This window comes from Scomber japonicus, chromosome 9, assembly GCF_027409825.1.
Source record: "Scomber japonicus isolate fScoJap1 chromosome 9, fScoJap1.pri, whole genome shotgun sequence".
In the NCBI taxonomy this organism is placed as follows: domain Eukaryota; kingdom Metazoa; phylum Chordata; class Actinopteri; order Scombriformes; family Scombridae; genus Scomber; species Scomber japonicus.
Genome location: NC_070586.1, coordinates 14,361,583 through 14,503,102, shown reverse-complemented (window position 1 = coordinate 14,503,102; position 141,520 = coordinate 14,361,583). Strand labels below are relative to the sequence as shown.

At 38.2% G+C, this 141,520-nt stretch overlaps 15 protein-coding genes across 15 annotated transcripts; 7 read left to right on the top strand and 8 right to left on the bottom strand.

Annotated features, from left to right (window-relative positions):
- The first annotated feature begins 935 nt into the window (after positions 1–935).
- On the top strand, positions 936–6,813 carry LOC128364175 (proepiregulin-like). Its single transcript, XM_053324715.1, has 5 exons — positions 936–975; positions 4,049–4,132; positions 4,863–4,989; positions 5,079–5,225; positions 6,747–6,813. Exons 1-5 carry the CDS (start codon positions 936–938, stop codon positions 6,811–6,813), a joined length of 465 nt encoding a protein of 154 aa, XP_053180690.1.
- A 5,536-nt stretch (positions 6,814–12,349) lies between these two features.
- On the top strand, positions 12,350–16,107 carry areg (amphiregulin). The gene is made up of 5 exons (XM_053324711.1): positions 12,350–12,386; positions 13,159–13,335; positions 13,825–14,053; positions 14,328–14,498; positions 16,014–16,107. The coding sequence occupies exons 1-5, from the start codon at positions 12,350–12,352 to the stop codon at positions 16,105–16,107; spliced, it is 708 nt and encodes a 235-aa protein (XP_053180686.1).
- Positions 16,108–24,451: 8,344 nt separating this feature from the next.
- Positions 24,452–28,197, bottom strand: LOC128364166 (granzyme A-like). Its single transcript, XM_053324707.1, has 5 exons — positions 28,126–28,197; positions 27,845–27,986; positions 26,255–26,378; positions 25,125–25,388; positions 24,452–25,040 (listed from the first exon to the last, which is right to left on the bottom strand). Exons 1-5 carry the CDS (start codon positions 28,187–28,189, stop codon positions 24,882–24,884), a joined length of 753 nt encoding a protein of 250 aa, XP_053180682.1. The 5' UTR covers positions 28,190–28,197; the 3' UTR covers positions 24,452–24,881.
- Positions 28,198–29,960: 1,763 nt separating this feature from the next.
- On the bottom strand, positions 29,961–32,572 carry LOC128364892 (granzyme A-like). Its single transcript, XM_053325512.1, has 5 exons — positions 32,509–32,572; positions 32,211–32,352; positions 31,548–31,692; positions 30,235–30,510; positions 29,961–30,122 (listed from the first exon to the last, which is right to left on the bottom strand). The coding sequence occupies exons 1-5, from the start codon at positions 32,570–32,572 to the stop codon at positions 29,961–29,963; spliced, it is 789 nt and encodes a 262-aa protein (XP_053181487.1).
- Positions 32,573–36,551: 3,979 nt separating this feature from the next.
- LOC128364891 (granzyme A-like) lies at positions 36,552–40,820 on the bottom strand. Its single transcript, XM_053325511.1, has 5 exons — positions 40,796–40,820; positions 40,462–40,603; positions 39,491–39,632; positions 36,810–37,085; positions 36,552–36,713 (listed from the first exon to the last, which is right to left on the bottom strand). Exons 1-5 carry the CDS (start codon positions 40,818–40,820, stop codon positions 36,552–36,554), a joined length of 747 nt encoding a protein of 248 aa, XP_053181486.1.
- A 1,902-nt stretch (positions 40,821–42,722) lies between these two features.
- LOC128364167 (granzyme A-like) lies at positions 42,723–45,851 on the bottom strand. The gene is made up of 5 exons (XM_053324708.1): positions 45,788–45,851; positions 45,496–45,637; positions 44,506–44,650; positions 42,989–43,258; positions 42,723–42,881 (listed from the first exon to the last, which is right to left on the bottom strand). The coding sequence occupies exons 1-5, from the start codon at positions 45,849–45,851 to the stop codon at positions 42,723–42,725; spliced, it is 780 nt and encodes a 259-aa protein (XP_053180683.1).
- Positions 45,852–48,708: 2,857 nt separating this feature from the next.
- LOC128364890 (serine protease 48-like) lies at positions 48,709–60,294 on the bottom strand. The gene is made up of 10 exons (XM_053325510.1): positions 60,225–60,294; positions 59,911–60,052; positions 58,895–59,039; positions 57,962–58,231; positions 57,695–57,849; positions 52,406–52,479; positions 52,107–52,248; positions 50,973–51,117; positions 49,129–49,398; positions 48,709–49,008 (listed from the first exon to the last, which is right to left on the bottom strand). The coding sequence occupies exons 1-10, from the start codon at positions 60,268–60,270 to the stop codon at positions 48,853–48,855; spliced, it is 1,545 nt and encodes a 514-aa protein (XP_053181485.1). The 5' UTR covers positions 60,271–60,294; the 3' UTR covers positions 48,709–48,852.
- A 7,810-nt stretch (positions 60,295–68,104) lies between these two features.
- LOC128364889 (cell division cycle protein 20 homolog B-like) lies at positions 68,105–76,034 on the bottom strand. Its single transcript, XM_053325509.1, has 11 exons — positions 75,999–76,034; positions 75,174–75,387; positions 73,634–73,746; positions 73,104–73,161; positions 72,396–72,515; positions 71,204–71,430; positions 70,960–71,054; positions 70,571–70,790; positions 69,075–69,200; positions 68,855–68,978; positions 68,105–68,202 (listed from the first exon to the last, which is right to left on the bottom strand). Exons 1-11 carry the CDS (start codon positions 76,032–76,034, stop codon positions 68,105–68,107), a joined length of 1,431 nt encoding a protein of 476 aa, XP_053181484.1.
- Positions 76,035–76,605: 571 nt separating this feature from the next.
- gpx8 (glutathione peroxidase 8 (putative)) lies at positions 76,606–79,645 on the top strand. The gene is made up of 3 exons (XM_053324710.1): positions 76,606–76,856; positions 77,030–77,291; positions 79,143–79,645. Exons 1-3 carry the CDS (start codon positions 76,650–76,652, stop codon positions 79,304–79,306), a joined length of 633 nt encoding a protein of 210 aa, XP_053180685.1. The 5' UTR covers positions 76,606–76,649; the 3' UTR covers positions 79,307–79,645.
- A 7,674-nt stretch (positions 79,646–87,319) lies between these two features.
- LOC128364162 (multicilin) lies at positions 87,320–89,874 on the bottom strand. Its single transcript, XM_053324704.1, is given in 7 exon segments — positions 87,320–87,757; positions 87,893–88,003; positions 88,492–88,718; positions 88,870–88,930; positions 89,433–89,512; positions 89,624–89,745; positions 89,783–89,874. Coding segments are annotated over 7 exon segments (1,131 nt in total).
- A 1,677-nt stretch (positions 89,875–91,551) lies between these two features.
- On the bottom strand, positions 91,552–93,355 carry LOC128364888 (cyclin-O protein B). The gene is made up of 3 exons (XM_053325508.1): positions 92,993–93,355; positions 92,243–92,428; positions 91,552–92,163 (listed from the first exon to the last, which is right to left on the bottom strand). The coding sequence occupies exons 1-3, from the start codon at positions 93,353–93,355 to the stop codon at positions 91,552–91,554; spliced, it is 1,161 nt and encodes a 386-aa protein (XP_053181483.1).
- Positions 93,356–97,846: 4,491 nt separating this feature from the next.
- tut7 (terminal uridylyl transferase 7) lies at positions 97,847–111,047 on the top strand. The gene is made up of 29 exons (XM_053324672.1): positions 97,847–97,942; positions 99,143–99,578; positions 100,128–100,282; positions 100,490–100,606; positions 100,784–100,961; positions 101,583–101,671; positions 102,054–102,105; positions 102,243–102,312; positions 102,588–102,714; positions 102,857–102,976; positions 103,102–103,236; positions 103,503–103,680; positions 103,839–104,524; positions 104,678–104,828; positions 106,103–106,189; positions 106,294–106,394; positions 106,585–106,642; positions 106,903–107,006; positions 107,158–107,247; positions 107,367–107,480; positions 107,779–107,856; positions 107,946–108,123; positions 108,624–108,671; positions 108,757–108,848; positions 108,938–109,053; positions 109,147–109,343; positions 109,446–109,516; positions 109,635–109,701; positions 110,407–111,047. Exons 2-29 carry the CDS (start codon positions 99,161–99,163, stop codon positions 110,457–110,459), a joined length of 3,930 nt encoding a protein of 1,309 aa, XP_053180647.1. The 5' UTR covers positions 97,847–97,942; positions 99,143–99,160; the 3' UTR covers positions 110,460–111,047.
- Positions 111,048–112,969: 1,922 nt separating this feature from the next.
- Positions 112,970–119,929, top strand: isca1 (iron-sulfur cluster assembly 1). Its single transcript, XM_053324716.1, has 4 exons — positions 112,970–113,062; positions 117,645–117,698; positions 118,466–118,571; positions 118,859–119,929. The coding sequence occupies exons 1-4, from the start codon at positions 112,982–112,984 to the stop codon at positions 119,005–119,007; spliced, it is 390 nt and encodes a 129-aa protein (XP_053180691.1). The 5' UTR covers positions 112,970–112,981; the 3' UTR covers positions 119,008–119,929.
- Positions 119,930–124,477: 4,548 nt separating this feature from the next.
- Positions 124,478–127,608, top strand: kiss1rb (KISS1 receptor b). Its single transcript, XM_053324700.1, has 7 exons — positions 124,478–124,531; positions 124,760–124,981; positions 125,507–125,631; positions 125,936–126,071; positions 126,230–126,468; positions 126,579–126,731; positions 127,235–127,608. The coding sequence occupies exons 1-7, from the start codon at positions 124,510–124,512 to the stop codon at positions 127,469–127,471; spliced, it is 1,134 nt and encodes a 377-aa protein (XP_053180675.1). The 5' UTR covers positions 124,478–124,509; the 3' UTR covers positions 127,472–127,608.
- Positions 127,609–130,218: 2,610 nt separating this feature from the next.
- On the top strand, positions 130,219–137,309 carry psat1 (phosphoserine aminotransferase 1). Its single transcript, XM_053324703.1, has 9 exons — positions 130,219–130,343; positions 131,933–131,993; positions 132,306–132,375; positions 133,682–133,887; positions 134,736–134,908; positions 135,193–135,362; positions 135,545–135,673; positions 136,631–136,768; positions 136,934–137,309. The coding sequence occupies exons 1-9, from the start codon at positions 130,287–130,289 to the stop codon at positions 137,034–137,036; spliced, it is 1,107 nt and encodes a 368-aa protein (XP_053180678.1). The 5' UTR covers positions 130,219–130,286; the 3' UTR covers positions 137,037–137,309.
- The last annotated feature ends 4,211 nt before the right edge of the window (positions 137,310–141,520 follow it).

Genomic DNA, 141,520 nt, shown 5'->3' with positions numbered 1-141,520 from the left:
TCCTACCATGTGCCCTGGTCAGAGGTAGGTAGGCTGACATTTCTGAGTCTGTGTATATAGGTAGCAAACTAACCCTGCTGCTACCTTTTGATTGCCACTTTTTTAGTACAGCCTTAACTGTATGTCCTGTCTATGAATATTGTAGTTTAGAAGACCAACTGGTTTTATTTAGCTCAACCTTGTTTGTGGTTTTGTTTCTTTGATTTGGTGGAACTGTGGGCCAGTGTGCTAGTCACCCAGTGTTTTAGGTTGCTGTGATTGCACTAGTGAGTATACGGTAGCACCCCTATACCGCTATGTAAAATAATACTTTTACATTTGAACTTATATTGGATCTTTTAATCACTTTTTGTTGTTCAGCTTATTTTTTTTCCAGTCCATAATTTGCTAATAAAACACTTTTTTTGGAACCATTGTCCCTCAGTGTACGTATCTGTGTACCTTGTTTAGCTTTGAGTTGAAGGGTATTGGTAACATTGATTTATTTATTTTGAAGTTATCACTTTTTCCTGGAGTTCACTCCCCAGGTGGCGTAGTTTGTCTTACATCACTTTCAGATCCTTAGCACTGCTACATTATGTTTATATGTTTAGATGTTTCCAAGTGATTTAAACACATTTCTGTAGGCTACATTTAATGACAAATGAGTGGAGAAAAGGATGACTGGCAGATAAGGCGGCTCCTTGTTGCTTGCCTGCAGGGTCTTTTTTTGTTTGTTTTTTTTTTTTTTTGTCTTACCTTCTGAAGTGTGGAATTGTCTCATATTACAGGGGTCTGTGACCACACCCCAACTGCAGATTCAGCCTGTTGGTTTCTAGTCTGTCTTTAAGAGAAGCCTACCTCTTTTACCTAATCGTTATTTTTTATAAACCTTTTCTAACACAGATTGGCTCAAATACCTGAGAGCCCACCGAGCCGCCTGTCAGCAACTTAAAATGAGGAACAGAAAACCTTCAGTGCTCCCTTCACTTATCGGTGAGTTGTGTTTTTCAATGTTTGAAAAGAAGAAGTCAGGTTCAGACACCACTGTGATTTAAGAGTTGATAGGGGGTTCAGCTTTAAAACAAGTAATCATTGCGCAAAGTAAAGATCAGCCAAGACATGTGTTTGAAAGTTAAATCTAAAACTAAACAAATGATGAAAAGGCGCATTAGTTTTGTAAGGTACCTCTAATATTTCTGCTTTAAGTGACTACATACTGCCATGTTTCTACATGTCAGGGAAATATAGTACGTTTAATACATTTAGTTACTTTGCAAATTTAGATTTTACTCACAAAACATAACATCAGCTTATAGAATATGCATCATTGTACTTAAGTGTATTTTTCACTTATGGCATCTTGACATTTTCCTTTCAAAACTTGTGATAAACTCCCAACCTACTAAAAACATGAAAATACTTAAAATTATAGAGGAAAAGTACACAGCAGAACATCAATTCAGACTCAGCTGTGTTTTTGCTCCTGATCCAGTACTTTTTTTTGTTTTTGTTTATTTAGATACCTTTACTCAAAAAAAAAGTAGTATTTCACAAGTATCTAAATTCTTCATCCATCCACCACTGGTTAACTTTAAAGTTAGTCAAATGATCAATATGCATCAAATATCAGGTCTGTTGCTTCAGTTGTCGTCAAATGTCGTCATTTCATAAATCAGCTTGGGTGGAAGCCTTGGAGACAGATGAAGCACTTTTCCACATACTGACGCCCCGTTAATCCCACAGCCTGAGGGATGCTACAGGATGTTGGCAATTAAACGAATGAATGAATGGAAAAGCTGATCTTTGAGCAGTCAGCTTAAATCTTTCAATAGGTTTTTGTTCAGCTCAATTCTTATCAACAAAAAAAAGAACATACTCAATCTAGTATAAACAGTTGAGCACCCAGTAGGGCAGGAAATACTTGGAGCTGCACCAATGCTACAGTGTATTCTATATCCTACTTTTACTAGCCAGCAAAATGTAAGAATAAATAGTGAAAGTAGGTTCTGCAGGTGAATGACGCTTATGAATGACGCATTAGATTGTTAATGCATCAATACATTTTACTGTTGAAGCTGGTCTTGTTAGAGCTTGTTTTAAGTACTTCATAAGATGTTTAGTCCAGTGGTTTCCAATGTAGGGGTCAGGCATCATCCAAAGAGTCACAAGATAAATCTGAGGGGTCACGAGATGATGATTTGGGTAAAAAATAGGGAAATTTGCTATTCTTCTACAGAAACTTTAGGGTTTTTTTGGGAAACTTTTTTCTTCTTTTGTGAAATACTGAATAATTTTACCTCATTGTGTTTCAAGCTGTTAGACTTAAATTAGAACCATCTGAGAAGTTTAGAGAAATATCTTTGTGGCAGCTGCAAATGACTCATTGGCATCTAAAATGTGACAAGATGCCCAAACCAGACAGTTTTTTTTTTTTTGCAAGATGTCATAAACCAAAATTGTTGGCGAGCGCTGGTTCTAACATTTAGTAATAATCTGGAGAGTGCTCAAGATTATTATAATGTGAAAGCTGCAACTAATACTGTTACAAAAATAACTCCTGACTTAAACCACTTAAGAGGTATGAGTAACTGCTCATTTTTATTTCATTATTCTTGTGGAAATATGTTTGTAAGTTTTTGTTATTAATCTGTTATCCATCATCAGTTTGCCACTGATAATCTATCCCCCTTTTTTACTGCTTTTGATAATGTGGGTCATATACAGTCAGTTTATTGTGGCCCTGCTCACCTTTACCCTAAATATAAAAAAACAAAGTACTGTATAAACCTGCTGAGCAATTCACTCAAATCAATCTTCTCATCAAAACTGCACACTTCTCTTTACTTCTGTTTGCAATTGCTTTTCATTGATTACATTTCATTGGTTGATTACAAATGTAACACTTTTATTTGTGTTTAAATTTATTATTATTTTGCCATGTGTTGCTTTTACATTCTGTCTTGATATATTTTATATAAAGCATTTTGAATGACCTTGTTGTTTAAATGTGCTATACAAATACATTTGCCTTGCCTATTGATAACTGATCAAAATGTTATAAAAAAAATACAAGTGTAATTGTTATCCAAGTTGATGTGATGAGGCAAGATGGCATTGTGAACCTTGATATGCTTAATTAAAGTGAGTCATTTGGTAATGACTTGACTGAAAAATGATTATTTAGCAATGAAGACAAGTTGCTTAGTCACCCCTTCCTGTGTAATGACTGCGTAATTTACACCAATCAACCATATCAGAAACACCCAACAACCAGCCTGAGTCCTCTCCTTGAAAACATCTGTGCAGCCATAACAACAGATAGCAACAAAAACCTGAAGAAGGTGCGATCGATAGAGGTTTTATATTCATAACCAATCATAACCAGACACATCTTGTACCCAGATTGCTGTGGTTTTCTATTCTATCATGCCTGCAGGAATGTGGGCGTCCTCAAATGCCGTACATTATAAAGTTGTGCAGGCTGGTACAGGCATGTGGGCCGGGCAGCACGAGCAACACCACATCATGTTCCATTTGACAAAATTTACAAACCCCCCCCCAAAAAAACCTGGCAGGGAATCGCAGTTTTCTCGCCAAAAATGAATCCTAGAGTTTTGCCTTATCTTAACATGGTCAACAAACAACTTCATTTCGGGGTGTTGTCGCTTAAGTTATCAAAAATCTCCTCACTCACATGGAATGATGCAAAACATAAAAACTTATTAGAATTTATTGTAATTTATATACAATTTTATTTTGCATTGTGAAAATAGCCCATACCTTTTGCAAAATATGTGTGGATGTCAAATTTCAGCTTTATACAACAAACACAGTCATCTGTAAGGACAAATTAAATGAGATCAGAGTTCACTTTTAAGTTATTAGAATTTCTTATGTCGAAAGTGAGTTGATGGGACTGTTGAAGATTGTTCAAAATGAGGCTCTTCAGGATCATATTAGCAGCTTTCAAATGGCTGGAAAAACTCAGTGTCCATACAAAACTGACCTACTGACCTCATGACCTGTGCAACAGCAATTAACAAGACAAATATTCTCTGTTTGACAGGTGTCATGTTGCTCTGGCCGTATGTACTCACCAAGAGTGTCTCATCCAAACTTCAAACTGCAGACAACGCCTCCCTATCTGCAGGTATCACCATGACAACTGTTAATGTCTGTTGATAATTTATCCTTTTTTTCTTGCACTTGTTTGAGTTTTTAAATGTTTCTTGGTAACAAATCATTTTATCTGTCAAGGATGATAAAATTGAAGGAATGTTTGCATCAAGTAACACTATCACATTAAAGTGTTGCAGTGCATACAGACAACTGGATGAGGTATATAAAACTGTATACTGTACGACTCCAAATAGGTTATGTTTATCATACTTTTGACATTATTTTAGCGTGTCATGAAGCATGTTGTAGAAGGAAGTGTCAGCTCAGCTCTACAGTCGTTCAGCATGCAATGTTTTTTGTTGTTTATCTTTTTTTAACCTCACTTTATAACCTGCACCTGTAGATCAATGATCAATGTTTGTACCAAAATAGGCTGCAATTCAACGTCCTTTTTTTATTTTCATATCCAATATGCTGGATTAAAGAGACAAATAAGGGTTGTCATTTTCCACATATTTCCACTATACTATAGTTATATTATCTGAAGCTCTTTGGGTGTAAAATGTGTAATATCCAGTCAATATCCTGGATCATTGCAAACACAACCAAACTGGATAAAGGAAACGGTAAAAACAAAACAAACATTAGATTTATACTCAGATTTTGGGGTTGATTATCAGACACTACTCAGTATCAGTATTAAATGGTGCCTTGTTGTATGTGAGAAGGTTTAAAACAGTTGTCTCGTTGTGGTGGTTCAGGTCATGGAGAAGAGCGCCCTCATGTGGCGAAGCGGTCGACACAGGGCTGCGACAGCTCGTATGACAACTTCTGCCTGAACAACGGTCATTGCATGCTGCTGGTGGACATCAACGAGCACCACTGCAAGTACGATCCTGTCTGCGTGTGTTAGTGTGTGTCTGCTCCTTTTAAAGCGTCGTGTGTGATTATGCATGACTGGTCTCTTTGTGCTGCAGGTGTGAGAGCGGCTACTACGGCCCCAGGTGTAGCAATGCAGAGCTCGTCGTCCAGCCAATGGGAGAAGAGCAGATCATTCTTACCATTTTCTGTGTGGGTTTGCTGATTATAGGTCTGGCCGGAGCTCTGTACTTCTTCTGCAAATGGTAAGTCTCTCAGTGACTGTGTGTGTGTGTGTGTGTGTGTGTGTGTGTGTGTGTGTGTGTCATTAGACATCACCACATACATCCTATTGAATGATAACTATTATTAATGTAAAAATGTATATAACTTTGATCTTGATTTTAGTATCACCTGTATATCAGGAGTGTAGATGACAATATGTTATGTTCTAATTTTTTTATTTTTTTAAAACATAAGACAGCCATCTTAAAGGGGACATATCATGCTTTGCTGATTTTCCATTATTTTTTTATAGTTATTTGATGTCAGATGTCTATATTAAACATGATCAAAGGTCCAAAACTCATAGCGCTTTGTTTGCAATGTCACCTCTACTCCCTCCTCATGATGACATTAAAGTCCGTGTAAAGTAAGAATAAATATGTGTTCTGAGTTTGACATACCACAGAAAAGTGTGTTGTTAACCACCTTGCCAAATTTGAATGATTAATAAAATCGCCAAACATATAAAATTAGGCTCCAAAGTTGTGTAAAAATCAGCCTCTTTCTCTGCTCCCAAACGCTGTGGCCATGCCCGCCAAGTTTGCTGAAGCCCTGCCCCCTACCAAGTGTCACCTGTCAATCAAAGTCACCACCTCTACCCGAAACATGGATGCTATGTCTGAGAGCTTTCTGCCACTAGCTCAGCTGCTAGCTTGGCAGCTAGCTGATATTTTAATACAGTTCCACCTTCGGGTAAAAATATCCATCTTCATTTGAAGGCTTGCAGTCATTTGTTCCATCGTGTAGACCTATTTAAGTCTCTGCATCCACTGAGTTATTGTTGGTGGTTTTACATCCTTCCAATTGACAGTTATAATTTTCTTGGCAATCAGTAAGAGAATCCTTAATATGTATCTCTGATCCGTACTGTCTCCTTAGGTCCAACTCCCAGTACAAACAACAGAGGATCCAAGGGGACAGTCACTTTTAAGATATTTTCAGTTTCTTCTTTAGTTACTGGGCAATCCCAAAAGACGTGTGTGATCTTTCCACAAGTCCTCCAACATAAAGCAACAAAAGGAGTATCTAATTTTTAGATTCCAATCAAATTATTTCCATAATTGACTGTGTATTCCTTATGGCTACAAGCACATATGTCTTATATACTATCTTCAATTATGATATTTAATTCTAATTCCCGTTTTTCTTTGATGTTCCATGTATTTTGGGAGATATCAGCTGTGAGCATTTTAGAAACTGCCTATTTCATTGATGTTTTTTTGCGTGCAAATTCAGCTGAATAACGTGTGAACATAGATTTCGGGGTGACTCAGACACCACCTTTCATCATGCATAACCTGCAGGTCGACTTTGTATTCCCAATCAAGCCCCTCATGACGTAAAGTCTGCCCTAACATCCCGTCTCATGCAGAGACATGTCAAACCACAGACGATGATTATTATCTCAGACTTTTCTTTGGACATTTAAACTTGGTCAAAGTTAGTGATTTGATTTGCACCTTTCTGAATAGAGTAAATTACATACTGTGTTGTTTCTACAGGTATAAGAAAAACAGATTCCCACGTCAACAGAAACGGCAGGGTTACAAAGGAGTTCAGACGGCTTAAAGTGTCACACACCCACAAACATCCGTCGTGGGAAGAGGCAAAACAGGATTTTCACAGTTTTCTAAATGAAAATTTCAACATACAGTACGATGACTTTCCCTGACTCTCTAACACTCAGTGGTTTCTCAGGTTTAATGGACTGTCACAGCATGTCACACGGCTTTGGTTTTCATTATTTGGAAGGGAGATCGGCACAAAGAGATTAAAATGTTCAAAAAGAAGCTTTGTGTGCTGTACGATTGTTGTTTGCAGCTGCAGCGGTTCTAGTATTTCAGCACCTCTTGTTCTCATGTTTTAAAAGAAGAATGGTGAGACACGCAAACAAATCCCATAATAGCATGTCATGGAAAAATGTGAAAGCCTGAACAAATATGAGGGTAACAGTGAAACCATGAAACTGTAAAACATTTCTGATCTCTCTTGTATAAAGCCACAGTCTACTGTATAAATCAAGAGGTAAACCTAAACACCCAATTTCACCAGCAGATTCTACTTAATTTATCTTATGTTTAATTTGATCTCAAGTTTTCCAACAGCACATTTTTGAGTTTCAGCAAGTTTTTAGATCTAAATAAAACCCTCAAAGCTCTGAAATACAACTGATCAAAAACAAAAATGATCAAATCTTAACTATCTAGCTGCCTTTTGTCTTCTGAGTTACTTCCTAAAGTACAGTTTTATTGTCTTTTTTTTCTTTTTTGGCCAGGGTTGACATGGATAGAGAGGGGAGAGTAATGGGGGGTTACATGCATAACCAGACATTGCAGTCATATACTGTAGAACTATGTGTCTTTACCAGCAGACGACTGGAGCACTCCACTTAACCTTATTTTTAATTTATATCTCATCTTTCTGCCTACTTGAGCTTTTATTTATTGTCGCCTTTTCCACCATTTGTAACATGATAAATATTTAAATGAAAAAGTGCCTTAACTATCATGATCACTGCTATTAAACTGGCCACTGAGTGTAACCATTCTGCTCTTTGTTTAGAAGATATTGTCATTTTGATAATTTATTATAGTGTTAATGTGTACACTGGAAACATGTCTGTAATGCAACTTTATTTTTTTAACTCCTGTATAGAGTTTTTTTATGTGAGTTTCTATTTGTTTTAACACCTTGAGTCTTACTTACGACAATATAACTTTGCTGTATCTGAAGGGTAAAGCTGAGGGTCTTCACATTCTTCTCAAGTTTTGTTACAGTTTTGACATTTTTCTTTCATGTGATCAGTGAGAAATATTCTCTCTAATCAACATGTGAAAACAACCAAACTGTCGCAGCTTTTTTTTCTCTGTGATTTTACAATGGCAGTATTTGCTGAATATGTACCAGGAAAAGATGTTAAATCAAATATAAATTAAATACATTTAAACTCTGCAACTTGTATGTGCTTTATGTTCTACTGACATCTAACTGTGAATATTCTCAGGAATTAGGATCCTTAAAAATAAATCATGAAATCACACTGCAGGTTCACAGATGTTTTACCTCATTAAGACTTTCTCAGTGTACTTCCACAGAGAGCAAACATCAATCATCTTATAAGTTGGATAAGGAACCAAATCAAGGTTATTTATGGACAGTATGGAAGACTGTGGCCTTTCAGCTTAACAAGAGTCTAGTGCTATAAAAAATCAAAAGGAATTAATCTCTTATCAATATATTTTGTTTCTGCTGACATTATCAGAGAAAAGCTTCTAATACAACCACCAGAGTTACACAATACATATATAAATGCTTGTATAGGCCCACCACTGGAGAAAAATACAAAAAAGGAAACTTGTTCTGTAGCAGAGTTGATTTAATAATTGATCAATTACCTTTAAAGGTGCATTGTGTAGAATTTGTGGCATCTAGCATAGCGGACTTAGAAGAAATGGAATATATTATTTATAAGCATGTTTTAGTGTATAATCATCTGGAAATAAGAACCAGTGTTTTTGTTACCTTGGAATGAGCCCTTTATATTGACACAGGGAGTGGGTCCACTTCCACGGAGTCCACCATGACGCCCTGCCATGTTTCTACAGTAACCCAGAACGGACAACTGGCCTTGTGCAGTTGGTTGAAATCTGCAACCTCACCACTAGATGTCACTAAATCCTACACACTCGTCCTTTGAAGCAATGTACTGAAAACCAGCAGAATGTGTAGCACTTACAGTATCTTAGTGCATCATAAGTTATAGTCATCTTACAGTTTATTAGGGAGAAGAGAATTCTGGTAACCACAAAAGATTAAGTTTTAATCAGCTTTAAAAGGTTAGAAGCTGGGTGCATGGTAAGCAGTGTTATTCTTCTTCTTTGCAGCCAGATGTTAATATTGGTGGGTTTTCAACATTTGTTCACAAACATTTTCACATGCTTGTTTACATCTTAAGATTTAATAACAGTCAAAACTGCTGACGTCAATATGGAGAAAATAGTTTGTGAGCAGCATCATCATCTTTTCCACATTAGTTGCACATCAGATAATGGAGCCACCTTTATTGACCTACAGATATATTACATTACCAAGATAAGAACTTGATGGTTTTACTTACGCTTTTACTTTCACAAGTTAAGTAATGAAAGACTACATGGAAAAAAAAACAGATGCCTTCATCAAAAACATCTCCAAAACTGACAACTTTTCTAGGATTGAAGAAACCTGCTGATGCATTGTGACTTTTCATTTCTGAGTTTATCTGATTGGTTGTTAAAAGTTGATATAATGTGTTTTCCCAAACTACATAAACTATTAAGACACTCAAATCTAAAATTGTCACTTAATGCTTATACAATGCAAATAAATATAGTTTGTGTTATGTCAGTAGTATTGAGTGCAGTGCCTGGTGTCATGTTAATAGATAACACTATTTAACTCTCTGTACCCTCATTAGAGCTTAAACCAGAGTCAGTGAACCATTCTTAATACCTACTTTAAGCATCGTTATATGTTCTGTGTGCTAATGAACAGCAATGATCACACATAAACATTAACTCAACTGCTGATGCTGTGCTGTTTAAGGCATAATTAAAAACACATAAGCATGCACACACACACAAAGGCCCACAAACACACCCACGCAATGGTGTCCATTTATAAAACCTGTGTACATGTGAATAAACATATCCACAATTCAGGAAATGCTCTAATCTCATGCATGTATTTAGGTATGGAAATTGTATGCGGAAATTCATTATTTGGCTCCCCACTATTAATGGATTGCCAATACATTTGGTACAAATATCCATATGTCCTTCATGATTAATTTAATCTAATCTGAAATAGTGTATGTCAATTCAACTCTTTGGCTTGACTTTCCTAAATGCTATGCTCACACACTGAACTGAATGGGTGAACCTGGTAAACATTATTCTGTACCAGTTTATAATCAGCATGGTAGCCTTTGTCATTGGAAGCATGCATCATCACCTCTGCTGTCAATGCTTGCAAGATATTTAGTCAGTAGCCTACTGGTTTGCAGACATTGTGTGAAAAAAGTAACAATTTATGTGTCTTCGTGCTGAGGAGGACTTGATTGTAAGGGACATACCATGGATATATTATAAGAGGTGGGTTGGGCTCCATCACTCAGCCTTGCAGCATTTCCCCATAGACCGCAATTATAAAAGAGACATCTATAAAATGCTTGACAAGACACCTCAAACCGCAAACAAGGTTAATTATAACTATAATTATTACTTTCTATTATAACTTTTTTAATCCATGGAGGTTGTAAAACTTTCTTCGAGCCAGGAAAAGTGATTTAAACATTATTGGTCTGGTATCCAGCTCTTACAATACATCCCCTGGACAGAGAAAGGACTGTAGAGACTACAGTACAGCAGTGATCTTCTCAGCCATAATCATTTATCAACAACAAGTCAAGGCAAAGTTGAACTTAAATAAAACCCTGTATTTTCGTGTTTTAGGTCTACCTGGAATCCCACAGTGCCTTATGAAGTGGTCATTCAGTGGGTCTTTACTCTGTGGTTGGTTGTGCTTTGTGTGGGCAATAATCCAGTTTGAAGAGAAATTGTGAGAGCTAAAGACCTTGTGACTGACTGAAAATGTACACACAAATGTAGTCTTGTCCAAATAGCTGTTTTTGTGTGTCAGAAAGTTTTAGTATTCGCACTGTTAGCCATGCAGCCCTGTGTTTACAGTGGATGACTGTTGTGAAGTGTATTCTCTCCAAGCAGCTTGTGTCAAACTTTCCAAATGTTCATATCACATATCCCCAATGCCATTACACATAATCCAAACAATTTTATTCCACGGCCGTTATAAACAAAACGTGTCACATCCTTCTGCTCATAGTTGAAGTTCCCAGAATTCCAAACAGGTTTTTCTTTTTAGGATTCCATTGGAGCGCGAACGATTAGACTGTCACTCCTTGCCGCTAGACACAACAACATAGCCAACACATCACTGTTAGATCCCCACCCAAGCTTTTGGTTTCTGTATACTGAAATAGTAACATCATTTAATCGAGCCACATGCACAATAATAACATCTCTGTTGAACAACACAAAACACACTAACACATTAAGGTTACATAAAATCAGTAATGAAAAATACATTTAACTTATTGTATCTCTCATCAAAAAAAGCATCCATATATGGAACTAATATGTCACTAACATTCAAGAGTGAGTCTCCTATGACAAAACGTCATGTTACTACATCTTCACCAAAGTGTTTAACCTGGTAACAGAACTTCCTTCAGTGTATCTCTCATGTTGTGGTGACATAAATCTGTTTACACGTCATGATGTGTGGACTCGCCTCTTTTATGGTGACAGAAAGGAATTCCCTTTAACTTAAATTATAATTTTAGGTTGAAGACTTGCTTTAAAGTTAAGGTAAGTTTAGAGTTATAATAAAGTTAGGGTAAGGGTTAGGCATATCTCTAAGGTTAGGATAAGTCTCCAGGAAAAATTAATTGTGTGTGTATGTGTGTGTGTGTGTATGTGTGTGTAACTGAAGTGCCCTGTGGCTAACTCAGTAATTATGTCCTTATACGTGACCATAGAGGGAGACGTGCGGAAGCAATAACAGTTAAAGGTGTGTGACAAAAAACATGTCAGAATACATGAACGTGTTTTATTTCTCAACTTAGACTCTCAGACTTATTATTCCTTGACAGAAGCGTCATTAAGTGTGAGATGCGTGAGATGCAAAATGTGTCGCCCCAGGCAGATTAATCATTAGACAAAACATAAGCTACACACACACACACACACACACATTGATTACATAAACCTCTCCTGCTTCTTCTGGACAGATATGCGCGTGCACGCACACACACACACACACACACACACACACACACACACACACACACACACACACACTCACACCCTTCTTTATCCTTGGAGTTTTGAGAGGCAGGCGTTGGTCTATAAAAGCTGCACCCAACCCCAGTGGAGGTGAGAGCAAAGCACAATCTCTATCAGCAGGGGACACACTCTGACACACACAGACAGACAGACACTTAGATCACAGCTTGACTGTCATACACACAACACACTCTTCCTGGGATATGAACCTGCTCATCCTCACCTGTCTCCTGTGCTTCGGTAAGTCTGGACTTGAACTTTTTATTGTGTGTTTGTATGTGTTTGCACAGAACATAAGTGATTGAAGCGGATGTGTCTGCACAGAACATAAGTGATTGAAGCGGAAAAAAGGCACATGTAAAATGGTATGAGGAAACAGGAGGGGGGGAGAGGAAGAAATTTCCTTTGCAAGTGAGGACTTGTCTGACGACAGAGAGAGATATTCAGGTGTTTTAGACAAAAGAATTTGTGTCAGACATGTGGCGCCTCTGGCTCTTTAAATGTATGAATAGACCAAATCATTATATGTCATTCCACAGTGGCACCAGATGTTGAAAGGTCAACATATTTCAAATGCTTCAAGAGCCTTTGATTGAGTCTACGGCATTAATTAAGCATTCAAGCACTGTAAGCAACAGTTGTGGATGTGGAGTGGTTGAACTTGTTTTACAGTTAATACAGTAGTGTCTAATTTGCAAGCTCTGATTTAAGATGAATTGATGAGTCAGATATAAATAGGTCAAAAGTTATGAGTGCATTGCCAAAAAAGGTAGCTGAGCTGACTTTTGTTGCTGTTAAACCAGAGAAGAATAAAAACTGTAATTAATTTTATGACATGACATAAACATTGTTTTAACTTTTTCTTATGCCTTTAAATATTGTGAAAACACGTGTCTAATTGCAAATTAAAGTCACATTTTTGCTGAATCACATTACAACTTTGGCCCAAATTGTTTTTATTATCCGTTATTTAACTCTGTAAATTTCAATGTTTTTTTTCTCCCTTTTCTAGTCGTCTGCAGTATTGTAGGTACTCAGGGATCTGAGGTCACATTCTCCAGTGAACTAAACGGAGTGACTGGGGGTCCGTCCTCCGGCGAGGGCCTCCAGACTACGCTGAGCGATGATGACGAGCTGGAATCAGATGAAGAACTTTCAGGAATAGCTAACGAAAACGTTGGCCATCATGGTATTGTGCCATTTGATCTTTTTAATGTCTTATTCAAATTCAAATGCTGCTAAATATTGTTTGAGTATTATAAAGTATGTCAGCGGATATGGAGTAATTTAATTTGTGATCACTAATAATTTTTTAAGAGGTAAAGAAACAAAATTGTAAAGGCATTTTCCCTTAAATAGGTCTTAAATAATGTACTTATGTTATTTTTCTACTTCTCTTTCTTAATTGAAATACATTATTTTGCTGTCATACAAGTTAAACTGGTCGTAACATCAATGTACTGTACAACTCCTTAACACAAATGACCTGGTATATTACCTGGAGAGTACATGGAAGACTTAAGTATCTCTGCGTTAAAGTTCACTATATAACTCATTTTCCCTAGAAACTCCTGTAACTTCATCCTCTCAGTTTCCAAAATGATTCCACACATTTTTCAGAAACTCCTGTAACCTTTTAATCTGTATCAGTAACCGTTTCCCATCTCTACTGCTACAGACTCTCATATCAGTAAAGATGAGAGAAAGAAGAGGAAAAGCAAAGGCAAAAGGAAGAACAAGCACAAAAGCAAAAGCACAACTGCTTTCAACCCTCAACACACGTTCTTCACCAATGGTTACTCATCGACTTTCAGCACCACACAGGATCCCTGCACCACCAGTCACCTGGGCTACTGTATTCATGGCTACTGCAAGCACATAGAGGGTTTGCCAGAGCCTGTGTGTATGTGAGTACCGCATCAGTTCACTTTGTTTGTTAAATCAGATATTCATCAGTCCTAAAAAAAAAAATCAGAATAATCCATCCACAATAGAAATTACATGAAGCTACAAAATAATTAACTTATGTGAATGTTTTTATTTTATTTTATTGTGATATATTGCTGCATTTTCAATCAGCAAAATTGAGTACATTTTGCAGCTGTGTAGCAAGTTTAAGCAGTTTAAGCATAGTTCAAACATCTGAATAACATTTTGTTCTGGTGACTCTTTACTCTGCAGCTGTATGAAGGGTTATGATGGGGAGCGCTGTGGGATCCAAACTCTGGAGGCAATTAAAACCAAGAAAGATCCGAGCAGCAATACCGAGCTGGTGCAGATGGTCTTAGTCATCATTGCTGTGGTCCTGTCAGTCATCAGCTGCATTGCCATCCTGCTCATGACCTGTGCTCAGTAAGTATGATTTGATAAGCGTGACACAGCCACACACATGTACACACATTTAGAGTTTAAAGCTGCAATAAAGGCTGAGGTAACGCAGAGAAATAAAAATGTTATGATGTCATCTGCTGCCTTTCCTGGCTGCAGTGATCTCAGAAGCAATATTATTGTTAGTCGTTGGGAAGTCGGTGAGGGATCATGCAGTAAAACATGATAATAAGCAGCTGGCAGTCTAAACTTCAATTCAAATGGTTTGTCAAAAGCAATATAAAACTTTATACTCAATGGCTCTCTATATTATATACCAACCTATATTAAAACATATTTACTATTTATCTTATTTAAATCTTCAATTTATTTTTCATTACCTAATCTTATTTTTCAGTTCTTTAGTTACCCTATATTTTGGGTCTGGGACCCATTTAATAAATTATCTTATTAAAAGATCATTTGCTGTATAACATATTGTATACTGTAAACTGAAAATTCTGTTACTATATGTGGTATTTTTCCCAAGCACCAGTTTCAATTTGCCTCATCACATATTATACACATTGATAATATTTTATGTAGAAATTGAAATTCTCCAATGGTATCAGTTTAAATCATGAAAACAAGTGGATGTCCATGATTGAGACCATTTATATAGGCAATGCAAATTATAGTTCTTTATTGGATGGGAACATTTCCATAAATTTAGCAAAATGCAAACAGTTAACATGAACATACTGTGTTGCTGGGTGTAGTTTACAGACATCAGTTTTAAAAAGATAAGCTACAAAATATGTTTCTACTGTTATTGTAATAGGGCAGATTATCAAAGCTTTAAGCGAGAATGCAGGAGGGCAACCTTCCACACCCCAGCGAATCCCAACATAACACATATTACACTCCACACATCCTTCCCAGAAACACTTCTTGGCATCTGAAGACACTGACACATCAAAAAGCACATAACACACCCAAACACACCCACTCTGTGTAGGTATTGCTCACCACCTTCACAAGATGACATGAATGTCCTTGATAGCTCACGTCTCAAAAAAGTCACAACTTTTATGGTCACTTGTGGACTTGTAGTGAAGTCTTTAATTTCGATGTAATTTATCACATCGTATAATCTGGTATTAGTTCACAGATGACTCATGATTTATTATAATTGCCCATCCATTGCTTGCTGCCATAGTGTGACAACTCACGTACTCTGTAATCATGCCTTTTTATTAATATGTAACCAAATTGCAGCTATTGTTGTAATGTAGAGCAAAGTCAATAGTCCACGTGTGCACGAATATAATAAGCAACAGTGCAATTTAACTTTACAGCCACAGTTAGGACAGCTGTGGGGAGGTGGAGTGAAAGTAGAGCTTATTACTGTGAGAGTGAAACTATCTCTGGTTTCATTTCTGATCAAAAATGCCATCACAACAAAAACCCACGCCTTGAGTTTCATGTGATTAAGAGACCATAAAATAATCACAAGTGCCATACTCAGCTTTTATACTTATACTTGAATGTCTCTTGTAGTTACAGGTCACATAAAAACTTCCTGGCATCCTACCTGGGATCGGCGACGGAGCAAGAGAAGCTCCAGAAACCAGTTGGTGACCTTGTTGTGTGAGGACGTCGATGTGACTTCTGGCACTGGTAGGTGTCTCTGAGGTTTTGACCTACTGACCTATAGTAAGGTCTATAGTCAGTCAAGGGAAGTTCAAGTCACCAAATCCTGAAAGGCTGTTATCAATGTTTTTATATGTGTAGGGGGTTGCTCAAAGTGATTAACCCACAGAGACTTATCACCCAACTCTGCACTTCCTGTCAGATCTAAAACACATTACATGAGCCCCCAGAGACTCCTGCATGTCAAATTGGGCTAACAGTCACTTTTACAGCTGACTGACTCTAACAGACTTACTATAAAGAGACTTTAAGGACTAATGAGTCTAGAGCTAGTCTAAAGTCAGTGTTTGGTTTGTCCCTCCGTGGAGAGGAACCTGCACTGTGTGGAGGCCCACCTGTACTCTACCTCTGATTGCCTTTGACCCTGATATTCTTACCCTAACCCCAACCATCTCACTCCTTATGTCTAAACCTAAACAACAACAAAGGCAGCCAGTGCTAGGCAATCAGATGCAGAGTAGGGCGGGTCTTTGTGGAATGTGGGTGGGGAAAAAAGAGATAAGGCCCCACTCCCTATGTAGATATGAAGGGCTTATCCTAAAGTAACAAAAACACAATTACTCTGAGTTTCACTAAGATACACTGATACACTAATGAAAACATACTAACAAATATAATGAAAATATACTAACAAATATTATATTTAATTTCTGCCAATATATTCCCTCTAAATCCTACACTATGGTCCTTTGATGGACTCAGTAGTCTAGCAACATTAAGGCTTAAAACAACATTCTCTACAGGTGGTGTTAGACTCATTTAGAAAATCTCTGATCTTGTGAACACAAAACTGCCTAGTCCTTGAATAACATAATAACATTCACCAGAAGACCAGAAACACACCTCCAAATCAATACTAATGTTACTACATATCAGCTGGATGTTTAAATAATAATAATAAATCCAGATCAATTTAAAAGGTGATAGTGAAAGTTCACAGTATGTTTTCCTCTAAAGTTATTGCAGATTTAAGGACATATCCAAGACAAGTCACTAATTGCTGACCATTAAAATTGCACCACATTCAAATATTTTCCTCTCAAAGCAGTGACTAGACTTTAATGCAACAGATTAAATATGCAAGAATATGGCTTTGCATCGCCTATCTGATGATGTCCTATTTTGTTTTATTGCTCCTCTGAGACTTGGATGTTTTTAACATGGCCTCAAGTGAAAACAAGTGTTCATGCAGTCAAGTCCTGTTGTTGTGACTTAAATCCGACCCAAGTTTCAGTCTAAAATCAGCTCTGTCATAAACAACTCAACATCCCCCAAAAAACAAATCCAGTTGCTTGGATTCAAAATAGTAACCCAAACCTTCACCAGCAGTTTTGTGTTTCTAGTGGAGTATATTTTGTTAATGTTTTTAATCCAAAAGTCTTGCTTAAGGCATCAGAGGGCGGTGTCAGACTTTCTCACGTGAGTTTTCAGCCAAACAGGAAAGTGTAGGCTCTAAGGGTGAGAGAAAAGCCCATACGCTTGTTGTTGTTGTTAAACACAGCGAGTTGCATCACGCAAAGAGGAATCCCCACTAGAGGAATTAGTCTGGATTAGCTGTGGGGTGTCACGGCCTATCCCATCTCTGCACTGCATACCAGCGTAAAGAAAAACCACACACATACACCTGTGTGTCCAAACAATAACAGCGATGACTGTACACGTGATGACTATACTGCAAGAGCTTAATTACTCTCAGATCTCACTGAGCAACACAGACTTCATGTGTTTAGCCTCACACAGAAATGTAATCCTCAAAACAAACAATGCTGCCATGCCGTTTTCTCCACATAACCTGTGTGTCACCCTGGTTCCACCCTTAGAAAAGTAAAAACAAGACTGGATTAGAAAGTCTGCCACTTCAATCCTCTGAGAACTTTACTCCCTAGAAATCTATCACCGTAACTTGTTGGCTGCAAAATGGGATCAGTGCTCAAGGCACTGGTGTCATCAACCAATTACTTCAACATGAATTTTTTAAAGCTTATCAAAAGCTTTAAATACTTTTATTAATTTACTTAACAGATAGTTACATTTTCTGTGACTTGAGTCCTATTTTTATGGTTTTTGGTAAGATTGTACTCACCAAAGCAATTGCTGGAATATGGAAACTTTGTGACATTGCTACAGCAAAGTCAGGCTGGATCATGACAGTAAAGGAGCAGTTAGACACGTAGACAGGTTGTAAAAAGTGTGACTGTATTATCAAAACGTCTTTATTTGGAGTTTAAACTAAAATGGTGCACCTTCAAAATGTTCCAATAATAGAATCGACAGTATGTCAAACTCAATCCAGCAAGTAAACTGATAAGGATGTTTACAACATCTTGGTAATAATTTTACTATGACTTCCAAATATATTGGGCTAAGTCTTTTTTATTGACCTTATCATGTTGCTAAATCTCAGCAATTAGTGTGTAAAGTTTTAATATTATCAATGAGACTGATGGACAAGACTCAAGTAATACCAATATTTTCCTTTAAAAATCAAAATTTCTAGCCAATTCTACTATTTTTCTATTTTGATACAACTTAATTGTATTTTAAAGCAGATTTATTCTTTGTGTAGAAAATAAAAATTGTATCATAAAAGATTCTATGACAGATGCTACAAATTCTTGTACAAATCAACATTTATGCCATCAAAGTACACAGTCAAAATTCTGCATACATACTTTTACTTTGTGACGCCAGTCTTTGTACTGAAATAACAAATACCATGATATGATTTTACTTCCAGTGCCTACATATTACCTGTGTACTCATACAATAACTGTTGCATGATTGTTTTTCTCACAATAAGTTTTACTTTTACATGAAAAACTGTTACTGTTTCTATGCTTACATGATGTGTTGACTTTTGATTTCTATCTTTTTCAGCCAGCTGCTCCATTCAGAGGCAAAGCAGATGAGAAGAGTCTTATGATGTGAGAAAACAACGGAGTGAATAGACTGCTTTAATAGATGTGTAAAAATGTTCAGCTCAAGGCTTTTTAGAATGTAATTTATTTACTGTTATTTATTGCTAAAACTGTTTGTTGGATTATTATGAGCTCTATGTGTAAGAATGCTGCGCATTCAGTCTTTTTTTGTTCTGTAGGTTTGGTTTTATTTATTGCACTTCTATTCTTATAGGTCAGAGAAATACATTTCACTCTGGAAAAGGGATGGAATTTGATCACCAATAAAGTATCTCAGTGTTAAGTTGAAGTGTTATTCGTTCATGCGTCTCTGCCAGAGTTTTGTGTTTACATTCCCATCTCTGGATACATCCCATACCCCATCAGCTGGCTCACACAAACACCTCAACCTTTTAGCCAAACACACATTCTGCAGACAAGAATAACCGTGAGAGAAGCTCTCACAAAACTCCCTGGCATCACTGAGGTATTCAGAGAATTAAGAGAGCTACACAAAAGCGTGGGAGACTGGAAAGTTTTTTTAGGAGTGTGTGGGAGTGGATTATTAAATGTAGTGCTTAAAAAAAACACAAAGGTATTCTCTGGTATTCCACCACACATACAACAACACACCAACAATTGTGTTGCTATGGCACAACGAGATTTTTCAACAGCAAAGTGACGTCCAAAGCTTGAATAGACAAATGAGTAGACGCTCTGCAGCACAGGTGGACTGGTTGCTGCTATTTTGGGAATGTCCATCTACAGTAACTTAAAGTACTCTCCTCACACAAGTGCAGACAAAGACTTAAACATAATTAGATGATTCCGGACAGAGGAGCCAAGAAAGCAACGCAGTTTCACATAACTGAAGGGAGACACGTGGTTGTTACAACGTGCAACACAGAAATAAGGAGATTTAGATTTTTTAAAAGCAAGGACAGAAGAAATGTGACACAAACTACAGTAAATGTCAAGCTAATGGTGTCGCAATATACCGGTATTGACGTTAATCGTGATATTTAAAAAATGAATTATTGATATCATGTTAATAATACACACAATATGATATTGCTGTGTAAATAATCCAGTGCCTACGATCATTTCTTTGTCTCCCAAACACACACACACACACTCCCTACACTTGTATTTTGAATGTAATTCATTTGTCAGAAAACAGACAAAACACACAATGAACAAAGTTAAGGATGATTTGATAGATAACATTTTATTTCAAATTTTCTATAGATATCACAATAATATAAATGAATTATTTTGGCTGCGATAACCATATAGTGAAAAAATGATATTGTGACAGCCCTATATCAATCATTAGTAATCCTTTTTAAATAAAACAAACTTCTGCAAGTCTTTTTGTCTGCATGTTGAAAAGCTTCAGGTATAGCCTCACTTGACTTAATTCCTGGAAGTCTATGGGAGTGATTAAAAGGAAAACAGACTGTTTGTCAACTTCAAAGGTAGCTGGTATAGTTTAGGATTTATGCAAAGCATTTATAGAATGAGAACAAAAAAGCATGTCATCGGTCCATTTTATGGTAATACATGTGTAGGCGTGTAGTCCATATTCACAATGCTGCCTTTCGAAGAAACACTTTGTAACATGGATTTTGAAAAGTAATTTCATCACATGATTACTGTAGAAAGGAATCTGTGCACACCTGAGTAGTGGCAGGTGTGTAGAGAAGAAAGTGTAATGAAATAATGAAAAGGCGCCCACACACTGTCTCTTTCATTGTGACACTTTCTCTTTGTTTTGTGAAATAGCGTGTGGGATCTTTGCTCATGTTTTGATCACATGACTATTAGCACAAAATATTCACAAACTCTTAAAGCTGGATGAGAACTAAAAGTCATGACAGCCAGACATGAAGTCAGATGTTTGAGATTAGCTCTGGATTCTGCCTTCAAACCAAATCTACTCAATTTTAGGATCGATTAATTTTGCCAATTCAGTGAACTCACAGTTCAGATATTATTCTCAAAAAACTGATTTTGAATTTTGAGATTATTCTTAGAAATGTTTTACTTATTTTTGGTTGGCTCTACTTCCTCCACCGATACCTGAGCCCATTAAGAGTGTTTTGATGAAAACATCAGACTTTGCAAACAGGTTTGACAAAATAAATTAATATGGGTGTGGCGAGTTTATAGTTTCAGTGGCACTGAGGTGGGCCCGTAAGCTTTTGTGGGTGACCATGGAAACAGAGTAAACACACAGGCAGATGGCTGGTCAGTGTTGGTGATAATTCATTTACAGCTCAAATAAAGGACATGCTGGAATTTCCTGGGTGTGGTTGTGTTATTCTATTTATTCACCTTTATAGAGGAGCGGGACAGTTGCCAAGGAGGTTCGTTTTTATTTCCTTTCTGTTTTTAATTGTTATTTCCAACACAGAGTTCTGCCTCAGTGAAATTAAACAGGTTGTCAGACAGGTGGTTTGTGGCCATGCTACAACACCACTTTGGTACAGACTAAAAGTCCTAACAATTATTGGATGGATTTGTATAGACGTCCACAGTGTCCAGACTACTTTTGTAGTAGTATGTCTAGTGCCACCGTGAGGTTTTGAGTGAAATGTCTTGATATTGTTGGACGATTGCCATGAAATCTGGCTCACACATTCATTTCAATGTCAGATTAAATTGTAATCACAGCCGTAGTTTGTCTGTAGTGTTAATTAGTGAATGTTAGCATGTTGATATTCACACTAAGATGTGTTAGCAATGGTAGACATATGTTCACTCAAACATTGCACTTAAATGTAAATTTGAGGTACTGGTACTTTACACTGTGATGCCATCTGAGGCAAATTTATGATATGGAGCTATATAAATAATAATGCACTCAAATTACTGTATGTTGAGAAATGTGGTTTGTATATATTGGGGGGCTGAAATGAAGCCAGACCTAAGCCAGAAAGTAACTAAATACGTTTCTAAAAGATGTCAACACAGGTTTGAAATGAAGTAGCTTGATTTGTTCTGAAAATATGTGATTTTGATGGAGAATTTATTGAAAATTGAGGATACAAGTTAATAATTGTTTTCTTCGTTATCTATTAGAGGTGATACTACTATCTATATACTATACTATCTTTTTTCAGATATTTTTGATGTTAGAAAAGCTAATGTACATTTAAATCAAGTATTTAAAATCTTTTATTAATATCAAGTGAAATCTCCATTCTGAAAATTGCTGTAACACTAACTAAAGCAAAGAGCACCACCTAGTGATGTGATATGAAAACTGAGAGTAGTGTCAGTGCCACACAGATCCTAGTGATAGGGTGGAAATATTTAATTTGTTTGCCTAAATGACTTGTTCTGTGTGACGCATCAAAACCTCAAGAATTTACAGTGGGGAGCAAACACTGCAGAGAGATAAATGGTATTAGTGTTAGCTTACAGGAATTACATAAAAAAGTAGTTAAGATAAGAAAGATAAAGAAACTGATGAATAATACTTCCCAACATTTCATTAGCCACTGTGCCAACTTTGGATGACATTTCCTTTTCATGGAAATGCATTTTGATGTGTGTACACTGTGAATGTCTCTATCAGTATTTAAATAAGACACCTAACAACGCAACATTTTGCACGTTTCCTGTAAGGGGTCTCCAGACATGCCTTATGACTTTGTCTTTTGTGGTCTGGCTTGTGCAATTTCTCGATCATGCTAGGTTTTTTTCTTTGTGGTTCAGAGCTTAATGTTCTCTAGGTTCACAGAAGTTGTCTCGTGCAGGAAGCAAATTCAGCATCATCTACAGAATGCGGAAGAGAGAACTCACAAAAAAAATCTTCTGTTATGTTAACAAGACATCAAAGGTTATGGATGTGAACACCGATCACATATGATATGAAACCAGAGAACTGAAACAACCGACTGTGAGGCCATAAAGATGTTAAGTCAGGCTTCTGTGATAAAAATTTATATTGAAAGAGAAACAGCCTTTGAACACAAGATCTGAAGATGTAGATAACTTTCTCTAAATGACAGGGTGAGAAGAAAGACTTTATGTATTGGATATTATTTGGAGATGAGTAACAGTCTGACTATACACCAACACTTATGATTCAGGCTAAATTATGGCTCAGTTTAATTCATCTCTTTCTCTCCTGCTTATATAAACCTAATGAATACAGCTGGAGATTTTCTATATTTTTCCTTCCAACAAATCTCATCCAACAATGCCAAGCCAAGGATTCATTTATCATATTACAAGTGTATAGCTAAAGTTTGATGTAACTTATTCCTCCATACCTTAGACATCCAAAAACTATTAAAAACACCTCAATGAGTTACACTGTTGCATTGGTTGACATGATAATGGCCACAGTAATTTGTTTAGAAAAGGATCCAAAGATTAATAGTGTCTGTAGAGTTGTTCCTTATACAGCAGATGCCACTGCACATGTGCAGAAATGCTGTTCCATTTAGAGTTTTGCTAGCTTGTTGCGCAATATATCTCTAGCTCTTGACATTCCTGACAAGGTATTTTAAAAAATTTACATTGTAGTTTTAAATCAAAAGGTTGTGATATGAAGCACAACAAGCTAGCAAATGGTTGTGCATGCTCAGCAGTGTCTGCCTCACACAAAACTACTCTCCGGAGACTGAAACATGATTGCTGTTATTAGTCTTTGGAAACTAATATACCCAAACATGCGAAAGGAACATGCCACAACAAACACAACAGAATCTTCTATTTGGCAAGACATGAAAGGTTATGAATGTTTCACATGACCTGAAACCGGAGAACTGAAACCATCTGTGATGGCATCAAGATGTGAAATCAGGTGCTCCTGTGATAGGAATATATATTGAAATACAAACAGTGACAGCGAGGAAGACAGGACAGACTGTATATTTTTGCCTTTTCCTTTCTAACGTTAAAAAATGGCATTGTTCTCAAGCAGTAACAGTGTGAAGCAATAATGAAATATTTTCACAAGCCAAGCTGAAGCCTCAATGTAACTTTGAGCTTTTGATATAGGAAGTGGTGAATTTATATGGTTAAGGGTTGAATCATATCACTTTGATGTTGTGCTTTGATATGTATATGCAGCTTTAAAAAGAAAACCTTTTGCCAGAGATTCCCAGCCAGGGCAACTCATACCTAAAGGTGTACTTCTGTTACCATGGGTTAGTTATTTTAAGCAAATAGAAAATATTATTTAAATGAAAAAACAACAACAACAACCACAACACAGGAAAATAAACACACAAATTAGATAACACATAGGAGTAATTGAGTTTATTGTCACAGTATCAGTAACCTTCCAGCTGTAAAAGACTGACTGCACAGGACAGGAGCTTCTACCGACCTGCATAAGCTGAACTGTAACATTTAACCACAATGTGCTGCTAAGAGCATGTGAAACTACTTAGCAAGCTACAGTAGCAGACCATATATAAAGATAGATATGCAAACTTAACCACTGAATTTTCCGCTGTGTAAAACTGTGGGTCAGAACAACTAAAAAAACATGCTGGTTTACATAATGTAAAATGCAACAGAATGAAGTAGGACATTGTAGGACTTTTCGCACACTGCATTTGACATACTCTGTATTGGGACATACTAAACCACCATCTGGCATACTAAATTGTATGTAACATGAAGCACATGAAGGTACAATACAGGGGTAGTTGATCCCATGTGGTTGGGCTGTGGGAGTGTGTAAATTCCTTCACAGCACAGCTAATCAAGATAAAGTGAATGTTGCATAAAAGAAATAAAAAATAGAAGTAATTAACATGATCAAGAATATAGAATCATTCACAGGACGAACTCATCATATTTCATACTTCTTCATTGTCCTTTTGATCCAGTCCAGTTTATTCCTTGACAGAAAAATGTAAATTCCAGGAAAATTCTTCCAGCCACAACCCTCTACAAAATGAGTGACTCCGACTAGTGCTCCATTGCACAACAGCGGTCCACCTGAATCACCCTAAAGAGAGCAAACACAAGACATTTTGAGGTAAACAGTTAGGGTGACATATTCAAAATATATGAATTACTTAAGTGTATTTACCTGACAGCCTTTATGATCTGAACCAGCACATATCATGTCCTTAGTGATGAGAGGTTTGAAGTTGTAATACTCAGAGTTGCACTTCATCCTGTCAATCACAGTCACACTGACTGCCATCAGGACATCAGACATTTTTTTTTGGGTAGCATTGTTAGTGGACCCCCATCCAGCCATCTTACAGGTGGAGCCACCTACTGGCTCTTTGATGGGTCTACCCAAATCGAGCCATTTTACTGTTTCAGTATCCGTTGCTGGTTTGCTGAGCTGGAAAAAAGAGCATTAATTATTGATGGCAAAAGTTTTTGTTTTGCCCTTATAATGTTTGAACAAGGAACATGAACAAGGAAGTAGCACCAGTGAGTAGCATCAATACCTAGTGCCTATAGTTGGACAAGATATTAAAATGTAAAAATGTAGTAACAAATTGTGATATGCAGCACAACAAGCTACAGTAGCAAAACTCTTTAAATAGAACCACATTCTTGCACATGCTCAGTAGTGTCTGTCTCACACAACTACTCTCCATAGACTGAAAACGTGATTGCTCTTATTACTTTTTGTTGCCGTTTCTAAACAAACTAATGTACCCAAACTTTTTGTGCCAAAGGAACATGTAACCCAGTGCATCAGTGTGGCTCCTAGAGCTGTTTTAATAGTCCTTGGACAACAAGGTTTTGGTCTAGCTACTACGAAAGCAATTGCTGCCATGCCAGAAAAGGGAAAAAGCATCGGTATTATAACGTGAAACTTAACACGTTATATAGTGAAAGTAATAGGCAAAGATGGACTCCCTGTACATTTTCTCCATATACCACAACATCACAAAAAGGTCCACTGCTGGTGTGTTGGTAGGGGCAAACATCATACCCTCAATCTGATGTGATTATTTTCATTCAGCTGTTAGAAGTGCGGCTCTATCTATGGTCTATCTATGCTTCCGTAAGATACAGAAGAATATGAAGTATCAGGCTTTAGATACGCACAATACTTCAAAGTAAGATGAGTTCATTGTTGGGTTGTGAAAAATGCAGAAAATCACCAGCCATATCTTTTAAGAGTCAGAGTACAAATCACTCATGCACCTCTGCAGATTGAAACACGTGATTATAGTTAATGTAACATCACCTTACCTTGAGCAACATGAGGTCACCAGCTTTGTCAGTCTTCTGTGTCTTCACCTTAAGGACCTGCCTCGAATTCTTTTCCTTTTTTTTTGATTTTATGGAGTCCACCCCCAGCAAGACTCTGTTGATACTGTAACAGCATAAGACACAGGAATCTGTTTGATTACAGTTTACATCACATTTACACACAAGAAGCAGGGGCGGACTGGGACAATAATTCAGGCCAGGAATTTGACTATACATGGAAATAAAGGATCTCTCATTTAAACTTTTAAATATTAAAAAACATTAAAATAAAGCTGCTGCTGTGTTTTAAATAGCACACAGGTGTTTTAGATTCAGAGGTTTGAGGTTGAGCTGCAGGGTTGAGTGGAGGTGTGTGTGTGTGTGTGTTCATTTGTGCTGCTGAACGTAACCGATGTAAAACAACCAGAAAATAACGTATTGACCTATTTCACCGGCTTTCCTACTGTCAGCTCTCTCTCTCTCTCTCTCTCTAGCTCACTCGACCGTAGCTGCTAATAGCTGTAGCCGCTTACTGAAGAAGCAACTCTGTCCGCCTATTCAGTGTCCAGACCTTTTATACAGAACAGTGAGGAGGAATAAAGTAGTATTCCTGTAAAGCGACGAGAAGTGACAGCAGACAGCAGTAAAGTTAGCAGCTCTCTCCTCTGTCATAGGGGGCGGAGCTGAACCCGCGGTCCAGGCAGCAGAGTCAGCGTGGTTTTTTTATTTCCCCCTGTAGTCTACTGTTGTCCGTCATCACCACATAGCGTGGATTGGTCCTGGCATCCTGCAACTGATTCTTGCTCACTATATTGTTGCTGGTGAATAAATTGATGATAAACTTATACTCTATGATACATACTGAGGTCAGGATATGGCCTTTGAAGCTGAAATCTGAGCCCCCCCTAAGTGCTAACAAGGTTTGACACTTTGGTGGTAGAGGTTTTGAAAGCAGAGTTTAAGTTGGTCTAATACTCTGTGGTAGCTGATGAAAGTGTTAAATTAAAACCATAAAATGGTGTTTATTTTCACTCTCCCTGCATGAGTTCAATTAATCCAAATCTGTCCTAGTATATCTTCTAAACTTGGTCTAGAAGTTTTTACAATATTAATAAAGTACATGCAGTTTACTGATTTAAACATGAGTAAATGATTTTAGATGTTGCAATTTTCATGTATGACTTGGGGGATCCAAAGTGTACCAAGTTCATTTATGGAGGACTTAAATTTCACACATGCAAAACCACTTGCATGAGAGGAAAGGAAACACTATGTAGCATTATGCAAACATCTTATAAATGGTTTATAACACTTATGATATAGCTGTAAGCTGACATCAACACATTTTGAAATAACAATTACTTCTGTGGGCATCCACATTTGATGAATAATACGATAGTAAAACAGTTTGAAATAATATAAAATAGGTTTTCACAGGAGAAGTTATAATTGCTGACATAGTGCTTATAAACTTATGGTAAAGTGTTACCTTAATCCATATTAAAATCAAGAACGCTGTCTATATCTTAGATCATCAATTATAGTTTGAGTGAAAATATTCAAGTAAAGTTTGTACTGTAACAGGCTTACTTGGGGCAGCGGGCAGAAGTCAGGACCCATTGTGGACTGATCAGTATTCCTCCACACATTGGTTTCATTCCCTCCAGCAGAGCCATGAAAGGCATTGAATGAGGCGGCACTTTTTGACCTCCAATAATCTCAGCACCATGACCTAAGACAGAAAATATTCAGACAGTTCATTTAGCAACAACGTGATGAAAACAAAACATGATAATAATATTGAAAGACACTTGTAGGATTACTTTGCATGTTTCAAATAAGAAAGGTATCACCAAGTAAATATTACTCACTGGACTGGACAACGAAGAGGACCATAGAAGAGAGAACAACACTGAGATTCATTAGGTAGAGCATTTCTTCTTCTCTTCAATGTGATGATAAATGCACTGAAACCCACCTTGATGCACACTCTTGTATTGGTATGTTTAACTTCGAGGATGTGGTCTGACCATGAAAATGAATGAGTCAGCAAAATGGATGAAAACATGACATGAAGATTGCTGCGAACCATCTTCATGGAGAAGACTGTGGTAACTGTCTGTCATTTACCAGCCATCATACAGTGGTTTTAACCGGCAGCTGTGTGGTGGAGGCTGTATTTACGTGAAGTAGAGACATCATCAGGCTGCAGACCTTTCAGGTCGGTTGGATTAGTGTGCAATAGCTGAAGACTGGCGGTCTTTAACCACTTCACCTATGATGCATGTAAGTAATATCATCTTATGATTCAGAGGAAAGTGTGAGAAAGTGGAACATGTCAATGATGTGAAAGAAACTATGAGAAACAGTCAATTACTGGAAAACAAAACCCCAACCCTTAAATGTACAAGAAAAGCCATCATGTCAACCATTTCACAGTAGGTGCTTATTTTTATGAGGCTTTACATAAGCAGCCACCTAAGACAGCAATAAATTGCTTGCACTACATTAGTATTGAAAAAAATAAAACAAAAATAGAATGCAGACTAATATGCTGCACAGAAATAAAAGAAAACCAAAAGGCCTGAGGTGCATGAGAAAATGCATGTGTTCATAAACATTTTGTACATATTCAACAGATTTCATTGAGCTCCCAACCAGGGTTACTCATGGTTGAAGGGGTAATTCTGCATATACCATGTGCTATGTGGAAAGACTGCAGAGTAGTAATTTATAGTTATAATAGCAAATAGAAAATATTGTTTCACTGAAAAAACATCCACAAAACAGGAAAATAAACACACAAATTGGATGACAAATGGGTGTAATTTTGATTTAGTTTATTGTCACAGTATCAGTAACCTTTAAGGGCCGAGGGCACAGGACAGGAGCTTCTACCTACCCACATAAGCTGACCTTTAACATCTAACCACAATGTGCTGCTACTAAGAGCATGTGAAACTGCTTAGCAAGCTACAGTAACGGAATAATCTAGATAACTATAGATATAGAAAATGATAGTTAACAATACAGTATTTTCTGATGCTCCAGGAGGAGGTAGGATGGATGTAAACTACACCACTGAATTTTCTGCAGTGTAAAATTGCGGGTCAAATTAGCCATAAAAACATGTTGGTTTCAATCATGCAAAATGCAACAGGATGTAGTAGGACAGTAGGACTTTTAGCATACTGAAGTGGATATACTCTGTATTGGGAAATACTAAATCATTTTATGGAGTCTGGATATCAGAAGATACCCTTGGTCTTACAGATCGTAAGATAGTTATGTGGACATGGTAACGATTGCTTCTTATGTTTAATCCATTCCTTACACCTTTTCTCTTGTATTTTGTTTTTGGAAAGCCAAAGATGATAAAAATTAGATGATGAGAAAGAAATTCAAAGCCTACCAAGCATGACTCTGGTTGTTAAGCTATGACTAGACAGCACTGTTTATGGGAGGGGTTTGGTGAACTGTCAATTCAGAGATGACTATTTCCATAGATTCACACATGAAGGTACAACACAGGGGTACTTGATCCCATGTGGTTGGGCTGTGGGAGTGTGTCAGTTCATTCCTTTACAGCACAGCTAATCAGGATAAAGTGAATGTTGCATAAAAGAAATAAATAAAAATGAATGACGCACAAAAGAAATAGAAGTAATTAACATGATCAAGAATACAAATCATTAACAGGAAGAGCTCATTGTATTTCAGACTTCTTCATTGTCTTTTTGATCCAGTCGAGTTGTTTTTGTGACAGAAAAGAGTAAACTCCAGGCTTTTTAATGAGGCCACACTTCTGTCCAAAAGAAGTGACTCCGACTAGTACTCCATTGCACAACAGCGGCCCACCTGAATCACCCTACAGAGAGCAAACACAAAACATATGGAGGTACATACACAGCAGTTAGGGTGATATGGATGTTACATGTTGCTTCCTGCTCAAAATATATGAATTACTTGAGTGTACTTACCTGGCAGCTATCAGCAGGTTTATTACCAACATAACCAGCACATATCATGCCCTTAGTGATGACAGGGTTTAAGTTGTAATAGTCAGGAGAGTTGCACTTCACTCTGTCCACCACAGTCACATTGACAGCCATCAGGACATCAGACATTTTTTTGGCAACATTATTTGTTGCCCCCCATCCAGCCACCTTGCAGGTGGAGCCACTTGCTGGGTCTTTGATGGTTTTACCCAAATCGAGCCATTGAACCGTTTTGGTTTTCTTTGCTGATTTGCTGAGCTGAAATATCAAAGAAAAAATATATAAATATAAATATGAAAAAAGGAGCATTATTTATTTATGGCAGGTTTGTGTATGGCCTTTATAGCATTTCAACATGGAACACGAACAAGGAAGACTGGATAATATCAATACTAGCGCTAATAGTAATTCTAATATATAAGTAATTACAGTAGTCTGGGCAACAAGAAATTAAAATATAGATACCTTTATCAAGAAAAACATTTATACGGTATACTATTTGGAGATAAACAACAGCCTGACTATACATTAAAATGTATATGATTTGAATTAAATCTGCACTGGGTGACACATTCCTTCACAACAACGATTATGGTGACAGTAATTTTTTAAAGAAAAGGACCTAAAGACGTACAATCTCTAAAGTAGTTCCTTGTACAGCTGAAGCCTCTGAACATGTTGCAAATGATGTTGCATTCAATACTTCGCTAGCTTGTTGTACCACAAGTTCTTGACATTCCTGAAATGTTCTTTTGAGAAGTTCTTTGGAGAAGTTTACATTGTAATTCCAAGTAAAAAGGTTGTGATATGAAGCACAAGTTAGCAAAACTCTTTAAATTGAACCACAGTCTTGCACATGGTCAGTAGTGTCTGCCTCACACAGAACTACTCTCCAGAGACTGAAAACACGATTGTTGTTATTAGTCTTTGGAGCCGTTTCTAAACAAACTAATGCACCCAAACTTTTGTGCCAAAGGAACATGTCACCCAGTGCATCAGTGTGGCTGCTTATAGTCTTATAATACTTTTTGGAGATTTTGGTCTGGATACAGAGGAACATGATATATCAGGGTTGTGCGCACAATACTTGCAAGTAAGATGAGTTCATTGTTGATTTGTATCTGCATATTAGATTTGTTGACAAAAATAAAAATATAGAAAATCACCAGCCATATCTTTTAAGAGTGAGTGAGAGAGAGACAAAGCACCAGATACATTTCTAAATCATCTCAAATTACTTCATGCATCTCTGCAGATGGAAATAAATGATTGTCATTACTGTGGCTTCACCTTACCTTGAGCAACATGAGGTCATTGACTTTGTCAGATTTGTCATAGCAGGGATGAGGAATCCGTTTCTGCACCTTTAGGACCTGCCTCAAATCCTTCTCCTCTTTTATGGATTTTATGGAGTGCACCCCCAGCAAGACTGTCTTGATACTGTACAGGCATGAGACACAGGAATCTATTAGGCACAGTTTACATCATCACACATAATACGTTTAGGATATGGCCTTTTGAGACACTGACAAATCTACTTTGCATTTCCTCCTGTGTATATGATTTGACACTTCAGTGGTAGAAATTTTGAAAGCAGGGTTTAAGTAGGGCTAATACTCTGTGGTAACTGCTAAAGTGTGAAACTAAAATATAAAATGGTGATGTTTATTTTCACTCTTCCGGAGTTAATTAATACAAAGTCTGTCCTTCCAGAAGTTTTTACAATTTTTTTTTTTAACAGATGAATGATAATACAGTAAAACAGTTGTAATGATATAAAATAAGTATTCAAAGGAAAAGTTATAATGTCATAGTGCTTATAAATGCTAAATAGGGACACTTACAGTAAAGCATTACCTTTATTTATATTAAAATTAAGATTTCTGACAATATCTTAGATCATAAGTTATAGTTTGAGTGGAAATATTCAAGTAAAGTTTGTACTGTAAGAGGCTTACTCAGTGCAGTGGGCAGCAGTCAGGACCCATTTTGGACTGATCAGTATTCCTCCACAGGCTGGTGCATTTTTCTCCAGCAGAGCCATGAAAGGCATCGAATGAGGCGACACTACTTGACCTCCAATAATTTCAGCACCATGACCTAAGAGTGACCATGACCATAACAGTTCATTTAGCAAAGAGGTGATGCAAACAAAATAGGATACTATTTAAAGACACTTGTAGCATTACTTTGCATCTTGTGATTAAGAAAGATTTCACTTTGTAAATTTCTTCAAATACATAAAGTATTACTCACTGGTCTGGACAACGAGGAGGACCATAGACGAGAGAACAACACTGAGATTCCTTGAGCAGAGCATTTCTCTTCTTCTGTCTCTTTGATGTGATGGTAAATGCACTGAAACCCACCTCAATGCACACTCTTGTATTTATATGTTAAACTTAGAGGATGTGGTCTGACCATGAAAATGCATGAGTCAGCAAAATGGACGCAAACATGACATGAGGACTGCTGCCAACCGTCTTCATCTAGAAGGTGGTGCAAACTGTGCCTGTCATTTACCAGTCATCATTTAGTGGTTTTAATCAGCAGCTGTGTGGTGGAGGCTGTATTTACGTGAAGTAGAGAACATCATCAGGCTGCAGAACTCTTAGCACAGGTGTGACCGATGTGCAGCAGCTAAAGACTGGGGGTTTTAGACCACTTCAGCTATGACTCAATTGTATATTATCATCTTATGATTCAGAGGAAAGTGGAACATGTCAATGATGTGAAATGAAAACTCAGAGAAAGAGTCAATTCAGACATGAAAACAGGTCATGGGTGAAAAAGGTGAGAAGGATACGACCCCTCTAGGGAGGTTTGGGCTTGAAATCATCAATCATTTTGCATTTTGAGAGGAAATTCAAGCAGAACTACAACCCGACCCCGTATAAGCAGCAGAAGACGGACGGACGGAGGACAGTATTATCAAAACAGTCTACACTCAGATATGCAGAAACACTTCAAAGAATAGCAAACAACCTGTTTTTAGAATCTCCACAATATCAAACATCCCAACAACAAATGTTTTCAGAGTCATAAAAAAAACACAATGCACATTAACAACACACACACACACACACACACACACACACATATTGGAGTAGTTCCCTTATGCAATGACCTTTCTCCTAGCAAACTCCTCCACAACATCTCTAAAGTCCAGGTCTCTGACAGGTTCAGACTCTATTTCCAGTAATGATAAAAGGACTTCAGGCTCATTTTTGATTCTCCCCAAATGAGAAAATGAGCTCTCCCCCTCACAGTTTGTCACCGGCAACGTGAGGAACATCCTCAAAGCCACATAAACATTAGGGAAGACTAACTGTACTGGCCAAACTTCAATCTGGTTTCAGCATGTTTGAGGGTGACTTGTCTGTTTCAGCCAACATGAAGGATCGGAACTGCAGACACGTAAAACACGCTGTTCCGTCAAAGGGACGGGACGGAAGTTGGGAGGTAGCCACAAGTTCTTCTGAATGTTTTAAACACCAACCCTTAAACATATATATTCATGCCATACATTGTTGGAAAGCTTAGATTGTCCTGATTCATTCAAGACCACTCACGACTTATATGGTTGCTCACAGCCGTAATAGCATTAGCGGTTAGCTCGGCTAGCCACTTAGCTAAAGTAAGAAAAGCTATAATGCTACATACCTTCAAAGTCTTCCCTTTATCCACAACGATCATCTTATGACTCAGGACTTTCTGTACAGCTCGCCAAGTATCCATTCTTGTGAAACATGAAATCCGTTTCCATAAAACCGAAATACTTTCCTCAATATGTCCATGTATTTAGTCCAACACGTAACGTAATAACACACATAACAAACCATACGGTCCGTATGGGGTGTCAAGTGGCCTCCGTCACTTGGTGTTTTTTTTATGTGAGTAGACCTCATTAATACCATAGATAGACGATTAATACACGCACCTATTGTCACCCACTTTGTCGTCGGTCACATGTCCTCATTGGCTTTGGAGACATGTGCTGCCTCATCCTAAGCACTGATTGGCTGGTGTGTGTGGTGTCGTATGAAACAGTCACGTGTCCCACAGATGCACGCAGGAGTCAGGAAATGACGTACGCGGACCGTATATGGTTTGTTATGTGTGCTATTACGTTACGTGTTGGACTAAATACATGGACATATTGAGGAAAGTATTCCGGTTTTATGGAAACGGATTTCATATTTCACAAGAATGGATACTTGGCGAGCTGTACAGAAAGTCCTGAGTCATAAGATGATCGTTGTGGATAAAGGGAAGACTTTGAAGGTATGTAGCATTATAGCTTTTCTTACTTTAGCTAAGTGGCTAGCCGAGCTAACCGCTAATACTATTACGGCTGTGAGCAACCATATACGTCGTGAGTGGTCTTGAATGAATCAGGACAATCTAAGCTTTCCAACAATGTATGGCATGAATATATATGTTTAAGGGTTGGTGTTTAAAACATTCAGAAGAACTTGTGGCTACCTCCCAACTTCCGTCCCGTCCCTTTGACGGAACAGCGTGTTTTACGTGTCTGCAGTTCCGATCCTTCATGTTGGCTGAAACAGACAAGTCACCCTCAAACATGCTGAAACCAGATTGAAGTTTGGCCAGTACAGTTAGTCTTCCCTAATGTTTATGTGGCTTTGAGGATGTTCCTCACGTTGCCGGTGACAAACTGTGAGGGGGAGAGCTCATTTTCTCATTTGGGGAGAATCAAAAATGAGCCTGAAGTCCTTTTATCATTACTGGAAATAGAGTCTGAACCTGTCAGAGACCTGGACTTTAGAGATGTTGTGGAGGAGTTTGCTAGGAGAAAGGTCATTGCATAAGGGAACTACTCCAATATGTGTGTGTGTGTGTGTGTGTGTGTGTGTTGTTAATGTGCATTGTGTTTTTTTTATGACTCTGAAAACATTTGTTGTTGGGATGTTTGATATTGTGGAGATTCTAAAAACAGGTTGTTTGCTATTCTTTGAAGTGTTTCTGCATATCTGAGTGTAGACTATTTTGATAATACACACACACACACACATTCACTGCATGTGCTGAGAGTCTGGTGTTGAATTTATCAGTCAGTGTGAATCCTGTGCAAGTACAGGGGTTTCCAACAACTACTACATCCACACTTGTGCACTAGTAAACTAGTTGTCTGTTGTATTGGTTTGTGTGTGTGTGTGTGTGTGTGTGTGTGTGTGTATTTAACCATTTCCATATAAATGGGATAAAGATGTGGTTTTCAAGCAGAAATTTACATCGAACATGTTTCTTTTAATCTTTGCACTTTCATCAAACTGTACTGTCCTCCGTCCGTCCGTCTTCTGCTGCTTATACGGGGTCGGGTTGTAGTTCTGCTTGAATTTCCTCTCAAAATGCATCAGATTGATGATTTCAAGCCCTAACCTCCCTAGAGGGGTTGTATCCTTCTCACATTTTTTAACCATGACCCGTTTTCATGTCTGCTTAAGAAAACATCCACAAAACAAGAAAATAAATACACAAATGGCTGTAATGCTGATCTAGTTTATCATCACAGTATCAGTTACCTTCCAGCTGTAAAAGGCCAACTGTCAAACTGTTTATGCACCACTTGAAATTTTAAGTAACTTCATTAAGTTCTGATAGCACCCAGGACTGACAGTGGAGAAATATTACATGCTATCTGTAAACAGATTTAACTAACACATTTAAGCAGTTATTTAATAATATGCCAACTTTTGATCTGCGTTCCAAATACTTTTACTGCTTACTTTTAGTGCATACTGCAATATGCAGTATCCATACAGTTGGGACATACTACTTCATTTGGCTTTACAGCTTACATCATTGGAGGTGACAAACCTTTTGCTGCGTGGAGGATTGTGGGTCAGAATAGCCAGAACAGCCAGGACATAATGAATGATTTTCTGGGTATAATGAATAGTATGGTAGTCTGGGTATCAGAATGTACCCTTGGTCTTCCCACTGTAGGTCGTAAGATAGTAAACATGGACATGATAACGATTGCTTCGAATGTTTAATCCACTCATCACACCTTTTTCTCTTGTGTGTTTATTTTTGGAAAGCCAAGGTTAACAAAAAAATGACATGAGAAAGAAATCCAAAGCCTGGTTGCTAATTCAGAGATGACTAGTCCTTATATGTACATGTGTAGCCACAGCACATGAAGGTACAACAAAGGGTTACCTGATTCCTTTACAGTATACAGCTAATTAGAATAAACAGAATGTTGCACAAAAGAAAGAAAGAAATAGAAGTAATTAACATGATCAAGAATACAAATCATTAACAGGAAGAGCTCATTCTATTTCAGACTTCTTCATTGTCTTTGTGATCCACTCGAGTTTATTTTTTGACAGAAAAGTGTAAATTCCAGGCTTTTTAATGAGGCCACACCTGCGTCCATCAGAAGTGACTCCAACTAGTACTCCATTGCACAACAGTGGTCCACCTGAATCACCCTAAAGAGAGCAAACACAAGACATAGCAGTTAGGGTGATGTGGATGTTACAGGTTGCTTCCTGCTCAAAATATATGAATAACTTCAGTCTACTTACCTGACAGCTATCAGCTTGGTTTTTACCATCTGAACCAGCACATATCATGCCTGCATTGATGACAGGCTTTAAGTTGTAATAGTCAGAAGAGTTGCATTTCACTCTGTCCACCACAGTCACATTGACAGCCATCAGGACATCAGACATTTTTTTGACAACATTATTTGTTTTTCCCCATCCAGCCACCCTGCAGGTGGAGCCACCTGCTGGGTCTTTGATGGTTTTACGCAAATTGAGCCATTTTACCGTTTTGGTTTTCTTTGCCGATTTGCTGAGCTGAAATATCAAAGAAAAAAAAAGAGTTTAACTTATTGATTTGAACAAGGAAGACTGAATAATATCAATATCTACTAGTGCTAATAGTAATTCTGTATAAGGAATCACAGTAGTCTGGGATACAAGAAATGAAAATATAAATAATTATTAGGGCTGTGAAACTTTTTTTTTTTAATCGAGATTAATCGCAGAATTTCCATAGTTAATCACAATTAATCGCATTTGAATTGCATGTTTAAAATCCTGTTATTTTACATTTCAAGGCAGTTTTAAGCCCATAATGTAAAGCATTTCTTACCAGAGTGTCTTAACTGGGAATCAATCACGGCTCTGCTGCGACTCCCACGCTCCAAAATGGTACTTTGGTGGAGCTGAGGCTCGCTTGGCTGCACCTGGGTGTTTAGCGTGGAGGTGCTAACTCCAACTCGATGCACTCCGTTTGACACAGGTTGCATTTTACTTTTGACTTGTCAACTGAACCGTCTCAAAGTTTTTTAAAGTTAAACAAGCCGTTCAAAAGTCCAGTAGCTCTCTTACTTTCCATCAACGCGGTAGGTTTACTGCAGGAGGCCACTTCAAAGCATAGCGCTACAGCTAGAGGAGCCGTCTACAGGTGATTAGAAGGGACAAAAAGGCTTGCAAAATTAAAATGTTATTAAAAAAACTTAACGCGTTATGGATTGCATTAATCTAATCACGATTAACGCGTTAACGCTGACAGCCCTAATAATTATATTTGGAGATAAGTAACAGCCTGACTATAAATTGTCTTATGCTGACAAAGTTTATTGAGGCTTGTATTCAATAATTTAATACATTGTCTGATGCATGAAAGCCTTCACAGATAGTACCACAAATACCCTATGTCCACAAATGGTCATACTAAATGCATCTACAGTGATGGAATTAGCCTATTGATTCGTTATTCTACAAACAAGGAAACACAGTTACCCATATGTGTGTTTAGGGAGTCAGACAGTCATATCCTCTGACCTTGGCTGCCACAGCAGCGTTACCAAATATCAAAGTGACTCTTGCATTCCCCAAAACACCACAGACAGTTGCCTTCACCATATCAAGGAGATAAACCTTGTTACCTCAAGGCCCATGCTTGACCCTAAATATGGAAAATACCCTAACAGGTGACATGCTCCTTCAACATGAAGATTATGGTCACAGTCTTTTTTTTAGAAAAGGATCCAAAGACAAACAGTCTTTGTGGAGTAGTTCCTTGTAAAGTAGAAGGCTCTACACATGTTACAGATGCTGTTGCATTCAATACTTTGCAAGTTTGTTCTTGACATTCCTGAAATGTTCTTTTGAGAAGTTTACATTGTAGGTTAATGTCAAAAGGTTGTGATATGAACCACAACAAGCTAGTGGAACTCGGAACCACGTTCTTGCACATTATCAGTACCGTCCAGAGACTGAAAACATGACTGCTGTTATTATTCTTTGTTGCTGTTTCTAAACAAAATAATGTAACCAAACTTTTGGTGCCTAAGGAACATGTCACCCAGGGTACCAGTGTTGCTCCTTGAGGTGTTGTAATACTTTTTGGACAACAAGTTTTTGGTCTAGATACAGAGGCATATGATATATCAGACTTTCAATTAGGACTGTCAGCGTTAACGCGTTAATCGCGATTAGATTAATGCAATCCATAACGCGTTCATTTTTTAAAATCGCATTTTAATTTTGCAAGCCTTTTTGTCCCTTTTACTCACCCGTAGACGGCTCCTCTAGCTGTAGTGCTATGCTTTGAAGTGGCCTCCTGCAGTAAACTTACGATGGAAAGTAAGAGAGCTACTGGACTTTTGAACGGCTTGTTTAACTTTAAAAAACTTCGAGATGGTTCAGTTGACAAGTCAAAAATAAAATGCAACCTGTGTCAAACGGAGTTTAACTACCACCGGAGTGCGTCGAGTTTGAGTTAGCACCTCCACGCTAAACACCCAGGTGCAGCCAAGCAAGCCTCAGCTCCACCAAAGTACCATTTTGGAGTGTGGGAGTCGCAGCAGAGCCGTGATTGATTCCCAGTTAAGACACTCTGGTAAGAAATGCTTTACATTATGGGCTTAAAACTGCCTTGAAATGTAAAATAACAGGATTTTAAACATGCAAATCAAAACGTGATTAATTGCGATTAACTATGGAAATTATGCGATTAATCTCCCTACTTTCAATACATACTATACTTGAAAGTAAGATGACCTCATTGTTGGTTTGTCTCTGCACATGAGATTTGTTGACAATAATAAAAATATAGAGAAATCACCAGCCATATCGTAAGAGTCAAACAGAGTTGAGCCAAAGCTCCAGATATGTTTCTAAATCATATCAGATCACTCATGCACCTCTGCAGATGGAAACAAGTGGTTGTTGTTACTGTAACATTAACTTACCTTGAGCAACATGAGGTCATTGACTAGTTTAGTCTCATCATAGCGAGGATGAGGAAATCGTCTCTTTACCTCTAGGACCTGCCTCAAGTTCTTCTCTTTTTCAGATTTTATGGAGTGCACCCCTAACAAGACCCTCTTGATACTGTAACAGCATGAGACACATGAATCTGTTAGATTTTAAAGTTTACATCAAGGTTTACATACAAGAAGTGGATAAACTGATGACTCTATCACACATAAGATCAGGACATGGCCTTTTGAGACACTGAGAAATCTACTGCATTTCCCTCCAAGTGTGAATAAGATTTGACTCTTCAATGGTAGAAGTGTTGAAAGAAGTTAAAGAAGCGCTAATAATCTGTGGTAACTGATGAAAGTGTTAAATTGGCTGATATAGAATGGTGATGTTTATTTTCACTCTACCTGAGTTAAAATGATACAAATGAAAGTCTGTCCTAGTAGATCTTCTAAACTTGGTGAATTAGTTACTGACACCATTAAACATAAATACATTAGTTTAAAAGTTGAAATGTTGCAATTTCATCTGTATGACATGACTTGGGGGATCAAAACGTGATTGTGTACCAAGTTCATTTATGGAGGACTTAAATTTCACACATGCAAAACCACTTGCATGAGAGGAAAGGAAACACTATGTAGCATTATGCAAACATCTATAAATGGTTTATAACACTTATGATATAACTGTAAGCTGACATCAACACATTTTGAAATAACAATTACTTCTGTGGCCATCCAGATAAATGATTACATTGTAAAATAGTAAAATATAAAATAAGTCTTCACAGGAGAAGTTATAATTTCTGGCATAGTGCTTATAAATGCTAAATAGGTGGATTTACAATAAATGTCACCTCAATTTCTATTAAAATCAAGATTCCTGACCATATCTTACATCATCAATTATAATTTGACTGCAAAATATTCAAATATGGTTTGCGGAGGCTTACTCAGTGCAGTGGGCAGCAGTCAGGACCCAATTTGGACTGATCAGTGTCCCTCCACAGGATGGTATCTTTCCTTCCAGCAGAGCCATGAAAGGCATCGAGTGAGGAGACACTTGTTGACCTCCAATAATCTCAGCACTATGACCTAAGACAGAAAATATTCAGACAGTTCATTCAGCAAGGAGGTGATTAAAACAAAATATGACAACAGCTGCATGATAATATTGAAAGATATAGATAAGACCCTACCTGAGTGAAGTGAAATGTCACTGGAAAGAGAGCATGGGTTTACCTAGGCTATTACTTTGCATGTTTTGTAGTAGTAAATATTACTCACTAGACTGGACAACGAAGAGGACCATAGAAGAGAGAACAACACTGAGATTCCTTGAGCTGAGCATTTCTTCTTCTGTCTCTTTTGATTTGTGCACTGAAATCCACTTTGATGCACACTCTTGTATTTATGTGTTAAACTTAGAGGAAGTGGTCTGACATTGAAATTACGTCAGACAGAAAAATGGAGGAAAACATGACATGAATCACTGTGAACCGTTTTCACCTAGACGACTGTGGTAACTGTCATTTACCAGCCATCATACAGTGGTTTTAATCTACAGCTGTGTGGTGGAGGCTGTATACGTGATGTAGAGACATCATCAGGCTGCAGAACTCTCAGCGGTGGGATCAGTGTGCAGCAACTAAAGACCGGTGGTCTTTAACCACTTTAGCAATGACCTATTTGAAAATCATCGTATGATTCAGAGGAGTGTGAGAAAGTGGGATGTGTCAATGACGTAAAATGAAAACTGAGGAAGAGTCAATTGATGGAAAAAGTTCATCCTTAAATGTGCAAGAATAGCTGTCATGTCAACTGTCAACTGTCACAGTAGATATTTATTTATATGAAGCTTACATGAGCAGCCACCTAAGACAGCAATAAAAAGCACACAGTACATTGGTATTGAAGAATAAAACAAAAACCAGAATGCAGAATAATATGCGGTGCAGAGCTTAGAAAATTAAAACAAAATCAGCAGTCACCATGGGATACATGGAAATATTGCAGAGTATTTATTTTGAGCAAATAGAAAATATTGTTTAACTGAAAAAAAAACAAAACAGGAAAATGAATACATGAATCAGATTACAAATGGGTGTAACATTGATCTAATTTATTGTCACAGTATCAATAATCTTTAGCTGTAAAAGGCCGACCGCACAGTACAGGAGCTCCACCACCCTGTCTAAACTGAACTTTAACATCTAACCACAATGTGCTGCTACTAAGAGCATGTGAAACTGCTTAGCAAGCTACAGTAGCAGGACAGCATATATAAAAATAGATGTGGAAAATGATCGTTAACAATGAAGTATCCATCTTCTGCTGCTCCAAGAGGAAGTAGCAAACCTCACCACTGTTCACTAAACCCCACCACCTCAGTAAATGCTACTGCACCTGTCAAACTGTTTGTGCACCATTCGAAATTTTAAGTAATTTATTATTTCAGACACCTAAGATCTGACAGCACCCAGGACTGACAGTTGAGAAACCCGTGCTTTCTGTAAACAGGGTTTTAAAAAATGTTACCAACAAACATATGCAGTTACTTTAATAATATATACATTTTTGATCTGCATTCCAAATACTTTTACTTTTTACTTTTAATATGTACCGCAGCAGCTGCCTTATAGAGTACATCATTGCATGCAGTATACATACAGTTAGAACATACCACTTCATCTGCTGTTTCTGGGTTGCTTACTACAAAATGCAAGTAGGACATCATTGCACTTTTGGTATACTGAATTTGACCTACTCTGTATTGAGACATACTAAATAACTTCCTGGCATACTATATAGTATGGTAGTCGGGGTATCAGAACATACCCTTTATCTCACAACTGTTGGTAATAGATATGTTGCTTTTGGAAAGCCAAGGGTGACAAAAAATTAGATTATGAGAAAGAAATTCAAAGCCTACCAAGCATAACTCTGGTTGTTAAGATATGAATAGACAGCACTGTTCATGGGAGGGGTTTAGTGAACTGTCAATTCAGAGATTATTATTTCTTATATGGATGTACATGTTTAACCACAAATTCACTGCAGTGAAATACTAACATGAAGCACATGAAGGTACAAAACAGGGTTACATGATTCCTTTACAGTACAGCTAATTAGGATAAAATGAATGTTGCACAAAAGAAATAAAGAATAGAAGAAATTAACATGATAATACAGCATCATTCAGAGGAAGAGCTCATTATATTTTAGGCTTCTTCATTGTTTTTTTGATCCAGTCGAGTTGTCCCTTTGACAGGAAAGCATAAACTCCAGGAAATTTCTTATGGCCACAACCCCTTCCAAAAGAAGTGACTCCAACAAGTGCTCCATTGCACAACAGTGGTCCACCTGAATCACCCTAAAGAGAGCAAACACAAGACATTTTGAGGCACATACACAGCAGTTACGATTATATGAACGTAACAGGTTACTTCTTGCTCAAAAAATATGAATTATTTGACTTACCTGGCAGGTATCAGCAGGTTTATTACCAACATAACCAGCACATATCATGTCCTCAGTGATGACAGAGTTGTAATGGTCAGGAGAGTTGCACTTCACTCTGTCCATCACAGTCACAGTGACAGCCATCAGGACATCAGAATTTTTTTTGGCCTTCTCCTTTGTCGTCCCCCATCCAGCCACCCTGCAGTTGGAGCCACCTTGTGGGTCTTTGATGGTTTTACCCAAAGTAAGCCATCCTACAGTTTTGGTTTTCTTTGCCGATTTGCTGAGCTGAGATGTTTTTTTTAAAAAGTGTAAAAATTAGTGTTACTTATCGGTTTGTGGTTTGTCCTTATGAATTTTGAACTAGAAACAAGGACAAGTGAACAAATGTCAATAGTTATTCTGATAGAAAGGAATTACAGTAGTCTAGGCAACAAAAAATGAAAATATAAATAGAAGACGTATATACAGTATATTGTATATATCTGTCCTGCTCATATCAACTTAAAGAATACAGCTGATGAGTTCCTATATTTTTCTTTTCAATAAATCTCATCCAACAATGCCAAACCAATAATACATTGATTATATTTCCAAGAGTGCATCTTAAGTGTGTTATATCTTATGGGTTAGAGTCTTCCATGCCTTTGACATTCAAAAACTACTAAAAACACTTCAGTGAGCTGGATCACATGTTCCTTCACCATGAAGAAAAGGAGCCAAAGACAAACAGTCTCTGTAGAGCAGTTCTGTCACAGATGCCTCCGCACTTTGCAGATGATGTTGAATTCAGTGCTTTGTTGGCCTATTATACCATAAGTTCTTGATATTCCTGGTTCTTTTGAGAAGTCTGCATTGTAATTTAAAGTCAAATGGTTGTGATATGAAGTACATAAAGAACAAGCTAGCGTAACTCTTGAAGTGGAACAACATTCTTGCACATTCTCAGAAGTGTCTGATTCACATGAACTGCAAAGGGCTATACGGGTCATTCATAATATTGGTTATTTGGATCATACTCACTCACTCTTTCTGCAGTCAAAGTTATTAAAACTTATAGACATAATGAAATAAATTTTATTTCATTATGTCATTAAAAAAAACAACAACAAAAACTACTCTCCAGAGACTGAAAACATGATTGCTGTTATTAGTCTTTTTAGCCGTTTCAAGAAAAACTTTGGATCAGTTTTTAAACTGTACTCAACTTTTCAGGCCAAAGGAACATGTCACCCAGTACATCGGTGTGGGTCCTTGAGGTGTTCTAATAGTTTTTGGACAGGTTTTTGGTCTAGATACAGAGGAATATGATAAATCAGGGATTCGGTACAAGTAAGATGAGTTCATTGTTGGTTTGTCTCTGCACTCGAGATTTGTTGACAATAAAATGAATAGAGAAAATTACCAGCCATATCTTTTAAGAGTTAAATATAGTTGAGACAAAGCTCCAGGTATGTTTCTAAATCATCTCAAATCACTTCATGGGTCTCTGCAGATGGAAACAGGTTATTGTAGTTAATGTAAGATCAACTTACCTTGAGCAGCATAAGGTCATTGGCTTTGGTAGTCTTATCATAGTCAGGATGAGGAAACCAACTCTTCACCTCCAAGACCTGCCTCACATTCTTCTCCTTTTTTGTGGATTTTATGGAGTGCATCCCCAGAAAGACTGTCTTCATACTGTAACAGCATGAAACACAGGAATCTGTTAGATTTTACAGTTTATATCAAGGTTTACATACAAGACCTGAATAAACTGATGATCAACTGATGAATATCACACATAATAAGGTCAGGATATGACTTTTTGATACATTGAGAAATCTACTGCATTTCCCCCCAAGGGTGATTAACAGTTGGCACTTGAGTGATAGAAGTTATGAAAGCAGAGTTTAAGTAGGGCTAATAATAATAGTAACTGTTAAATTGACTGATATAAAATGGTGATGTTTATTCTCACTCTTCCAGAGTTAAATTAATAGAGTCTGTCCTAGTCGATCTTCTAAACTTGCTAAAGATGTTTTCAAAAATACAATATTGATAAAGAACATACAGTTTACGGACACATTTAACATAAGTTAATTATTTTACATGGGGGGGGGTCAAAAAGTGATTGTGCAAGTTAATTTATAAATTTTACACATGCAAAATCACTTGCATGAATGGAAAGGAAACACTTTGATCAACAATGTAGCATGGAAAAGCAGTATGCAAACATTTTATGAATGGTTTATAACACTTACAATTTAGCTGTAAGAAGACATCGAAGTATTTGGAAACAAAAATAACTTCTGTGGGCATCCACAGATAATGAATAATAATATAGTAAAACACACGTGTAATTATATTAAATAAGTCTTCATGGGAGAAGTCATAATTGCTGACATAGACCTTACAATTCTAAATAGGGCGATTTGCAGTAAGTGAGTGTTAACTTAAAAATTAAAATCAAGATTTATGACGATATCTTAGATCATCAGTTCTATGTTGAATGAACATTTTTAAGTCAGTTTTGAACTGCTTACCCAGTGCAGTGGGCAGCAGTCAGGACCCAATCTGGACTGATCAGCGTCCCTCCACACATTGATTTCTTTCCCACCAGCAGAGCCATGAAAGGCATTGAGTGAGGAGACACTTGTTGACCTCCAATAATCTCAGCACCATGACCTAAGACAGAAAATATTCAGACAGTTCATTTAGCAAGGAGGTGATAAAAACAAAATGTGACAACTGCTGCATGATAATATTGAAAGACACCTGTAGCATTACTATGCATGTTTTGAATGAGAATAATATCACTAAGCAAATATTACTCACTGGACTGGACAACGAGGAGGACCATAGAAGAGAGAACAACACTGAGATTCATTAGGCAGAGCATTTCTTCTTCACTCTCTTTGATGTGATGGTAAATGCACTGAAACCCACCTTGATGCACACTCTTTTATTTATATATTAAACTTAGAGGATGTGGTCTGACCATGAAAATGCACAAGCCCAAAAAATGGACACAAACATGACATGAGGATTGCTGCATGTTCATCTAGAAGATTGTGGTAACTGTCTGTCATTTACCAGTAATCATACAGTGGTTTTAATCTACAGCTGTGTGGTGGAGGCTGTAGGGGACAGAAAAGAACATAATCAGGCAGCAGACCTTTTAGAGGTGGGACCAATGTGCAGCAACTAAAGACTGGTGGTTTTAGACCACTTCAGCTATGACTTATGATTCAGAGAAAAGCGTGAGACAGTGGAACATGTTAATGATGTGAAATAAAAACTCTGAGAAAGAGTCAACTGCTGGAAAAAAATAATCCTTAAAATGTTTAAGAATAGCCATCATGTCAACCATGTCACAGTAAATGTTTTTTCACATCATTCTTGCATGAACAGCCACCTAAGACAGCAATAAATTGTTTAGAGTATATTTGTGTTGAAGAATAAAACGCAGAATAATATGCTGCACAGATCTTAGAAAATTAAACCTGAAGACCTGAGGTGCATGAGAATGTCAAAATATATGTTTTCACAAACATTTGGCACATGTGAGACAGATTTCATTGAGGGCTACTCATGCTTGAAGGGATACTTCTGCAGTTACCACAGGGCTCATTGAAAGATTGCAGAGTAGTTATTTGAGCAAATAGAAAATATTGTTTATGTCACACAGTAAGATATTGTTTTGGATTTGCATTTGTTTTGCATGTTCATTCATTATGTTGAATTATGTTAATTTTTGCATGCGTATTATCAGTTGCTGTGGATACTTGGACTTTAATCTTACTTTGGATAATTTGGTTTAATCAGTTTTACAGATTTTGCAGATACACGCTGTTACTGCTAGACGACAGACCCATTGAACACTGGACTGAAAGGAGTGGAGCCGATATTGGTATCGACTGGCCAATTCTCCAGTATTGGGCGGAGGCTGGCCGCCCAATACTGTAGCATTGGGCGGCTAGTAAAAATACTAATTTTGCAAAAAGAAAAAAACCCAACAACGACATAAAGAAAAAAATGCTGCTTATGCAATTTTCACTAACAAAGACCACGCCAACTAAGATATGAGTTTAAGTATTTATTATGTGGAACTTTGTTATAAAACTTCATTAAAAAAGTGTTCCTTTAATATATGAAATACTTAAATTAAGCAAAACACCAATGTATATTCTTGATAGTTCACCAGCCTGAGTTGATATGTTACATTTTAACTCTGCACCAGCATGTAATTAACAGCACAGAGAAAATGACCTGACTACTGTCCGAAAGAGCTCCCTATAACATCTATGATGGACTCTCTATATAATGACTACGAAGTAGTGAGTGAGTGATTTCAGACAGTTTAAGAGAACTGCGGTTTGGACTTCAACAGGAGTTGAAGGACTTTGTGGTACCTTGGCTTAGGCCCTAGACACTTATTTTTTTAGATTATTTTTTTTGTGCACTGCTTGTGGACCTTTTTTGTGTTGTTTTAACATAATTTAGCTCCCTCTTTTTATATATTATCTTGTTTTTTTTAGTTTAGATTTAAAATATTTTATCCACATTTTTTTAGCTTTTTAATTCTTGCTTTGTGTTTTGGGACTGCTACACTATCCAAAAATAAATCATTATCACTTTTCTGCTCAGGTCTCTGCCTCTGGGTTGCTTCACACTGCTGCTAAAAAGGAAAAACACTTTAGCATTCTTACAAACATAAGTGGTATTGTCAGACAACATTAGTGACTGGGTCACATTTAACTGAAGAGAACATCCACAAAACAGGAAAATAAACACACAAAAGGGTGTAATGCTGATCTAGTTTATTGTCACAGTATCAGTAATCTTTAACTGTAAAAGGCCGACTGCAGCTTCCAACCTGCATAAGCTGAACTTTAACATTTAAGCACAATGTGCTGCAACTAAGAGCATGTGAAACTACTTAGCAAGCTACAGTAGCAGAACAATATAGATAAAAACAGATGTAGACAATGATAGCTGACAATGAAGTATCCATCTTCTGCTGCTCCAAGAGGAGGTAGCAAACCTGTTCACTAAACCCCACCACCTCAGTAACTGTTGGTTCAAAATTCAAACTTTATGTTTGTGCACAACTGCAAGTTGTAAATAATTTTTTGAAACAGTGAATCCTTGATTTCAGACAAAAAGCGTGTTTGGCAAATGCCTCACTATTTCTGGTAACTTTGGATGGAGTTGCTGGAGTGCAACTTTTCCAAATACAATAAAAAGCAGGGCAGAGCTGCTAACTTTACCTAAGATCTGATAGCATCCAGGACTGACAGTGGAGAAATACTGCATGCTATCTTTTACTTTTTACTTTTAGTGCGTACTGCAGCAGCTGCCCTTACAGAGTACGTAACCTACTGTTGCATGCAGTATGTAACAACTGGGACATACTACTTCGTCTGCCATTATGGCTTCTGTCATTGACTGTCTGTGCTGATGTCATTGGTCTGTGCTCTCTGGGTGGCTCAGTCAATGTGAAAAATCTTCTGCTGCATAGAAGAGTCATAATGGATCAGAATAATCAGAAAAACAAGCTGGTTTGCATACTGCAAAATGCAACAGGATGAAGTAGGATATCATAGTACTTTTAAAATATTGAAGTGAACATACTCTGTATTGAGACATACTAAATAATTTTCTGGCATGCTAAATAGTATGTTAGTCTGGATATCAGAACGTACCCTTGGTCTTACAACTGTTGGTCGTAAGATAGTTTTGTGTACATGATAACAATAACTGTTTTAATCAATTCCTTACAAACAATTAAATGTTGAGTTAGAAATCCAAAGCCTATTATGTGTAATTCTTGTTACTAAGCTATGACTAGACAGCACTGTGCATGGGAGGGGTTTAGTAAACTGTCAATTCAGAGATCATTATATTTCAGACTTCATTGTCTTTTTGATCCAGCTGAGGTTTTTCTTTGACAGGAAAGCATAAACTCCAGGAAAATTCTTCTGGCCACAACCCCATCCAAAAGAAGTGACTCCAACAAGTGCTCCATTGCACAACAGCGGTCCACCTGAATCACCCTACAGAGAGCAAACACAAGACATTTTGAGGCACATAAACAGCAGTTAGGGTGATATGGATATTACAGGTTACTTCCTGTTCAAAAAATCTAAATATAGGTATAACTTGAGTGTACTTACCTGGCAGGTATCAGCAGGTTTATTACCAACATAACCAGCACATATCATGTCCTCAGTGATGACAGAGTTGTAATGGTCAGGAGAGTTGCACTTCACTCTGTCCATCACAGTCACATTGACAGCCATCAGGACATCAGACATTTTTCTGACCTTCTCCTTTGTCCTCCCCCATCCAGCCACCCTGCATTTGGAGCCACCTTGTGGGTCTTTGATGGTTTTACCCAAATTAAGCCATGCTACCGTGTTGGTTTTCTTTGCTGGTTTGCTGAGCTGAAATTTTGGAGAGAAGAAAGGAGCATTAATTATTGATGGCAGGTTTGTGTATTGCCTTCATAGCATTTAAACAAGGAACACGAACATGGAAGACTGAATAATATCAATACCTTCTAGTGCCAATAGTAATTCTAATATATACAGAATTACAGCAGTCCAGAGGACTTATATATACAGTAGTATATTATTTGGAGATAAGCCAGAGCCTGACAATAAATTGGCACATTTTGACTAAATTTGGTTGAAATTTTGGTTTAGTTTGACTGGTATCTTTCTCTCCTGCTTATGAAGCTTAGTTAAAGTTGTTTTATTCATTTATTCTTTTACATTTCTCATTCTTCAGTCATTCTGATCCTTCTCACAGCTCTCTGTCAAAGCTAATAATTTCCTTGCTGTTATTTCTGGAGCATCAATTGACAAGTCAACTGTCCACACCACCTGGTCAAGTCTAATCAATAGCACTGTGGCACACCTTCATTGTCAGCCTATAATATTGTAGCTGTTCTCCTTCTCTGCTCGGGTGCTTTCTTGATGCTGTTTTACACGACCCATCACCACCCAATCTTCAGATCCCTCAATGCATCACTTCAACCTCATCAGCCCGATCAGTCTCAGCAGCGTCAGATTGACATTAGTTGTCTCTGCGCTCTCCCTCTCCTCTTTATCTCCCTCTCTCTCTCTCTCTCCCTCTCCTCTTTATCTCCCTCTCTCTCTCTCTCTCTCTCTCTCTCTCTCTCTCTCTCTCTCTCTCTCTCTCTCTCTCTCTCTCTCTCTCTCTCTCTCTCTCTCTCTCTCTCTCTCTCTCTCTCTCTCTCTCTCTCTCTCTCTCTCTCTCTCTCTCTCTCTCCCCCTCAACCCCAACTGGTCAAGACAGATGGCTGCCCACCTAGAGCCCAGTTCTGCTTGAGGTTTCTTCCCGTAAAATTGAGTTTTTCCTTGCCACTGTCGCTAAGTGCTTGCTCATGTGGGAATGTTGGGTCTCTTTCTAAATCAATCAATGAATACAGTCTAGTCCTGCTCCATACGAAAGGTGGTTCAAGATGACTTTTGATATGATTTGGCCCGAGATTGATTGATCGAAGTCATCAGCTGCCACCACCAGTGTCTCTATCATGCTGCTGCTCAGGACTGACATCCTTAAAAAGATTCTCCCTGCATTTTTACTGCATTCTCTGGTCTCTCCTGATTGAAATATAAACTTAATGAATACAGCTGGAGATTTTCTATATTTTTCTTTTCAACAAATCTCATCCAACAATGTCAAACCAACAATAAATTGACCCTATTTATAAGTGTGTAGCTAAAGTGTGATCTTATTTCTTCACACCTTTGACATCCAAAAACTATTAAAAACCCTCCAGTGAGCCACAATGTTGCATTGGGTGACATGTTCCTTCACCATGAAGATTACGGTCACAGTCAGTATAGAAATATAGAAAATAACCAGACATATCTTTTAAGAGTCAAACAGAGTTGAGCCAAAACTCCAGATGTTTCTAAATCATCTCAAATCACTCATGCACCTCTGCAGATGGAAACAAGTAATCGTAATTAATGTGACATCATCTTACCTTGAGCAACATGAGGTCATTGGCGCGACTTCTCTTATCATAGCAAGGATGTGGAAACCACCTCTTCACCTTTAGGACCTGCCTCAAATACTTCTCCCTTTTTGTGGATTTTATGGAGTGCACCCCCAGCAAGACCCACTTGATACTGTAACAGCATGAAACATAGGAATCTGTAAGATGTTACAGTTTATATCAAGGTTTACATACAAGAACTGAATATGATAAACTGATGACTCTATCAAACATAATAAGGTAAAGATATGGCCCTTTAAGACACTGAGAAATCTACTGCATTTTGACCCAAGGGTGAATAACAGTTGACATTTAAGTGGTAGGGTTAGGGTTAGTTATGAAAGCAGAGTTTAAATAGGGCTAATACTCTGTGGTAACTGATGAAAGTGTTAAATTGACTGATATAAAATGGTGATGTTTATTTTCACTCTTCCAGAGTTAAATTAATACAGATGAAAGTCTGTCCTAGTAGATCTTCTAAAAATTCATCAGGATCTGACGGTAATTAATGTTCTGTTGCACATTTACACATCAGCAGTTATACACAGACTCAGTTTCATGGTGGGATTGTTGAGAGCACAGTTAACACCAACAATTTAAAATCTCCACCCTAACTGCTTTTTTGCTATTCGCACTGGTCTTTGTGAATTTGATTTGTTTTTTTGTTTTTTTATTTGCATAGTAAGTGGCCAGTTTTGCACCTTATGTATGCCCTGTGTCTTTATCATTGCATATTTGGTATTGAAGTATTCTTAAAGTAACAGAAAGTAATCAAGTTACATTACTTTAATATTGTGGCGTTTGCTTGGATTATGTTACTGACTACATTTTTAACAGGTATCTAGTAACTGTATAGGAATACAATTTTAAATGAACCCTCCCAACCCTGTCCACAGGTAATAAATGATAATTATAGTAAAACAAAGTTGTAATAATATAAGTAGGTCTTCACAGGAGAAGCTATAATTGCTGACATAGTGCTTATAAATGCTAATTAAGTGGACTTACAGTAAAGTGTTACCTTAATTTGTATTAAAATCAAGATTTCTGACCATATCTTACATAATCAATTATAGTTTGAGTGAAAAAAATCAAGCAAGGTTCGTACTGTAACAGGCTTACTCAGTGCAGTGGGCAGCAGTCAGGACCCAGTTTGGACTGATCAGCGTCCCTCCACAGGATGGTCTCTTTGTCTCCAGCAGAGCCATGAAAGGCATTGAATGAGGCCGCACTTGTTGACCTCCAATAATCTCAGCACCATGACCTAAGACAGAAAATATTCAGACAGTTCATTTAGCAACGACATGATGAAAATAAAATATTACACTTTGCACTGGCTGCATGATAATATTGAAAGACACCTGTAGCATTGCTTTGCATGTTTCAAATAAGAAAGGTATCACCAAGTAAATATTACTCACTGGACTGGACAACGAGGAGGACCATAGAAGAGAGAACAACACTGAGATTCATTAGGCAGAGCATTTCTTCTTCTCTTTGATGTGATGATAAATGCACTAAAACCCACCTCGATGCCCACTCTTGTATTTATGTGTTAAAAAAAGAGGAAGTGGTCTAACTGTGAAAATGCAAAAAATGGACATAAGGACTGCTGCATCTTCATCTAGAATGTGGTGCTAACTGGGCCCACCTATTTACCAGCCATCATAGCGTGGTTTTAATTCACACCTCTGTGATGGAGGCTGTATTTACATGAAGTATCTTCAGGCTGAAGACATTTAAGCATGGGTGGGACCAGTGTGGAACAGCTAAAGACCGGTGGCCTTTCAAAACTTCAGCAATGGCTTATTTGAATAAAGTCATCTTACGATTCAGAGGAAAGTGTGAGAAAGAGGAACATGTCAATGGTGTGAAATGAAAACTCTGAGAAAGAGTCAATTGCTGGATAAGATAATCCTTAAATTGCAAGAATTTTCAACCATGTCACAGTAGATATTTATTTATATGAAGCTTACATTAGCAGCCATCTAAGACAGCAATACATTGCTTATACTGTAGTACATTTGTATTGAAGAATAAAACAACAACAGAATGCAGAATAATATGCAGCACAGATCTTAGAAAATGAAACCTAAAGGCCGGAGGTGCATAAGAACGGCTTTCTGAAATTGTCCTGTAAGAAACTGAATAGGCCATCAATTTAAATTCTAATAATGGGTTAATTCTGTGAAAATGTCAAATTCCAATAAAATATTCACCCATAATTCATAACAATCTACACATCCTACAACACACCATTTCCTTTAGTGGGTGTTTTGTAACTCCCTCCACTTCTTAAAGACATGTTGAATTTTAATAGGCTGTTAACTATGGCAAGAGAGGATACACCAGTAAAAATTAATTTATTTCATGAATTGTTGCATTTCTTTACTGACATAATTACGCCATGTGTATACCTTCATTGATGAATACAAACAACAAATACAATACCACAGTGATTGTTTAGTTTTTGCTCACTAATTATAGGGATAGCTACGTGACATTAATTACATTATTTAGAATATTTCTTTAGTTTGCAGTCTGTCTGCATGCACAACCACTGCTCGTAACATACATTTGTGAACACAGACCACACTACAGTTTAATACATCAAAATTAATATCAAAACACCCCTAAGCCTTACTTAATGACTGAGCAGCGTCCAGGTAACTCACTTCTAGCATAATTGTAGGCATTTCACACAGACTTAGATGAACAAATATTAAAGGTTGAATATGTAGAATATTTATTAAAAGCTATGGGCCTATATTTTTTTTTAAATAATACAGCCACGGGGCGTTTTGAGGGGTACAGAATGAAAGTATTGCTTTTCCATAAAAACATTTTTTTTGTCTGAATTAATCATTTTAAAATTTTTTGACGGGTTCGACAATGACGTTCTGGCACGTTCTGTGTACATTGTACCAGCCATTTAGCGGCCGGAATTGCGGGTTGCCAGGGTTATTTGTTTTTCCGGTGCAGCTACTGTATGCTGGCACTGGGTGAAATGGAGTTGTAAACAAACACGGCCGTGTTGGACTTACTAAAACCAGCGGTTTTTGCTCTCAAGTACAACTTTTCATCACAAAACTTCGAAGGTAAGACAGAATATCTGTTAGTCGCTGTAAATAAGTTTTTGTTTACCTTTGTATGCTGCTGGTTCACTGCATTTTTAGCGCAATAATAGTGGTACTGTTGAACTTGCCAGGGTCTTAGCTTCCATATGAGATGCTATTTGTTTGTGTACCATGAAGTATCAAAACGGTAGCAATGGAAATGTGGAGAGTGGGTTGACTTTCTGACGCTATTCGGATTTTGATATTTGATCATTAATATGCTTGGTGTTTGAGTTGTGTTTGGTGTGTGTAAAAATGACGTGCTTGTAGCGGAGTTTCTCCTGTTTAATTTGATGTGCAGTATGACTGTATTGCTACATAATTAGGGGATCATCCCTATGTTCCCCGGGTCCTTTGTTCCCCGCTTCGTATGTGACCGGGGAACATGGGGATGATCCCGTCTACAGTTAGCCAGTTAGCTGAGTTAGCCGCCGAGTTAGCAGCCGAGTTAGCAGATGAGTTAGCAGCCGAATTAGCAGCCGAGTTAGTTGCGATCGGGGAACATAGGACCCGAGGAACATAGGTACACTCCCCAGGTTTAACTGCTACTCCCACTGGCTTTACAATGTAATGTACCTCTGTGGTTTCAAGTCAGTTACAGCGAGGGTATGTTCGCTTCCTGTTTTCAAAATAAAAGCACCAACTCTATCGTTATGGTTTTCTTAATAATAAAAGGCAACGGGTGTTTTATTTTGTGAAACTCACCGGAAGTTTGTTACTCGCTACGGCTAACTTGAGTGGCTCCGAATTCGCAGGAACAAAATTTTAAGCAGATGTTATTTGGACAAATTAGTGTCACATTGTTGATCTAAAGGGCTACTTTCTCGCCTAAAAAGGTTAGACATGTGGATAAAGTGGTATATTTACAGAGTTAGAGCTAAAATAAAATCTGCTTCAGCCTGCTGATTTCAGCTTGGGTAGGAACGAAATGCATTATGGGTTATCGTGTAGTTTACTGACTGGTCTGCTCACGCCGATCAGGCTACAGAACCAAGCAATCATTTTGAGTTGGGAGCAAGCTAGCTAATCGATTACACACCACTCAAAGAAAGACTTCCAGTTTAAGACTGGCTAACGTTAAATACTGTTGTAAAATTAATTGGTCGAAATTAGTCGTTACCCTGTATGATTCATCACTTGACATGGCACAGGCTGATCGATTGACACACTCGGCAACTAACCTGGCAACCCGACTGCTGGAATTATTTTTGGTTGTTGCGACTACGATCTCGAGACACTAGATGGCGGTGTTATGCTCATTCTCCATATTCAATCTTTAAACAGTGTTTGGTTGGAGACGTTTAGTGGATAAGGTCAACAACAAAAAAGTTTGACTTATGACGACTGCAGCCAGTTCAGTCTCCGTCTCAAACACGATGTGTTTACTTTGAAAATCCCGGTGATTATCTCTCAGTTGTGGGAAAGTGGCGGAAATATCACTGTATAACAGTTATGAATTATCTAAATTATTTAGGCTATTTGTTGTTGTAAACCGACACTCGACTTCTTTTTTCAATTTTCATTGTACAAGTTGGATAAAGGAACAAGCCGACACTCTGTGGCGCTGAATTGCATTACACATATTACCACAATGAAATAGGAAATACCCCCAAAAATGGGATGTTTCATTATACAATGTGAACAATGCAGATGAATAATAATTCGTGCACGGGCCGAACGTTGTGTTGAACTGTTTGAATTGTGTAGTTGTGTTTAGTTTTCTTTTGCCCTAGACCACCTGAAAACAGTGAACTGAAAATTAACCTGGTTGAACTAAGACTGGCATCTGAAACAGCCTATCATGAGTTGTATACAAGACGCAAGGTGCAGGTGGGGTGAGGAAGCTTGTAAGCTGGCAGGATACCAGACAGAGGGGGATGGAAGGCAGAGAGGACCACATGCTGTTACTAAATAATAGACCCACTGGATGCCGGATCAAAAGAAGAGAGCTGACATTGGTATCGATGGGCTAATTCTACAGTGTTGGGCGGGGGCTGGAGCCTTGCAAAGTAAAGTAAAATTGTAATTTAGCAAACATTTAAAAATAATTAAAACGAAAACAGGATGTGACGATCACCCCCCCCCCCCCACACACACACACCCACACATTGTGATATGTTATTGTTTTAGCACACTGCATGTCTGAATTGTGCTGTTTTACATAGTTTAGCTCCCTATTTCTTATATATTATCATTTTAGTCTTGAAATATTTTATCTGCTACTTTTAGCTTTTAAAATGTTCTTGCTTTGTGTTTTGGGACTGCTACACTATGCAAAAATAAATCATTATCATTGGTAGTGCTCTGCTCTGGTCTCTGTCTCTGTGTTGCGTCATACTGTTCTCTACTGTTGGAGCCTGAAGCCTTGGTGCTAAAAAGGGGGGGAAAAAAACCTTTAGAGTTGCTAGGCTCTTACAAACCTAGTGGTGCTGTCTGACAATATTAATAGTGACTGGGCCAAATTTAACTGAAGAAAACATCCACAAAACAGGAAAATAAACACAAAAAGGTGCAATGCTGATCTACTTTGTTGTCACAGTAACAATAATCTTTAGCTGTAAAAGTACAGTACAGTACAGGAGCTTCCACCAACCTGCATAAGCTGAACTTTAACATTCAAGCACTATGTGCTACACCTATGAGCATGTGAAAATACTTAGAAAGCTACAGTAGCAGAACAATATAGATGAAGACAGATGTAGAAATTGATAGCTAACAATGAAGTATCCATCTTCTGCTGCTCCAAGAGGAGGTAGCAAACCTCACCACTGTTCACTAAACCCCACCACCTCAGTAACTGTTGGTTCAACAGTCAAACTTTATGTTTAGTTAACCATTTTTACTCTGTACTGTGTCATGCAGTATGCAAACAAGTGGGACATACTACTTCATCTGCCATTATGGCTTCGGTCATTGACTGTCTGTGCTGATGTCATTGGTCTGTACTCTCTGGGCAGCTCAGTCGATGTGAAAAATCTTCTGCTGCATAGAAGAGTGATAATGGGTCAGAATAATAAAAAAAAAAACAAGCTGGTTTGCATACTGCAAAATGCAACAGGATGAAGTAGGATATCCTTCTACTTTTGGCATATTGAAGTAAACATACCAAATAATTTTCTGACATACTAAATAGTATGTTAGTCTGGGTATCAGAACCCTTGGTCTTGCCACTGTAGGCCGTAAGATAGTTTTGTGGACATGGTAACGATTGCTTCTAAATGTTTAATCCATTCCTAACACCTTTTCCCTTGTATTTTGTTATTGGAAAAGGGTTTTGAAAAAATGAGATGAGAAAGAAATTCAAAGCCTACCAAGCATAACTCTGGTAGTTAAGCTATGACTAGACATCACCGCATGGTAGGGTTTAGTGAACTGTCAATTCAGAGATCATTATTTCTTATATGGATGTACATGTGTAGCCACAGATTCACTGCAGTGAAATACTAACATGAAGCACATAAAGGTACAACAAAGGGTTACATGATTCCTTTACAGTACAGCTAATTAGGATAAAATTAATGTTGCACAAAAGAAATAAAGAATAGAAGAAATTAACATGATAATACAGTATTATTAAGAGGAAGAGCTCATTATATTTCAGACTTCTTCATTGTCTTTTTGATCCAGTTGAGTTTTTTCTTTGACAGGAAAGCATAAACTCCAGGAAATTTCTTCCGGCCACAACCCCTTCCAAAAGAAGTGACTCCAACAAGTGCTCCATTGCACAACAGCGGTCCACCTGAATCACCCTACAGAGAGCAAACATAAGACATTTTGAGGTACATAAACAGCAGTTAGGGTGATATGGACTTTACAGGTTACTTCCTGCTCAAAATATATGGATTACTTGAGTGTACTTACCTGGCAGGTATCAGCAGGTTTTTTACCAACATAACCAGCACATATCATGTCCTTAGTGATGACAGAGTTGTAATGGTCAGGAGAGTTGCATTTCACTCTGTCCATCACAGTCACATTGACAGCCATCAGGACGTCAGACATTTTTTTGGCCTTCTCCTTTGTCGTCCCCCATCCAGCCACCCTGCAGTTGGAGCCACCTTGTGGGTCTTTGATGGTTTTACCCAAATTAAGCCATCCTACAGTTTTGGTTTTCTTTGCTGATTTGCTGAGCTGAAATTATGGAGAGAAGAAAAGTGCATTACTTATTTATGGCCGGTTTGTGTATTGCCTTTATAGGATTTCAACAAGGAACAGGGAAGACTGAATAATATCAATACCTTCTTGTGCCAATAGTAATTCTAATACACAATTACAGCAGTTCAGACAACAAGAAATGAAAATACAGATAACTTTATCAATAATGACTTATATTATTTGGAGATAAGCCAAAGCGTGTCTATAAATTGACACAAATTTTGGTTTAGTTTGACCGGTATCTTTCTGTGCTGCTCATATAAACTTAATGAATACAGCTGGAGATTTTCTATATTTTTCTTTTCAACAAATCTCATCCAACAATGTCAAACCAACAATAAATTGATCCTACTTGCAAGTGTGTAGCTAAAGTGTGATCTTATTCCTCCATGACTTTGACATCCAAAAACTATTAAAAACACCCCATTGAGCCACAATGTTGCATTGGGTGACATGTTCCTTCACCATGAAGATTACGGTCACAGTCAGTATAGAAATATAGAAAATAACCAGACATATCTTTTAGGAGTCAAACAGAGTTGAGCCAAAACTCCAGATGTGTTTCTAACTCATCTCAAATCACTCATGCACCTCTGCAGATGGAAACAAGTAATTGTAATTAATGTGACATCATCTTACCTTGAGCAACATGAGGTCATTGACGTGATTAGTCTTATTATAGAGAGGATGAGGAAACCAACTCTTTACGTCTATGACCTGCCTCACATTCTTCTCCTTTTTTGTGGATTTTATGGAGTGCACCCCCAGCAAGACCCTCTTCATACTGTAACAGCATGAAACACAGGAATCCGTTAGATTTTACAGTTTATATCAAGGTTTACATACAAGAAGTGAATAAACTGATGATCAACTAATGAATATCACACATAATAAGGTCAGGATATGACTTTTTGAGACACTGATAAATCTTCTGCATGTGTGGATAACAGCTGACACTTGAGTGGTAGAAGTTTTGAAAGCAGAGTTTAAATAGGGCTAATACTCTGTGGTAACTGATGAAAGTGTTAAATTGACTGATAGAAAATTGGTGATGTTTATTTTCACTCTTCCAGAGTTAAATTAATACAAGTGAAAGTCTGTCCTTGTAGATCTTCTAAATTTGGTGTAGACGTTTTTACAAAAATACAATATTAATACAGTACATACAGTTTACTGACATGTTTAAATGTTGCAATTTCATCTATATACATGACTTGGGGGATCAAAAAAGGATTGTATACCAAGTTCATTTATACAGAACTTAAATTTTACACATGGAAAACCACTTGCATGAGAGGAAAGGAAACACTTTGACCAACAATGTAGCATGGAAAAGCAGTATGCAAACATCTTATGAATGGTTTATTACACTTATGATATCGCTGTAAGCAGACATCAATGTATTTGGAAACAACAATGACTTCTGTTGGCATCCACAGATAACAAATAATAATATAGTAAAACAGTTGTTAATATTCAATACGTCTTCACAGGCGAAGTTATAATTGCTGACATAGTGCTTATAAATGCTAATTAGGTGGACTTTACTTGATTTTAATTTATATTAAAATCAAGATTTCTGACCACATCTTAAATCATTAGTTATAGTTTGAGTGCAAAGTGTTCAAATAAGGTTTGTACTGTAACAGGCTTACTCAGTGCAGTGGGCAGCAGTCAGGACCCATTTTGAACTGATCAGTACTCCTCCACACATTGATTTCTTTCCCACCAGCAGAGCCATGAAAGGCATCGAGTGAGGAGACACTTCTTGACCTCCAATTATCTCAGCACCATGACCTAAGACAGAAAATATTCAGACTGTTCATTTAGCAAGAAAGTGATAAAAACAAAATATTACACTTTGCACTGGCTGCATGATAATATTGAAAGACACCTGTAGGATAACTTTGCATGTTTTGAATTAGAAAGATTTCACTAGGTACATTTCTTCAAATATATAAATTATTACTCACTGGACTGGACAACGAGGAGGACCATAGAAGAGAGAACAACATTGAGATTCATTAGGCAGAGCATTTCTTCTTCTCTCTCTGTGATGTGATGGTAAATGCACTGAAACCCATCTTGATGCACTCTTGTATATATGTGTTAAAATAATAGGATGTGGTCTGACCATGAAAATGCATGAGTCAGTTAATCCGATGTGACAAATCTTCCGCTATGCACAAGATTGGGGGTCAGAGAAGTGAGAAAAACATGGTGGCGAAAGGCAACAGGATGACGTACTGTAGGAAATCAGAGTACTTTTGGCATACAGCATTTGATATACGTTGTATTGTGACATACTAAATAATTTTCTGGTGTACTTAATAGTATGTGAGTCTGGATATCTGAACATTCCATTGGTCCTACCACTGTAGGTCGTAAGATAGTTATATGGATATGATAATGATTGCTTCTTATGTTTAATGCATTCCATTAATCCATCTTTTCCTTTGTGTTTTTGCTTTTGGAAAGGCATGGATGACAATACATTAGATGATGAGAAAGAAATTCAAAGCCTATCAAGCGTAGTTCTGGTTGCTAAGCTATGACTAGACAGCACTGTTCATGAGTAAGGGTTTATAGAACTGTCAATTCAGAGATCATTATTTCTTACAGGGATGTACATGTACGTGTAGCCACAGATTCACTGCAGTGAAATACTAACATGAAGCACATGAAGGTACAACAAAATTCACACTTCTGTGGTGGAGGCTGTATAGAGAACACCATCAGTCTGTAGAGCTCTGTGCAACACCTAAAGACTGGGGGTCTTAGACCACGTTAGCTGTGGCTTATTTGAATAATGTCATCTTACAATTCAGAGGAAAGCGTGAGAAAGTAGAACATGTCAGTGATGTGAAATGAAAACTCTCGAAAAGAGTCAATTGCTGGAAAAAATGAATCATACATTTAATCATACCTTGATTTTCCTTAAATGTGCAAGAAGAGCAATCATGTCAACCATATCACAGTAGATGTTTATTGATATGGCGCTTAAATGAGAAGCGACATAAAACAGCAATAAATTGTTTACAGTGCATTTGTATTGAATAATAAAATAAAAACAGAATGCAGAATAATATGCAGCACGGAGTTCAGAGGTGCATAAAAACAGCAAAGTATATGTATATGTGTTCACAAACATTTGGCGCATATTCAACAGATATACCTGCTGTTTTTAGACTTGCACTTCACTCCATTAAAAACTGAGGAACATTTTTATTTAAATCAGAAAACTGTAGACGTGTGCCCATCTCTGAAATGCAAAATTTTGTTTTGGGTCTAAAACATTCAAATGAGTGTAATACCAAAGGCCTGACAACATATTACTCATTAGGTTAGCACTATTAATGCTATCTCCTAAAAAGTACATTTATGCACAACAAATTTGCTACAGCCACCATATTTCAAAGTACCCATATGGAATTTGACTTGCATGTATTAATAGGCCTGATGCTAAAATGAAAATACTGTATGAAACAAAGCACTAAAAAAAAATACAAAATATAAATTAATAGAAAAAAGAATAAAAATATCAGAATACTTTTCTACTCATGATATGACTAATACTTTCAGAATTTGTTGCCACATTCACATTATTCCCATTTCAGCCTTGATGTGAAATATATTTTGTCATATTTTAATGTCACACATAGCTTATGTGGCTGGCCAGTGACACCATGATGAAATTTGTCCTTTTTAGCTAAATCTGAACTATTTTTATATTAGTTTAGTGTTTTTTGAAATGAAGTAACTGGATAATCACTGTTTGAGGATTTGTTTGTCATGTTATGTGACAAGAAGAAAATGATTAAAAAGATAATAGTTAATGCCTTGCAATTTCATCTGGCTTCTTATTCAAACTCCATGTGAATAGTAGGCTATGCACAATTCATGGTCTGAAGTCTCAGCTGCATTCATATGAAGTTGCACAAAGGCTCAAACTTTTGACAACTGCAGTTCAACAACAACAAAAAAGCTAGCTTCAGAAAACACATTTCTAGTCAAAATATATTTTTATGTGCAAAGTATACAAAAACGGCATCACAAAAGCTTGAAGCAAACCCTCTACATCTACTTTACGATCATCCATGTGTCCACTGTAGAGCCTTCTCTCCATTGCTCCATGCTAACGTGTTAGCTTACTCTATGAACATTGATGGTATGACAGGTTAACTCTGACTAAATAAGAAGTTGAAGGATATTCTGTTGGTTTTAGTAGATGAAACGGGTGAGATAGTGATAAATATGACACATCTAAACATGTTATTTGTTCATCATAACTAGTTAGACACAGGTTACGTTTTCATACTTACTGTGGGTCAACTCCATGGTCTTATCTACTTTGAATACACCATGAAGGTTCACTCAGACTACAATAAAGTCCTGCATCTTTATACTACCAAACCGCTTACCTGCGGCCACATCTTTTCTTTCTGTCTTAGTACATGTTATATACAAATCAAAGGATTTGAAAGTAATTTTACATTGTAGCTAGTGTTTTGAGTCGTTAAGAAACAGAAAAGATCTACAAATTTAGATTTCAACTCGCTTGATGAGCCAACAAATTAGCCCTCAGAGATGCTTCTGAAATGCTTCCCTTGTGAAGTAGTTGCAGGAGGTGTAATCTATGTTAAAATGACTGCTCCAACAGTATGCTGAACAAAAGCAAGTAGGAAAAATAGGAAAACGACGCTCCAATTGGCTGAATAAATATGGGACCAGGAACATATTAATCTAATGGTATACTGTTGCAAAAATGCAAACAGCAGCTCATACTTTTGGCAACAATCTTTGACACGACTTTAAGTGGACATTTGTGGTCAGCCCATAATGATAACACACAACAACTGAAAGCAGGCAGACAACAGTTTCCTAATTAAACACATGGATGATGTGGACCATCTGGGCAGCTTCTCAAACACTTGTTTATGTTTACATTTAGTAAACAATTCACAACATCATAAATAAGGTTATTACAGTGAAGGTTAAATAGCCTGCCCCTATCATCTAGACTCCAACGTTTCTCAATGATCAGGAAGGCATTATCTTGAAGTATTTGTTTTGGATATCCTTGTTTCTGTTTTACACTTTAACCAAATCCTCTGGTTCTCCCTTGGATAGGGTCAATAGTTGTGTCTTCAGTTGAGAGCTGTGCTGATGATATGGCATGGTCTGACACAACATGGGCATCTAGAGAAAAAAGAAAGATGACACATGAAGGAAACATAAAGTGTAAATATTTGTCAGTCTTGTATTTTATAAGGGGGTATTTTAACATACTGATTTTCTCACACAGAAAAGGAGACTTGCCTTTTTCAGGATATAACAGAGAACACACAGTAGAAGAGCCACATATACCAGCTTGAGTAACTTCAAAATGTGAATTTTGACTGGGTAATGCTCACCAGAGTCCGCTATGGAGGAGAAAAGACAAATAGCATACACAAATATGGTCATTTAAAGACAATTAACAGCAGCAATTTTATAAATATGAGTATTGACTAATCATTAGTCAAAATATCTGAATTGCTGGCTTTGAGATTTGCCAGTTGAATGCATAGAATGAATCAGCTGAGCCACCAGCTGATGTGGGCAGGCTTGAGATGAGCTGTTATTAGCAGCTGTAGCTGGGTTTGTGAGCTGAGTTTGACTTTGTGGCCTACCTGAAGTAACACTATGCTCAGTTTTTGTTTGATACTATTATGAAACACATTTTGGCAGACTGAAGTTACAAAGTTCACAGCACAAAAACTCAAGTCCTTCCTACCTGTTTTGACTAGGAGAGCTGTAGAGTCACTTTGAAGGATGATTGTTCCACCAGGATCACCATCATGACGAATGACAAGCGAAGAAATCTCAATCAAGTACTCCGTGGCTGAAGTAAGGTTGGAGATGTTAATGAATGCATCCATTCCATCAGTGTAGTTGTAAAGGAGCGAATCACACCTGTTGCTGCAGATAGTTACATTGTAACTGTGTGGCGTTATCTGCATAAATGTAGAGATGTTCCAGGTGAGAGTCACGTGATCAGATCCCACCAAATCCACCGTCACTGGCTGTGGGGCAACTGGACCTGTTAGTGATTATGAGAATAAACAGGTTAGTTAGAAACCTACAGTCTCATTCATAAAGATACCTCTTTTGTGTTCACACTGACTTATTACCAACTAACCACATGGACAGATAGTTGTACTATAATATTATGGTATTATAGTTTGTTATGGTTTTAAAGGATAGAGCTGGGGATTTGTTTTTCTTATTGGCATTAAATCTCATTTTCAAAGTAAAACCAAGAGCCTCATATTTCTGTCGTTATGGTTAAAGTAGGTGGTTTAGAAATGGCTCCAAAGACTGAAAACAACAATCACATTTTCAGTGTGCTGAAAGTATGTCAACATGTTACATGAGTGCATATTGTAGCTAGGTGAGGTATTTAACAACTTTTGGCCCACAACTGAGGTCTATGGCACAGAGAAATAAGATATATCAGTCTTTAGATACACATACAATAATTGTAAGTGGGATAACAAAAAGAAAATACAGAGCATTTCCATTCATATCCTTTACATGGAGTATAATACAAACACAGCATATCCCTGTCGCACATGGCTTAGCATGTCTCTGGCAGGACAGGTAAGACAGGTTTCTAGTCATAACAACAGGCAAGAGCTCTGTTGCCATGGTGTCTGACAACAAAACAGCATATTAAACACATTTTGTGCATGAGCAATACTGTAGAGATGTGTAGATGTGAATGCAAGTACATAATACATATGCAGTATGTGTATAGGTACCCATACAATGTATATGTGTTTCATGTAAAACACATACTGTATGTGTGCAGAGTGAATACTAATCTTCCCCTGTGAAAATAGACTGTCTAATATAGTTTTTGGCTTACAGATATGACTACAATGACATTTTAAATAACAACAATGAGGCATAACTCACCTTGGCAGACAAACATATGCGGCTCATCACAGTAGCGAGCCAGCAGCTTCTTGCCTGTCTTCAGCATGGCCTCCAAACTTGCGCAGTGGCCTTCATAGTTGTTTCTGTACCAGTGTTCATAGCTCAGGTCTTCCTCATCCACCCACTTCCAGCCACTAGCAATGCTCTGACGCTGCAGACCGATCCAAAAGCTGGCTCTCTTTGTCGATGTGGCGTTGAGGAGTGTGAAGTATTGTTCCTGTTTGCTCAGAACAGCCAGGTCCACGAAATGCTTCTGACAGAATTCCCGGGCTTTGGACCATGATATTGGTCTCTGTACAATGAAGTACTGAGACATGATCTCGCCCACTGTCAAGCCATGGCATACCACTATAACAGGGAAAAAAGATTACTTATTAACAGTCTCACTACAATGTAAGGAGTTAAACTAACTCTTGAGTACCTAGTTCTCTCTTTGATTAAGACTGAGGTTTATGTCAGTAACTGTATTTGTTTGTATTTGCCTGCTGGTTATCATGCCACTCTTTGGATACATTTTTTCAGAGTAGCTGAACAAAAAAATCACAATTACAATAAAAACAGGACTCTACATCACAGCAAATGGCACTGTGTTTTTCTCTGTTAGTGCTCTTGTTATTTTACAGAATTCTTGGGGAAAAAATAAGCCTGTCAATGTGCAAATTGCAGAACAGAAAGTGGGCTTTGACATTAAAAATAAACAATACATCATTTAAATATCACTTGTCACATGTTGTACTTTGCATTATATTGTATTTCTCTAACTAATATGAGAAATTACATCATTCTTTTGTAAAATCAAAGCTTGACTGAAGTTAATTAATGATCTGGTATTATTTACCCAGTAGAGCCAGTCGCTGCAGAATCTGCGTCTCATAAGCAAACATAGAAGACGTGTTTTCTTCCTGGAAAGTGAGATTTGTTATCCAAATCTAAGAATATGCTGTCTTGTATTTCCCAAATCTTGCTGACCATGCATGTTTTTTGCCACCTAACCAGTCCTCTCTTCCCTTCGTCTCCCTCTGTTTGCTCACCTGCCTGGGAGATTTATAAAATTGGTTCACACTATGGGGTGATGCAAGAGGTGGAGAAATGGGAGTGGCCATGCAGGTTAACTTCTCACCTGTTTCAGAATGTTTTCATGTTAGAAAAATGTGTCAACCCACTGTTATTTTTTAACCAACTACTCCCGTAACAAGAAAAGAAAATCTGCCACAAATTTGCACCATTACTCCTTTTCTGGCAGGCAGGCACCTGTCTACGTGCTCCGGTTATATCACTGTGCATGTGTACAGCAGCAAGCCAGACAGCATTCACTTTGTGGAAATATTCACATTATTTTGAATTTATGAGAGGAAATATGAGCAAGAATATTACAGTAACATGCAAGCTGTGTCCAGATGACAAGAGCCTCTTGCCCTGTTGCAGTGATGTAGGGATGTGTTTGAAAAGCCTATAGCCTATGTAGTTCTGTAACTTGTATGTGGGCATATGTTAGAGAAGCCCCTTCAGTACAATAAAGAGCTGTAAAAGGGACTAAAGATTTACAGATTATGGGCCAGACTTTGGCCCATAAATGTGATGATAATAGTCATATTATTTAAAGGAGATCTTTACTAAAACAACATAAGGAATCACAAAGGGGTTTTCATTTTCAGTACTTACTTTTCTCAGAAAGTAATGCTGTATGTAACTTGTCACTTTTTAATGGCAGTAGTAGTAGCAGTAGTAGTAGTAGTAGTAGCTTTGTAACATAATTAGATACCTTTAAAAGGAATGTTCCCTACCACTGATAAAGATAGATTATAGTGGTGATCAGGACTCTACATGTTTTGTGGGAAACTCCTGATCTGGCAGAACATCCTAACTGAAACTGAACACCAGCAGAAAGGTGTTCAGCTTTTAAACAAGGTGCTAAATATATCGACATCTAGCTCCACCCTGAAGTCTATTTTTAGAGACTAGTAGACTACAAATAGCAGCAGTAAGGCCAGCTACTTCTCTTTAGGAGTTTGTTCTAATCAGTTGTGTAGTGTTCTTTGATAATGATCTGTATGCTTAAGTGTTGCAGTGTATTTGAGAACCAGATATCTGTAGTGACAAAGTCTCCTCCTCTCATGTTAAACCATCCTTTTCACACCTAAGTGTCTGTGAACATGTCACTCATGAAACATGTCACATTAGTTGGTGGTCTTGCTTTTCTTCTTTTTCTTTTCTCAAAGGAAGTCACCACCACAGATACTTTTCCCACAAAGAGTTTTCTCAAGTGTAGTTTTGTCAAATACTTGTAGGCTAACCTTTTGACACACAGGTCCTGTCAGTTCAGTTGCTACTTGTTTAACAACGCCAACTAAATTCTCTCTACTTACTTTATAATATAATAAAATTAAGTTGGCGTAATTGGGGCTTACTTTGCTTGTGGAAAGTGACAATTAAGTACATTTAATAAATCATCCAGAGAATTTCTACAATTGTTGCCATATAGCAGTGTTTATTCAGCACATATCTCAGGAGGATACCTTTTAATGTGCTGACAATGGACATGATCTGCATAGTTATCACAAACAGATTAAATAAACATATATGTGCAGTAACTGATTTCATAATGACCTCTGACAAAACTGATACATTATCTTGAGCCTGTGCCTTTAAATGCTAATTGTGAGTCATCTGAGCTATATCCAGTATTTATATATATCTGAAGTGCCCTCAAACTGTGGTGCATATCTTGATATGACAATAAGTTTGACTATGGTAAGCAGGTTGGGCTGTGTGGTTAGGTATTACCAAGAAATTTAACCTGACCACATGACAACAATATTCACCATCCATGTTCAACAATGTTGTGGTTGAATAAAGATGAAATAGAAGTTACATGTGCCAGATGTGAAGGCATTGGTCTGCTCCAGCAGAGAAAATCTGTGTTCCATCAGGATTTAAGGCCAAGTGCAGGACACGATCTGAATGACCTGAAAAACAACAACAGCATTATTAAACTTTTAAATTTAAATACCCACACAAAACTGAAGAATGTCTTGCTGTCTTCACCACTGAAATACTGTACTATTACTGAGTGATAAAGCAGTATTAAACTTCATATTGAGCAGTGATAAACACCTGTTTTGTATATGTCAGAATTTATGTCACATCGAAAAGCACAGAATGGGTTTGAGCAAATAGGAAAGGCTTACAAACTCAGAGGGAGTCTCGAAGACTAACATTTTATAGAATTTTAAGGCTGTGGAGCAACATAGCTCAACCATTTAAGTACATAAATCATTAGCTTGGTTCCCCTCTGCTGGGCTTTACTAGCTGTCTGGAAAAACAACTGAATTGTGGGTGTCATCTTCCTGTACCAACGCCAGAAATATGACACTTAAAAAATTGCAAGCAAGCAACAAACAAACAAGCATGGAAAAAATCAATACTATACTATAAAGGTTGTTGGAATTCGACTTACAGAAACAACAACTCTCAAATCTGTCACGTTGCTACTGTTATAGTACTATAACTCAGTGTGTATCATGATGGAATACTATACATTTATTTCTATGAGGCTGAATGTGTTAAACAGACACTGTTGAGGGCTGCAGTTGTAAATTGTATTTCACGTTCTCTCACCAGTGAGATGGTAGCTCGGGCTAAGTGAGGACAACACCCAGTCCCAGCAGATGACATGGTGTTGGGGGAGGCCATGACCTGTCACCAGGCGACACTTCTTCTCTTCCCACCGTAGAGAACAGATCTGCAATTGGAGACATTGTACTCTTAAGTCAGCGATGATGTCTTTCATGTAAAAGCAATTCATTCACAGTTAAAATACTTTTTGAGTCTCCATCACCTGAGAGTTTGTATCGGCTGAAGTAACACAAGTCCCTGACTGTGTGTCCCAGATTCTCAGCTCTCTATCTTTCCATCCGCCTCCTGTAGCGATCATCTTTCTCTGCCATGGACACCATCCCATCGCCTAAACATACACACAATCAATACACAAGCACACAGACAACTATTAGCAGATTGTCTGGCTGTTAAAGAAAACCCCCTTGTGATTAGTTTCAGGATCAACTAACAGCAGAACCTAAAGCTCAGAATGACAGCAGCTAAACCTTAAATGAACCAACCAGCATCATGCAACTCATTTTAGCTAAAATGATAATGAAATCATTAAGTCATACAACGCAATGCACAGTGGAATGCAATATATGACGGTGTCAATCATAAATGCTTAACTTGTCATCCTCTTTGATTGATGCAGGTGTTTCTTTGCAAGTCAGACAAGCCAGAGTCATGCATTGCTGATAGTGCTGATACTAACTTCAATGTTGATTTTCAATGTGTTTCTCTCTCCTCTCCTTTCTCTCTCTCCTGGGTTGGGTTTCTTTAATCAAATTAAAGAGTGTGGTCTACACCTGCTCTGTCAAACCACTCACAGTGATGAAATCCACAACCTCCAGCTGCATGCATGTTAAGTTTTTTTAATGCTACACTACAGTATAAAGATAACCCTAACCCTAACCTCACATTTAACAGACAAGCACCTTAATACCCAAATTAAAGTATATACAACATACTTTTTGGGATCATCTTTTGCTTATATATTGTTATGAGGTTGGATGTCTATTTTAAACTTAGTCAATGTTGGAAAAATTGAGGTGGATGTAAAAATTCCCCCTGAAAGTAAAAGCTGAATACTTCAAGTTACCTCTACTATTGAACTGACATCAGATTCTTCACACACGCCCACAAACAGCCATCTGTGCTAAAGCTGTTATTGCTAATGCTGTTCCATGATCAGAACAGAGTGAGAAAAGAGCTAAAATGGCCTGTTTCAGACAACGGCTAAACTCAGGGGCGACACCCAGTGTAAGATAAACAAGGAATTTTTGGAACCGTAAATAATGCAAAGATATTCCAGTCAAGCCACACAATTAAACTATAGACTTGGAAATGTGCATGATATGGCCCCACACTGTAGTATTGGAAGGCATTTCCCTTCTGTATGATGAACATGGACACTGTAATTTAATTTGAGTTTATCCTGCTCCTACTCACAAAACTTTATGTTTTTTCCACATATAAAGCCTTTTGTAGCTGATATTTTGTGCTGCGCGGTAGACAATGTTTACTTGCATGCAGGCTCGGGCACCAAATTTATTTATTAATCCATGGCTGAAAATAGTCCTCAATCAATGGACTTCTATTGTTCATTGACATTTTTTTAAGGATGTGCGTGAGAATTACTGAATGAGTTTAATGCTGGGAGTAGCAGACAGAGTAAGGAAGTTGAAGTAATGACATGAAGTAATAGTGAAGACCTATCATGACGCAAACACTGACCTTAACTGCACTGGGCTGCTTCATTATAGTGATTGGTTGATGTGACCCTGTGATGTCACTATCCCATATACGAAGGAGGCCGTCTGTGGAGCCGCTGGCCAGCCAGTCATTTCCTGGTGACCACTGCAGGCTACAGAGACCCTCCTGCTGGACGGCTGCACCTACCAGAGGTGTTGGAGCTCGAGGGTCATGGTGATGGATATGTCCGAGGACAGAGCCGCTGTCAAATAGTGGAAGAATATATAACTAGCCTTCCCAGTTACATTTCTTTTGATGAAGAGTTAAACAGATATTGATATGAATGAAGCGAATAGAGTTAAGAATGATACTGAAAATTCTTTACAACCTTCATTTTCTATTTAGTATACAGACAACACACACACCAGTACCTGCTGACTAAGTGCTGTTTCCAGGAAAGAGCGCTAACCACAGACAGGTGTGATGTCAGACAGCTCATATTCTGTTTTTGTTCAACATCCCACAACTAAAGAGTCAAAGAGAGACAAAGACACCACAAACTGTCATGCTTCTGATTCAACTACACTTACTCTCACCCAGGCCCCCTTGCCACAGGTTCCACCCATAGGGTTCCACCCTGCACCAGCTATACTCATTTACTTTATGTGCCAAAGCATTTACCTGCAAGTCCCCTCGCCTGGTGCCAATACAGAGAGCTCGGCCATCTGTGCTCCAGCACAGAGACGAGATAGACGATAGAGTCTGATGGCATGGTCGTCCTAGTTGTTGACTCAGGTTCAAATATCCCACCAGAGCACGAGTTTCTGAATTCCAAAGGTAAACAGAAGAGCCCAGGGCTAATGCAATCATACCATTACAACTGCAGTCGAGAAGATTAGAGTCTGAAAGGGAAGAGATGCATAAGGACTAGAGGATACTAGGTCAGATGAGTACAGTACAGAATATTTGCTAGATTCAGAAGCTGTACACAGTATATGTTCAATACTTTCTAAAATTCTTTAGAGGTCATGGGCAGCAAGCGTGACCATTTGGGGTACACATAGGTTATTCTTCTTCAAGAGTGAAATTCAGTCAAAGATTATGAATCAATGCAAAGTTTGTACACCTATTGATGCTTGCAATTAATGTATACATGCTTGGTCCTACAGCAGAAGTAAAACATTGTGTCTATCGGCTTTTATTTCCTCAAAATGCTGCTGCTTCTGTAAAATGGAGAACATATAAACACGCAAACTGAAAAAAAGGACTGAAGATCAGAATGACAGGTGTGTCATGTGTGCCACTTAAAGGTTGGCAATATTCTTCATTTCTATTGCTGTAAACAAATCCCATGAAAAGCCCAACAATTAATTGATCTTTCTACGACTCTTTAGCCAAAGGATGATGTAGTTCATTCCTCTTTGTTGTACAGAAACTATTAAAAACACATACCAGTCATAATAATAAAAGGGGAACTGTAGTTAGTTTCAAGTACACCTACTACTGCTGTAATTACTGACAAGGGAACCTCATGTGTATTGATTCTGAAAAAGTCCCCAAAAAATAAACCATTTATATTTATAACATGTTTATATATAAAATTGTGTTAAAGCTTGAGAAGCTTTATTAGGAAATTAGTGGGCCTTTTTAAAGGATTTGTGTTTCAATAAGCATGACAGGCCTGGTCCTGAAAGCAACTAACAGGGTGGGTAAGTTTTGAGGCATTGTCCAACACATTGTTGGCTTTGGTCTTTTCATGCAAGTTTTGACCATAGAAATACAGAATCACACTTTACCCTTTAAACCCAGAAACAGAGGAAATAGGACAAATTTGTGAGTATAATACAGGATTTGTATCTACTCTTACAATAGTCGTTCAGCAGCGATGGCGCCGCCAACTTCATCACTGACTTTCCCTGCACAGTCACTGATGCTTTGTTCAGAATGGCAAACGGCTGCAGATCATTTGTTATGTTATCATCAGAGCCTGCAATAAAAGAATATGATAGACATAGAAATACAGTTACCTAAGCACATACAATTGGTTTTACATCTAAAGCAATACATCTTTGTTGTATTCATTTATTTGCAGTCACTTGCTGATCAAAACTGAAAGCTTGTGTCATTTGAAAACCAACACAAATACAGCACTGCAGCAAACATCCGCATGAAACTACATGAAACACTCTGTCATCTAAGTGAATATTGTTACAGAGCAGTAATGGTTACTGATCATCTGTCTGCTGCACTGCAGCCAGGAGAGACACGTACACACACGTCAGAGGACATTCTTGGCACTGCTTTATATGCTTCAGAACTTTAAGCTATTGGCATACATGTGCAGGTTTAGCCTCTCTTTCATAAACTTTACAAAGCAAATGTCCCAATACAGATAATAAGACAATCATATCAGCATCAACACCTCCCATAGCAGCTTCTGTTGCTCAGACACATTTGTGCATTTTGTTTCCTGGTTTGACATCATACAGTATACTCAATAACGTGCGCATGTCTGCATGTGTGTGTTAGTGTGTGTGTGTCTTAAGAACGTAGTGAAAGAACAGTCAAGCTGTACCACTCTTCCACTCTTGTGCATTTCCATGTTCATGTACTGCAGCTGTCCACACCCATCCCTGCAACAAAATAAATAAAGGATTGCCTTAAGTTGAAGTATTTTGCATGATGTGGGCATTAACTCTTAAAACTCAGACAGCTAGTGTGGAGATCTCATGTCATGTTTAGAAGACCTTTGTGCAAGATTTTGATCATGATTTTGTGACTTTCTCAACCTAATGAAACTCTATTTATCTGCTATGATCCTCATTGGGTCCTTATTATTTTACCTTCTTATAACATTTCTTATTTTTTCTCCTAAAGTCGTCTCGCATTAGGAAACTACAGACTAAAAACACCTAATGCTTTTCACTGCTATTATATATATATATATATATATATATATATATATATATATATCTTTATAGGAAGCTTCGAGAAGCAAACAGGAACCAAATCTATCTGTTCCTCTCTCTGTTGACTCTTTTCTTGCGAGGTAAATGACACAACAATGACACTATGGTGGCACAGGTTCACCTTCCTTAAACAAACCTGTTTTGGAGTATTTTCCGTGATGGGCTGTCTCCTGGCATGCATGATCTGTGTTGTCCCAGTGCTGCAGTGAGATCCGACTCCTGCCAACGTCACCTCTGATGAAGCCGAATCTTAACACAGAAAACATGACATTTGCCTCCATCAAAAAATAACACAGGAATCAATCTACTGTCTGTGTGCAGAGTCAGAAGTGACGATGACACATAGTGTATGGTTTTGTAGCTTTGACTGTCAGGGGAATATGTTGCAGTTATTTAGTAATGCAGTAAATGTAATAATGCTATTTATTCTAAAAACAAGAACCCATAGACTGACTTAGTGGATTTTGGGGCCTATGCTGATACGGATATTTGAATTTAAAATTTCAATACATCTTCTACCACTAAATTTTTAATATATTTTAGCTGCAATCTCTCAAAATTGGTCACATGATAGCTATGACAAAGACACGTGTGCACTGTGCAAACCATAAATGGATCACTACATGCAACACAGTCTACTCAGCTGTGAAATGCAACAAGTTTGAGCTCACACCGGAAACCTCCTGCAAACCACACAGTTGACCTCTAGAACATTTTGTACACTTGTTCCCATCTTGAGGACCAAAACCTCACAGCACAAAAAAAAGTTGCTTGACTCTTCTTTCGACTGCAGCTGAACTAATTCACAGGGTTCATATCTAACATGACACATGACATTTAAGCAGTTCTGTATCTACTTTTTTTTTGTGCATGGCATGTTTATACTATGAACATTTGCATATTCCCAGTCAGTACATGTACATTTCCTTCTCTTCATTTTAAACTCTAATATCTCTTTTCAGTTTAGAATATCTGGCATATTTTTATTGTAAATTTCTTAGTGTTTTTTTCTTTTATCTTGTTGTTTGTTTTAGTTGTTATGCACCACAGCACCATTTTGTCCTTACAAAGACGCAAGACCAAGGCCTTGTATGTGCAAACCTACTTAAAAATCTCATATAATGTAAAAGATGTATCCTGTGATAAGCCATTATCAGGCCCCTTATGTGTTGGACACTAATCAAACATGTACCAATACAGTATAAAAATACTCTGCTTGGAACAGTAATGTGTGTCTAATATGGTTTTTCCATATTCCATAAAAAATATATGTACTATATTAAAGTAATTAATGGCATCTACTCCCTCCTGATTAAAAATCCAGAACCTATAAAATAGAATTTGCCTCAAAAGTTTAACAGCAAGACGTCTCCTATCCTGTAAAGTCCTCTCTCAGTGTTTGTGCACTGGAGGACCCACTCCCAATGTAGTACTCATTCCAAGGTGACCAAAACACGATTATACACTAGTTGAAACATTGAATGAAACATTTATGAATATTATATTCCATTTCTGCTAGTTGCATCTAAATTACACACACTGTACATTTAAAATAATCACAAATCTTAGTTTGTTTTTCTGGTCATACTTTTGATGGGGTTACTGTTAGGAGTGTCAGATCAGTATCACAGACTACATGGCCCCATGGTGTGTTTGTAGTCAAAACTGTAGGCTACCTTGGTTTCGATGTAGTCCTCTCGGTGCTGGTTCATGGTGTCTCTGAGGTGAATCCAGCTCCAGTCTCTGACAGACAGAGTCAAACTCAAAATCTGGTTCATACTGCCGCCCAGTGGACAGAGGTGTACTGGCAGCAGGACCCTCTCTGCTGCTCTTCTGGATGATTCGCCTCCTGAAGCGTTTGTATGATGTGCGATGTCCATCGTTTTGTACCTGAGAAGACAAAAAACAAAAATAATATTATCAATCCAAATAATATCAAAACACTGGAAACTGACACAAACCTTGTCAAACTTCAGGCCTCATAAGCAAAACTTTCATAATTTCCATAGTTTTTCCAGGTGCTTTTTTGTTGCTGTTTCTTTTTGAAATATCACAAACCATAAAACTAAATAATACTCTTATTACAGAGTTTTGGTCTATATTTGACAAAGATTTGATTTAATCCTTCTGACCTCATTGAAAACACAACACAGTATTGAGTGAATTGAGTGGTAACTTTTTCTTTTGCCACAATCTAAACGTCCACATGTGATGAATCACAGAAGTGAAAGCATTAATATCACTCTAAATAAGAAAATGCTGTATTTCATGGTTTATTTGTTAGGGCTTCATATTAACAAATGTATAAATTCCTTTTGTTTGCCAACTGACCAGTCAGCAAGAAAGAAATTAATATTGACCCCAGAGTGGATTAACTCACTGTCAGACCTCTCTTTTTTAACAAACTGTTAAAAAAAAGGATTGGTGTTTACTGGTTACCAGTAACTCAGTATTCAGGTTGGTTGCTACTGGTTGACTTTTGCATTGGATTTTCTCCAGACCTCTGTGAGCTTTAGAGAAAGGTCATCTGGTTTCATGACATAAATGAGGCCTGCAGGCTTCCAAATTCAACTGCCAGTTTAAAAATAGTAATATATAAACGCACATTTTAGTTTTTAGATCGACTAATTTTTCTGAGGTGAATGTGCTTTGTTTGTCCCTTAGGACAAAAGTATGACATATTAATTTCACATAATGTAATATGACTAAAACTCAGTTTTGTAAGTGATAATACGCGTTCAGCTTCATTTGCTAAGACACACAGCGTCTTAGAATTAGTTTTGATTTCACTTTTGCTTGTGTGCACATCTGTACTGCTTTCATATAGGGATGGTGTCCAGATGCTAATCCTAGATTATTCTCGCGAGATTTGTATCTTTTGTTCCTTCATTGTTCGTGTTGTTTGTCATCGTACAAAATAATTATATTGTATGGTGTCAAAACGCTGTACTTAAAGTCTGGTTAGGTTTAGGCACTTGATTATGGTGTGGGGTGTTATTGGTTTGGGTTAATGTGCTCACTCTCGCGAGATCTTTCGCAAATCTAGGGTTACAATTTAGACATGGCCCTCCTCCGGTCCACCGTGTCCGCCCTCCAAGACTCCTGGCAGGGGCCCCCTCCTCCAATCCACCGCTCGTTCTTCCCCCTTCAAGATGGAGGCTTTAGGGGGCTACCCTGCCAAGTCCTCCAACCCTAAAGCTAAAAAGTTAAGGGTTTTGTTGAGCATGACAGTTGGTGTGGGGTGTCTGTTCCTCCTGCAGACCCAGCTGCTGAAACCGAGAAAACCGAAGGATTTTTACTCCTTCGATGTGAAAGACGCCAAGGGGAGGACTGTTTCTCTGGAGAAGTACCGAGGAAAAGTAAGTCCACATCATCAGGAATCACTTCAGAGTTTGAGAAGAAATCAGTGCAAACTTTCACTAAGTTATTCAGTGTATGTTAAAGTCGCGTTTCGGTGCAAAATATGTGTATCTTGGAGCATTTTAAACGATATGATATGCGGTATGAACTCTGTTGTTTTGCGTCCTCACAGGCGTCTTTGGTTGTAAACGTGGCGAGTCACAGCGAGCAGACGGAGGCTAGTTACAGGTCCCTGCAGGAGCTGCACCGGGAGCTCGGCACCTCTCACTTCAACGTCCTGGCCTTCCCCTGCGGCCAGTTTGGGGAAACCGAGATCATGGCCAGCCGGGACATTGAGGGTTTCGCAAAGTCAACCTATGGTGTCACCTTCCCCTTCTTCAGCAAGATCAAAATAATGGGCTCAGAGGCTGACCCTGCCTTCAAGTTCCTCACAGGTAAGACTCACACATCTGTCTGCATCTGCACCAGATTTACAACATTTCATAGCTGCAAAAATATCTGAAGGGATAAGTACATCATCTGTATTATTCAAATCTGTATTTGTATTTCATTAAGTGGCAAATTTCACTTCAACAATGATGGAGAAACTTCTGAAAGGAAGTTCAATCTGGACCTAACTTACACTGAACCACACTTTTCCTAATAGGGCTTCAACTTCTGTTATTTTTATGATCAAGTAATCTGTCCAATGATAAATCAATATTTGTTTAGCATATGTCTGCTTACTTACTCTGACCTGGGGCTAATAGTATTCTGTTTATAATGGAAAAGGTCTGTGTAAAGGTGTCACTAACAAATGCTTAATGTTTCACTTGATGAGGCTGAACCTGTCATAGTCTGTCACTTTCCCAAACAAAATACAACACAACATAAAAGCATAATGAAGCCTGCAACTAATGCTTATTTTCATTATCAACTAATCTGTTGATTGATAATAAATATTCTCTTGTTTTTACTTTTTTTGATCTACAGAATGGCAGACAATAGTAGAAGATATGTTATGTTTTTCCATAGTTACTGATGGAATTTTCAGTCTAATGACCAGTTCAAAATGCAAAGATTTTCAGTTTACTGTCACTTCTGAAAATGAAAATCTGTATGATTTTTGTGTAGTTCTTGCACACAATCAGGGTTTAAATTTAGGTTTATACCTGAGTTAATAATGTTAAATTATATGCTATTTTTTAGTGTGACATCATGTGTATACAGTAGCTTGTACAATCAACTGATTTTCTCTCTCATCTGTTACTCTGAATGACAGTGGTAAAACTTTTCAATCAGTGACTGACCTGTCAAGAGGAACTGTTATAATATGCAGTGTTTGAATTGTATCCGATACATTGAAGATATGACTATTTCTGTACTGTGGAATGATATAGATATGTCACCCACACCTTTAATAGTGTGGTAGCTATCACTTTAATATGTCTGGTTAGGACATTGTCGCCATTGTTACAAATCAATGAGCAAGACGTCTTTCTTTATAATCACATTGGATTATTGGATTATTGCAAAATATAAATGCAAGCACCATTTTAGATTATTTTGTGCGTAAGGTCCACTCTTATTAAAGAGCAGCAATACAGGGAATTAACTGTAAGACAAAAATGTAATTCATAATTAAAAGATACCCTCCAGACATGTTTTGAGATGTGATGTCTATAAAATACTCCACTTTTAATAATAATTTCTCTGAGGTTAAATTATTATGTTACAATCCATAAAATGATACCTACTCCTTCTTCATTATAATCCTAATTCTGTAAATATGTAGCCTAAATATTGTCATTTTCAAAAGTTAACTGCTGTCTACTACTACTGCTCTACTGAGTTCACTCAGTGTTTGTGCACTGGAAGCTTTAAGTTTACACATCACACTTGTGATTTAATATTTAACCAGGATTGGCTACAGACTAGTTGTAATGCCCCCACTTACATAGGTACAAACTTCCTCCTCCGCAGATGAATGTGAAAACAACCTATTACTGTCACATCCTGCACATCATTCTGCACAATGAAGCTCAAACATCCAACTCCAGTAACAATAAGAAAAATCAATTTTGAGTGCAGGGGGACTTTAAATATTTAAATAATGTGCAGTGAGTCAGGCTTGATATCATTAATTATATGGTCTCCCTCACTTACTGTAGATATAAGCAAGTACTAATAATTTCTTCTTTACACTGATTTTTGATTGTATGCATGTATAAACATACAAATCAATACAAACTAAATCAGGTTTGTATGGCATAGCATTAATTAATTGATGTTATGTTATTTTTCAGATTCTGTGCAGAAAATCCCAAAGTGGAACTTCTGGAAGTTTCTTGTCAATCCGGAGGGGAAAGTAGTCCGATTCTGGCGAACGGATGAGTCCATGGACAGCGTCCGCCAAGAGGTCTCGGCGCTGGTGCGAGAAATCATCTTAAAGAAACGGGTGGAGCTATGATGGAGCTTATTGAGAGATACTGGACACACTGTCTGTCTTTCCTGTGCTTTGACAGCCAGGAATAACAGGACTCTGACTGAACTGTTACCTGCAGTGAGTGGGATTGGGTGATGGATGAAAGCACCCACTCATTTTAGTCCACAAAGCAATGAAAGTCATGTGAGGATAGTCAGAGTGTGTGTTTACATTTGTGAGAGTCTGTGTGTGTAACTGTTTAAGGACCATCCTGTGGTTAATAATGACAATCATAATGAACATTCCTGTTAATGACCACTGCTGCCACTGAAGGATTGTTTAACCATTTAAGTGTTGGATGCTTAGTTTGGTCTAGTCTCTTCTTTGTACCATCCTTTCCAAATGTTTACATTAAAATGTATTTCTTAAAGTAAAGCAACATACATGTATATTGGTGGTATTCTGTATACTGTATGGCAGTTAATTTATCTGATTTATCTGATGTAAGAGGATGGCTTCACAATTGTTCAAGTCTATCTTAAAGCAATCGTCAGGTACCCAAATGAACATTGAAACAGGTTTCTTTGTGATAATTATTCCTCCTGCTTATACTGTCCATTAGAAAAGCCCTTCATAATGCACTTTTAATGTAAGTGATGAGGGACAAAATCCTCCTGTCCTCCTCCTGTGCAAAAATGTATTTAAAATGTATCCGAGGCTAATATGAAGCTTCCAAATGACCCTTTATATTTGTCAATTCAAGAAAATATCTTTCAACATTACAGTATTTTAGTGCCAAGGTGCCTCTTTTTGTTACTGTTCTTCCACTACAGCTAAACAGGGAAACACAATGAGGAAATGTAATACTGAAAAGACTGTAAATGTGACAAATATCCACTTGATATGACTAGCTCTAGATTAGACTGCTAGACTGCTGAAGCATCACATCCATTTTTAAATGCATTTTTGCATAAAATAACTGGATTTTGGTCCACCATCACTTACTATGAAAGCACATGTCAATCCAATATGAACAGGAGGATTGATTACAGTGAGGAAAACCTCTTTCCGACTGTTTTAAAAAAAAAAAAAATGTGTGAACCTATCTTTGGTACCTCTCAGTATGAACATTTTAAAAAAGTGATGAATGGTCGCCAAAAAAATGTTTCTTTCATCACATGTACAACAGGAACTCTGAAACCCAACATGCTGTTTTTAAGTGATAGACTTGAAGGTTAACTGCAGACATCCCCAGCTTTCTGGTGTGGATTAAATGGACAGTTGGAGGGCAGCAGCAGGTAAGCTGGCACACACACCATCAACCAGCTAACAAGACACTGCCTTCCAGCCACCCACAATGAGAGCTGGGGGAAACAATATCACCTTTTGTGATATCAGGAGGTGATTAACATTGTTCTAAATTGTTTGGTTTTAGGGGATTAAGCTCTTTTTGACACTGGAAGCTGGCCAGAAGCCGGTTGCACCAGACCAGAAGCCGGTTGCACGACTATCAAAACAAACTCTTACATATAGAGTAGTTGTGAAATATTTACCTCCCTAGAAACTGTTGGCTAAATTAACCAACTAACAGAACAAGCAATAATAAATACGTGTTGGGTTTTTCCGCACCCAGCCATGTATAAAATTAGGTTTTAAATAATGGAAAAACAAGTAGTACTCTGGGCCCTGAAACGCGAATTGCACTTCAAAATAGGCCTTATTTATAGGTGTAAGACGAGCAGTATTTATGATATTTGAAAAATAAAGTACCTTAAGAAGCCACTGTTAAATTCGGCACCTATTTTGTAGATAAATGTGGACTTATTTCAGTAAAAGTTCTGGGTTCAGTCTATTCATCCCTCTATGGTGTAGCCATTTAGGCCCACCCAAGAAATCCTAGAGCACAGAAATGGTGAAAAACAACCTAACAGTACTGAGTTGACAGTCTTTGTTTTTCCGTTACATGGACTTCTATAAACTTCATTATGTTGATCCACTGACACTTTTCCACTGAGTAGTTATGAGTTCAGTTCAATGCAACTGTTTAGGTAGCAGAGCAGTGTGAGCTGGCTTGAGTAACGTCAGCTAACATTACACTGCCTCCAAACCAGTCACAACTCACAGGTCTAGATGCAAATGTGTGGATTTGACTTGGTTGAACTGAGTGTTTTATCATTGTGCTAAATGTAGGATTTTATGTTTTCCCACAGCTGCATTCACTTTCCTCACAACTTTATTCCATTCGTGACTTTTTCATTTCACGAATGAATAAAAGTGGTATATGGGGTCAGGTCCTGCAGGTGTTGCATTTGAAGTAATTTGGTCGCAGCAGTGAGGAGTGTAGCTGAGAGCTGTCAATCGAATAATACAGCCAGCAGCAGTACACTGCCACACGGTCACCACCACCTTTGAAACTGGGGGGCGAGGGGGGAGGGGGGGGGGTGCCTGAAAAGTGAATTTAGAGGTGCAGTTGTATTTCCCGTCTTACCTTGAAGGGGCAGTGTCTTCTCTTTCCTACAAAATCTCTCAACATTCTTCTCATATTGTCCTGAACATGAAAACAATCAAAGACTTTGGTTAAGGTGATGCTCATCATCATTGATATCAAACACAGGCTATACCATTCCTGAATGCTGCAATCTCTATTATTAAATAATTATTCAGCAACTTGGGGATTCTTCTATTAATATTATGAGTAGCAGTTAATTGAGGTTTTTCTATCAGCCAGTAGCACTAAAAAATGTATTCTACCATATGCTGTTGTTAAAGTAAGTGTTCTAGCTACCAAAGAGACAGTCATGTGTTTAGAGTTTGAAGTGGTTGCCTGGTAGCAACAGCAACAGGCCACAGTAGTACATGGTGGCAGGAAAACTACCTGTTAGGCTGTTTTAGTATATAAAAAAGATTCTCACCCACTCATTTGAATCTCCACCTGGGAATTTTAGTCGCATCTTCAGTTTCCTTCACTTCAGCAGCTAAAACACCGTCGTCCCTCCCGCTCAGTCTGGTTGAGGAGGTTGACAATCATGCCTGGTGCACCTGTTGTGTCCTCTCCTGGACGGGCTCTGCTCCTAAATACTCCTCCAGGGCGGACGGTGGAGCGGGAAGCACCATCCTCTTCACTGCTATTGGCGGTCAGGTGGAGTTTTTTTTTTTTTTTTTTTTTTAAATTAAACACTCCTTTATTGGGGTTCCCTCCGCGTCCTGGTTTCTACTGGAAACAAATAGGCACACTAAAAAAGAGCAACGCTGCATTGTTTCAAAGCTGGAGGCGGCAATATTTATTTCCAAATACTGGTGTCAGTTTACACAGATTACAATAACAGAAAAATCGTTTAATTGAAGAAAACCTCATTATTCCTCATTAATGATGATAACTATTGTGTGTGGCATGTAAAGCGTAAAATGCGTTTAAAGGGGAAAAAGATACATTACAATCAAAATGAGGGAAATTGTCTTAATTATTAAAACAATTGTTTTAATTATTATTACTAAATCCAATTATTATTTTTTGTAATAAATAATGTTTAATAATATTTAATCGATTGAAGAGTTTATGCACATAAAATGTAATCTAATAATCTTTAGGCCTATTGATCCATCTTATAGGAGAAATTCAAATGGACGCAGTACAGTGGGAAAAAAGTAGCAGCAAGTGATAAAAACAGAATTAACCATAAAGAAGTCAAAGATAAAAAAAAAATACTATATACAGAAAACTGGATCTTTCTGTTAATAAATTAGTAATATAGCTATAAATGTGCAATATGCAGAAGTTCCTGAGATTATAAATCTAAAAATATATTTAATTAGATTTTATTGTAGCTTATTTTAGCTTGTTGTATCTCTCCTCTCCACAATGTGCGTGTTTTGCGGGTACAGGCAGTGTATACGCGGGTCTCACCGTTTAATGACGAGCTGCTCTGGCGCTAAGTGGGCCTAATGGCGCGAGGAGAGCCAGCGCACGTTCCTGCCACCTGCCACTTCCATATGCGCTCGTTCACACCATTTACACCCAGAGCTCGAGCTCGAGCCTGAGCCTGGCACTGAGGCGACAGGTGTGTGCTCTCAGTGGCCGACACATGCTGACAGATCTCCTGCAGTGAGGAACAGCAGGCAAACATGAAGAGCTGAGCTAACCTTCAGTTTATCCACTAATACGCGTTTTTAACCTTTGACTCTGACAGTGTAAGCCATAGGCTATTATTTTAATTAAGCAGATCATCAATTTAACACTGTTGTTTACATTTGCTGTTTTTTTAAACATACCTTTTTAACATAATACATGAGTTTCCCCACTAGTGGAATAATAAAGTTGCTATAATCCAATCTAATTAAATCTAGTTTATTAAGGGTAAAACCATTTTGTTTATAGCTCGTTTATTGTCTTTATTGTCTCTATATTTATTACTTTACCTGCTTACTTTGGCAACACAGGGTAATGTGGGACATTTAAATTCCAGTGCATTTTTTTCTTCTATTCAATTATTTTAAAGCTAACCAGTATATGCGTACTATGTAAATTATATTGTTTAGCATTACACATATCAACATACAGGCTACTAATTTTTTAACCTATCTGACAAAAGAATTGTAGTCCTACTAAATGTATGGGTATGCACAGTTCCGGATTTTTTGGCAGATAAGGTTGCTTTGTATAAATCAGAGTATTTCTAAGCCAAAAGCTTCTGATTTAACAAGGAAACATATTGGGGATTTCATAATGATATATGATGTGTGGATTCATATGTAAATAATCAGAATTGCAAACCCTAATCCCTAAACCTTTACCCTAATCTAGCCATGGAAACCCCCCAAAACTATTTGTTCAGGCTCTTCCAGTCCCCCTCCATAGGTGACATAAATGATTTTTTTTAACCTCTCTATTTCCCGCGGCTTTGCATTGCACCCTCCGTTTGGCTTGAGTCACCCTAGAAACTCATTGTGTCTGTATTTTCCTTTCCCCTCCCGCATTGTCCCCCGCAGTTTGGCGGTAGCTTAACCGGTCAAATGTGTCACAACCAGCTTAAACAAAGCTCTGGGCCTGCTCTCGCCAGCCCTGCTTGTGCTTGGTCAATGACAAACGGATTTGTTTGCAGTAAAAGTGGCTGAAAGCGCGCCTGAGTGTCGAGCTAATCTGACGTGAAGGTTCATGCGGTTATATGAGGGTCTGAGAGGGTCTGCAGGGTCTGACAACAAGCGTCCTATTTGCTTTACGTTGGCAGCAGGAATTTAAACTGTTAACGGTAAAAGCCCACAGAGTCGTGGTTATTAGCCCGCCATGGTACCTGTGAAAGGTGTTCAAATACTGCAGAGACACAATTTAAAATGAGCTTCAGTCATGTATCCTCAAAATGAAAGGTCGTAAAGCTAAATTAGGTTTTGTATATCAAACTATTCAATCAGTCAATCAGACAGTCAGTCGATTAATCACACTACCCTCCTCTCACATTGACCTACAAGTAAATGCCAAATCAGGGATGACAAAGCACTGAATCCATGCATGTGAGAACAGTGCATGGATTATAAACTGTCACATTTTCTCTTTTATTTATTTTTTCAGTTTGTTTTCATTATTCCCTTCCATGTCAACCCATAGCAGGGGTTTATAATCAAATCTGAAGTATGCAATTTAAAGGATTTGTTCACCTTTTCTTTTTTTTTTTAGGTTTACCCAATTGAACATTAAACATTCCTCCTGTTCATACTGGCATAAATGCACAGTCCTTGTTCTGTACAAATATATATTTAAAAAGGGATATGAGGCTATGTGAAGCTTAAGCTGTCCAAATTACTCAAATCAAGTATATCTTTTTTAGCTTTACATTATTTTAAAAGCTAAAGTCCCTCTTTGTAGTAAGGAAACACTGTCTCAGGAAACACAAAGGGGAAATTGATTCTATAAAGACTGTAAATGTGGCAGATCCACTTGTAATGACTAACCCAGACTACTGGAGCCTCATATAAGCTTCAAATACACTTTTAAATGTAATTGTGCACAAAATTAATGAAAAGTAAGTCATCATAGAAGTGATTAAGTCAAGGCATCATCTGTATCAGTTGTTTACAGGAAAAACATAGTTAGGAAGGTCTATTTCAATGTGTAATGAATATTATATGTCCCTGTTTCAGCTGCATGAAAGCATGCATTAATGCAGCAGAAATATTAGAGATGAACATCTTTAATTTTAAGAGAACCATTAAGATTTGTGCAGCAGATGAGGAGGTGATGCTGGTGTGGTTAAACAGGAGGTTCAAAGAATGTATCCATGTTTGTATCTTAAATTAAAAGACAAAAATTCATATCACACTAGAAAGCATTTATTTATGCATCAGTTGGCTTTTGTGTTGTGTTAAATGTTATTTAATGTATAATGAGATGATCATATTTTAACTTTATCTTATTTTCTTTTCATTAGACTGTGAAGTCTTCTTCTGACAGCATTGTTGAAATATCGCAATATAAAAGATTTTACACATCCTAGTCTAAATCTTTTACCTCAGGGGTCCATTATTGAAGAAGTAGGGTGAATATTTGCTTTCCTTTTAAGGACTTGACAGTAAACAGTTTCATCAGCATATAAAAATGTGAAGTAGTTTTAATTCATAATCCAAACTTCAACAATTAATATAAGGGCTACATTAATCTACTCCTTTGGCTTCCATTTCATTGGCAGCATCTTCTTATCTTCTCTATCATTTGTCTTGTTAGATTGAGTGACAGCAGCAGAAGTACTGTGATGTTTCTCTACTCTTGTGGCTGCAGTGCTGCCTTCACTGTTCTAAAGCAAACAGAATCATGTTTGGGAAGTTTAAACAGGTGTCTGATCTGATGTCTGACATTGTCTTCTAGGACAGTCTACCTCACACAGACCCACTTTTTTTCTCTTTACAGCTGAAGTCCTCAACAGTGTGGGTAAGGGAAGGTTACATCACAGATTCCCAAAGGTCAGAAGGTCAAATGCAGTAAGATAAATTCAGCTCATCATCTGGTTTTGATTTCCTGTTTTTGTTTTGATTTTATTATTTTATGTTCTAACAATTTTTAAGAAAGGTTTTTGGGAAATACAGTCTTATTCCACTTAGGTGTACTGTTTAATACAGCAAGGTTGTTACCAGCATGTCTTAGAACAGTGGTTCTTATTTTCACCTCAAAGGCCCCTTAAACTGACACCAATTAGACCACGGACCCCCATCTGATAAGAGTTTTGCTTTTAGATGTTTTGTTAAATAAAGTGTAAGAAACCCATAACCAAAATAGTCATACATGCTGTCATAGTGTTACTTATGGATGGAATATTTAGTGTAAATAAATTATTCACCTTTTTGCTGGGAACCCCTTCAAGGACCCCTGAGAGTTCTTAGAGTCCAACAAAGAGCAACAATTCTTAAAATTTGGGTGAAAAAGTCAAGTTTAATTGTCAAAAACAAGGATATAAACAAGGATGTTGACTGCAATGCATCATGACTCAGTGGCCTCTCTCAGCCACGCAGACAGAGACAAAGGGAGAGGAAGTCCCTGCTGCTTAAAGAAGGTCACAGGGTTACATTTGTTTCACTGGTCAAACAAGGAAAGTTCACGCTGAGAACAGTTTCTTTTCTTTTGTTTATACAACACCCAAATCCTCTTAAACTCCCTCCTCCAGGGGCCATGTCAATTTTTAAAAACGTTTATTTCTAAACTTATAAATCATTTCTGTTTTAAAAACGAATACATATAGGTGACATGTAAAAATAATGACATTGCTGTTTGTGCCATTATTCGGCTGAACCATTACATTTTGAGGCATGTAAACAGAAACACAATGTAAACAACAGTTGGGGCAGTATTATTTCCTTTGTCAGGCGCCACCTCTGACTGATTAGCTTTCAAGCTACCTGAGGAAGACATCATTTAATCATTTACCGATATCACTATAGATTATGAGTTAAGCATTAACATTAGCTTCCCACCCACACTTCCTTACAGTCTTGACTGGACTTATGGCGCCTTCAGATGGCTACTCAGAGTTCCAGTAACAGTAAGAAAGTTTATGACGCTGTCTTTTACATTTTATATCAGCTGTGGTTGGGAACCCAGCGAAAGCGGTATCCTCCTTGCTGAGTTCTGGACGTAAAGGCATGACCGTGAGGAAACACCTGGGTCCTTATAGTGCAGTGTTCTCTAATAGACGTTCGGAAAGATGAGACACTCTCTCCATCCTCTGCTCCATCAGTCCTCACGTTGCTGTCTTTGCATACAGAAGTCTGTAGGCCTGAGAATGAACCGTACATGCGTATAGTCTCTGAATCCTGCGACTGTCTTGTCCCAGTGGCAGTACTGTGCAGGACAGCATTGCAGCGTGTGCTGATGTCCCTCAGCATGTCTTCCACTGAGTCAGGCTCTATTTCACATTCATTGTCCAGTCGCTGCCGCTTACAGGGACTCAGTGAAGTGTTATCACCACAGGGCATCATTGCTTCACCTATATTTGGGTCTTTGACAGTCATCAGTTTCTGAGAGAAAACAAAGGAAGACCCATATAAATAAAGATTAGACATAAATGTGTGACATACAGGCATCAATATGTTCCTGCTGAGGTTTTATGATTCCCATAACAATGTCAATCATGCCTCACTTTAAGTACTCACTTCCAGAACTGAGGCCAGATGCTTTGCTCGGCAGGCCAGCTGCTTGAGGTGAAGGTTTCTCTCCTGAAGGGAGTTGATCTCTTCCTGTTTTCTGTGTAGAGTCTCATGGAGCTGCAGATAAACAGAGCGATGCATCTATTTAGCAATGCTAACTGAGGACACATCTCTCTTGCTTGAATAATAATAATGCATTTTATTTTTCCTGTGTGCTTCAAGGTAATCAGAGAAGTAGCCCTGTCACAAACTTTACTTCTATTGCCATTTAATTTTTACCCAAAGAATCAGCCTACATATCACACTGGTTCATACGGTATAGATCTTTAAACCCAACTGTGCATTTTCAGCCTCGTTTTGGTAATATGACACTTTGATGCCAAGCAGTGCATGACCAAAAATGTCAACTAAATTGTCAAAGGCCATTAGCAGGGTTTTGGAACTTCTTGTATAACTATAAAAAAATCAAAAATGTAATTTAGACCCACTCTGTCACATATCACACCTAAATATTGCATTATTGTGTGCACCACAGTCACCAGGGTCCATGGGAAACAATACAAGATTATCAAGCAGAGCATGTCCCATAAAGCTGAAATATGTACCTGATTATTGACCTCCATAGAATGCCCCAAAACCCTGCCTTGACAGTGGGCGATGCCCCTCCAGAGAGCTCCATCCTGGGCATGTGGGTTGCCTATCTCTGTGAAAGAATTAACTAGACTGTCCTCTGGAGAGAAGTCCCTCTGGGGAGTGAGGGGAGGTATGATGCATCCCTGAAAAGGTACCAGTTCAGCTGGAGACAGACTGCTCTCCAGTGTGGCAGGAGAATCTGACAAAGGAGACAAACTGCAGTTCAGTCAACATGTCTTTAGAGGATTGACAAAAATAATGATGATGATGATGATGATGATGATGATGATTATGGATTAAGTTGTGACAAACTAGACTTTAATCTAGAATCTTAAATTAGTTTTTCTCACCTGCCATGAAATCCAGCGCATAATCTCCAAAATCGTGGTCATCAGCATCAGATTCATTCACCTGCGGGGAAATAAAACAGAGGATTATCAGACAAAGATCCCTCGGCAAAGAAATCGTAACTACCCCGGATCCATGAGCTTTATACCTGAAAATCCCAGAAAGACCAAGCAGGGTACAGTGGCTTTATGGCAGAACATGTATTGGTGCCCATTTCATCGAGTGTGCGTAATGTGTTTTGGGCGCACGGTGAGCTGTGCCAAAAAGGGCAGCTTGTGGACAAATCTTGTGAGGTCCAGCCAATTAGCGGTAGCCTGCGTATCATGAGTAAACTACAATCCCATTCGTGCAGAATTCCAGCGCACCTTGTCAAACATTAACAGCACGAGAGTGATGCACAACTGCAGATATACCTGACTCTCTCTCTCTCTCTCTCTCTCTCTCTCTCTCTCTCAGGTAGACTCAAAGTGTTGGAGACATGTCTGTTAATTAAGCCCAGAATGAAAACCATAATTAAAGGAAAAACAAAACATTTCCTTCTCCTTACAAGTTTTCTTTTCCTCACCTGAGAGCCGAGGGAGTCGCTCTCCCTTCTCACCACAGACTCGCAGTCTTCCAAATCATCCCATGCAATTGTTGAAAAAGCTGCAACACATGAGAATTGTTGTGACACACGCTGTCTTTGTACGTACATGCTTAAAGTTATAGTGCATGAAGGACGTGCAAAAAGTTCAACCAGATGTTACAGATGCGCACCTTGTTCAATGATGCAGGGCAGCTCGACGTACACAGTGACTGGACTGCTGCTTCTGGGCACCAGCACTTTATCCTGCAGGTATAGAAATCTTTTAACATCTCATTTTTCAGAGCAACATTTTGTGCACCTTTTTTGTTTTAAATCATGGGTGTCTTCATACCTTTTTGGCTGCTGCTGCTCTCATTGCCTGTTGGCCCATTTGTTTGGGACAGATAGTACCAAACATCTTTCTGCCTCTTTGCATCTTCATCAATTCAGCTGTCTGCAGAAGTAAAGAGTCATGGTTTGATTTAGAGCTGATATAGTCGACATTCTCCCGGTTTGTGTCTCTCCGTGCCGCGGCCTCATAGTTTTGGCCCAATCAAATGCACTTATTTGGTCTCCAGGGAATGACAGCGTCCTCAGAGATTAAATTGGTGCAGACTAACGGTTTTCTGGTCTGAAGTGTAAAGTGGTACCGCGCATAACGGCGCCATTACAGCAGGTGCTCTCTACGTCAGACCTGCCCACCCTTTGCCTCCGGCCAAATATTCCCGGCACCCTGCTAGAGGCGCATGTAAACCCTATATAACCCTTTATATTAAAAACCCCTTTGTCTTCATACTCTACATACACATAAGCTTGTTTACAGATAGTTTGTGTTGGCAAAGTGACATTAAATCACATCATTTATTAATCTATTTATTATTATTTCATTCTATATCGTCATCAATAATGCTTTATTTGTTTTTTTTCGGATTGATCTCGCAGCCACCACTGCATCGTGTGCGTAATATCTATTAAACTGTGCGTAAAATACCTACACAAATTAGGTCAAGGCCCGTCTTCTGTCTATACATTTATAGCGAAGTGCAAAAGGAAAAGGGCAATTACAGCAGACAGCTCAGTAAACACTGGTGACAAATGCCTCTATTAGTAAACAAACAAGAGTAAGTCTACTCGACCCTTAACGCTGAATGCACCTGTGTGGTCGACACTGTGTCAGCAGGTCGAGCTGCCACGCGTAATGGATTATCAGATAACGCTCCTCAATTGACCAGGCTGTGTTGGCACAGTTCAGTTCCAAATAATACAGACAGTGATGCAACGGTTAGTAAAAATGTGGGTAAAGTGACCCTCAGGCAAACAGCCTCAGTGGACTATAAGCCACACAAATTGGTTGTATTTCGATATCCTTTATAAGTACATATACCTGTATCTTCTCATTTACTAACTTTGATACCAATTAATGTGAAGTGATTTATCAGATTTATGTCAGTCTGAAAGGATGCCTTATCTGCTCGAATGTGATTATCTTATTATACTTTTAGTAATCTAATAGAGCAGTTTTATGACAGTAGTAAAGTTGCAAAACATAGAAAACATGTATGTTAAAGTGCATTTTGTCAAATTGTATGGTTGCTTATTTATTTATTTTGTCTTCTTTTTTGTCTGTGTCAGTTTTCATTTCAACCACTCTTCCAGAGACCAACACCAGTTAATTTACTTATGATTTATTTCATGATAACATAAATTTATTACAGTACATGTTTCAAGTCCTTCATTAAACAGATTGCAGCAATAACAACTCATAAACATAAAAGAAATCAGTGCATATACTATAGTAAATCGTGACTTTTCTTCATAATCCAAACAAAAGGAATATATTAATATACTTCACTGATAAACAACAATCTGCTGTAAAAAAAAACCCATAAAAAACAATGCTACGTTACAAAACTTTCAGTAGCTGTAAGAAAGTTTTATGAGGTACATGTAAAAACTGGAAGTACACCAGACTTTTCTTCTGAACATCACTTTCATCTCACAGGAAAACATATAAACTGAGACATTCATTCACACTTTTGTTTATTGTTAAATAGAATATATCTCCAAAACTGGAGGGGAAATTAATTTGGCATTTTTCTAAGATCTGAAACACATGTAGTCACATGTTAGACATCACCTCCAATGCTTCTTGGTTAAGTGACACCAGCATCTTCAGGTTGTCTTTGCACTCCTGAGCCAGATTGGTGTCATAACTCTCTACTGCCAGTGAGCAGCCCTCAGAGAGCTGAGGGTCACTGTCTGCAAGTGAATGACTGCTTTCACACAGTTCATCCATAAAACTGTCCCACTGGTCATCCTGGGACTGGATGGATGCATGCGTTGTTGGCTCTACAAGAACCTGTTCAGTTTTCTGTAACTCACTTGCGAGCCTCAGTGCACAGCTGGCAGTCAAAGATGGGGGATACTTGTTGAAAGCATAGTCTGCTAGACTCAATTCGCACACCTTTCGCGCAAGGGAACTGCATTGCCCGGGCCTTTTTGTGTCTGGTTTCATTCTTGCAGGCATATTATCACCTGTATTCCCAGGCACAAGCTTGGCAGCCTCAATGCACTTGGTGTAATAGTCCAGGAAAAAGGACAGGGTGGGAGCAGCGAGGCGGAAATTGAGTCGGAGGAGGATGAAACACTCCAGGTTGCAGAGCTGCTCCTTAGTGAAGGCGTCGCAGCACAATGACAAGAGATGGCTGATCCTCGGCGAGCACACCTCCACCTGGGTGACACAGAGAAAGAGAATAAGTCATGTTGAACACAATCCAAAAACACTGCACATTGTTTTGTTCCTCAAGCACCTGTTTACTGGCGAGGAGAAGCGCAGTGACACCCAGTAGCTGGAAGCAGTCAGCGGCCACAGGTGTGGATGCCAGGAACCTGTCCATGATGTTCACAGCCAGGCAGCAGCACTCGAACGACAGACGGAAATGTTTGTGCACAGGGATGAGCCAGCTGACAAGCTTGCAGCGTGCCTCTGCAGTCAACTGTAGAGGAAAGAGCAGCAAATGAAAAAGATTAGGCAGCAGAATAAAAAAAAATCAGTTTAGTGACAGTCCCTTAAAGATAATTTTTCATTCCTGTGTGCTTTAAGTCATGAAAAAGTATCCAAAAGCTGTCTGCTGTGGAGTATTTCTACAGCATGTTATTTATAACCAAGCATAACCAAGTATGCCTTGTGTCACAACAAAGGCGAAACCTTTGATGTTGACTTCAGGAAGCTCATAGTCAGATTTTCATAGTAGATATAGTTGCCAGTGGTCATCTCTATTAGGAGGACTGTGTCTAAATAACTTTTTAAAAAATCCAGTTCATTTATTTTTCAAGCTTGTTATGAAACTTTTAGAGACCAGGTGATAGAAGCCTAATTATATTTTTGATGATTAACTATGCTACTGTAAACGGTGAAAAGTAAACGTTTGGTAGATAAGTACCAGAAAGTAGCAAGCATGTTTTCAATATATGAGGCTGCACTGTGGTTTCCATTCCAACTTCCAATCAAATCTATTGTCAGTCTGACCAAACTCAGTATCATGTGTGTTAAAGCCTACTTGTGGCTGTCGTGCCAGGCTCTTGCAGGGATGAAACTGCGCCTCTTTTTCCCTCTGGATCCTGTAACCGATGTCACCATACTGGAGGTACCAGAAGGACAGCTGCGGTCCTGTAGAAGTCTCCGGTTCGTCTAATCGGAGCGGGGACAGAACTGTCCGTGCAGGGGATGGAATCGGGGAGGATCCCAAGTCCTCCTCGAAACCGGAGTCACTCAACCTGGACATAAGTTTCTGTTTCCTGTGCCGGGCTGTGTGCCGCTGCTGGACCGATGTGAGCGCTTCTGCAGGAGGGGATGCACCGGTCGTGCGTCTCCGTTTGTAAACTGTCTCGGGGGCTCCGTCACCGTTCATGAACGACACCATATCACCAGAACCTGTCTGCCTATCGGCCGCCACTCATCTGACTGTGTTATTGAAGCCAGGCTTTGCACACAGGTCTCTCTCTGGATATTTGTCCCACGGGATGCAGTTTTCTTTCCTAAGATGGAGACGGACTCACTTACTTAGAAGCCTCACTCTGCCTCTGATTGGCTGGGACTCCTTGCCTTCATTTGTTGGGTTGGTTTGGTGTAGGCATGAGGAGTGACATGGTAAGAGTACCAGGGTCAGAGCCAGTCACAGACAGAGCAGGGGCTGGTCTTCGAGGGATATTCCGTCGCCATCCTAGGAAACTAGAACTCTCCTGTGGGATGGTGAGGGGAGTTCCCTCTAGTGACGTCAAGTTTTCCCGGGGTCTTCCCCGCTCGTGCAGCCCACCTTGCTCCAGTCTCCCCGGGCAACCAAGGCAGCGCGAGAGGGTCAAACAATCACTGGTACCACTCAGGCATTATCCTCAACTGTGAGCCATATGTCACACCTCTTATGCCTTTAGTTCAGCACAGGTAACCAAAACACAAAAAACATAACACATCAAAGGATTAACAAAGGATTGTGCTGGTGAGATTATAGCCTACGGGAGAATGAGGAGATTATCTATGTTTCTTAATTAATAATGATAAAATACATTATACCAACAAAAATAAACAAATATAAAAAAGAAAAACAAAAATGTAACATAATGACATATGCCAGTTATGAGATAAATCTAAAAATCAAATTCATATTTTCGTGTGTTAAATGTAGTGCTTCACTGAAAACATGGACTGTCATATATGTGCTATTTGCATATGAGTCCAAAAACCATATGTGCATCGCCTGTATGTGAATTCTACATGTGAAATGTTGTTTGGCTCATGACATGGAAATTGCTGTTGCTGAAAGTGCATGTAAATATCTGAAAACCAGATAAATTACAGGATAGGTTCACAATTTTTCAATTCTGTCTTAAAACAACAGTCAGGTGCCCATATGAAAAGTGAAAGAGGTTTTCCTTGCTCTAACCATTCCTCCTGTTCATACTGGCAAATAAAATATCTCCTTTAAATGTGCTTTCAGTGTAAGCATACAAAATCCACAGTGTGTGAATATCATAGTCAAAAATGCACTACAAAGTTTATTTGAAGCTTAGATGATGCTTCAGCAGTCTCAGTTAGTCATATCAAATGGATATCAGTCACATTTACAGTCTGTGTAGCATCAAACACCTCTGTGTGTGTCCCTGTTGAGCTGTGGTGGAAATGTAGGAACAAAAAGAGGTCAATTGAACTAAGAAGATGGTAACATTAAAAGTTATCTACTTCGCTGAGAGAAAATAAACGGTGTAATGGACATGTGACGTGTGGCTCGACTGAATGGGCAGGCAATAGAACAGGTAGGGACCTTCAAGTACCCGGGCATGAAAATAGACAGTCTCTGATCTTTCTCCCAACACACTGACTCAGTGTATGAGACATCACATCCTGGTTCAACTTCATCTCTGTTAAGAATAAATCAAAGCTTTCCTGGATCATTAACCAAGCAAGTAAAATGACAGGCACCACCCAAACTCAATCATCACTACTCTACCCAAGCAGTTGATAGAAAAGCCAACCTCATCACAAAGCATCCCTCCCACCCCCTGCACAAGTCTTTCCAGCTACTACCATCAGGTTGCTGTTATTTAAAGCCCCCTTGGCCAAAAAACACATGCCAGAGTTCCTTCATTCCCACTGCCATAAGCACTTTAAACATACAAGGTGGGTACTTTTGGTGGGTACTTTTACATACCCACCTTGTATGCACCCATAACATGTATATATTCTGCCTAAGTTATTTATGGTCTATATTATTCTGTTTTTAGGAGGATGTTTTTTATATCTGAGTTTTGAATTGTGAGCCACATCTAAGATGATTCTCTGTCACATTAGACAATAAAGTTTCTGAATTTGAAGTACACAAGTAACTGATTACTGGCTAATATTTCATTATTAAATCATAGCATTAATACACTCAAGAATAGACTATGATAATGTGATTTATGGTTCAGCAGCCAAGACTGTGTAGGCAGACCTGCAGCAGGCACATGCTCTGAGGATTTACCTTGTGATCCTTACTGTACGATGAGACAGTATAAATGCCACTTTTTGCTCCCTAGGAAGCAGATAATGACTAACTAGATTTATCTATATTAATCAAAGGGACAGAAAGACAATAATCCAACTAAGAGAGTTTTGGAGGCTTACTGGGAGTGGGGAAAAGAACATAAAACAAGTTTTGGGTTTGCGGGCAAAGAGATAACAAAACAAGTGAAAGTACATGACAATGAATTCTGTCTTATTGTGCTGTTGCCGTTGAGACATTAGGAAAATAAATACAGTTAAGAGTTTTACATATTTAGAGACTCAAGGTACCGAGATTATGTACACCTTTTTACAGATGGGTCAAAGGATCCATTATCAGAAGCAACCGGGGCAGCTGTGGTGATTCCCAGTTGCCAGGTTGGGATCAGATGAATGTTTACATGATTGAATTACAATTCTTTTAGCATTGGAGTGGGTGGAAGAAGAGGGAAAACAGGATCAAGTATCAAAACAGGAGCAGGCTATAATCATCAAGATTAAATATATGAAATGATGTTTACTAATTCAAGGTTAGTCAGTCAAAGTTCATTTGAGTACCAGATCATTTAGGGATTGTGGGAAATAAAAATGCAGACAAGCTAGCAAAGGAGGTCAAGAGAGAATTAGTGGATATCATTGTTAGACTGTCAGCATTAGAGAGAAATAATTAGGCCATGGCAATAGTATTGGGATAGAGAAGAAATGATATGAAATACAGAATAAAGGGGGAGAGGAAACAAATTGTGAAAGTAACAGAAAACAACAAGTAATTGTTAGCAGGTTAACAATTGTTCATCTGAACAGCACACTATTCATATTTGAAGACAACCAACTAGTCATTGTGAACAGTTTTGAGGGAGATAGACAGAGGAGCATGTCATGATTTCATGCAGGAAATATGAGGAGGAGAGAAGAAGAATGATGACGTGTAGGCTGGGGAGAGTGGAAACGACCATTAAGGATTTCATTGAATGTGTGGACAAGGTGAAAGGTAGGAGGATGGTGTTTGGTTTCTTTTAGAGAAAATGGATTACTTTTTCGGAATGTTTAAATGCTATCAGTGATTCTTGAAGTTCTACCTTTAAAACCATTAACACTTGTAGCCAATGCATTTACCAAGTGTGGCAAACTGGGTGCATGATCTCTGCTTTATACTCAGTTTGCAATTAAATAAAACACTTGTAGAAAAAAAAACTGTAAACATTGGTCTCTACATGCTATACTATTTTGCCAATTGCCTTTCCACACTGACACACTTGAAAACACTTTTTGAAAATAAGTTCACTTACAAATCAGAGCTTTAGCATTAAGTTGTGATGTCGATGAAGTCTTATGGTCAGACCCACAAAGAGGACGAGATTTAGCTTTATTTTTTTCTGTTCTTTTTTTCCCTAACACAAATGTTTTTGTTTTTTTCTTTTGTTGTTTGAGGAGTATTTGTTTGAGACATTGATAGTTTATGTTCAGAATACAGATCCATACTATACACATTTGGATACCTGTGTGTATGTGTGTTTACTATATATATGGCAGGACTTTATCGCAAACTGCCCTGCACATGTTCTTCATTTATACTGTCAGTGTGTGTGTGTGGTGCTTTGTATGCTTATTCAAATGATGGTTTGTGTATACTGTATTGATGCAAAAACACATTTTGAAGAGTTTTGCAAAAATAGTTTGCTTTTCAAGAATGTTTTGCTGGTTTGGTGTAAAGTTTTATGGTTAGTGTGTAGAATTTTGCAAATTAGCCTATAGTTTCCAAGACATACCAACCAGAAAAAACTGTAATAAGGGAGACTCTCTAGACTATAGCAGGGGTGTAGACCATACGACCCACCAGTCAGAACTGGCCCACCAGTGGGGTCCAATCTGGCCCACTAAATAACTGCCAAGTATGAAAATTGCAGAAAGATGATTCCAAATGTTCTGGTGCTTCAGATATTGTTCCCCCCCACCCTGACCAGAAAACAATTCTGATTAAAAAAAAACAACATATTGTGATAATATTTAAAACATCAAAAAGTGAACATTGTGGAAAATGTTAATCAGCAGCTTCCATGCAAAATAATCTGTAAATAGAGAATTTATTGTAAGACATGTATTTATATTACAAGTTATTATGCAATTGTTTTACTTTTTACGACCCACTTGACATCAATTGGGCTGTATGTAGCCCTTAAACTAAAAATGAGATTGACACCCCTGGACTATAGTGATAGCCTAGTAGGAGCAATTTAAAGGCTGATACCTGATTCTTTTATACAGTCTATGGCTCATACGTGCTTTAAGTATAGACTGTATTAAAGAAGAAGAACGCGAATCAGCCGCACAACACCGTAACGCAGCACGTAAGGCACACAACACTGTGACGCGGCACGTATGTCACCGCCCCCGGCGTGAAGTTTTAGGGAGTCCCGATCATACAAAGTCAGACCTGAAGGCTTCAAGAATGTCCTCTGTGCACGTACAAAAGGTATTTAGATGGCTGTGAATACCATTTATGTGTAGTTATCAGTGACATTAGAGTGGGCAGCCTGTGCCGCAGCTGTAGGTTTAACAGTTTTAACAAAAAGTGTAAAATCTGAACAGTGACGTTAGCTCTTAGCTGCTTCTAGCTGTTAGCTAACGTTAGGTGGCCTAGCTAAAAAATGAGCAGCTAACCGTAACATTAACCTATTGGCTTATATGTAGTAAGTTCGTTAACCTTAAATCTGGTTGTTAACGCTAATCCACTTGACGGTGTGTCAGCTACATGCGTGATTAAGTTAGCCCCCATTAACGCGAAGAGTAACGTTATGTAGGAGCTGCGGCTGGATGCAGACTGGATATGCTAACTAGGCTAGCTCAGGCTAACACCATGTCATAACAAGCTCTTCAAGTAGAGTTACTGTTAGCCAGGTAACTTGAGATGTTGGTTACGTGTGTGTGTGCATAGTTACATAATTAAACTAACTGTGATGTTATATTAGTGAAATGTGCTGTAGCGTGACGAGGAGCCTTGTTTATGTTTGTTTAAACGGGCATGACGGGCTTCAGATGTTTAAACACTGTCAATACACGGACAATAAAAGTCCTGAGTTTTCAGAGGGCAGACAACTTTCGAAGAAGGCAATGAAAGCTTCTGCACAAATTAATATACGGGCAGCTAAAACGATACTAAAAAGATAAGGGCATCTGTCAAAGTCAACAGTTTTGCAGATGTGCGTTCGCATACAAGCATGTCATGATTACACTCACTGACCTCTTTATGAGGTACATCTGTGCAATCTAGGTTAATCCATCAGCTCTGCTTTAAATTCTGCATTATATATTATACATTTTCAGTTTTTTGTCGACATTGTCAGGAAAAGTGATAATCCTACTTTATGTTTATTATTGAGGTCAAGATGGGTGATGGTGATGTATTAGGGTGCATTATGTATAAACTTCATAAATGTAGAGTTTTACCTAATGTAATAGCCGGTGACTCTATATCTGCTAACTGAACATACCTTCTATTTGTTTAGCTTATTCTAATTGGTGTACTTTTATTTTCTATTTAAAAATATTTAAATACCTCTTTAGATTATCTTTCACATCTTATCTTGATGCGTTTTATGTTTATTGTAAAGCACTTTGAATCACTTTGTTGTTGAAATGTGTTATGTAAAAATAAATTTGCCTTGCCTTGCAGTTTTAGCATAAGTGTACCATGGAAAACTCGGGCAGGTCTTACCGGACTAGGCAAGGTGGCTGGGAGAGGGGATCACCATCAGAGAAGGCAGATAGCTGGAGGAACCAGGACCAGGGTAGAGGACAGAGCTTCAGACCACATGGAGGTCAGCAGGACAAGAAGAACCACGGTGGGCCGTCCTGGGCCAGCCCCAAGAAGGGTGGAATGGGGCCCTTAGGTTATTCCCCTGGAGGATTCCGAGGTGGTCACAGCCCCTTGCAGATGGATGATACCCGGTGGTTTCCAGGTCATGAGGGCAGCGGTGGCGGTCGAGAAGATAATTGGAGAGAGCGCTCGCAGCAGCAGCACTGGAGGAGGAATACCCAGGGAGAAGGTCCAAAGGATGATAAGGAGCAGTGGAGGAGAGACGACTCTGATGGCGGGGCTAATAAACCAGGTGAGAATTTAAAACTCAGACTCAGTGAGGGAAAACATGGGACACTTGCAGTGTTTTTCATACCTGAAAAGTATAGAGTGGTAAATAAAAAAAATGGGTGCACTGTCATAGAGCTGCATTAATTAGAGGTCAAATGAGTCTGCAACTATTTTCATAATCAATGAATCGCAAAAATGCCAAATAATTGGTTTCAGGTGCTGTTCATTGTTGTTCATGAAAATAAATTGGATATCTTTGAGTTTTGGAATGTTGGTTGGACAAAGTAAGACATTTGATTACATCATATTGGGCTCTAGGAAATTGTGAGGGGCATCTTTCACAGCTTTTTGATGTTTATAATCAAAAAAAGAATTAGAATATTAATCAATTATGAAAGCAATCATTACTTGCAGCCCTATACTGTGATGAGACATATATGAGCCTGAGTCTTAATTTAAGACATGGCTGTACCACACTGTCCACAACATAAACACAGTTAGTTAGTCAGTTAACACCATCTCTGAGACTTGGTCAACAAATCCTTAAGGCATTTATTACTTCTCTCTAAAGGGAGAAGACGGAGAAACCGAAACAAGAGAAACGTTTTTGCTGAAGAGAATAGGGGCCTTATGATTGAAGAGTCCACGCTCTCAGCCAAAGAGCTGCAGAACCTTCGGCAGGCAGAGAGGCGACTGAACAGAGAAGAGATCTACTCCCTGAAGAAGGTACATGCACCAAATATACAGCCTTACATATACATATATATTTGCATTGATACTTAATGTTATATAACATAGGCATTCTTTCTCTAATTAGAGGTTATAATAGGTATGAGATGCATTAAGATGTTGTCAACAATGTCATTTGTTGCAGCTGTTGTCTGACTTTTAAAAATGTTTTATATACTTTTCTTTTTCTTTGAATTGGTTCAGAAATCTCACCACAATCCCGGTGCTCTTTACACCTGCACTCTGTGCGATATTCTCCTGGAATCTGTGTCTGAAGCTTACAGGCATATCAGAGACAAGCGGCATAAGAAGAGGGCCAGGGTGAGAGATGGTCTTATTATACTAACTATCAGTAGTATGCTCACAGTTTTATATTTGTAGACTGATGACACCATTATGCACAAACTGTGGCATAAAGAATGGACAGGTACATCATTGTTAAATTAGTCTTTGTGCTTTGACAACTGGGATGAACACCTGTTATGTTTGTGTTTATAGGAGAGGCAGGAGCAGGTGATGCTGACCGAGATTCTGCCCCCTGGCCCAGAGCAGATCAGTGCAGTCAATGCTGCACTTGAGGCTATTGTCCAGGAACATGGGATGAATGACGTGGACGTAGAGAAGAGACAGTCTGTTGTCTCTATCATGCAAGAGCTCCTTCAGTCCGTCCTGCCTGGTGAGCCACATAAGGACAGAGACATGATCTAAATTCATGCTGACAGAATTAGCAAGCTGACTTTTAGCTGTTATACTTTTCATCATTTCATTATTCAGTGTGTAATAGGGGTGTCACGATTCTCCAAATCCTCGATTTGATTTGATTTTGATTTTAAGGTCAGGATTCAATTCGATTCTCGATCTTCTTTTTTTGGGGTCCTTTTAGCACAGATGCCTATGCCGTTTTAGACTAGTCATGAGTGATACAACCTCCATCAGTTGTTTGCAATGTACCACACTAAGGCCCTACTGTCAAAATTAAATAATTTATTAGCAATATAGTTTAACAATAACTTCCATAGACATCACTGAATAATTAAGTGTCTTAACTGGCCTAACAGTGTCCTAACTGGTGAACAGTAACACCTCTGGTGCTACAAATACCCCTATAGCGCTGTATAGTGTCTCCTCTATCAGCAGTGTGTTTAGAGGACGCAATGTTGCCTTCCTCCGTTGATTTCGAAGGTCGAGATTGTGACATCATTTCGATCGATATTCGATTTACAGTCTAGATCATGACACCCCTAGAGTGTAATGTTTTATTTTTAATAACATTTGTCCCTTTCTCTCATATCTGTAGAGATCAGGCTCAGGCTATATGGATCATCTTGCACTAAGTTTGGATTTAAGGATTCTGATGTCAACATTGACATTCAGTATCCACCTCATGTGAGTAGCCCAGTGCGAGTTCGATTGTGTATATTTTGTTTATTAATTAATCTTTTTTAATAAAATAAAGACCAGAGTAATAAAAGTAAGACCCTTCCTGACAGGAAATAGAAAGATATTCTCAAGTTTTAAGATTCAATTCACAAGATGCGGTTCAAGATAATACGACACTGTAAAGTTACTTAACCGAGCTTCAGGATCATTCAGACTGGTGCTTGATATAGTATTCAAAATGAATCCGCTCCAGCAAGAGTTACTGTGGTGATCATAAAAATATTTGCTTGGTTGTTTCTTGGATGTTGTGTTTTGTAGGACACACCCTATTATGTTTTCTTTTTATATTATATTTATGTTGTATAAAGGCTTTGAAATGTATTCACAGATGCATCAGCCTGACGTCTTGTTGTTGGTCAAGGACAACCTCTCTAAGTGCCGTGAGTCACCTCTCTTTCATTTCACTGCAAGACTCAACAGTTTTTCCTGAATATAAATTCCACCAAAGGGAAGTTTGCCATGTGGAAGACAGTCATGGTTGATGGTGTAAATTTAACATGTCTTGTTGTTTTCTCAGCTCTTTTTGTTGATCTGGAAGCTGATTTTCATGCCAGGGTACCTGTAGTAATCTGCAACGAAAAAAAGAGGTGGGTAGCCCCTACAGTTGTGTATTTACTGATATTTTTTTTTTTTTTTTTTTGCATATTGAAATCATGAATTAATCTCAGTGATTTAGAAAAGCTCAGAAATCATGACTTAATGTATACATGTTGATCATTATTCAGAACATAGAATTACCATGAGTTTCTAACCAATATTTTTCTTACATAAAAAGGGGGAAAGTTGCTGATGTCAGTGAGGCATGAGATATGCTATTTCATGCACAGGGGCTTGAAATTTAAACTGTTATTTTTCCCCACAGTGGCTTAATCTGCAAAGTAAGTGCAGGGAATGAAAATGCGTTCCAGACCACCTCCTATCTTACTGCTTTAGCCAGTAAGGAGCCTCTCCTCCCTCCACTGGTTCTGAGCCTCAGACACTGGGCCCGGGTAAGTTCCCAGTTGAGACACTTAAATATTGATCACTTAAACCAAGCAACAAGTTACTCTCCCTGTCTGATTTTATCTACAAAGCACCATTAATGCTGCTAAATGTTATTTTTGACATCTGTTCTTTTTGCTGCTGGTTTAGATTTGTCAGATTGACCGTGCAGAGGAAGGTGGGCTGCCACCGTACGTCTTCGCCCTCATGGTTATCTTCTTTTTACAGCAGCGCAAAGAGTCCCTCTTGCCCACCTATCTGAACCAAGAGGTGTGTTTCTTTTTATCTTGTGCCTCCATTAAAAAAATATTCTATTAGTTTAGCTTTCAACTTCTTGTTTGTCAAATTTGCCATTTTTTATGGAAACTCTTCTAATCATTTTATTTTCTTTTTAGATTAAAATGTTTTCACTCAGCAAGCTGGCAGACTTCAATCTCGTGCATGTAGATGATGGATATTTACACTGGGCTTACACCTCTTCGTCCAAAGAATCATCACAGCCAGCAGATGGCTCGGGTATGAAGGGAAAGGTAATCATGACCCCACAAAACAAATATTTTGTCTGAGGAACAAAAATCCTTCTCCTCATGTTTATTTTTGTCCAAGTTACCTGGCTGTCATAGTCTGTCACTTAAAATAAATTGTGAGGCATCTAAAACATAAGACTGCTAGAATGAATGTATTCATCACATGGATGTAGAAAAAGGACAAAATGTGAACTGTTAATTGGGAGAATATTTACTAACTAATTCATGAACGTTTATACCATAAGTGTGTCTGATGTGTTTATCTGCAGATTCCGCTGGTATTTCCAAGCCCTCACCCACCTGTGCAAGTCGGGCTTCTCTGGGTTGAAATGCTTCGCTTCTATTCACTTGAATTCAACATGGCCGACAATGTCATCAGTGTACGGACCAGTGTTGTCCTCTCCAGAGAGACCAAAGACTGGCCCAAAAAACGCATTGCTGTGGAAGGTCAGAAAATTCATCATTTGTAGTGTTACTGAAATGTCATTGCTTTAGTTAACAGCATTTGTTAGGATTAATGTTGGCCATCATCTTCACTTCTGCTTAATGTTTTAAAGGTTTAAATACTTGTTCATGTTTTAATTGTTGCTAATATCTGTGTTTAGATCCCTTTTCTGTCAAGAGGAATGTGGCCCGCACAGTCAATAGCCAGCAAATGTACGAGTACATCCTCCACTGCCTCAAAACCACATATAAGTACTTTGCACTGCCACTCAACACGCCAGCTGCTAATCACAGGACAGATGCGCAGAGGGGACCTACTCAAGGTGCAAAGGCTAAGGATTTTAAAGAGAAGGACGGATGCCTGTCAGATTTCAAGCAGCTCAGTATTAAGTCACAAAATGCGAGTCAACCTAAAACTGAAGAAAATGGTCCTGAAGACTCTGATTGCATTATTGAGGAAGAGGAGGAAGTTGAAGAAGACAGTGACTCAGATGGGGACAAGGAAAAAGTGGACATGGGCAAAAGCAGCCTCTCTGAAGATGAGGAGGATGAAGATGTGGATGTGGACACACATATGAGACACCACTTGGACAGCTTGACCACAGAGGATGAGGACATTTTCCTAGTGGACGAGATCTCAGGGGAGGAGCTTTTGTCTGATGAGGAGGGTCCAGATTTGGATACACCTGGTTCAATGGATGAGGACGAGGAAGAGGAGGAGGTTCTGGCAGCTGCCAGTCTCTCACCTCCAGAGGATACAATTAAAGATGAGAACCCTGAAAATAAAAACCAAAAACAGACCAGACGGTCCTATGAATTCACCAGGCAAGCGTTTACACGAGGCAAGGTAACTATAGCCTCAAATGTGTCTTTGTTTTACATGCAGTGATTCTATCTGCTTCTTGAACAGCAAGGTTCCATAACATTGATTTGAAACATAACAAAGTTGTTATGGCAAATAAGCTTTTGTGCATCACGTAAACTTTTCAATCTCTCCTAGTCACACATGGTGGTGTGCAGCTTGTGCAAGCGTGATGGGCATCTTAAGAAAGATTGCCCAGAAGACTTTAAGAAGGTGCAGCTGGATCCCTTACCACCAATGACACCTGAGTTTTCCAATCTCCTGAACAAAGTCTGTGAGCAGTGCTACAGTAAGTATTCTGTAAAAGTATTTTGAATGGGCATCATATGTTACTTTCTTTTCACCAAACTCTCTGCACGAAGTTGTCTTTAAGTGCTCGTTTCAACTTGATGAATGCCACCTGTACATGAGTGGCTGCACTGTTGTGGTAGTCTCCTTAGTTTCATTCACCAAAGGGTTTCTATTAAGAGTAAAAAAGAAGAATATCTAACCACAGAGCTTCAAGTCTTGACAAAATTACAACATACTGGTACAGGTGTCATCAAAGCAGAGATGAGCAGCAGCATGACATAAATAAATGAGAAATGGTTTGAAATGTGGTGAGGTGCTAAAGCAAAATAGCCGTTAACGAGTGCTGATGTCATCGCAGTCAGTGTCTGCAGGCAGAGCCGAGGAGCAAATTCTGGACACTACTGAGTTTTCCCATTGTTGTGCATAAATAGCCAATATTTATGTTATTTTCATCTCTAAGTGTAGTCATGTAACTTTTACTACTGGGCTTGTTTGTAGTTGAACTCTTTTCATCATTTTTCCCTTAATTGGCTCTTAATTGCCCAGTTAGTGTGGAGGGCATCGTGGTTACTATCTGGTGTTAGTTTTATTAATGTGCTACAGCTGTGGTCTCCTTAAATATGTTAAGTGATACAAATAGTTTAGTACAACCAGAGGGAGTTTTTCCTACAAGAAATTACCTGCTAAGCTTGAGAGAGTTGTATTTGATTTAGATTGAAACATCTGCAGGTAAATAGCTTTATTACTTTTAAGTATACTACAGAAACACCTAATAAATGTCCTACCAGCTCACATTTATGTCTTCTACAAAGTCTACAATAAATCCCCTGAACTACAGATCCTCTCTCCTGTTAATATCCGTATCTCCTGATCTCTATTAAAACCATTTAACTTTCCAAAGGCCTTTATTACTGTGCATGACTTCTACAGCAGGTCTGGACCACTTGTGAATTCATAGATGTTAACTAATAAAGAGAATAAGTGAATGTCACATTCTCATAAATTACTCACATGCCACTTGGGAGCAGATCAGTTCTTATGAGTGGTTCTTGCATCCTGCCCAGAAGGGATTAAAGGTTTGAGCTGATCAATCTGTGTTACTTGTGATTGAATAATTCTTGCTCTCGGCTTGGTTGAATTATCACAAAATATTTTCAAGTACTTTTCTTACTCTACTCACAGTGCACTTGCAGTATACAGATTAAATACTCTGCTACGTATGTACGTGTACATTTTCAAATCTGACCTGGTGTTTGGTTGGTTTCCTTTCAGCGGACTTTGCACCAGATGAACTGGAAGTGAGTGTAAGAGAGCACATCCTTAAAGATCTGGAGATCTTTGTCAGACGACAGTTTGCTGGTGAAGTAAACTAGCATCACTTATTCTTTTTAAACATTGTCTGGTGTGATAATTTGTTTTATTGACTTGCCCATTCACCACCAAGATGTTTTTTTGATGGACAGGTGCTCGGCTACAGCTGTTTGGATCTTCCAAAAATGGTTTTGGCTTCAGACAGAGTGACCTGGACATCTGTATGGTGCTGGAGGGACAGGAGACCATGGATGTATGTTACACTTTTATCACACTTGCATGCAGTCATCTAAGAAGGCACCTGCCTTTTCAGTTCAGTTCAACTTAATTTATCATTGTATGCAGCAGCTCGCTACCCAGACATTGGCTGCACAACTAATTTGAAGTACTGAGCTGTAATTCATAAAATATATATTTTGTCTTATTTATTTTTCCCTATACAGGATGTTGACTGCATCAATATAATTGAAAGCCTGGCAAGACTTCTGAAGCGACACCCAGGTAAGAAATGGCAGACCTTTATTACTGATAAATAAAACATGTATTTCATGTACTAATAGTGCATCATTAGTTATTAATGAATTATTTTAAAGGCTTGCAGCTCATTTCTAGTTTCAGTTTAGGTCATGTCAACAAGTTATCTTTTGGAAAGTTAATGGTCAAATAATGTTTGTGCGGTAATTCTGTGATTAAGTGAAATGGAATGTAGAGCAAAAATAGTATCTGTTTAATGTGTATCCATATCTGCACTTTGCCAAAAGATCTGAAGAACATCCTGCCCATCACTACGGCAAAAGTACCCATCGTGAAGTTCTTCCATATTCGTACCGGCCTGGAGGGAGACATCAGCCTCTATAACACGCTGGTAGGGACTTCAAAATGCTCTCCGTTTTATTTTCATGTGGTCTAAATATCTTTCAGTATGCCAGGTGCCAGGATTTCACTGTACAATAAAAAGTATACAAGTCTCTTAAATTGACAATCTTGGGTTTTAATACAAACATTTTCATTCTCAGGCCCTGCACAACACACACCTGCTAGCATCGTATGCTGCTATCGACAGAAGAGTGAAGATCCTCTGTTACGTCATGAAGGTTTTTGCCAAAGTGAGCGTGCTTTACAGACTCATAGCCAAGCTGTCTATACATGCCTTCAATGTCGCCATCCGCTGTGTTGCTGCGCATTACTTTATTACCGTCATTTTTTCTTTTTCGTCCCATTCCAGATGTGTGACATTGGGGATGCTTCACGTGGGAGCCTCTCCTCTTACGCGTACACCCTCATGGTACTTTTCTTCCTCCAGCAGAGAGACCCACCAGTTATCCCTGTGCTGCAAGAGGTACACATGACTTTTTAAAATGTTATTTTATCTCCCCTGTGTGAAAGAATACTTGTATTTTAGTTAATAGTCCAGTTTATACTGTAATTTTCCCATGATTTAGATGTTTTCCAGTCCAAGTACCAACAGGCTGCAGGCTATTTAAGAGCATTTTATTACATCATAAATAGATTTAACTTTGTAGCAGTCAGTTGTGTTGGGTTAAAAACAGTCCATCTATACATGCAACTCTCTCAAGCTTAAAATAATATATCTTAATATCTCAAACTCTGTTAATGTGTGTGTTTGTTTGTTGCAGATTTATGATGGAAAGAAGAAGCCTGAGGTGTTAGTGGATGGCTGGAACGTGTATTTCTTTGATGATTTAAAGTCACTTGTGAGTATTGTGTATTTCTACATATTTTTGTATGTGTGGATGTTTCACACAGTGTCTTAAATAAGATTCTTGTCTTCCTCAACCTGCAGCCCAGCCGCTGGCCACATTCCGGGGAGAACACTGAGACGGTGGGGCAGCTGTGGCTCGGCCTGCTCCGCTTCTACACTGAGGACTTTGACTTCAGAGAGCATGTTGTCTGCATCCGTCAGCATGCCCGCCTCACCACTTTCAACAAGCAGTGGACATCCAAATACATCGTCATTGAAGGTCAGCTTGTTTTACCGAGTGTTAAGACAGAATGTGTGAAAGTGTGAATTTTGGATGTGAGTCAATGGAAAGACAGGAGAGGTTGTGAAGTGGCCCGGAGCAGCATGAATTGAGACAAAGATGCATCCTTGTTGGCTAAATCTGTTAATATGAGTCAACATTTTTGTGCTTGGGGCCTGTCAGGCAAATCAATGGAGGAAAATAACAGGAAGGACTGGAGTTCATGTTGGCTGGTTGTGGCAAGAAAACACAAACCACAAAGGTCCAGCAGTCAAATTTTGCATGAATTACGTGAGGCAAAAATCTGTTTTGCCCAAACTCCTGCAATAAAAACAGATCTAAATCATTTGAAAGAGTAACATGGAAAAAGTTGGTAGTGTTCTGGTTTAAACTTGTTTCCCATCCAACTGCACAAGCTGTTGAAACATGAACGTTCTGCCACTTTGATGATGTTTGATTATGATGGTTGTGTTTGTTTCTCTTCTCTGTTCATATTACAGATCCGTTCGACCTCAATCATAATCTGGGTGCCGGTCTGTCCAGGAAAAGTATGTTGATTTCTTTATGTTTTCTATCTCTCAAAAGTATATTCATGCATTCTTACATTTCCTTGCTTGATTTTCATCAATACAGTGACTAACTTCATCATGAAGGCTTTCATTAATGGCAGAACAGTGTTCGGCACACCAGTTAAAGTCTTTCTTCCTCAGTACCCCAGTCAAATGGTTGGTATTTGCCGTCGAAACACCATATTTGTATAATGTGGTGGCATTACCTAAGCACTGACACTGTGATTTGTCTGTACTGCTTACAGGAGTATTTCTTCGATCCTGAAGTTCTCACTGAGGGAGAGGTGGCTCCCAACGACCGCTGCTGCCGCATCTGTGGCAAGATTGGCCACTTTATGAAAGACTGTCCCATGCGTAAGAAGTGGGTATCGTCACCATCAGTGTTTTACTTTAAGTTTAAGTACTGTAGTAAGACATAAATGTTTACGTTGTCTTGTGGATAATATTGACCCAGGTCCAGGCACAGGCGGGACTCAGAGAAAAAACCAGAGAACATGCGAGACAGGATGGATTCTGGAGAGGATAAGGACCCGTTCAAACACAAGGGTGAGCACTGGAGGAAAAGAGATGCACTGGAGATACGCTGCTGCTACTTGTGTGGATCAAGCGCCCACATCAAGAAGGACTGTCAGCTGTATAGAAGCCCTGCAGGTTGGTTGCACTGTTAACTATTGCATTTTGATTTTGTAGTTCGAAGAGATTAGGGGAAATATCGGTAGCTTCCTTTTATAATCTTTTATTTTTGCTTGGCAGGAAATGTGAAAATGGAAAGCTTTCCTTCAGCTTCAGGCCACCTGAGGAACTTGAGAGAGAGGGAGAAACAGGTAAGTCTCACATTTGTAAAAAAGGATTATGCTATTTCAATCTAATTCTCTGCCACTGACTGACAGCTAACAGCAATGCAAACCTCTACATCTGTGTGCCTGTGTACCTTTTTTCCAGGGTTCATCCTTACAAGAAGAGAAAAAGAAGTGGAAGCAACAGAATGTGATATTAAGTCCACAAGCAGGTATATACTCAAGATTTGTCACTTAGACCTCAGTGTATAGCCAATTTAACATTTAAGTGTTATTCATTATTTTACATTTTTTTAATATTAGAACAAGTACTTATGGAAAACTTGTGTTCAATTTTTTCAACACAGGCAGTTTTTTAATGTAGTTGAGGTCAAGGAATGTGAAAACTATATCTGTTTTCCATTCAGGATACCACACTTTGAATTATTTCTCCCCACGTCATGCCTCAAGCCCAAAATCCTGTTTGAACCATTTTATTGACGCAAGATCGTCTATATACTTTCTACAGAATTAATAGTTCCTGTAAAAACTTTATTTTTTCTTTTTTGTATTTTGGATCAACTGACTTGTCTAGGGTTGGTGAGGACAGAGAATGAGAGCAGAGAGGGTTTGCAGCAGGTTCAGGTCCATCCTTCTTTCTCTGGACAGAGCAAATGGCCTCTTTTATTTTGGCTAAAGTTTTGTACTTTGCTCCTGTTATTTGTTGCTATCTATACAGTCCAGAAAAATGTTTTGTGACACCTGTAACCTGAAATGATTTTGTGCAAATAAAGCAGTAAATGAAGCAAATACAGCTCTCAGTTTATCAGGATGAGGAGATAGGTCTTGCTTTGTCATTTTAATTGTCAAAGTGTATTTTTAAAAATACACTTTGACAATTGCTTTATCGGCTAAAATGATTGTGTTGTGTGTTTCAGTAACCTGCCGAAATTTGGGTCGCTCTGGTCACAGGAAGAGCCCGGTGGAATGAGCAGCGTCTGTTTGGAGGCAGTGGCTACACAAACCACGAGGTTCTCCTCTTGTCCAGGCAGATGGCGACCCGAGCCCAGAAATCTGAATGAGACTGTCGGGCCAATGGAGCCTGTTAAAAGCCAAAGCCAGGACGCCTTGACTTGAAGCCATATAGGGCCTTTTATGTGTGTGTGTGTGTGTGTGTGTGTGCGTGCGTGTGTATGTGTGAGTGTCTGTGTCCATGCCCCCTCCCCCACCAACACGCACCTCCTCAGAGGAGCTTTTTAAGGCTGTCATTTTAAATTCACAAGCCATTATGCATGCACCTCATGTCTTTGTTTACTTACACTGCCAGTCAAGTTTATTTTTAAACTCATTGCATTTCAAGCAATGCTAATGTCAATTCAGTGTAAATTCTAAGTCATTGAGAAGAGTCTCTCACATGACTTACAGTAAAAAGCTGATAGCTTGATTCCATTTAGGTGTCTGTTGCAGACAACATACCATGTATTTTCATTTGATACTCTGTACCTATACATTTTGACACTGTATAGGTGAAAATGTCCTTACAGTCAGGTAACACTGCTGCAGCTGTAAGACAAAGACACATGGTAATAAAAGAGACATCAATTAGAAAAGTCAAGATTTAGGGTACAGTATATTCAGTTTAACTCAAAAGAGATGAGCACATCTCTCTAATTATATGTGATTTACAATGAATTTACAAATGTGTTCTTTGAGATTTAATCAAATCATTTATAGGTTGTTTAAAAACATTTGAATGGCAGTGTACCTTTCGTAATGGCCAGATCTTTTTTTTTTTTTTTTTAAATTGAATTACTTTTAAATTGATTGTCCTCTGCACTGACGTCCATCAGTCCGTCTCTCCTTCAGCTTTGAAAGCAGCTCTAATTACAGAAATACTGTGTCTGTATTATGTGTTTGTGTTAGAGTAAACCACAGTGCAGATATTTGTTCAGGATCATAGTTCTATTTTTTTGCGACTGTTGATCCACGCCTATTTTATAGATGCATACTGCCCCTCAACTGCTTGTAACTTTAGGACAGAAGGATTGAAATGTATTCCTCAGCTGACCCTGGTGTGTAATAATAACCTTTGTGCAAGAACTTGGTTGAGGAAGTGTGGCAAGAAAGTTGACGCTTAATAATGCCGGTATTTAAGTAAAAAAAAAAAAAACTGATATAGTTGAGCTGATGGCATACACTGCTGCACACACTGCTGCACACACTGCATTCACTCACACCTAACTGGAGGTTATCTCAATTGGCTCAGTGGAGAGTATAATGTATTTATTTCCCACAAAGGCTACATTTTGTCGTAATGGTGCCACAGATTGGTAGCTGCACTGTGTGAGGGTCCACGCCCTTGAATTATGTTGCTGCTAGATGATGTCTGAAAGACCTGCTAATCATTCAACTTCTTCAAATATGGACTGTCTGGCTTTACTGTTGTCTTAATATGGTTGAATTTTATAAAAAGATTGTGTTCAGTGTATTGTAATCCATTTTTTAATTTTAAAAGTAGCCTCGTTTCATGCCAGCCTTACTATTTTTGCTTCTGTTGTGTTTTGACCCAAACGGGAGGTTCAGTTTGTTATTAAGGAACCCCAATCCTGCCAGGAAAGGTTGGCTCAAAGAATTCATTAAACTGAAATCCAATCCTAGTGTGGAACATTGTCCTTGAAAGTTTTTGTACAACATATGAATGGAGATAAAAATATTAGTGCATTTATAAAAAACAATTTACTTTTACAATCAACTCCATTGACTATTTCTCTGTTGCACAAAATATTTTACAGCAACCATAGTTGTGCACAGAAATATCAGTCAGGTCTTATGAAGTCGACTCATATGATGGATAGAAGATTACATATCTAAATTTCTTTATGGTTTTAATGCTTCTGTAACTAGGCAGTAAACACAAGTATTGCAAGTGCTCTACACATGAAATTGATATTTATTCAACGTCATTTATGGTAAGACTTGTTATTTTTACAGTTAATCTCAGCCACTTCACCCTTGATCACTGGATGTTGTGTTGTAATGTTAATTTTCTCAGGAAGACCTGCACACCATACAGAGAATAGCATGGTATTTAGAAAAAAATCAATTACTGAATTTGTAAATGGTAGTTTGACCCCAAAAAAAACAAAGCAAATCCTGCATGTATGGTTGAAATCTCTGGAGAAATCTAGTGGACTTTTTATTCTCAATCTCACTGATTATAAAATAATCGATCAACACACATGTATTCAGGACTTTCATTTTTTTTTTTTAGCAAGTACTTGTTTCAAATGTTTCAGTATGATTATTGATATAAAATATATATAAGCCAAGTACTATTGGGTTATGCAACAGAAGCTCTCCCCACCCCCAGCCTTTTATATGAAAGCTCATTGGCTTGATCACCCGTCCGTCATGATGTCCGCTATTCTCATTGGACAAGCCGCCAACTTGGGGCAGTTCCCTGCTTCTTTTCATAACTTCGTCGTTCAATGTTGTGATTCCAACTGTAGCAACATGTCTGCCTCCATGGTGCGAGCGACCGTCCGGGCGGTCAGCAAAAGAAAGATACTGCCTACAAGAGCCGCGCTGACACTGGTGAGTAATAGCACGGGGATATGAAGTCATAAGATAGACCGTTCAGCTGCGTTATATGTGATGATTCAGAGAGCGGCGGTTGAGCAGCGTTACGTTATCCACAGTTAGCTTAGCTGGCTAACATTTGTGACGTGAATAGCGTGCCCTGGTGTTATGGCGAAGTCTATCCCCCCGTTGATATGTGTTCCCCCTCTTCCATAACCCCCAACCAGTCGTCTTCTGGAGTTGCTTAACCTTAATCTAATTTTACCGTAACCCCCAACCAGCTAACCGTAACCATAATTAAACTCTTACCGCGGATGTTGGGTGGGATTTATCAGTAGGGTGACATTCTTCAGAGAGGGGTACAGACTTCGAGATAACACCAGTTTACGGATATGTTCATGTTTACGGATGTTCACTTCTATGTGATTATAATAAAACGTATCACTTTGGTGGCAATAATCTTAAAGTCGTCCTTGGCTTAACTAAATGCTTGTCATTGGCATTGTACGATGGTTAGCTAAGCTGTTGAGCCGTTGTTTGGTAATATGCCACCGACTGAGGTAACTGCCACTGTATTTCAGTTCTTTAACAACACACAACACGTCAACATATCTACCATGATGTTAAAAACAGCAACATTAAGTAGTTACAAAGGTAGAAACAGTGATGTGAAAGACTGTGTTGTTGTTTTTATATTAAAAACATGCCACAATCGGTTGTTTCCGCAAAGGATGTAAAAAGAAAAGTAGATTTCCTTATTTTCAAAAAACCTTAAATTATTTTAATAATGAATGTCTTACACGGTAAATATTAATTTGGCCATTTTTATCGCACCTTATTAGTCGTATCGCCAACAGGATGAATCCACATTTCTCCACGTATTTAACTCAAGTACATTTTATTTAAATGGCTTGTTTTAAGCATCCACACACATGATGATAATAATGGGACACACGTTTAACACACAGTAGGATGATCAAAGCGGGTGGTTTCTAGCTGTTTTGACCACAGTTTACATAGTGTTTAGACACAGACTGAATATATTGTGCGCACACAATGACTCAGCACTTTCTCCACTGAGGATAACGGTATAAAATAGCAAGATTTTATAATGATGATAATGTGATGTATTTAATTTGTTTCTTTTCTTATTTTAATACATATGTTTTATAAAAGATCATCTTTATGCGTGTTGGTTTTGTCAGAAAGGATGCTTATGTTTCAGTTTTAACTAGATATTGACCAAGAAGTTCCACACCACAGACATGTTTATTGTTTGTTTGAATTCGACAGCTAGTTTTGAGCCCCGTAACGATGTGACGAACTATAAAGGTTTTTGAATCTTAAATCATTAGCTGTCGGATTCAAACAAACATGTCGGTGGTGTGGGACTTCTTCTGAGTAAACGAGACAGATAAAACACAAGCAAAATGTTTCAACACCACAAATTTAATCAGGCACCTGGATGAGTAACACAAGGAGGAGCATGCCGAGTTTAAGAAAGGGAGAGTGGACAAAGAAAGACGAACATCAAAACAGATGATAAAGCAAACAGTAAATTAAGAAGTTATTTAAATAAACATATTGCTCCCTCACGTGATCGGATCGGTGATCGGTTTATTTAAACTCACTAATCGGTGATCGGCCCCAAAAACCTTGATCGTGTAAAGCCTAATTGTCAAAATGTGATCTATCAATATTCATTACATATCCTTGTCACAACCACATTTAAGGGATCACTGCAAAAATAATGTGCGATTATGTTAAAATTCTGTATAATATTATCAGCCAATATATCTAACAGAGCTATTTTGCTGTAATAGTATATATACTATAGTAATATATAATATCAATTATCAAAATATGATTGGCGTCCAAAAGCCTGAAACCACTTGTCAAGATACTTATATTTTGCATTGTTTTTCAAATGTAATACAGTCATTCACCTTGGTGTGGACTCGACAAGTTTGTTCTAAACCTGATGATCCATTTATCTTAAAAACAGAGTGGTGGTACAGAGTCGGTTCAGTGCAGGTGTCAAACTCCAGAATCGGCCAAATACTCCAGACTTAAAAATATTCCCACCACCCGTGTTTCACCTTTGGTTTGATCCTTACATTCAACGTTCTGTTACTGCAGTGACACTCAAACTTGGATTCATCAGTGAACAGGACTATTTTCCAAGTCATCTACTGTGAAATTCTGATATATCTCAGCTCATCTTAAGCATTTTGCTTTGAAGTGGTTTATAAACTGCGGTTTGTCCTCTGAGAGCACTTCAAACCAGCCGTCGCACTTTTACTGATTGGAGTCTTTTTTCTTTATTTATCAAATTCAGTATCTGTGATGAAGTTTTTTTTTGTATCTTTCTGGGAGCAAAGTTTGATTCATTGATCTCCTGATGTTTTGGTCACTTTTAGTCTGCCTGATTGTGCTTTGAATACAACCAATCAATTAGAGCTTCCATGGACCGCCTCCTTAGAAAGTTTTCTAAGCAATATCTAGCCATGATTTACTGCTGAGAAAACTACTTTTTTGCTTAAAATAACAGTTTGACACTTTCACTTGGTTCTGATGTCATGTTTCCCACCACACAATGCTTCTTAGTAAGCAATAATCTGCTTGAAACTGGAGGAAGCTATGAGTTGAGTTACTTAAACGAGGCTCCGATGAGTAGATCTGATCCATGTGAGTGTCATCATGGAGGAAATCTGACCTTTCATACAAAGAAGTTGAGTTGGTCAGTGCCTCAAATGTGCTTATACAAATACAAATGATGCAGAATCTTAAATATTTTCTCAAATATCCTCAAACTTTATGATTATTTGCAGGTTTACATGAAAATATTTTCATATGTGATCTCAGACTCTTGGACTCACTGGAAATTCATTTTTTTTTTTTTCATATAAAAAACCCCCAAAAAAAACAGACCCGAATTAATAAATGTACAACCAAACGGACACAACACAATTTACAATATGATACAAACTATTGCAGTTTAATACAACATAGAGAGAGAGATAGTCTTTACTCTGGTGTCAGGTTTGATATTCCCACGCTGGATGAATGCAGATTTTAGCGGCCAAGTGGCTAACTTCTGGTTAGCGCTCTGCTAACTTAAATTGGGATAAATAAATTTAATTGTGCGGCTCTTCTAGACTTTCCAAATATAATCAGACCAAATGTATCACAATCTGATGGTGAAACGAGTGACGCTCAAAACAATTTATTCACCGTTTTTACAGCCACTATTTCGACAGTGTTTTTGTAATTACTGTCACTGCAAGGAGGGGGAGACAAAAGTCCTGCACTGCAGCTTTAAAGTGACTGAAATAGTCTGTCAGGTAGAGTCATGGTTTGTTGTTTTGGGCGGGATGGAAACACTGGGGGTGAATATCAGTCTGACGAGATAATGTACGTGTTGTTCTGAGCTGATAAAAAACGTGTAGTAGTGGATTGTCCTTCAATTTTGAGGCAGCTGTAGTAGACGTCTCAGTTAATAAAATACAGTGTTAAATTAAAAGATGGAAAAGTAAAAGAGAAAACAGCAAATAAAGTGTTTATTGTAAGATTTGGAATAAAAAAAGGAAGATAAAATAAGGGAGGGAAGAAAATGGAAAAATGTAATATCTTTATAGTTAATTTACACTTTCATATATATTTTTTTTCTATTCTTCTTTTTTCAGCTTCCTTCTATCTCTCTTTTTTTCTTTTTTTAAAAAACATTTTTTATATTAATTTTGCATTTTCCCTTTAAAAAAAAAAGAAAGATTCTGGGTAAAGTTATCCTTCACACCTGTAGGGCAACAGACACATCCTAAATATACATTTTAACAAATTGCACTTAACTTAACTAAAATAAGTTGCAGAACTACAAAAATACAGGTTAAAGGTTAAAAGAAATAAGAATATAAAATCTAGTGTAAAAAGCTCATACTTGTATTATTTCTGTGATTTATAGGAGTTAAGGTGTTTGTCTCCTCTGAACATTTGGCCGTGGGTATAGTTATGAAACAGGCTGTGACACAGTTTAACACATGCTGATGAATGTCCCGGCTTTACGGGATTAGCACCATGATGTGGCAGATGTAGTTCACCACCCTCTCCTAAATGCCTCCAAACCTACATCCTGTCAGGTACAGTCCTGGAGGTTATTAGTCTACACTGTAGGTACTGATTTCAGGCTCTACACAACAGGACAAAAGAAATGATAAAAACATGTCAAACATCTCTCATTTTCCATTTTCAACGACAGAACAAGTGACAAAATTAAATTATGAAATAAAATAAAACAATTTTATAAGACATAACTGGAGACCAATGCACGCAACAGAAAATAAAAATGCTTAAAGATTGTGTTTAAAAAAAAAAGTAAACAAAATGACTTAATAAATCAAATTAAAACATCAAAAACAAACACAATAGAATCAAATTAAAAGACTATAAACTATTTTTTATTTTATCCATGTTCTTGTTTTTGCTATGTTTGTTTTTCATGTTTTTTAAAAAACTAAACATATAGAAAAAGGTGTTACACGCTATTTATTGCAGATATGAGGTGTAATCTTTTGTCTTCTGTTGTCTTTTTCTTCTTCAGACTCCAGCAGCTGTGAACAAGATCAGGTGTTTGTTGGACGGAAAGCCAGAATTTGTGAGTAACCGATACAACCAAGAGTCACTGAAAGTTCATATCAATAAACAGCAAATGTGTCTCTATCTCTTTTGAAAATGGCAGCAGGGTGCAGCGTTGTTCTCCACCTGAGTCTTAAATGAGTCTTTATATCCTTTGAAATGCCTTGTTGTTGAAATGTGCCTTAACAGGGAGTAGGGAATGAGTGGATCAGGGGCTGATTTCAGACATGGCCACAGTGTCACCTTTTTCACTGATGATATTAAAGTTTAATGTAAAGCCACTTTTTAGAAAAATGAGGCACTTTTGTAAAATCTACTACAACATTAGCAAATACTACTCTGCTTATAACAGGAGTAAAATCTGCCTTACGACTGCTGGATGTTTGTAAAATTTGTGCTTCAAGATGATGTTGACTGTTGCATTAAAAAGTGTGGCTAAAGTTAACCACATTGTAACATTGTAAGGTGATTAGACGCTAATTAAAACATACTAATGATATCTTTCTGCCAAGTAGTCATAAACCCAACTGCAGTTTGATTGATATTACTTGGAATACACAATAAAAACAGGATTTATAAAAGGAGATATGTTTGGTTTTTTTTCAAACAAACACGATTTATCTCTTTAGGTGTTCTTTCAGGGTAATATGATGTTTTCCTTTGGACTAAAGTGCTTGACAACTACTGTAAATGTGCATATTTGTCTTACAGCAGAGTAGATGTAATGAAATGAAGTTTTGGTGGATGAATTACAGTAAACGTTAAAGCTTCTCTGGCTCTTTACAGATCGGTCTAAAGGTGGGAGTGAGAACACGTGGCTGCAATGGACTGACGTACACACTGGACTATACTAAAGAGAGGGACAAGTCTGATGAGGAGGTGCTGCAGGATGGTAAGCTGTGTTTTTTTAAAACCATAGTTAACATGTGGATTATTTTGTTTATGAATAAAGATGGAACAGATCAGAGGGGCAGCTTGTTTGTAGCTGATGTGAGACCGCTTTCTGCTAGTGACTTATTTTTGAAACTACCACTAGGGGGTGCCAAAGTGTACACAGTTGTTTTATGGGCATGACTCTTTTTTACCATAATGGAAAATCTACAAAATCCTGACTGATTATTGACACTGAGGTTAAAACACTGTAATAGTGATAGCTGTGCTGTGGTGGCTCTCTTGCAGGTGTGAGGGTCTTCATAGAGAAGAAAGCTCAGCTGACCCTTCTGGGAACTGAGATGGACTTTGTGGAGTCAATGCTATCCAGTGAATTTGTCTTCAACAATCCCAACATAAAAGGCACGTGTGGCTGCGGAGAGAGCTTCAATATCTGAGTGTCACGGAGACTCCGTCCTCCCCCAAACCCTCCCTGCTCCAAACCCTGTCCCATCCAAAAAAAAGACTGAGAGACCTAGTGTTGATGAGGGAGTTGGACATGAGGTAATCTCTGAGATGTGGACGTGCCTGTGTACTCGCCACTGCTGTTCCTGCAGACCACTCACATTCACACATCCTGAGTAAGCATGTAGATGCTTAGAAGGGGTTTTCATACAACTATTGCAGCTTAATTGATTTTAGGTTCTCATTATTCTTATGACAGCTGCTTCTTTTTATTCTCCATCTGAGATCCACTCCAGACCTTAGAAAGGACCTTGATAGCAAAGTGTTTTTAATTTTAATGTATGGCTGCCATTTTACTTATATACGCACATTATTTTCAGAAATTCAGTCAAGTAACATCAGGATGTCTTTGCAGGAAATGGTACAACATGGCCCAAATACATCCTCTATGAAGCTGACAGCTGAGCAGGTTCTTGAAACATTTGATACTATTAAGTATATTGTTTTTAGGTTTTTGAATCAATCTACCAAAACCCAGATGTAACAGGCAAACAGCTGTTGACTAAACACACTGTAAGACAGTGTGCCGTCATACAGTCACGTACCAACAGTATACAGAAGTGGACGAAGTTGAGTGTCTTGAAACTGCTTTATTCAGTTTGTATAGTCTTTGAAAATACAAAAGTATATATTTATCTCTCTGTGTAAATATAAAGAATGTAAACCTTTGAACCACACAAACGCACAAGTAAAAAAAGCAACGCACAAAACAGGTATCCCTCACATAAGAGTACATGAAGTTTATGTTGGTTTCTTTTTGCTTGATTAAAGGCAGACTTTGTATAGACTGTGTGCTCTAAAGATTTGTAACCTGTGCAATATGTCTGTGTACATATGATAATAAAGAAATAGATAAATCAAGACATTGTACATTGTGTGGTTACTGTATTATTGTGTTCAGCCAGTTGTTTTTTTGTTTGTTTTTTAAACTTTATTCATAAAATTAATTGATAAGACAAAGACAAAAATGAGATGCAGTAAGTACAACCAAATGACCTCATAACACTACAACACAATTTTACTATAACTCAAAACTGATCAATATCACCTAAATATTCCTCTAAATCTTCTAAAACGTCAGGGTAGAGTTTAGACCACATGTTTTTTTTAATTTATTTTTATAATTTACATACTTTACATATTTTTTAAAGACTGCATTCATCAAAACAAATTCAATGTAATCAAAGTGTTAAACATTGTGAAATGAAATTAAAGAAAATACAAAATAGAAAGGACAAAACAAAAATAAATAAAATGAAGGCAGAGCTAGGCCTATTTGCTATAAAGAGACAAAGTGACACAGCAGTACAGTGGGGAAAAAAGTAACAGCATAAGGGTGAAAATGATTTATTTTTAAATAATAATAAATACAGGTGCAATATGCAGAATCTCCTGAGATTATATACATGTGTGCAATGTTCCTGGGATTAACACAGTAAGGACAGCATCAGTCTTTTTTAGTGGGAGTGGGAGGTACAAGGAGCTGTGGTACTGTACTCTCAATTAAATGATTCCAAATGAAGCTTCATGTTAGAGTAATCTTTGTTTGTACAATTTATTTTAAACCTGTTTTATTGTAGCATTCAGAAACAGAGACATCCAGGTGACAGGATGGTTGTTACTTCATAACTTGGATACAGTTGTCATGGAGACGGTTGACTTGTCAGATTCTCAGCTGTCAGTAGGAAGCAGATGTGTCAGCTTGTTACATCGGTGCTGTCACCACTTTCCTGTCTGTCCTGACTTTCATGGATTCAGACAAGAGGGGAAGGAGGTAAATTTAAGGGAAAAAAGACACATTTTAATCATACTTATTTTGGCTGTGTTAACATTACAGAAGTAACAGTAACACATTGATTTTTCTTTTTAAAGGTCTTTTGGGATGATGGACAAACAGATTAAGGATGGAGATTTTGACAGCAGAGAGTCTCATGGGCTGAAGGTAGTGAAGACAAACAACATGTATTAGATTATTTTAGGACTAAAAGGTAACATTTTCATGCTAACATGCTGATGTTTAGCAGCTAATATTTACATTTTCACCATCATAGCATGTTAGCTTGCTAATATTTTCCAATTAGTACAGCTGTGGTTAATGGGAATGGCATTCGTTTTTTTCTGGCATTTAGTCATGGTAAAAATTGAAACTTTGACCTATTAATAATGCTACATTAAAAGTAAGGGCTCACCATTGTAATTACAACTCATCCTAAGGGGGAAGGTGAATGTCTGTACCAAATTTCATGCTAACCCATCTGATAATTGTCCAGTCTGGACTCTGGACTGAGAATTACAGTAAAAGTAGTGGTTTGGTCCCTCGGACTGATATATCATTATGCATGTCATCATTACATCAGTAGTACTGAAGCACCAGTGTTAGAGCAGCATGTTACTGTTGTAGCTGCTGGAAGTGGAGCTAGTTTCAACTACTTTATTTAACTAGTTTAGTCCAGGGGGTCAGTCCCCTCCAAAGGGTCACAAGATAAATCTGAGGGGTCATCAAGTGATTAATGGAAGAGAATAGAAATAAATTCCCAAAGCACATATCTGTTTTCATCTTTTGGACTTTTTCTCTAATCTTTGATTTGAAATGGAACCATGTGAGAAGTTCAGAGGGAAAAAAAATCACTATTTGGTGGAGCTGTTAACAACTCATAGACATCTGAAATGTGAGCCCTAACACATTGCTTTTTGTAAGACGTCAAAAGCCAAAAAGGTTGGAAACCACTCGTTTCATCTTTAAAAACTGTCAGTCGCTGAAGGGTGATTTCTTTGTCAGTCCTGTGGAAAAAACCTAAACTGCTTTTTTTCAGATTTCAGAGTTATTGACGACTTTGGCTGAGAAGAAATCACCACCTCATTGCACCATATGTATTGACCCTCGAAACATCAGCACCACCCTTTCCATCCTAAATAAAACAGGGTGCACTTGCAGCACTGCATGGATTATTAGATCCAAAGCTGTCCTCCCCAAAAACATCAACCAGCTGTCCAGTTGTCAGTTTAAGAGGCGAAATCATTTTCGTGAAAGCTTATCATCTCCTGTCCCTGTTCTTGCCCCTGTCACTGCTGTGGCCTCAACTCCGGAGGGACAACTGCACCCCAGCTCTCTGTCCTCAAATCTTGTCATCCTTGCACACCTGGTGGAAAAATCTAAGAAACTGCCCTTAGGTTCAGTCTCTTCTATTGGAGAGCAGCTTAAAAAGCAGGAGATTCATCCACACATCCTGGGGGTGCAGGCATGGACGAGGCAGCAGTCCTTCGAGTGGTTCAGGCCGGCTGCTAGACAGGTGTCTCCCCAACAAGGTCAGGTAACAATTTGTCTTTATCTGCGCCTGCCACACAAGTAGGCACATATACACACAAAGTTAGTCCAATTAGAAGACCAAAAGTGAATCATTTGAGTGTTGAAATGTTTGTTCCAAATTTAGGGCCAACTAATAAATGGTTCTTTGAAGACTTGACAGACCTCCAGAGGAAACTGTTTACAGGAGCCTCAAAGAAATCTGGGAACCTGAGCTGCTTGCAGACATTTGGGAAAGATACTCGCCAAGACTCATCTGAGACCATTGCTTCATCCAACAGTTAAAGACAGTCAGCAACACAGAAAAGATACAACCAAACTGAAACCAGTAAAAACAGTTTGACTTTTTTTATGTAGCACTTGCTTGTGAGAGACTGTGTTATGTGGAGAAGGAGCAGGTGGACCCAAATACAGGAAACTACATGCAGAAGAAGGCTTCTTTATTTTTTATCATGCGAAACAAAACTGGAAGATCAGAGTGAAACAAAACTAAACGGAAAACCAGGACTTAAATACAAACTGAAGTAATGAAACAAAAAGGAACACATGGCAAGACACAAGGGCAGGGCTAACGAGACTAGTGTTTCAGTTCACTTTAGCACTTAGTTTGTAGGGGAGTCATAGTAGAAAGCAACAATATTTCAAGTCTTTATAATCTGCAGCCTCTCTTATCTGTTCTTTGACATAGAACCATAACAGACTGACTCATTGACCCTGTTTACACCTGACATGCATCTGGGGTGATCTGATCACAAGTGGACAGCTGAGAGACACTGCTGTTCACACCTATCTCTACCTGTCTGGTCTGAGCACTTGTGTCCAGATTTTGTTGATGCCTATGTTACCTCTGCTAGAAGGTCAAACGGCCTTGCTCACAGTTATAACATCAGTCAGACAACCACTTACCAAAACAACCACCATGTCCTGCATTAATGCTTTTTTCGACCAGGGATGCATCAGGAGACATCAGCGTTAACACTACAAAAGATATATGGTCAAATGCGTCCCAGATGACGTCAGCAAGTGGTTTGGTGATCATTTACGCTTGTATTTAGCGCTGTCCTCATGTGATCGGATCACCTGAGACGCATGTTAATATCAGGTGTAAACAGGGTCATTGTTGCAGTTCTTACAGAGACAGGAGCAAGAATGACACTTGATAACTTGTGTTTTAAAACTAATTGTTGACACACAGATGCAGAAAATGACAAATTAATATTTCTGAAACAGTTTTATTTCTAACATGCATCAAAAATACATTTAATTTGGGATCTAAACACATGACATTTCAAACAAGGCTTCAAAATCCAGATTAGATGCAGAGTAATGTATAATTTGACTTTATGCATGCTTTATGCCCAAGAGAATATGCCAAACACCAGCTGCAATAACAACAAACATCACCTTTGTACCCAATCACTTTATCTCCACTTGTCCCACACTGTGTAGATGGCAAGATTAGCCACATGCCCACTCGCAGTGGAGGCTGTAATGACAGCTTTAAAACTGTCATGCTGGAGGGAGATCAAGCTGCACTGTCATCACAACCCTCACCATCCTGCATGATTCATTCATGTTCATTTTGGCTTACAGATCATTATGAGTTTCCTTGCCGTTACTGAATAGCATTGATGAAATAAAATTTGGTAACATCATCAACCGTTTAATTTATGAAAGTCGTTTTTAAATTCTGCCTAATGATACACTCCGGCTAGACCCTGAAAATTAATTTATAAGATTTTGAACAGCAGAGAATTGAGATATTGGACCATTTTGTCACAATAAAGGCTAATGAAAAGACACTTTGAGCTGGCATAAACATTTTGGATGTTAACATGATGAAGAAATAAAATAACTTAGTTTCTAATCAAGCTGCAGTCAATCTGCAGGGCACTGAGTCCTGGGTAATTACAGGTGATGATGTTAATTGGTTTTAAAAGCTCCCTCTAGCTTAGTCTCTCTCCTGCGCTCACATAAATGCACATGGAGCATTTATGTCCCCCTCCCCTTCCTAGCTCTGGTGGTCTATAACAGTGCTTTCATCTCAGACCTGCAGAGAACAGAGGAGCAGCCAAACACTGCGAACAGGGGGAAAACATTTTTCTTTACAGAGCAAAGTGAGGAACACCAGATGCAAAACAGACACCACACAGGTAAAAAAGCTTCTTATACCAAGAAAACATTTATTTGATATGTTAAGATATTTCAATTGGATTTTTTATGATGTCATGAATCCAAGTTTGTAAGTTTTCATTTAAATACTCATGAGAGAAATGCTGCATTATCATACTATGGATGACAGAAAGATACTACAGACACATTAGCTGATCCACATATGTTCTACATGTACTACAGAAACATTTTTGAGTTTGGTTTGTCAGAGATGATCGAGGATTCGGCAGACAGTCAGGGTCCGGACTGCGGGTCTGTATGCAACGAGTCTGCAGCTCTGCAGGGCGAGGGGCCACCCATGTTGGTCGATGCATGGCTGGTGCCCACTTTCTTTGGCCTCATCATGCTGGTCGGCTTGGTCGGCAACTCACTGGTCATCCACGTGGTCACCAAACACCAGCAGATGAAGACTGTCACCAATTTTTACATAGGTAACAATTCCAAAGCAGTTGCAGCTGCAGTTTGATAGCGAAAGAAATGTGATGCTAAAGTTCAATGAGTTTATTGGGCTAAAAAATGATATTCCTTAAGAAAACTGTGATTTTCCAAAGAAAAAAGAAGGGTGATGAGAGAAATCATTCACTTTCTGTATTACTGGAATATGTTATTTCATATAAATATTTGTAAAAGTTGCAATATAAAATAAACTGATTTAAGTAATCTCTGCTATCAGTAACACCACCACAAATCATCTTGGGTGTCGGGTTCTCTTGGGTGATGGTGCTCTATAAAGTCACACTTTGGATTAAAAAACGTAATAATTTCAGTAGTTTCAGTGAGTTTTTAATAGCAGAAACTTCATTACCTTCCAGTTATTGGTACTGACATTATTATTCATGATCTTTTTGTTTCTCCATCTCAGCCTTTTGTCCCTTTGAATGGGTCTCATCTCAACGCCGGCTCTCACAGAGATGTTTTATGTTGAGGAATCACTTTTGGCGTTTGCTCTCTTCCAGTAAACCTGGCTACCACTGATATCCTTTTTCTTGTGTGCTGCGTCCCCTTCACTGCCACACTGTACCCACTGCCCAGCTGGATCTTTGGAGAGTTTATGTGCCGACTAGTGAACTACCTGCAGCAAGTGAGATGCACATGTGCACACACAAAACACACACAGTCCTGGAAATGCTAGAAAAAGTATGATGTTAACCACTACCATCATGTCACTGGCCTAATTACCTGACCATACATCTACTTATTAAAACATTTAAAAAGTGACCTAGTATTTAAGATATTTAAATTTTTGTATTTCTTTGCATATATTGTGGAGACTGGTTGAATTGCAATTTCCTGGCAGGACTGATAACTATATGCAAAACCTTGTAAAATTACAGTTCCTTTCTTAAGTAAACTGAAGCAAACAGAGTACCATGTATGTGTTTCAGGTGACTGCACAGGCAACATGTATCACTCTGTCAGCCATGAGTGTGGACCGTTGCTACGTGACTGTCTACCCTCTGCAGTCATTACGACATCGCACTCCACGCATGGCTCTGGCTGTTTCTGTGTCCATCTGGATCGGTATGACACAAACACACCTCACTCACATTCACAACAAGATACAAGCAGATGTAAATTTAGAGAGAAGTTGAAGTTTTGCCATTTCCACACAATTAGTGAAACCTATTATGAACATCATGCTCTCAGTTACACAATGATTCTCCCCCTCTTCTCTCCAGGCTCCTTGCTTTTGTCGATCCCTGTGGCGGTGTACCAGCGTCTGGAGGCGGGATACTGGTTTGGTCCTCAGACCTATTGCAGTGAGGTCTTCCCTTCAGCCCACCTCCAGAGAGCCTTCATCATCTACAGCTTCCTGGCTGTCTACCTCCTGCCATTGCTCACCATCACTGCCTGTTATGCCTTCATGCTGAAGCGCATGGGCCAGACCAGCGTGAATCCCATTGACAGTAGCTACCAAGTAATCGAGAGATATGGAGATATTGTGGTTATTTCACATACATTTTTCTTTTACTTTATTAACTCCACAGACAAATGTATATGTTTGATAGTCTTAATCTGTATCTCCAGCTTCAGGCTCAGGTAGAACGTGCAGCAGCAGTGCGGGCAAGAGTCTCTCGTATGGTGGTGGTGATGGTGGCCCTGTTCCTCATCTGCTGGGGCCCCATTCAGGTCTGCATTCTGCTGCAAACGTTTGGCTTCCGCAGTTATGTTCTCTACAAGGTATCTATCTATCTATCTATCTATCTATCTATCTATCTATCTATCTATCTATCTATCTATCTATCTATCTATCTGTCTATCTATCTGTCTGTCTGTCTGTCTGTCTGTCTGTCTGTCTGTCTGTCTGTCTGTCTGTCTGTCTGTCTGTCTATCTATCTATCTATCTTTTTTTACAAACATTGTTTCTATCACATTAGATAGTTCTTAACACAGTGATTTATATTCAGGTTTAAAATTTTGCTTTTAAATTTGTTTTATGTAAGTTATTGAAGGTATAAAAAGGGGTGTGTCACATCATGAGTGACAGCTGTGATTGACAGTCCCTCCCAAACTCAAAGTAAAGTCTCAGTAGCATTTCTGGCAATTTGTCGTTTTTATTACTATTTTTTGTTTCTTGTTGAATAGTAATTTATAGATATTGATGCTGATGATGCTTTTTTTTCTGAATCGTTAACACAGATTGATACCTTACATTTAACTCTGTCCAAATTTTGCCTTCACAGCTGAAGATTTGGGGTCACTGTATGTCTTACTCCAACTCCTCTGTCAACCCGCTTGTTTATGCCTTCATGGGTAACAACTTCAGAAAGGCCTTCAAGCACGCCTTCCCTGCCATGTTTCTGTGGCGTACACTGCGGAAAGTCAGGGTAGGCAACATGGACACGGAGGAGGGGGCAGAGATGGATCATCAGACACCCAAAGGAGAAGCAGAGATGCACTTTCTTTCATCTGGGTCCTAAAGGCCACGCTAGGCATACGGACACTGTGGACTCATTGTTTATTTATAGTTTATTCTGGAGATGAGAGCAGTCTGTAGCAGCCGTGTACATGTGTGCATGTGAATGTGCACACACATACACAGAAATATACACAGATTGCATTCAATATACACAGAAAAAAGAAACATTTTAGATCAAATTGCCTGACAGATAGTTCCACCTTGAGAATCGTGGCACAGTGTGGGCTCAATAGAGAGTACTGTACTAAAGACACCAGTAAGTGACAGGTTTTACTGTAACACACACACACACACACACACTGAGGAGCAGTGGCTGTCATGTGACCTCTTAAAACAAACCAGTCAGGTGCCTCTCGTGACCTCCACAAGCTGCTGAAATACAATTATCTCTGTCACATTTTTTAGCTTAGCTGGACTGATACAATCAGTTTCACTGGATGTCAAAATGTTGAGCTCCTTTCTTTATATCAGCATCTTTCAACATGGTAAAGTAAACTGTAAAGACAATATTGCTTCTTGATTGTGTCTGCATCCTTTATGGACAGCAGCCCTGTTGGACATTTAGTAGCAGTGATGTACATTATTGTAGCCTAAACTACAACTTGAACTCATATGTGACCTCATTACACAACTAATCAGTCAGTTTTGTGACTGTTTTTGTTATCTTTTGTGTTCTTTATTTGTTGATGACCTTTTTTTGACAGATGTTCTTTCTGGCCTGTATGGAGATTGTGTTTTATCTTTGTGCAGTCTATGGCTACAGTTACATGGTTGTTCTAGTAAATAGTAGCTACAGAATCCCTCATGAACAGCTATTTAGTTGCTGAACAGGCATTTACAGATGTGTTACAAATGGGGCAAACGCTTGCACACTCACTCACACAGACACACTCACAGACATCAAATTATGGTCATTTTTGGGGACATTTCATGGAGACTTACCCTAACCATCACCACTACTGGCCTAAACCTAACCCTTACCCTTAACCACTGACCCAAATATCAACTTTTTCTCTAATGGGGATCCCTAATTAATTGGTCCTAAGTCTGAAATGTGTCCCCATAAGTAGCCTGTAACATACCACCATGTAAGTTTTTGCAAATATATTACTAAATGAATTATCCAGGCTCATGCTGTGCCTGTTTTTCCTCTTGTGCATGTTGGAAAAAACTTTTTTTTTCTAAAGCTGAAAACATGCTTCTATGTCTGTGAGTCTCTGTTCCTGTGCTGTGGACTTACAACATTACATGGATTAAGAAATCTGTTTACATTCCTGGAAAACAAATCCAATTAATTAAATACATTACTAACTACATCATATAAAGAGTCAGTGTGTTTCTCATGGTTTTGTTATTTAGCTCAGTGTTGGGTGTTTTGAACTACAAGGAAAGCTCTGCGCTTACCCAGAAATGTAAGTGCCGACCAGCACTGATAATGAAATGTCCATGAGGGGGCTGATTGATTTATTGGTGATTGAATACCTATGACATAAAGTGTCAAAGGTTACAATATTACCTAAGAATTAGGTAAGTGAAACATCAAGTCACTGTATATTTTTTAATCAACTTTCCTTTCAATGCTTCAATTCTGTTTATTATTTTGTCCATAAGGTTATTTAAATACATTTTCAAGTTATTTTTGTCATTTCAACACATTGTACAAGTAAAAGAATGAAATTCACATTATTTGGGCAACAACACATTTTAAAATGACAAAAAAGTGTAATGAATAATAATAATAAAGTATAAATTTAAAAAAAATACTATAGAAAGTGCCAATGACAGTAGTGTTGCAGTTATATATCTTAATTTGTGTTTAAATAACTTTAAAGTTGCTGGATCTGTTCGTCTGTCTGCTTCCTTGTGGCGTGACAGAGGAGCCAATCAGTTCACATCTATATTGATTTTCACCAATGATAACCAAACAGATATGTGACACCAGCCAATGAAGTGGCTGGCTGGGCTTTTGGGTGCTCGTGCTGCCTTCAGTTATATCGGAGATTTCAGAATTTCTGCAGCGAGGACATGAAACAATTAAATAAAATGTAAAATGCAGTAAATAACCTACAGGCTGGACATGAATGCTGCATTACAACAAATCACTTTCATACTCAAACATACAGAGAGACATGAATGAACACGGCAGCTATGAAAAAGCAAACTAAAGCAGCTTTAACATTCATTGCCTTCAGATGGCACAAGTGTCAAAATGATAAAAGACTTACTCTCCTTGCCAAGTAGTGGCATGCTCAACTGATATTGTGTATGCTTATCATAATGAGTTAATGTCTGGCATGCTGGATGGATTGGCACAAGCTATCTCTCTGACATCCCCTCCTTCACCTTCAGATCCCTTAAATCTGCTGACCAATCACTGCTAATACTCATCTATTTTCTTTAGCATTTAAATTGTCATAACAAAGATGAGTCATACTCTATTTATTGTATATAAAAATGCCCTTTTTATACATTATACCAGAAACAAAACACATACAAAAAAGTTAAATTACGGGTTATTAAAAATATTTCCACAATATATTGTATTTGTAGAGATAAACAATAAACTACTAACTACTACTACTAACAAACTAGCAAGTTTTTATACAGATATATATGATTATATGTGTTTGCCAATTGTGTAATTGTATCCCAGAAGTACGAGCTTACTAGGAGCACCTGAACGCAACATATTACACACGAGTGCAGGAGGAGAGCACCAGCAGGAGTTAGAAGAGGAAATCATTCACATCGCTGAATCCAAAGGAGACAACAGCCACCAGTTAAAGAGAGAGAAACATTTTCTTTTTTTTTTAATCATGGAAGAGAAACAAACCATCAACTTCGGCGCTGGGCCCGCAAAACTCCCCGAATCCGTAAGTTTAGCTCCTGTTTCCTTGCGAAACTTTAATTATCTGAGAAAAGCTGTAGAAGAAAAGTGGCAGGTATAGGCTACTGTCTGAAATGAGGAATGTGACTTTTATTAAGAGATTTTCAATAATGATGCTTTTTTCCTGCAGATGCATGCTTGTGAGTCAAACTTTCATGGTTTTTCTAAGGTGTTCTCGTTCTTGTTTTAACGTGACATGCAAAGTTCAGACTTTACAGGTTCATTGCAAATCTGCTTTTTCGAGACTGATAGGCTATGTGAGAAAATGAGCAGCATGTCGGCTTGGCGTTTGTCAGCAGCTCCAACCGGCTGAAAATACAGCGTTGAGTTGCATCAGCCTCATTCATTCATGTGGAAAAACCTGCTTCTTTGTGCCTCGCTGTCAGGAGAAGACACAGCCTCTAGATGGCAGGAAAAACACATAAAAATAAATCACGGTTCATACTTAAAAAAATAACCCCAATGAAACTTACACAACTGTCATGTAACCTACAGCTAGATAACATCTCAGCAATTGAATCTTGTTTTACTGGCACTTTCTGCTAAACCGGTCAGGTCTTTGCAGTTTGATCATGTTTTTAATGAAAATGTAACATTATCAGTGGTGGAAAGTAACTAAGTAAATTTACTCCAGTGCTTCTGTACAATTTTGAGGTACATGTACTTTATTTGAGTATTTCCATTTGATGCTTCTTTACACTTCTCACTCCATTACATTTCAGAAGGACATATTGTACTTTCTACTCCACTACATTGATTTGACAGCTTTAGTTACTTTTCAGATGTAGATTTGACACAATGGATAATATATAACGAGCTGTTAAAATACAATGTTTTATTAAAGATGAAATCAGTGGTTACAGCCTTTTTTGTTTTTGACTTCTTTACAAAAAGCAGCGTGTAGTTGGGCTCACATTTCAGGTGTCTATGAGTTGTTAATAGCTCCACCAAATAGTGACTTTTTCTGTCTAAACTTCTCACATGCTTTCACATCAACAAATATTCAAATGATCCAACATTTTGCCAAAAATCAAAGATTAGAGAAAAAAATAGATAAACAGATTTGTGTATCAGAACTTTTGTTTTTCCTTCTATCATCTCACAACCCCTCAGAAGGGAAGTAGGATTTTTCAAGCAGGAGTTTTAGTTGTAATGGAGTATTTTTGGATTACTCTGGATTTTGGTTTGTGGGGATTGAAGCAATCAATAAACAACAAATTAAAAGGAAAAATGTGACAAATACACATATTTGGGCAAGTGTAAAGATATAATGCGGTTGTTTTTTCAGAAGCCATGTAGACAGGTGTTCTGACTTGAGCTACAGTAGATATCTCTCAATAGATCACTTTGAAATCTAGATGGATTGGATGTAATCTAGATAGGAAGGATGTTTTAAAATTTAAAAAGGGTTTTAATCGTGTGTGTTTTTGTTTTGTTTTTTGTAAACTGCTGTCATTGACTTATTCATATCAAACATTTTGTCACAACTCACATTATGTCTCTATTTTTTAATTTCTTGAAAACTTGTCAACCCATCATCATCATACTTAACATTTAATCTGACTTCTGTTGCAGGTGCTGCGTCAAGCACAGAAGGAGCTCCTGAACTACAGCAGCCTCGGTATCAGTGTTCTTGGTAAGCTGATGTTGACAGACTTTCAGAGTAAGGTGTGTGGGTTGATTTAATCAGCTCTGATTACTCTGAGGTTGTTTTTTGTGTGTGGAAATTGCATCATTGTTCTTTTCGTACAGTAACAGACACATGAAGAAACACATTCCCTATATTTCACGGGTCTAGTGTATTCATCATGTGAGTTGAAGCTGCCTCTCAACAGTCTTGTCTGCCTTCAAAGTTAATCTGAGATCACTTGGATCATAGCTGGTTAAAGCATGACACTGTGATTTTAAATAAAAATGTTTCTGACCTCGATGTTTTCATTCAAACCAGAGATGAGCCATCGATCGCCAGACTTCAACAAAATCCTGAACAAAACCGAGACTCTCATGCGAGAGTTGTTGTAAGTACCTCTTTGTGGATTTAATGCTTCTATAATCCTCTTCACTCCTCTTTTCTGTTAAGAACTAAAGAAAGGTGCCATAAAGTGGTACACTGTGCTGTAGCCTGGTCATACTACTTCAAAAACAGTTTGTTAAAAAATACTATTCTCAAAGCATACCTGTACAAAATATATGGATAAATCACTTTTATTAAACAGATAGCACCTTCATCTTGTTATCAGGATTCCCAGGAAGATTACTGACCTACTTTTAATCCTATTTTTAGTTTTGAACATCCTCACTACACCATGGTGACCTTTAAACTGCTAGTAATGCAGAACAATTTTAGAGGGTAACGCACAATAACTGACAAATGCAAATAATTACCTGTGCACTCACTCTCTTGTTCTTGCAAGTGTTTTTTTCTCTTCTTGTGTGGGATCAGTTTCTGATTCCTGTGTGTCCACATGTTAGCTCGATGATGGCTGAATGCCAAACAGGTTTTAGGTGAGGCTGCACCAACGTGGTGGTTTGTCAGGCGCAAAGGTGTGTTACTCCACGTGGTTATTACCGTAAGATTCATCAGGGAGGAGCTGATTTCGAAAGTTTTCATAATACTTTTCCAAACCAAATCCAGCTCTTCTAGTGAGGAAGAAAGGATGAGGGCTACAGTACTCTTCTGTGTTGTTATTTTGAGGGTTTATTTCAGCATTATAAAAACTAAACTTCACCAATTTGAAATAAACAAAGGTCGAGTGAGTGTAGTGAAATTGTTCATCATATTATGCATGACATTGTTGGTGGTGAGGAAACTGGTAGAGCCGTGTGTGTGTGTGTGTGTGTGTGTGTGTGTGTGTGTGTGTGTGTGTGTGTGTGTGTGTGTGTGTTTTTTCTTCTTCTAAGCCTTCTTTCTTTAAAGAGACACCAACCAGTCAATTATAATCTACTTTTTAAACTGTATACATTGTGTGTTTTTATTGGCTTTACAACTTAAGTCAGTTAGGCGTAGGTCTTTGCAGTTAGCTCAATCATTACGAATTTTGTCTTTTAGGCAAGGCAAGTAAATTTTTATAGCATCTTTCAACAACAAGGCAATTAAAAACATTTTTACATGACACATAAAAGGCACCAAGACAAAATGCCAAAGACACACAACACATTATAAAGACATATTTATAAAGAAAATAAAAATTGAAAAAGACAGATAAAACAGGAGAATAAAAAAATCGCAGTGCAGCTAAAGTGCAGACTGAACACTACAATGACTCACTATTGCCTCTTGAGGTACAAATTAAGTCTTTAACACAGTGACCTTTGTCTACACAGAAATATCCCGGACAACTACAAGGTGATGTTCCTGCAGGGCGGCGGGTCTGGACAGTTCAGCGCTGTTCCTCTCAACCTGATCGGCCTGAAGGAGGACAAGTGCGCTGATTACATCGTGACTGGCACGTGGTCGTCTAAAGCTGCAAAAGAAGCGGAAAAATACGGCAAAGTCAACGTTGTTCACCCGAAGTTGGATGGTTACACAAGTGAGTGTGTGTGTGAATGAAAACTACCAATGAATGAACACAGTGACTGCCACACTACCATTTCAATTTTTGGATGACATGAAGACTTCTAATTACTTTAATGTGATTTTAAAGTTCAGTAGAATTCTCGTTACTCACTCACAAAATAGTGTTGGCTCTCGTGAGTCGGTCATTGTCATTCATGTTGCATTAGGACGGTCCCTCCGCAGAGTTTGGCAGAGTGTCAAAGGTGGTTGCATAATAAACAATAGGGCCGAATACCAATGAAAGACTCTGGTATGCCTACAGTCTTTCCACATGGTTGTGTTTGATTAGAGTTTTCAGTGGGGCTCTTCTTCATCCTAATGCGATAAGGCAGCTGTACAGTGTTATTTCTATTTAATTTGATATGTGAATTTTTATATAATTTAATATATAAAATATAATTTGTTAAAAGATAAAAAGAACACAACACAAAATCCAAATATGTTGTTCCTCTTCACTTGGTCCCCCAGACAGGCCGGTTTGTACTGAAGAACATTCCTGACAGTCTGCCATCACCAGCAAAAGGAATCTCTCACTTACAGCCCGCAATTTTTCCTTTTTTGCACTTACTCCTGCAAACACATCTGGATTTTACTGCATTTGCCAAATGGCCGGGGGAAACCAAATGCTCGAGGTAGCATATAGATGGCGGTGCTTCATTTTTAAAAGAGGACTAGATTTGAAAATAACCACAAACTGGTTTGAGGCAGGCGAGATGTGAAGGCTACCGTCTTATATATTCATGGAAGATATGAATACATCCTACATAAGAAATTCAAGGGCACATACACAGTTTTAAATCTCTTTTGTGTTGTTTTCTCCAGAAATCCCCGACCCTAGCAGCTGGACCCTGAACCCCTCAGCCTCCTACGTGTACTACTGCTGTAATGAGACGGTCCACGGCGTGGAATACAACTTCACACCGGAAACAAACGGGGTGGTCCTCGTAAGCGACATGTCCTCCAACTTCCTGTCCCGACCTGTGGATGTGTCCAAGGTGAAACGAAGAACGATACTGTATAAAACACTCAAAGCACCTTTTTATTTCTCCCCAAATTTCCCAGATAATTAGTGCCAAGAGTGTTTGATCTTTATAATTCCCTTAAGAGAAATTTGCTTGGCTAAATGGCATCCAAATCAGGCCCTACATGAGCATGTGAGGATGTAAAACAACTAAAGTGAAGTCTTAGATGTCCTTAAAAAAAAAAAAAAAGATTTCAAACCCATTGCTCTAACTTACGTCACTTATTTTCTTTTCCCGCCCCTTTTTTAATTGTATAGTTTGGGCTGATTTTTGCCGGTGCTCAGAAGAACGTGGGTTGCGCCGGGGTCACTGTGGTCATTGTGCGAGAGGACTTGTTAGGTCACGCACTGAAAGAGTGTCCCATCGTCCTGGACTACAAGGTGCAGGCTGAAATGAACTCCCTGTACAACACACCACCTTGTTTCAGGTACTGACACTCTATTTTCACTTTTAGAGGTTCCTCTGTTTCCTACACATTGATGTAAAGACACATTATATTGATTTAACAATCAATATAATATAGAAACCCTAATTTTTTAACTTAAATTTACTGTAAGAATAATAAGAGAAAACACTAATAATCTCTTTCATCACCGCGTGTTGGCTCAGTATCTACATTATGGGTCTGGTCCTGGAGTGGATCAAGAACAACGGTGGCAGCGCCGCCATGGAAACACTCAACAAGCAGAAGTCCTCCTTGATTTACGACATCATCAACGGGTCTAATGGTTTCTATGTGTAAGTATAGCAAACTTTTCAGTGATGGATGCTATAATTACGGGAAACAGTCAAAAAAAAAAGTTAAAACCTTCTGGGAAATTTAACACACTGTGAAACTTTAGTGCCAGTCCAGATCAGATTGAGTCTATTAGACCTTAATCTACATTTATGGATACACTTAGGGAAGAATTTTTTGAAAGTGCCACCCATTTCAAAGATGGATGAAGTAATCCAACTTATGAATAAAATAAAGTAATAGCTCAGGGGGCTCACTCAGACATCACATAACAATGACAACAAAAGACCGCATTGCAATAAGGAGTATTCTCAAAGTCAGTCAGGTCTATAGCGTGCCACCCAAGCCCTCAATATTGTTGTGACTGAGTCCTGGTCTGCAGCAGTTGACCTCTTTGCAGAAAATGTTAGCCAAAACTAAAACTATTACAAGATATCTATGTAGCTATATTTTTATATGCCAGTGCTATTCTATTCTTTATTAATCACTTCACTTTGAACAATTGTTGCCTTCTACTGCATACTTATTGTATTATGAAAAAGTTTTATTTCTGACACAAAATCCAATTAAGGAAGAGGAGGTGAGAATTTTACAGTATGTTTTGTGTGTTTGAGCACTCGAATCGGGCTCAGCGTGTATATACAATGGAACCATTTATCTTAAAAGGAATATTTTATTTATGATTTTAGAAGTGAGAGCTTTCATTTTCCAGGCTTAAGTTATCATTATGATGCCCAAGATTGTGCAGAAGCCATCCATCACAGTATTTTTGGTGACGCTGGTGTATTTATCACAAACGGCACAGATAGAACTTAAACTCTATGTCTACCCTAAACCTCCTGTCCCCTTGAATTATGTTTCCATGTGTATTAACGTTCTGTCTTTTAGAGTTTGACTATGTTAAATTAAACTAAAACTGATTACATTTAAGTGACTGTCATGTCTGTCCACCTGTCCAGGTGTCCAGTAGATCCGGCTTGTCGAAGCCGCATGAATGTACCATTTCGCGTGGGGAAGAAGGAGGGAGATGAGGCCCTGGAGAAGAAGTTTCTGGAAGGGGCATCAAAACGTGGAATGATATCACTGAAAGGACACAGGTTAGAGTTTGTCACTGTTCAGAACAAACAATCCATATCTTGTTTTTAAATATAAAGAAAAAATGTTGCGTTCTGAGGCAGAACATGGCTGCTTAATAGCTGGTTTCATAAGGTTTCATAAGATTTCATAAGACCTCAAACCTTAAAATTTGTCTCCCCCTTCAGGTCAGTTGGAGGAATTCGTGCATCTCTGTACAACGCTGTAACACTGGAGGACACTGAAGCTCTGGCTGCGTACATGAAAGAGTTCCTTAAAGAACATCAATAGAAGAGGTCACGCTAACAGTCAGCCAGCCTTCACACAGTGGCATTTCCTTTACAGTTTCAATCTGTTTACTTCTAGTTTCGGATCCATGTTGGATCTGGAAAGTGCACCTTTAGACAAGTGTTTTGTAATACCCTTTCATTGTTCCTAATAAGCTTTAACCACTACCACTTTTTTCAGTAATTTCTTAGTTACATCTGTGTTTCAAAGAAGTAATATCTTTATGAACTTGTTGACTAACAGTGCTGTGATGTAAATACTGTAGGTAATTCCTGTTACTTGTTCAAAAAAAACTGTTTACATTCCAGTAAATCTTTGGTAATACCTATATTTTGCAGTGTCATTTCTTGTCTCAACTGCGGTTATACAGGTGACCACAGTGAAAATGAACATAAAATCCTGACTGTTGAGAAGAGAACTAACAACTGAAGCTGTGTGTGAGGGACTGAGTTAACTGACAAAGAGTGACTTACTGACAAAAGAGTGGCAGAGGTTACAATGATGGGGTTGTTTACTCGCCCATAGGTTTGCCTTTACAATGACATGTGTACAGGCATTCAGGGACCTCTCAGCAGGATATAGACACAATGAGGCCACAGCCACAGGTCTTGGCTTCATGCAGTCCAAAGACCAAAAGATGAATTTTTCAGAATTATTTTTCAACAGGTATGTCCATGCGTTTTCCTCAGGTCCTTTTTGGAGACTCCAAATGGACACTTGGTTACCAAAGCTGTATAACCGCAATCAAACACCTATAACTTCACATCCCCTTTGCCTACAATCAAAATCTTGGTCTCTAATGAAAGCTGACGCCATATTATTATTATTATTATTATTATTATTATTATTATTACATATAACCATATTTTTTTGTTTGGCCATATCTATCTATCTATCTATCTATCTATCTATCTATCTATCTATCTGTTTATTTTGGTATAAGTCATATGTCAAGTCGAAGAAGAACCAACCGTGTACCAAAATGCCGAGTGCGTAATGATATATGGTTCAACTCTTTTACGCACCGGGCGCACGCCGGTTACGCTTGGAGTTTGTTTATGGACAGCTAAACTTAATAGCTTAGTGTCATACACCGTTGGAAACCTCTGACTATTGGCTAAAAGGTTATCAACCTCATTTCACAGAATATTTCCATAGGCTAGAACAGCAGTCAATCAAAGCCATGTCGTCATTATTGTCGGTCAAATGTCCTCATTGGCTGCTTTGGATACATGTACTGCCTAATCCTAAACACCGATTGGCTTGTGTGTGGTGTCGTCAGAAGCAGAAGAGACTCACGGTCGTAAACATCTAGTCACGTGTACTCTGAGATGGACGTGCAGGTCAGGAAATGACGTAAACGGACCGTGTATGGTTTGTTATTTGTGTTATTACGTTACGTGTTGGACTAAATACATGGACATATTGAGGAAAGTATTTCGGTTTTATGGAAACGGATTTCATATTTCACAAGAATGGATACTTGGTGAGCTGTACAGAAAGTCCTGTGTCATAAGATGATCGTTGTGGATAAAGGGAAGACTTTGAAGGTATGTAGCATTATAGCTTTTCTTACTTAGCTGAGAGGCTAGCCGAGCTAATCGCTAATACTATTACGGCTGTGAGCAACCATATAAGTCGTGAATCAGGACAATCTAAGCTTTCCAACGATGTACGGCATGAATATATATGTTTAAGGGTTGGTGTTTAAAACATTCAGAAGAACGTGTTGCTACCTCCTAACATCTGTCCCGTCCCGTAGACGGAACAGCGTGCGTTAAGTGGTTAATCAGCTCCTATTTTTGACCAGTGAGTAGGTCAAATCTAGATACTCCCACAGTATTACTTAAAATGATTGTGGCTTTATAGTAATAATATGTAATACAATCAGTTTCTAATCAACTCTACCAGTTTGGCTTTAGTCTGTGAGGTTCAGCAGTTACTTCCCACAGCTTCACTGACAAAAGGGGGGCAGGATGGCTTCATAGTGAGAGAGGCCGTCCTCCATCTGGACATCCAGAGGCCAACTCCCTGCTGAATTTGCCCCACTGAGGCAACTTCTTCAGCAGGACACTGCAGCTGTACCAGCTCATGGAGCACTGACCTGTGTCTGACCCTGACCTTTGACTTCCTCATAGAGGAAAAATTGTAGTTGATCATATATCCAGTCCAAGTCACCAAAAATGCATTATGTAGGCTGTGTAGGTGACTTTCACAAATCATTTTAATGAAAAAAGGATTGTATGGTGTGTGAATGGGGTTAAATGTGTGTTAACTTTATTTTGTGATTCAGCCTTACCCAGCATCTCATCTCGAGCCCCTCCACAGTCTGTTTCATCTTTCAGCAGCACTTTATTTATGAAGAGGTAGAGTTTTAAGCCTCTAGTCAAGTCAAGTCAAGTCAATTTTATTTATAATGTGCCAAATCACAACAGAAGTAATCTCAGGGCTGTTCTCACACAGAGCAGGTCTAGACCGTTATTTACAGAGACCCAACATTCCCCCATGAGCAAGCACTTGGCAACAGCAGCAAGGAAAAACTACCCTTTAACAGGAAAAACCTCAAGTAGGATTGCGTGCTGGGTGGGCGGCCATCTAACCCTAATCCTGACCTCTGCCTTGACCCCTGTGGCTTATGAATCCTTTAAAAACCCACCAGATAAAAAAACATCAAATCCTTCTGACCAGTGTAATAAAAAAGCTTACTTGAACATGCTTAACATTATAATTTATGAATGACCTTTATTCATTATGCACATGATCGGTTCAGCTTTTGAACACAGACTGTTTGTCCATTTACATGTTCTTTAGGTGGTATTGGATGGCTTTGCTCAGCTTTGCTCTAAAGAGATGATAAATGGGAGACTAGCAACTCAGTTTTATAGTTCTTTTTTTTCATAAATAAATGTTGTTAATTTTTCCATATTGTAATTGCTAACAGGGTTGTCTCAGCACTCAATTCAGAAATTTGATATGTCCTGATATGTAATTGCAGCTTTTTCCTGCTGTGTTTACAGACATGACGATAATTGTTTTGGGTGAATTTGTATAAACTATAAAGGTCTCAAATAAGACATACAGGGTGGCAGGGTGTATTATTTGTTTTATATGTTTATTCAAAATATTTGCAAGAAGTTTTCTGATGTAATGACCTGAATATAACAAGATACCCAAATATTAAAATCTCAGTTGCATATGCTGTGCTGCTGCTGCTAACTTCAAGATGTTTTTGCTTCAAATGACCACTAGGTGGAAGTATTCATCAAGAAATCTATGTTTACAAAACTTTGAGGTGGATTTTTCTCCCAGCAAATGGGGATTTGATTGCCTTCACAAAGATGTCTGATGCTACTCGCCCCCACCACCTGACTTCTCTATCCAGTGATGCTTTATGGGCTTGACATTTTGATCAAATCATGTCGGCAAAGCATGTACATAAACAGAGTGATAACATATGGTAAATAATATATAATACTGATATAAAATTCTAATAATATAATGTATGTAGAGTACAATCGTAATTGATAATGAAAATACTTGATTCAAAAAAAGAAAGGAGGAAGAGTACTCTTTCTCTTTCTCTCACTTGCTCACACACACAATACCTACTTGCATCCACAAAATACACACACACACACGCACACACAAACACACACGCACACGCACACACACACACACACACACACACACAGACTGGTGTGGTTTCCTCTGATAAGGTCAACTCACCACCACAGGCAAAGGGTCCTCAACTGAAGAGCAGGATCAGCATCCTCTCTGAAAACACATATCCACCTCATAATGTTTGGACAGAAAAAACATCCTCCAAATGTTTAGAGCTCAGCACAATTCACATTTTGCTTCCTATCAATCCTCAGTGTTTTCTTTTGACAGATATTGAGGAAAATCTAACCGTGTCAGACACAAAACAGCAAGTTGTTTATAGTTATTGTCTCTGGGCAGGTGATTTATTTCACTTTCCAGGAGCTAGGCATCTTAGATGATTACCAGACTTGTGTGAAAATGCTATTACTGTGATATTAATAGAGTTTAAGATGGACTGTTTTGTCAATTCTTTTATCTTACATGCTTTATAACACCATCAGTGCATGAAAGGGTAGGTATGGGTGACATAAATGGGGTTCGAGCTATTTAAGCTGGCAGCCTTTTTTCAGTTTAGCATCTATATTATGCAGCAATCCACTTTTGCAGAAGTCGTATCCTTAAAGTACTATTTCCCATTTTCTTTCTCATAGATTTAATATACCTCTTGAAAAATATCTATATAGCAGGTAATCATAAATTGTAACCTCTAAAACTGACTCATTTTGGCTCTGTGCTCAGGACTATTTTCTTACTTTCATTTTGAAATATAATGAAAAAAATCATGCTATCTTCTATCAGAGAAGGACACATGGTAAAGTAAATCTAGGGGTTATTATTTTATATAACATCCCACATGATTCTTTCCAAAAAGTAATTTTGGCTGT

Coding starts and splice junctions, on each gene's coding strand:
- LOC128364175 (XM_053324715.1), top strand. CDS start 936: ATGAGGAACAGAAAACCTTCAGTGCTCCCTTCACTTATCG. Junction 4,133..4,862: donor CAACGCCTCCCTATCTGCAG/GTATCACCATGA, acceptor GTGGTGGTTCAG/GTCATGGAGAAGAGCGCCCT. Junction 5,226..6,746: donor CTGTACTTCTTCTGCAAATG/GTAAGTCTCTCA, acceptor TTGTTTCTACAG/GTATAAGAAAAACAGATTCC.
- areg (XM_053324711.1), top strand. CDS start 12,350: ATGAACCTGCTCATCCTCACCTGTCTCCTGTGCTTCG. Junction 13,336..13,824: donor CGAAAACGTTGGCCATCATG/GTATTGTGCCAT, acceptor CTACTGCTACAG/ACTCTCATATCAGTAAAGAT. Junction 14,054..14,327: donor TTGCCAGAGCCTGTGTGTAT/GTGAGTACCGCA, acceptor TTTACTCTGCAG/CTGTATGAAGGGTTATGATG.
- LOC128364166 (XM_053324707.1), bottom strand. CDS start 28,189: ATGCTCTACCTAATGAATCTCAGTGTTGTTCTCTCTTCTATGGTCCTC. Junction 27,987..28,125: donor CCTCTTCGTTGTCCAGTCCA/GTGAGTAATATT, acceptor TTTCTGTCTTAG/GTCATGGTGCTGAGATTATT. Junction 26,379..27,844: donor ACTTCTGCCCGCTGCCCCAA/GTAAGCCTGTTA, acceptor ATGCTGTTACAG/TATCAACAGAGTCTTGCTGG.
- LOC128364892 (XM_053325512.1), bottom strand. CDS start 32,572: ATGCTCTGCTCAAGGAATCTCAGTGTTGTTCTCTCGTCTATGGTCCTC. Junction 32,353..32,508: donor CCTCCTCGTTGTCCAGACCA/GTGAGTAATACT, acceptor GGTCACTCTTAG/GTCATGGTGCTGAAATTATT. Junction 31,693..32,210: donor ACTGCTGCCCACTGCACTGA/GTAAGCCTCTTA, acceptor ATGCCTGTACAG/TATCAAGACAGTCTTGCTGG.
- LOC128364891 (XM_053325511.1), bottom strand. CDS start 40,820: ATGGTCCTCTTCGTTGTCCAGTCTA. Junction 37,086..39,490: donor ATGACCTCATGTTGCTCAAG/GTAAGTTAATGT, acceptor TTGATATTTCAG/CTCAGCAAATCGGCAAAGAA. Junction 36,714..36,809: donor ACCAAGCTGATAGCTGTCAG/GTAAGTAGACTG, acceptor TGCTCTCTTTAG/GGTGATTCAGGTGGACCACT.
- LOC128364167 (XM_053324708.1), bottom strand. CDS start 45,851: ATGCTCTGCCTAATGAATCTCAGTGTTGTTCTCTCTTCTATGGTCCTC. Junction 44,651..45,495: donor ACTGCTGCCCACTGCACTGG/GTAAGCAGTTCA, acceptor ATGCTGTTACAG/TATGAAGACAGTCTTTCTGG. Junction 42,882..42,988: donor AACCTGCTGATACCTGCCAG/GTAAGTCAAATA, acceptor TGCTCTCTTTAG/GGTGATTCAGGTGGACCACT.
- LOC128364890 (XM_053325510.1), bottom strand. CDS start 60,270: ATGTTGTTCTCTCTTCTATGGTCCTCCTCGTTGTCCAGTCCAGTGA. Junction 58,232..58,894: donor ATGACCTCATGTTGCTCAAG/GTAAGATGATGT, acceptor CCATAATTTCAG/CTCAGCAAATCAGCAAAGAA. Junction 52,249..52,405: donor CCTCCTCGTTGTCCAGTCCA/GTGAGTAATATT, acceptor TTTCTGTCTTAG/GTCATGGTGCTGAGATTATT.
- LOC128364889 (XM_053325509.1), bottom strand. CDS start 76,034: ATGAAACCAGATGACCTTTCTCTAAAGCTCACAGAG. Junction 69,201..70,570: donor AGCAGCCCAGTGCAGTTAAG/GTCAGTGTTTGC, acceptor GTGTATGTTTAG/GCGATGGGATGGTGTCCATG. Junction 68,203..68,854: donor CCCGAGCTACCATCTCACTG/GTGAGAGAACGT, acceptor GTTGTTTTTCAG/GTCATTCAGATCGTGTCCTG.
- gpx8 (XM_053324710.1), top strand. CDS start 76,650: ATGGAGGCTTTAGGGGGCTACCCTGCCAAGTCCTCCAACCCTAAAGCT. Junction 76,857..77,029: donor TGGAGAAGTACCGAGGAAAA/GTAAGTCCACAT, acceptor GCGTCCTCACAG/GCGTCTTTGGTTGTAAACGT. Junction 77,292..79,142: donor TGCCTTCAAGTTCCTCACAG/GTAAGACTCACA, acceptor GTTATTTTTCAG/ATTCTGTGCAGAAAATCCCA.
- LOC128364888 (XM_053325508.1), bottom strand. CDS start 93,355: ATGGTGTCGTTCATGAACGGTGACGGAGCCCCCGAGACAGTTTACAAA. Junction 92,429..92,992: donor GCCTGGCACGACAGCCACAA/GTAGGCTTTAAC, acceptor TTTCCTCTACAG/TTGACTGCAGAGGCACGCTG. Junction 92,164..92,242: donor TTCTCCTCGCCAGTAAACAG/GTGCTTGAGGAA, acceptor TGTGTCACCCAG/GTGGAGGTGTGCTCGCCGAG.
- tut7 (XM_053324672.1), top strand. CDS start 99,161: ATGGAAAACTCGGGCAGGTCTTACCGGACTAGGCAAGGTGGCTGGGAG. Junction 107,481..107,778: donor TTATCCCTGTGCTGCAAGAG/GTACACATGACT, acceptor TGTTTGTTGCAG/ATTTATGATGGAAAGAAGAA. Junction 108,124..108,623: donor CAAATACATCGTCATTGAAG/GTCAGCTTGTTT, acceptor TTCATATTACAG/ATCCGTTCGACCTCAATCAT.
- isca1 (XM_053324716.1), top strand. CDS start 112,982: ATGTCTGCCTCCATGGTGCGAGCGACCGTCCGGGCGGTCAGCAAAAGA. Junction 117,699..118,465: donor TGGACGGAAAGCCAGAATTT/GTGAGTAACCGA, acceptor GGCTCTTTACAG/ATCGGTCTAAAGGTGGGAGT. Junction 118,572..118,858: donor TGAGGAGGTGCTGCAGGATG/GTAAGCTGTGTT, acceptor GCTCTCTTGCAG/GTGTGAGGGTCTTCATAGAG.
- kiss1rb (XM_053324700.1), top strand. CDS start 124,510: ATGCAAAACAGACACCACACAG. Junction 124,532..124,759: donor GCAAAACAGACACCACACAG/GTAAAAAAGCTT, acceptor TTGGTTTGTCAG/AGATGATCGAGGATTCGGCA. Junction 125,632..125,935: donor TAGTGAACTACCTGCAGCAA/GTGAGATGCACA, acceptor TATGTGTTTCAG/GTGACTGCACAGGCAACATG.
- psat1 (XM_053324703.1), top strand. CDS start 130,287: ATGGAAGAGAAACAAACCATCAACTTCGGCGCTGGGCCCGCAAAACTC. Junction 132,376..133,681: donor ACTCTCATGCGAGAGTTGTT/GTAAGTACCTCT, acceptor TTGTCTACACAG/AAATATCCCGGACAACTACA. Junction 135,363..135,544: donor AACACACCACCTTGTTTCAG/GTACTGACACTC, acceptor GTGTTGGCTCAG/TATCTACATTATGGGTCTGG.